At 38.6% G+C, this 120,994-nt stretch overlaps 12 protein-coding genes and 1 long non-coding RNA gene across 26 annotated transcripts; 9 read left to right on the plus strand and 4 right to left on the minus strand.

The window, feature by feature from the left end:
• Positions 1-25,654: 25,654 nt before the first annotated feature.
• On the minus strand, positions 25,655-27,902 carry LOC116194478 (hemoglobin-2-like). Its single transcript, XM_031523288.1, has 6 exons — positions 27,742-27,902; positions 27,356-27,508; positions 27,115-27,238; positions 26,699-26,813; positions 26,104-26,220; positions 25,655-25,988 (listed from the first exon to the last, which is right to left on the minus strand). Exons 1-6 carry the CDS (start codon positions 27,797-27,799, stop codon positions 25,845-25,847), a joined length of 711 nt encoding a protein of 236 aa, XP_031379148.1. The 5' UTR covers positions 27,800-27,902; the 3' UTR covers positions 25,655-25,844.
• Positions 27,903-29,192: 1,290 nt separating this feature from the next.
• Positions 29,193-34,395, minus strand: LOC116196462 (probable E3 ubiquitin-protein ligase ARI2). Of its 2 annotated transcripts, XR_004154829.1 has the most exons (8): positions 34,011-34,395; positions 33,581-33,613; positions 33,206-33,488; positions 32,411-32,891; positions 31,134-31,682; positions 30,898-31,055; positions 30,062-30,149; positions 29,193-29,641 (listed from the first exon to the last, which is right to left on the minus strand). XR_004154829.1 is itself a non-coding variant. In XM_031526195.1 (7 exons), exons 1-7 carry the CDS (start codon positions 34,128-34,130, stop codon positions 29,550-29,552), a joined length of 1,716 nt encoding a protein of 571 aa, XP_031382055.1. In that variant the 5' UTR covers positions 34,131-34,394; the 3' UTR covers positions 29,193-29,549. The 2 variants fall into 2 exon arrangements, 1 of the variants encoding a protein (XP_031382055.1); XM_031526195.1 differs by lacking the exon at positions 30,062-30,149 and having other exon boundaries at positions 34,011-34,394.
• Positions 34,396-37,170: 2,775 nt separating this feature from the next.
• On the minus strand, positions 37,171-39,738 carry LOC116194391 (EEF1A lysine methyltransferase 4). The gene is made up of 7 exons (XM_031523206.1): positions 39,578-39,738; positions 39,384-39,480; positions 38,764-38,902; positions 38,146-38,228; positions 37,877-38,011; positions 37,682-37,786; positions 37,171-37,581 (listed from the first exon to the last, which is right to left on the minus strand). The coding sequence occupies exons 1-7, from the start codon at positions 39,661-39,663 to the stop codon at positions 37,453-37,455; spliced, it is 774 nt and encodes a 257-aa protein (XP_031379066.1). The 5' UTR covers positions 39,664-39,738; the 3' UTR covers positions 37,171-37,452.
• A 3,389-nt stretch (positions 39,739-43,127) lies between these two features.
• Positions 43,128-45,162, plus strand: LOC116194599 (UPF0496 protein 1-like). Its single transcript, XM_031523448.1, has 3 exons — positions 43,128-43,571; positions 43,681-44,063; positions 44,332-45,162. The coding sequence occupies exons 1-3, from the start codon at positions 43,308-43,310 to the stop codon at positions 44,840-44,842; spliced, it is 1,158 nt and encodes a 385-aa protein (XP_031379308.1). The 5' UTR covers positions 43,128-43,307; the 3' UTR covers positions 44,843-45,162.
• A 380-nt stretch (positions 45,163-45,542) lies between these two features.
• On the plus strand, positions 45,543-46,336 carry LOC116193582 (UPF0496 protein 1-like). Its single transcript, XM_031522325.1, has 3 exons — positions 45,543-45,708; positions 45,800-45,953; positions 46,060-46,336. The coding sequence occupies exons 1-3, from the start codon at positions 45,543-45,545 to the stop codon at positions 46,334-46,336; spliced, it is 597 nt and encodes a 198-aa protein (XP_031378185.1).
• Positions 46,337-59,597: 13,261 nt separating this feature from the next.
• LOC116194921 (phospholipase A-2-activating protein) lies at positions 59,598-70,970 on the plus strand. 7 transcript variants are annotated; one of them, XM_031523840.1, is made up of 24 exons: positions 59,598-59,749; positions 59,900-60,237; positions 60,484-60,587; positions 60,996-61,064; positions 62,183-62,243; positions 62,764-62,903; positions 63,769-63,958; positions 64,487-64,548; positions 64,630-64,718; positions 65,382-65,451; positions 65,535-65,594; positions 65,831-65,977; positions 66,073-66,111; positions 66,234-66,271; positions 66,840-66,926; positions 67,309-67,474; positions 67,673-67,750; positions 68,076-68,212; positions 68,378-68,454; positions 69,096-69,165; positions 69,294-69,356; positions 69,728-69,858; positions 69,938-69,996; positions 70,485-70,970. In XM_031523840.1, the coding sequence occupies exons 1-23, from the start codon at positions 59,690-59,692 to the stop codon at positions 69,963-69,965; spliced, it is 2,304 nt and encodes a 767-aa protein (XP_031379700.1). In that variant the 5' UTR covers positions 59,598-59,689; the 3' UTR covers positions 69,966-69,996; positions 70,485-70,970. The 7 variants fall into 7 exon arrangements, with proteins under 7 accessions (XP_031379700.1, XP_031379699.1, XP_031379701.1 ...); XM_031523839.1 differs by having other exon boundaries at positions 70,488-70,970; XM_031523841.1 differs by having other exon boundaries at positions 70,561-70,970.
• Positions 70,971-72,085: 1,115 nt separating this feature from the next.
• Positions 72,086-75,114, plus strand: LOC116194923 (protein DETOXIFICATION 33-like). Its single transcript, XM_031523846.1, has 7 exons — positions 72,086-72,476; positions 72,818-73,359; positions 73,655-73,741; positions 73,863-73,919; positions 74,012-74,250; positions 74,344-74,549; positions 74,735-75,114. The coding sequence occupies exons 1-7, from the start codon at positions 72,111-72,113 to the stop codon at positions 74,834-74,836; spliced, it is 1,599 nt and encodes a 532-aa protein (XP_031379706.1). The 5' UTR covers positions 72,086-72,110; the 3' UTR covers positions 74,837-75,114.
• Positions 75,115-77,986: 2,872 nt separating this feature from the next.
• LOC116195329 (F-box/LRR-repeat protein At3g58930-like) lies at positions 77,987-80,768 on the plus strand. Its single transcript, XM_031524446.1, has 2 exons — positions 77,987-79,586; positions 79,753-80,768. The coding sequence occupies exon 1, from the start codon at positions 78,084-78,086 to the stop codon at positions 79,302-79,304; it is 1,221 nt and encodes a 406-aa protein (XP_031380306.1). The 5' UTR covers positions 77,987-78,083; the 3' UTR covers positions 79,305-79,586; positions 79,753-80,768.
• Positions 80,769-82,571: 1,803 nt separating this feature from the next.
• On the plus strand, positions 82,572-86,263 carry LOC116195328 (trichohyalin-like). 3 transcript variants are annotated; one of them, XM_031524443.1, is made up of 3 exons: positions 82,572-82,799; positions 83,592-84,051; positions 84,135-86,263. In XM_031524443.1, exons 2-3 carry the CDS (start codon positions 83,692-83,694, stop codon positions 86,031-86,033), a joined length of 2,259 nt encoding a protein of 752 aa, XP_031380303.1. In that variant the 5' UTR covers positions 82,572-82,799; positions 83,592-83,691; the 3' UTR covers positions 86,034-86,263. The 3 variants fall into 3 exon arrangements, with proteins under 3 accessions (XP_031380303.1, XP_031380304.1, XP_031380305.1); XM_031524444.1 differs by having other exon boundaries at positions 83,611-84,051; XM_031524445.1 differs by having other exon boundaries at positions 83,651-84,051.
• Positions 86,264-86,404: 141 nt separating this feature from the next.
• On the plus strand, positions 86,405-90,144 carry LOC116195330 (stress response protein NST1-like). Of its 3 annotated transcripts, none has more exons than XM_031524447.1 (3): positions 86,405-86,790; positions 88,870-89,264; positions 89,350-90,144. In XM_031524447.1, exons 1-3 carry the CDS (start codon positions 86,784-86,786, stop codon positions 89,938-89,940), a joined length of 993 nt encoding a protein of 330 aa, XP_031380307.1. In that variant the 5' UTR covers positions 86,405-86,783; the 3' UTR covers positions 89,941-90,144. The 3 variants fall into 3 exon arrangements, with proteins under 3 accessions (XP_031380307.1, XP_031380309.1, XP_031380308.1); XM_031524449.1 differs by having other exon boundaries at positions 86,405-86,785; XM_031524448.1 differs by lacking the exon at positions 86,405-86,790 and adding an exon at positions 87,567-87,832.
• A 6,569-nt stretch (positions 90,145-96,713) lies between these two features.
• LOC116195148 (serine/threonine-protein kinase SMG1-like) lies at positions 96,714-114,999 on the plus strand. Of its 2 annotated transcripts, none has more exons than XM_031524127.1 (16): positions 96,714-97,077; positions 97,908-102,822; positions 102,903-103,091; positions 103,431-103,545; positions 103,751-104,801; positions 106,045-106,492; positions 107,543-107,596; positions 107,691-110,466; positions 110,556-110,669; positions 110,772-110,902; positions 111,356-111,448; positions 111,611-111,880; positions 112,355-112,642; positions 112,976-113,195; positions 114,016-114,091; positions 114,212-114,999. In XM_031524127.1, the coding sequence occupies exons 1-16, from the start codon at positions 96,791-96,793 to the stop codon at positions 114,309-114,311; spliced, it is 11,127 nt and encodes a 3,708-aa protein (XP_031379987.1). In that variant the 5' UTR covers positions 96,714-96,790; the 3' UTR covers positions 114,312-114,999. The 2 variants fall into 2 exon arrangements, with proteins under 2 accessions (XP_031379987.1, XP_031379988.1); XM_031524128.1 differs by having other exon boundaries at positions 112,355-112,600.
• An 861-nt stretch (positions 115,000-115,860) lies between these two features.
• LOC116195149 (extra-large guanine nucleotide-binding protein 1-like) lies at positions 115,861-120,454 on the minus strand. Of its 2 annotated transcripts, none has more exons than XM_031524129.1 (8): positions 119,004-120,448; positions 118,677-118,817; positions 118,470-118,574; positions 118,217-118,381; positions 117,708-117,900; positions 117,353-117,597; positions 117,027-117,193; positions 115,861-116,803 (listed from the first exon to the last, which is right to left on the minus strand). In XM_031524129.1, exons 1-8 carry the CDS (start codon positions 120,054-120,056, stop codon positions 116,224-116,226), a joined length of 2,649 nt encoding a protein of 882 aa, XP_031379989.1. In that variant the 5' UTR covers positions 120,057-120,448; the 3' UTR covers positions 115,861-116,223. The 2 variants fall into 2 exon arrangements, with proteins under 2 accessions (XP_031379989.1, XP_031379990.1); XM_031524130.1 differs by lacking the exon at positions 115,861-116,803 and adding an exon at positions 116,821-116,956 and having other exon boundaries at positions 119,004-120,454.
• LOC116195150 lies at positions 116,469-117,066 on the plus strand. The gene is made up of 2 exons (XR_004154589.1): positions 116,469-116,610; positions 116,687-117,066. It is a non-coding gene; the product is annotated as an uncharacterized LOC116195150 (long non-coding RNA).
• Positions 120,455-120,994: the final 540 nt, after the last annotated feature.

Raw genomic sequence — 120,994 nt, forward strand, 5'->3', positions numbered from 1 at the left:
TTCTTTTATCTCCCGGCTATCTCCGTTCCCGGCGGCCCCTCTCCCTTCTCTCTCTCTCTCTTCTCCCTTTATTCTCCTCTCTCTCCCCTTCCTTTCTCTTGGGCATCACTGGTGACCCTTTAGGGTCACCATCCAGCCCCGCTGCTCAAGGTCACGGTGGCGAATCGCTCATCCCAATTGACCTTCGATCCAGTCAAGGGTCTCAGCATTCATTGGCATGGCTGCTCCTACTCAGTGCAGCGGGTTCTTGGTCGAGGCTGCAGGTCTCGTTGAATGGGGTCTCGCCCATCACAGATAACTCTGTAAGCTTCCTCCGATTCGATCGAGGATCCTACTAGCTTCTCTCAGATCTTACTTGCTTTATCATCCCCGCAAAGGCCCTTTGCCTAGGGTGGGCTCAGTCACCCCAATCTAGGTGTGGTTGAGCACTGCCCTAGTTTTCCAACATTAGAGGCTGACCTCAGCCTAGGTCCAGTCGGCGGCTCAACCTCGCTAGCTGCTCACTGCCGATAGCCAGTAGAGTCGAGGTCTGTCTCTGACACCCCCCACCTATAAGCCTAAGGCGAAGACGGTGTCTGAAGGTGTCCCAGGGTTGTAGTGGCCATTCTCCTCCTCCTCTTCGTTAGATGTCCACCATGGAAAATACTTGTTCCCTACCAGGGTCAAGCCTTCTCCCTACCCGAGCAGATCTATAGCAGAGAGTGAAGACGACCTTTAACTCCTCGGTCTTCGGCGTTTGCGTCAACAGAGGCTTCACCGCCCTTGACCAGGACAACCACCATCAAATCTGCCGCGCATCGACTGACCCCGATTGTCTTTTGCCCGCCACTCAACCAGGAGACCGCCTCGCCACTGCGATGGAATCTTCTCCTTCCACTATAAAGGATTGTATTTGTACCCTAATAGTATATCATACTAACCGCTTACAAAACCCAACTCTTGTGGCTGTGCCCTTTTTCTGTGTGTTTACAGGTTTTGGCTCCCTGATGACACTCACTGATTTGAACCGGTCAAGGAAGCTTGGTACTCCGATTTGATAGTTTGATTACTTTTGGTTAGTTAGTTGTCGCTGGTTTGAACCAATCATAGAAACCTAGCTGAATTGGTTTGAATGTCTATGGATTTGATTGTTTAGGAATTTGTTGATTGAAATGATCTAGAGATGTGATCTGTGAAGGGTTCCTACGCCGGGTACCGTCCAAAGCTCCTCTTGGCTCTGCTTCTTGGTCTCCACCGTAGTAGCAGTCTCTTTATGTATTACGCTATACTCTACTTCCCGATTTTCACTAGAGACATATGGAGTTTAGTCTCAAGAGATTGAGAATGGATTACACTAACTGGAAGGATTTTTGCGGTTGTATCTAGCTTTATTTAATGTGCTTCAGGCTCATGTATTTTCCTTTGTAGCAATCTCGGTGGATCTGCTATAATTTATTGTCTCTGTAATGTATCTTCTTGGACATTTTCCCCTTGTATCCGTTTTTGTCATCAATGAACATTCATTGATTGTTGAGAAAAAAAAATGTAACAATATATTTATTCGCCCTCAACAACTATATTTTTCTTAGAACATATTGGATTTTATCCATGAGTAAAATAGTATTTCAAAAAAATTCAGAAAATATGTAACTTTTATTTTTTAAAGTTAGAACATGTAAAATTATATAATACAATTATCATACTTATTAACAAAAGATTATAAACAAATTGTTCAGGCATATAAATTTTCAGAAATACCTATTAGATAGCTCCACAATGTAAGATTAGACTTAAAAGATAAAATCTCAATATATCTTACACATAAAAAGTAGGGAAAAATATTTTTAATTGATAATCTATAAAATCGGTAAGAAAATTTCTCTTGCTTACAGTTTCACTCATTTTATTAGCTCCACATTTTTTTTTGGATAATACCTTAGCTCTACATTATATATGATTATTTTAGGATACATTCATACGAAGGAGGAGACTCTCTTATCTTAACGAAGTAAAGTTAAAATAGCATACAGCGGGACATGGTTCGGACTGGGAATATTTTGGGTGAAATATAAAAGGAGAGTGTTACAATACGGTAAACATTATTATTATTATCAATCAAAATTAATATAATTTAACGTATTTACATAATAAATGGACAGAATTATTTTTTACTGTTATAAAACTTACGAGACTAGTAGAATATATGAGAAGATTATGTAATTAAGCACTAGAAATTTACCAATGAGGATCGATGCCTGGAAGTCTCGTTCCAGATGAGGGCAAATATCATTGTACTAAACTCTTTTTCTGGACATATTCATTTTCGAAATTATTTTGGAAGAGGTAGATAGAAGAAAAATAAAAAGACAATAAGACTAATTTCAAAAAATGAAACCTCTATAAATTTAAGCATTTACTTTACGAATTTTTATTCATAGTGTTTATAGTCAATTTTAAGTTTTTCATTGAGTTTTCCAATTTTTCATTTTGTTTTCCCTTAATTCTTTTTTAACTTCATGAAACATAAAAGTAATTTCAAAAAGCTCAAATAAAAATAAAGATGCGATCCACATGGGGACACTATGATATCAACTAATTACTATACTATGTTGCCAAAATATAGTAATTAATAATGGGGATAAGTTTCAATAATATCGCTAAAGATGTATATTATGCATTAGAATACTTATAATTTAATATTTCAAACTAAATGCCACGTCCTTTTTGTCGGTATTGTTTGTTAGGAAGACGGACCGATGGAAAGGACGGCGGCTGAGGGAGGAAAACGCCATCAACAGACTCAAAACAGGAAAAATAACACTTTTGGACTTAAATGTTTGATGACTTGGCCACTTTTACTCTAATTCTAGTCCTCAATCTTCCATTTGTTTGCCAGTTTAGTCCACACATCATACTTTTCGTCAAAGAAAGCTAACCTGAATTTTTAATTTTAATCCTAGTATTTTCTTTAAATAAAATTTACATTTTTATCATTTTAATCCGAATGTTACTTTTTTTGTTAGGCGACAATTCTATGTATTTTTTATATGATGCTTTTCTATCTTTTAATTTTCACTTATATGTTAGCACCATTTTATTTACTAAAACAAAGTAAACATAGATACCACAATCAGTACATGCTAAAACACGAAGGGGGTGGCCAACGGCATCTCAGGTAAGGCCGGAGCTGGAGGTCTCTTATGAGACGCAAACCGTCATTAAATCGCAGATTTTATTTGTTCACAATGCTGAGGGATCGACATCAGTCCAGCAGAGCTTTGGGCGGCAATGATTCCATTCCATATGTACATGAAAGTTCATCATCATTGGGACCCCTCATGTTTCGTGACATTATTCGAGCTGTCCTTAATCCGTACAAATGGGCAAGTTAAAGTCCCGCACGTTTTTCTTGAGAGGGGCGGATCTACATTAGTGAAATAGGGTTAACTGACCCTACTAGAATTGAGAAAATGTTATAGAAATAAAGAATAGCTGTAATGGAATTGTCCTTGTTTTAATTCCATTTTGCCGTAAAGTTACAAAATAACCCGATGAAAAAAAAGAAATACAGATTGAATTCATTTTATTCTTAGGTTGCATCCGTTGGTACACGGAAATTGAATTGCATGGAATGAATAACCATTTCTTTATATGATCTTATGTTACTATTAAGAGCTAGAAACGCCATTCCATTTGGAAGATATTTTTCCTTCATTTTCACGGAATGATATTTCCTTTAAAAAAATTAAGTAATATCTATTGCACTATTTTTACTAAGTTTTACACGATCACATATTTTTTTCCTATATCTAAAATTATATGTATCCCTTATATAACCTAAAAATATATATTATATATAGGGAACTAACCTAAAATGGTTTATGGTTTACTCGTTTTGTCAAATCTATCATATGTTTTTTTATCAAATCTATTCCATGATTTACTTTTTACATCAAATCTATTCCGGCATTATCTTTTCCGTCGACATCTAATGGTCGTGCTGACCTGGCGCCCACGTGGCAAGTGTGGCCCACTATCCCTCCATGTGCCACGTCAACAAGGCCGTTAGATGTCGATGGAAAAGATAACATCGGGATAGATTTGATGCAAAGAGTAAACCATGTGATATACCTGACAAAAAAAACATATGATAGATTTGACAAAATTGATAAATCATGGGCCATTTGGGGTAAAAATCTCGTATATTTATAATGACATCTTAGTAAAAATGTCCGTTTTTTTTTTACGTAAACATACACTATTCATATTCTCAAATTCAATCTATATGACTCACTATTTTGTTCTCAACACAATTACATGTTAAATTCATTCTATTTCTTTCCATTGTATTCCCATATATCAAATGTAACCTTACTACCTCACTTGCACAGAAAGAAAAGAAGCAACATTATATGATCAAATGCGAAAGATCTCTCTTAATTCTGTCAAAAAATACTACAGAAAAATACTTTAATATATTCAGATTTAATTGATATTTCAAGTTGTAACTTTTTTATTCATACTATCGTGGTAATGTTACTATAAAATTATAAACTATAAATTATTTTAATACATTTTTCAGATCTAATATTTCATTATTGGAGAAATTACGCCATATAACCCATAATTTACGCGTTTTGTCAAATCTATCCTATATTTTAAAAATTGTCAAATATATCACATGGTTTACATTTTTCTCCAAATATATCCGGCCATTATATCTTCATTTAATGAAACGTTAGTAGGCTCCAAATCTACCTCATGATTTTAAATTTTTTTTCTCAAATCTATCATATAGTTTAAATTTTTTTCTCAAATCTATTCCATAATTTTAATTTTTTCTCAAATCTATCCCAGATAAAAGGGTCACAGAGGTAAAACCGTTAAACGTTAACGGAGATATAACGGCGGGATAGATTTGGCGCAAAATGTAAACCATGTGATATATTTGACAATTTTTAAAATATATGATAGATTTGACAAAATGCGTAAACGATGGGTAATATGAGATAAAAAAAAACCCCTTCAATATTTGTATTCACTATCTTTTGGGTCTTGGATTCCCCCTCGAAGGCGAGTTTCGTGCAAATGGACTTTGAAATATAATGAGATGCTAAATTGACAACTGGGAGTTCATATATACGTGCTCGGAGATATTCGAATGGTCTTCACTGGATTTGTGTTTAGGTCATATTTAGGAGTTCCTATATCCCTTTTCTGTATCGGTTGATTTTTGTCCTTTTTCATGTTTTAGAATTTTTGCCCCTTATTCCATTAAAAGAAAAAACAAGAACAAGAAGGTTCGACAATATAGATGGATGCCACAATCATCAATATATACATTATTAGATGATAGACCTGACTATATCCCAAAAATATTCAACTTTATATCGCGACATTATTAATGATAGACTTTCATCATTTGATGCTTCCATGTAATTTTATTTCACATGGAATGAAATTGCAACAAAACCTCCCGTACATCACGAGGAAAAATCTTAGATAATTATATCTAAAAAAATGCACATAACAAGTTCGGGCCCGAACTTGTTATGTGCATTTTTTCTTGGAATTGGCATTACCGCAGCCCGAACTTGTTATGTGCATTTTTTCTTGGAATTGGCATTACCGCAGCTAGGATAGATGAAAAATGCACATAACAAGTTCGGGCCCGAACTTCCTTTACATGAAAAAGAATAATATGGATATGGATATCAAGGATGACGAAAATAGTGATCAAATCCCAGATCTAAAAACATTCCATCCTAATTACATACGTTTTCAATTTATGGATAACTTAATAGCAAATAAAGCATCGGTGACACTAGGATCTTTTAAACTTCAATTAATGATGTAGTGAAAGTAACCAAAGAATTTTTTTTTTAATAAGTAACCAATGAAATTATCATAATTCAGTCTGCTCATCTCATCCCCTTATTTTTATTTCCTTTAGTTATAAAACTTTTTCTTTTTTTATGAATTTTGCCGTTGGTTATAAAGCTATTATATATTATACAAAAAGAAATGCATTCTTTTTTTTGGATCTGTATTAATAAATAGTGCTATTCTTGGCCGACCCCGACCCCGATCCCACCCAACCACCCCCCACCAACACCCCCTTCCCTTTCTCCCGATTCTTTTATTGAGTATTAGGAGAGTGACACGTTGACGGCCTAAAAACCTAAACCCCCCTACCACCCAAAAAAAAAAATGCTTTTCTTTTATTGAGAACTAGGAAAGTGACAAGTTGACAGCCAATGGAGAAGAGAAAAGACAAACGATTGAGTGAGACTCCTCCTCATATATATATATATATATATATATAACTGGTAAGCCCATCTATCAGGAAGAGAGTTGATAAGTCATCCATGCTATCTTTTTATACACGATAAATATATACAATATTTTATTCTTTTTCGCCGAATATATACAATATTATGTTTTTTTTAATATGAAAATAAGAAAAAAGAAGGTTGCCATAAGGCAACTATATATAGCCAAAATGTCACATTTAGTCCTCAATCTTTAATCACTTTATTATTTTCATTCTAAGGGAGCGTTTGGTTCGAGTATTGTTAGATTACATGAAATGTAAAGATTGAAGGGAAGTTTAACAATGAAATTTTTTTCTGGGTTAAAATTTAAAATGTGAGATTATTGTGTTTAGAAAATTATATCGTATACCAGGAAATGTGATAATATAATATATGTTTTATTTTTGTAGAGGTGATTATAGGTCACACAACTGTAATCTCCATTATAATCTAATAATTTCATCTATTTTGAATACAAAGTTTTTATCGACCACAGCTGTAATGTTTTAACTCGAGAAAATGATTACAACGGTTAACTTTTACAACCTCTACAAACAAAAGTCGTAAAATACTATGTAAAGTTCGAATTTTACAACGCCCCCTAAAGCTTTATTTTTTGGACTATATGTTGTTAACAATCTTCGTGATGGTGTCAATTTTGATCCTTGCACCAATTTCCAATCAAAATTGTTAAGATTCAGTCCGCTTTTGTTGATAAAACTCATTTTCAATAAAAAAAGATCAAACATATTACATAAAAAGGAAATGGAAGTTGCAGGGTCGCAACCTTACAAGAGAGGAGGGGCAATAGGAGTCTTGCCAGCAGCCCCATCATCTCAGAGGGGTCACCGGCAACCTCGATTAGAGGGGTGTTGGCCCTTCTGAAAACCATTACCCTCTGATTAGGGTGATTGGCCACCTCAATGGTTGTTGGTGACCCACAAAGTGTGAGGGTGGTAACGCCTTTAGTGGCCATCCCTCCAATCGGAGTCATCGACGATCTCAATGGTTGACTGCAACCCCATTAGGGCAATAATGGTTGCTACCGAGGCCCTCACCTCCTCGAAGTTAAAAAATGATAAAAGTGGAGGGGTGATGGCAGTTGGTGAGTCCTTACTGCCTCCTCCTCCTCCTCTCCAGCTCCCTAGTCGGTTTTACTTTTTTTCTTTATTTTAATTTTGGAGAATAATTTTTATTTTAAAAAAATTTTGGAGGAAAAAGGTAACAGTTTTAAATGAAAATAATGGAATGATCGAGATTGACACTATGAGAGATGGTGGAAGACAGCATATACCCGAAAAGAATTAGGACGAAAAGCAAAAAGCCGTTAAAGGCTAAGGATCAAATGCAGTTCATGATCTAATCATAGTACCATTATCATTAGTCGCGATACATATAATAATTTTGATTAGGGTTCTAAATAGTTTAGAAATGTAATAAATTTTATTTATCTATGTTATAACAAAAATAATTAATTATAGTTAAAAGTGATTCTTTATATCCAAGTTATGTATAACATGGATGAAATATTCATAAATATATTAATTTTAAGATGTTATCAACTAATTATTAAGATGGGTGTGTAACTAATATTCTGACAATTTCCAACTTGTCACTAGTCTTTTGTTAATTTGGTTGAAAAGTTTTATTTAGTAAACAACGTACTAATTAATTTTAATTTTCATGTTCTTAAAAATAAACTACACTTAGTGGGTTAGGATACAGTTACACTCCCTAAAAAAGTGGGGGCCTGGGTATTAAGTGTGTAGAGGGTCATAATTTGGCCCTACTCGGGAGCTTTGCTTGGAGAGCCAAACTAGATAATAAGCTTTGGGCTCGCATCTTACGTCATAATTATCGAGCAAGGCCTCAACCTAGAAAAGGGTGCTCCCTCAATAGATTGGCCCTGCAGCATGTTAATTTTATTTGTAACTTGGGTACTAAATGGGCTATTGGAGGTGGTCAAGAAGTGAATTTTTGGTTTGATACTTGAGCTGATGTTGCACTACTAAGGTCGCGTATCTCGAGCCCTCTAGCTAAAAGAAAACGCAACATTTCTATGGTAGACGTTCTCAAACAGGATGGATCATGGGATTGGGGACATATCTGCTTTCAAGGTCTATTAGGAACCATTCAATGGATACACGAATGTGGAAATACTTGAGCAATGGCTGGTTCAACACCAAATCAGCCTATGAACTGGATTGTGGGCGAGACCCTAAGGCCACTGAAAAGGAGTGGCAATGGCTTTCGAAAACTCTCTCACACACAAGGATTATCAACTTCCTATGGCCATGTTGTCATGAGAAAATTGCTACTTGGAACCTGTTGCATCACAGGGGCATGAACATCACTCCTACTTGCTCCATTTGTCATAACTATGTTGAGGATGTCTCCCATGTTCTCGAAGAATGCCCGATAACGATGAAATTCTGGAATTCTTTGGAAGTCCCTCTCTCTAAGCGGGCACTTTCAAATTGCCCATATACGATTGGAATAAACAAACTGCTGGGCTTATGAAAGCCACAAACATCATATCAAATGGTCCTTATCTTCTTGCAAGCCCTTTGGCTTATTTGGAATAAACGGAATGAAGCTATATTTCAAAGAGCTTCAAACTCCACAAATCTTCCTAATCTTTGTCCTAGCAGATCAGCAGGATTCCAAGGGCTCCTCCCAAGCATGGACACTTGGATGACTCATTTCGTGAATGTTACTTGGACTTCATTGCCTCGAGGTGGATGAAGCTTAACACGGATGGGTTGGCCTCAGGGAACCTTAGTAGAGCTAGGGCTAGAGGGGTTTTGAGAAACGATTTAGGTGGTTGGATTCGAGACTTTGCTCTGTTTCTAGGAAAGACCAATAACTTTGTGGCGGAATTGTGGGCAATCTGTGAGGGGCTTGTTATGGCCAAGTCCCTGGATATCCAGTCACTTTGGATTGAGTTAGACGCCAAGGTGGTCGTGAAACTAATATGGGGGTTAAAAAAATTGAAGTAAAATGAAAAAATGATAATTGTGTTTTTCAATTTTCCATTATGTTTCCCCTTAATTTCGTGAAATATAAAATTATTTTCAAATAGCTCAAAAAGGAAGATGCGAGCCTCATGGGAACACTTCGACCTTCTTGTCGCAATGAAACTCATAACTTTCACTTTTCTACGTCCCCGACAACACTGCCTCAAATGATATTGATGGGGATCATTGGGCCTATCGGCGATTGACATGGCGGTGGCTGGTGGTAGACTCCTACCTTCATCCATTTTTATTTCTCATTTCATTCTTCTTTTAATTATTTTTATTTTATGCTTTTTTATAATATTAGCATGTTACTTAAGTAAATTTTTTAAAAAATGGATGGAAAAGTAAACTGAGCTAGTATTAGCTATAAATAAAATTATTTTGGAAGTATATGCTTAAATTTATAACTTTCATTTTTTACTATGTTTAGAAGATACAAAATAGTAAAAAAAAATTTCAACTTACCTTAGATAATGTAACCAGTGTTATCAAAACCGCACCGGACGTTAACCCGATTGAGATATGGGTTCATGGATTCAAGGATTCAACCAAAGGTTTAATGGATCGGACCACACGTTTAAAAAAATTAAATATACATAATTATTACCAAAAATAAGCACACACTAATTTGATTAACTATTCTTAATTAGTAATAGAAAAAATTTCACTCATGCCCCTCTCTCTACACTCTTACTCTACGTCACTTGTATATCTCTCGTTTATGAAGAAAAACTACATTTTGGACTAAGGAAGTTCAAGAAGAAAAGCAATTTTTTGAACTGATAAAGACAAAAAGTGCTTACAGTGTAAGTGGTTAATGATGCATGTGTTGTAGATGAGAGGCGTAGAGCATCGACAAAGTCAGGATTTTCTTTCAGCGAGAACAAAAGACATATATAATGCATATATGTTTTTTTAGCATGGGCAAAATCCTAAAAAAATTATAATTTATGGGGCAAAACTTAAAAAAAATTAATTTATAGGCAAAAACTTGGGGGAGTCACAAAATTCAGGAGGGGCAATTGCCCCCTGAAGACACTGTAGCTCCGCTCCTGGCCTAAAGGTCTTTGATTTAAATCCTTATCCACTGATTTCATTTTTCTTAATAAAATACCCATAGAATCGGTCTGGTTCGTTTGGGTTCGCTGGGTTAAAATAAAAAATGGCCGATTTTACCGGTCCAAATATGCAGATTCAATCTTCAAGTAATACCGGACCAAACAAGGTGTTGATTCCCGTTCAGACCGGTCTGTCCCATCTGATTTGAATAACACCAAATGTAATTGAAAAATGAGCAAAAACTCAAATGAATATATGAATATAGGATCTTTTCATCAGAAAACTATCCATGTCTTACTTGACGTGTGTACAGAATGTAGTTGCAAGAAGTCGAGATAGAACTATAACAACTGAAAGAATATATGAAATTGTATATGTGTTTACTTCACGCATCTATCTCATTGTATCTTTCATTGCAGTGATCCCGGTGAATATGCTATATTTTTTTGTCTCCGTAATTTCACTCTTTGTCATTTTATCTTGAACCCATTTTTCATATCAATGGACTTTCATTGATTGACTAAGGAAAAAAAAACTATATATGTGGTGTAGTTTCATTTTACGATATACTTGATATCAGTTTAATTAGTATACTATGTTGCTACAATATTGTAATAAAAAAAAAGAGATAACTCTCAATTTATTTATATATAGTAAAATTGACTTCCGATAGCAATAGATGTACTTCAGTTAATTCAATTGGAAAAAATAACAAATCAAATACTACTTTCAAAACTATAAAAATAATAATTACAATTAATAATGAAATAATAATTGAAACATATAACAACATTTTTAAATCAGAAAACAATAAGCCAATAGATTCACCCGTCCTCTCTTTCTCTCAACCAACCAGTTGTGCCCCTTTACAGAAACCCTAAGAGCATCTGTAGTGGGCGTCCCCGCTGCTTTGGTGACAGCAGCGGGAACGTCGCCATTTTTTTCCCTATTTTGGGAGAAAAATGAGTAGGGACCATCTTCACTATAGTAAGTTCCAGTTGGAGCCTACCGCATGGTTATAGCTGGGGCACACTCTTCCCAGCTGCAATTTTACTTCTTTTTTTTTCATTTTTTAAGGAATGGGAAAGAGCCCTTCCATTGGCTAGTTGTTGCCAATAACAAAGAAGTCACAATATTGTGGGGATGAGTCCCCATTAATTTTTTTATCCTCATTTTTGCTTATGTGGCACCAAGGTAGGTCCCCAAAAGTGGGAATTGGGACCCTTGCATTGTGGATGCTTTAACATTGCACATCTAGTCAGACCTGTCACACCTCCCGTTCTCAGTTTTGACTAGGGTCCATGTTGAAATGCTTAATTCCTTTATTGTTTGGCCAACAGATAAACCATCGTGTTCCACTCTTACAAGATATGATTGGACATTTTCTCTTGTATCTGTTTTTGTCATGAATATATGAAAAATTCTTCATTACTGTTAAGGTTATGGAAACTTTAAAAGGAAGCATGTATAGTTCAAAAAATCGAAATCCATGGTGGAAGCTATACTAGATGCATTTCATTACAATGGTATTTGTAATTTTTTTCACAACTTTGACAGTGATGTTTGAATATTGTATGAATTAATAATATACAGGATTAATATTATATTTCACATTATAAATAGGTCAATACATCCGATACTTATGACAATATTTCAAAATAATTGCTGCACCAAAGCTATCACTCTAACATTTTATTTGGATAATGGGATGAGATTGCTTATGGAGGGATGGAGTGGGTGGGTTATGGAAGGAAGGGTTGAGGTGGCTTATGAGGGGATTCTCTTAACCCTTCATAATTCATGTTTGGATAGTATCAAGAAATGACGGAATGGAATAATATAGATATATTTTTTTAATATTATACCCATTTCATGTATAATATTTACAATAAATACATATATGTATATATGAATATACGTATAGTATAAATGTGTAATGAATTTAAATATATATAATCATATGTATATATATATATATATATGAGAACCGAGGTAGACAGAGGTGGATGAATAATAAATATATAATAGAGGTGTGTGTATAGATAAAAGGAAATAATTTATAATATCTATTTATGCATATATATATATACGTCTAAGTGCATATATAAGAGCGAGTAAAGGTTATATAGTTAGAGAGGACATTGTTGCGATTTTGTAATAACTTATCCTATCATAATACTTTAAATTTGTGGGATGAAAATATTGATCTTTGATGGGTTATTGATGCAGAAGAAGCGACAAATCGATACCTGGAGAAAAACAAATTCTGACGACTTTCGGAGCAAAACTCACCGCTTCACCGTGAAATTTTGATATTTAAGGCAAATTTCATCGTTTAGGGTCTCAAATATGTATTTTTATATTATTTAGGGCTTTTTTGCTATTTTAGGAAATAGTCTATTTTTTTAGAATATTTTTATATTTTTTCGATATCTTTTCATTTTCTCTGTTTAAACGATATAAGTCTTAGGGTTAAGATAGTTTTTCGGATTATCAATAAAGTCTTGGAGCTACCGTGCTCTTTTGCCCAATTTCGGATTTGATTCGAGTTTAATGCCTATTTCTTGAAATTCGTAGAATCAACAAGTTGTAAAAGGTTATTATCTGATATTCGTGCGCGAATCAACATATCGCAATTAGTTTCGCGGCGTCAATTATGAATGGTACTTTTCGTCGTTAATCTGCAACCACTTCGTGACTTTCGTCCTAATTTTTGTCCTCAGTCTTCCTTTTATTTTCTTGTGGCCAGTGTGGTCCGAACTTTTTTTTTTTTTCAATTTAAGAAAGCTGACTTATATTTTTAATTTAGATTTTAGTATTTTTAAATAAAAAGTACTTTTCTACCATTTTAGTCCAAAAGTTTTATTAGGCGCGACAATTTCTGAAATTTTCATATTCCACTCTTCTATTTTTTAAATTTCGCTTGGGCATTAGCACCATATCCCCCCATTTAACTTTTAATTTCCAGGCAAGGCCGGAGCTGGAGGTCTTTTACGAAACGCAAACCATCTTATTTAAATCGTGGATTATATTATGTTCACGATGTTGAGGTGTCCATCATCGGTCCAGCAGAGCTTTGGGAGGCATTGATTCCATATGTGCATGAGAGTTCATTGGGGCCCCCTTGATTCAGAACATTGGATCTCTCCTTAACACGTACAAATGGCCTAGTTAAAGTCCACCACGTTTTTCTCGAAGGCAAGGCACGTGCAAATTAATTTTGAAAATTAATGAGATGCTTTCTAACGTTATTCATCGGTGTTGAGAGTTAGAATATCATAATAAAAAATTAATGAGAAAATCATTCACTTATAAGAAATCTAGTGTCATAACCCTATCAGTTCGATTTTTTAAGTGGAATATGAGCTTGATAATTTATAATCCTAGAGAAAATTTTACATGTAGCAGAACAGGTTATGCATCCGTGCAAATGTATGGCCCACACAACGTCGTGCCCAGTTTGTTGTTTTTTTTAGGCGGCCAAAATGCGTCTTATATTAATCTGGCTTGAGTATGGAACCTGTAGTCGTTAATTAGTCCGTATATGGAAAGAAAGACCCCAAGCCCGACTCGAAATTAATTCTCATTACAAGAGATTGGGTGTCATAACTTATTAATTCTAATTTTCGGATTGGAAAAGATAAGTCTAGTAAAAGTTTTACAACTACATTTGTGTTTAGATGATTTTGTAGGAGTTCATCTCTTCTTTGTATCGGTTAACTTTTTTTTTTTTTTTCCTTTTTCTTGTTTTAAAAACTTCGACCCCTTACACCAAAAGAAAAATGTGCAAAAATAGATAAATACAGCAATCAATACTTGTACGAAGGCATTAATTTTGACCTCGTTGTCTCGATAAGACCCTGTTTACTCGATAAGTATGAAACTGAAGACATTTAATTCGAAAAATGAATCTCAAACCTTACCAATAAAAAAAAAATCTCGAAACTTAATTTATTTTGCAGCACTAAAAATGATGGTCTTGCATCATTTGATGCTTCCATGCAATTTGATTTCACTTGGAATGAAATTGGCAACCAAACCCTTCCGATCTCACAAGAAAATCTTAAATAATCTTGCCTTTTAATGATCAATGATTAATGATATGATGGAAATTCTATCAATAAAAAATGATGTGGTGGAAATAATCAATAAAATTGTTGCAACTAATATTTTTGTACTTTTGCATTTTTATTTTTTTAAAAAAGATTCTTCTACACATGTGGCATGCTTGTGGTTAGGAACGACAACTTCGCATTCGAGGACCAAATTCATAGCTCACTACTTTTTTAGGACATCACAGTCCGCTCACCCTCTTATTTAATTTCCGTTAGTTATAAAAATATAATAAAAGAAAAAAAAGTGCTATTTTTTATTTTTTTTTTCATATTTGTTATTATTTGTATAATACGATGTTTGACCATTCAGTTTACTGAGTAATAGAAAAGTGACAAGTTGAAAGCCGCTATTGGAGAAGAGGGGGGAAAGAAAGAGACAATTGAGAGATAATCGTGGCCAAAAAAAAATTGAGAGATACTCATCCCTCTATAAAATATATAAATAACTAATGAATTATCCAATATATATATATATATATATTTATATAGTGGGAGAATCTCGAGCTAAGCCCGTCCTAGGAGAGTTGATAAGTCAGGCACGCTATATTTTTATTCAGAAAATATATACATTTTATTAATAATATGATATGAAAATATAAGACTATTATATATACATATATATATTTCCTTTTTTTTTTGCTCGGAAGATAATGCTTATAAGACTATTATAAATATAAGAAAAAGAAAGTTGCAAGAAGAGGAGAATTCTACGCAACCGCCAGCAGCCGCCCTTGAAATGTATGTTTTATTAGGCAGTCCATCCAACCGGTTTGCCCGCCGCCGTTACCAGCCGCTGCAGAGGTTGTCGGCGATGTCATCTTGGGCCATTGGTCTACGTCTCTAAAGCTGCTTTATCCTAAACACGTCCTATTAGGAAGATAGTCGATAAGTCATGGACGATATCTTTTTATACACGATAAATACAATATTATATATGAAAACAAAAAAAAAAGTCGCAATGATAAAGATATGAAAACTATATATACATGGGTGATACTACCATGATTAGCAAAAAAAATAATCACTGTGATTATTTTTCTTTTAAGCCGATGGATTGGATTAGATAAGATCCAGTCCGTACAAGTGTTATAATTTTTTAAAATAAAGATTCATCATTTTATCTTTTAATTTCGAAATTTCCAGTCACGCATCTTCTCGGCCTATACATAGCATATACGCTTTGATTACTAAAACATTGAATTCCCGACGAGTCGGCTCACCCACTTTTGTAACTGGAACAAATTTATGACCAAATGAAATGGAAGGGTTCTGTCAAGCCCCTCAATTTTACTTAAAATCTTCAACGTATTTGGACAAAATCAAACCGTTAAAACAGCGTATGCATGGCTTTGGACGGTCTTCAACCGACAATTATGAATGCCCGTGAATTTCGTCAACAATGGTCTTGATCAGATTGGTCGACAAGGGCAAGAAAAAGCAAGCAAAGCAATATTTACCTTTCTACCTCCCATAGCATAGTAATATTGCCAGAGACTCAAGTTGTGGTCGTAAGTCGACAGGGCAGCTCCGAATAACTTCCGCGCCTTTGCCCAATTTTTTATTTTTATTTTCTATTTTTTAATAAATAAAATTGTTATTTATTCGATTGAAACCGTTGATTTTGGTTCGATTAATATTGAACCGGCTTCGACTCGGTCAAGGGCGCGATCAGGTGTTGTCAAGAAGATGCGTGGTAGAAAAGTGTGAAATTCAAAGATAGAAGGGTGAATCTTTAATTTTAAAAAATTGAGATATGCGTACGGCCTAGATCTTATCTAATTCGACCCAACGGCTTTAAAATAAAAATAATCACGGTGATTATTTTTTCCGCCAACCATGATAGAATCTCCAATATATACGTAGCTGAAAGGTCACTTTTGTCCCTAATCTTTAGTGATTTTGTTCATACACGATAAATACAGTATTATATGAAAATAAGAAAAAGAAAGTCGCGAGGATAAAGACATGGCAACTATATCTACATAGCTAAAAGGTCCCTTTTGTCCCTGATTTTAGTGATTTTGTTCTTTCCGTCCTTTTTTTTTGTTATAAATTATGTTCATGAGCTTAGTTAAATGAAATAAAAATCTTAAATATTTAGCAAAGGAATACGGGTAGCCTCACTTAAATTTCAAATATGAAACCTCTTATCTATCAGGTGAGAGCATTTGTCACTACGTTATACCCTGTTAGTTTCTATCCTAAAATTTTCTTGTGCTATATGTCGCCCTCAACATTCTCCCAAAGTGTCAGTTTCGATCCTTCCGTTAATTTTTAGTCAAAACTGTTAAGTTTCCGTCTGATTATCTTAATGAATGGTAGGAAAACAGAGGTGTTGGACAGCAACCTTGAAGGGGGGTTGGGGTGCTGTTAAGACAAAAAGTAGAGGTAAGATGAGAAGGATGCAATGGGGTCTCATCAGAGGCCACTCACGCCTCCCCCAACGACCCTGATCGGGGGTGGTAGCTGCTAAGCGAGGCCTCTGCCATCCCCACCTAACCTCTGATTCATCGGCGGTTTTACTGTATCTTTCTTTTTTAAGATTATTTATTTTTAATTTTTGAGAATAATTCTTATTTAATAAATGTTTTTAGACAGAAAAAAGTAACGGTCTTTTTAGAAAATTAATGGAAGAATCAAAATTGGCACTATGGGAGAAGGTTGAGAATGACATATACCAAAAAGAAAAAAGTTTGGATGAAAATAACAAAATTGTCAAATATTTATAATCAGAAGTTAACTTCTCCTTTCATTATAATATATCATTGGTGTAAATAAACACGTGCAAATATTATATCTTGCTAAAACATTTAAAATGTTTTTGTACTTTTTAAATATGAAAATGGTTTTTTTAATGAATAATTATGAAAATGGTTAAGTAGTAGGGAAGCATGTAGTAAATATTGATTAAGATCAGTCTTAGAATTTTTTATGTGAATAATAATGCTTCTATTGGTTACATATACAACTTTCATTAGAACGAAAATGATAAAACTGCTGCCTACCGAAAATTTTAAAAAAAAATACAAGCCTATAAAATAAATGATAAAACTGCTAAAGAGTGAAGATCAAAAGCGAAATTTCCTTTCATTTTATGGTATCATTGGTGTAAAAGAACACGGAAGTACAAATACTATATTTAAATAAAATATTTCAACTGTTTTTGTACTTTTTATATATGAATATGGTAAGTAGCGGGGAAGCATGTACTAAATATTGATGAAGATTCGGTCGTAGAATATTTTTATTTAAATAATAATATTTCTACATATATACAATTCTACAGTACAAATTTGGTGAATGCACTATTTCTATGCGTATATCGCTATCCATATATATACTTAACCTTCAAATTTTATTACATGATATACGGATACCACATAATATACTATTTCTATTCGTCTATCACTATCCATATATATACATACCTAACCTTCAAATTTTAACCTTCGAATTGTTTGATGTATTATATATATACAAGTGATGACATAATTTAAAATTCATATATTTGCTATATAAACATCGAACTTTATAGGTTAAATTGCATATTAAGCGGAGCCACTGATAGGATGTGATTCTAATCTCACATCACTTATTCTAATTATGTTGTATATATGCCATTTCTAATGGCGGTCAACAGTTACTTTGTTAGCCCAATAACTCCAGTTCAGTAGCCTGCACATAGGCGCGACCCTTTGATCTAGTTATAACTGAAAATGAGAATATTGTCAAAAGAGTATAAATATAGAATTGGCTCTGTAAGAACTATATATGTCATGTGTAGGTTTTCATCTTAAGATTTACTTGATGTCAATTTGTGAATATAAATATATTTCTCAAGATATAATATAGTAATAAACTGGATCAAAACTCGCGTTGCTTCTTGAGATTTATTGAATTTATTATTACTTTAAGAGGTCCATTGCATTTTTTACGATGTTCATTGCTTTAAATAATATATTATTCATTGCTCTAAATTATATATTATAGATTTGCTTACATATTTGTATCTCTCTCTATATATATACACTTCAAAAATTATATATATACTGTTTAGATTCATGGTTATTTGTTACACTTGAAATAATGTTGATAGACAATACATATACACCGTTTTAAGATAAATGAGTATATTGGTTAGTTGGAAGTGTTATAAAAAAAGAAAAAAAAAACTTTTCAACTATGTTATGAGACATATATACAGTACCTTAAAACAATTATAATTTAATCTTTTGACAACATAAATAGCTCAGGCTCTATCTCAAATTTAATTTTCAGAAACATGTGCTTGGAAGGAGAGGAGAAAAACATAAGAGGATTGTAATCAAACATATTAAAAAGTATTAGATGGGTAAAAGTGAAAGATTATGTAAGTTTTTATAGAAGTTTTAGAAAATACAAAAAGAAAAAACTGAAAAAAAATATAATATATATATGAGGCACGTGTTCCCCCGAGGATTACACGGACCATTTTTATGTTTTATGGATAAATTACGCGGACCTATTTTCTTTAGTTAATAGTTAATGATAGCGGGCATTTTTAATAATTAATGGAGATGCTGAAAATAACTCCCGATAATAAAGTATTCGATGAACATTAAGCATCAAGGCATATTGACGAGGAAATCTGTCATCAGTTAATTGTAGAGGTGATGGCACTGCTTCCGCATGTGATGCGAGTTCATCGGGACGAGGGATTGAACCCTTGTTTCAGGGTGCTCGAGCTCTCCTTAACACAGATTAATCAAGTCTAATAATATTTTCCGATGAGACAACAAGTATGCAAATTGATTTCTGCAAAAATGAACCACTGAAATGACCCCCGGAAAATTTAGACATGTGCTGGAGATTTTAGATGGTATGCACCAGATTTGTTTTAGTCATATTGTAAGAGCTTCTTTTTTTTTTTTCATATTTTTCGGGCTAGGAAATAGATAGACCCACAATCAATATATACATATGAAGGCATTAACTTTAGCCTCTTCGACTCGATCCAATGCCTGACGACAGACTTGCTGACTCGAGAAAAGCATGAACTAAAGACATTTACTCTGCTACCGCCGATGGAGTAATATACCAAAAAGAATATCAAAATTCAATTTGCAACATTAATGAACAGAGACTTGCACTAATTGATATGTTGCCATGTAATTTCATTTCGCATGGGAAAAAAAGAAAAAGTCGGTGACCCATGCCCTCCCGATCTCACGAGAAAATCTTAATAATAACCTCGCCTCATGATAAACAATGATATTGTACAATGCCTATTATTCGCGTGATGAATGCCCATTTTACGCATTGCTTGCAAGCTAATGATTTGTTTCCTTAATAATAATAATAATAATGTGAGTTTGGAGCTGTCGAGAGCACCTCATAATTAGAGACAATGATGACATTATTCGAACGAGAATTAGTCTTAATCAATAACCAGAAAAAAATCTTGTGATTTTACTATAAATAAAGTAAAATTATTACTCTCTCATATCACGTGATAACGCAACCTAGCGTTTCTCACCAATCACAGTTATATATACAGAATTAATGAAGTTTCGGGCAATCTCTTGCAGTTGCCGCAAAGGAACCTGCAATGGCAGCCCCGTAAGCATTGCAAAGAAGTAGGGGCATTTTCAATTTGTGAGATCGGTGGATGTCATTTTCCAACTAAAATCATCAATGAATATAATATATGTATCGAGTGCAATTAATGTAATGTTTCATAAGCCCTTCCTATCACTTTTTAAGGACACACTCCCTTGTATGATGAACTTTCGGGTCCCTTCGCATGAACTTTTTTAATGATTGCAAAATTGTTTTTTGGTTCCCTAAATGAGAAAATAGCATGAAAAATCAAATAGTTTCAAAAAAATTATCGATCTATTAATTTATCAAATTTTGACATGTAAAATCACAACGTTTTCCTCCATTTTCCTAGTCTATCAAAACGTTAATTGTGGCATAAAAACTGCTGATGTGGCCATTGATGATGCTGACGTGGCCGTAAATTTGGTGATTACAAAAATAATTTTCACTAGTAGGTTGATCAAATAAATGATGAATCGTTAACTATTGAGCATTCATCAATCATCCTAGTTTAATTTCAACGGTGCTAACAATTATTCACTTCCGAATACAGGGGCGGTTTGGTTTCTAAAATTTTTTTAACTTAACTTCAATTATCTTCGATTCAACAACATAATTATTATTTTTTCATTTTTCTTCAATTTTTTCAATTATTCAATTCAATTTTTAATACTAAATTCTCTAAACTATTCATTACTTTTTTCACAATTCAACAATACAATCATTACTTTTTCTCAATTATTTATTACTTTTTCACACTTATTCTCATAATTTAATAATACCGTAATTACAAACCAATTAAAATCAAAATTTAACTCCACTCAACTCTAAACTCAATCACAATCATTAAACTTTTTCAAAAAAAAGTAGTCAATGTTCATCTATTTGTTTTAGTGCTTTCCAGCAGTATCAGTATTCCTAAACCAAATCCGACATCTGAACAGCTAAGATATGACGAGTTGAAATCGAAACAGATAAGCCGTGACAACATGATCATGCGCGAGATATGTAGGGCATAAAAGGGACCGCAACTTCCGTACGGGCAATGAGTGCTGCCAACTGTGCCCCAGATGTGAAAAAAATGCCATTAAATAAAGAAATCTCCATGTACAAGTTGGTAGGTCGCGTCATGGGAAAGTGAGGTTTTGCGACTATGAGCATCACGTCAAGGAGGTGCCGATCCGCCGCTTCTGGCTTGGTTGGCTGTTGAGTTAAAACTCTTAATTCTATTCAAATTTATATATATATATATATATATATAATTGGATCGTAATAATTATATTATTGAATTATGAAAAAAATGTGTGAAAAAGTAATGAATAATTGAGATAAAATAATGATTATGTTGTTGAATTGCAAAAAAAATAATGAATAGTTGAGAGAATTTAGTATTAAAAATTGAATTGAATAGTTAAAAAAATTGAAGAAAAATAAAAAGTAATAATTATATATTGAATTGAAGATAAGTGAAATTAAGTGGAATAAAGTTAAAATTATACTCTAAAACCAAACAAGGCAATGTAAATGACTCGAACTCAACCTTTTGGATTCACGGGATAGCGAGGGGGCATCCGCGCTTTCTTTTTATTACGTATAGTTGGGCAAATTGTGCGCGGTCGAATGACAATACAAAGGATGTCAATTCCATTTGCCCAACTTGGGGCTACCAGCCGCCGTTTCCCACCGATGCAATTTGCTGAATATGAGGGACGTTCATCTTCATAAGTTGTTCAATCTACGACTCGAGTGCCTGATCAAGAGATTTCATTCCACCGAGTTCAACTTTTCCCACTGATGCAACTTGCTGAATATGAGCAATGGAGGCCTCATTGAAAGCCTTTTTCTCATCACTGTTTTCCAAATGACATGATTGTTAATTTTTGTCTGAAAAAAAATATCATACCTATACATTTATGTATCTACATACATACATACATACATACATACATATATATATGAAAGCAATAACATGTGGTGAGTCCAGTCATATGATACTCTATTTCTGAATGAAATCTTTTTTATTTTTTTATTTTTCTTTAAATTTTTTTTAAAAATATATGGATATAGTTTTGTTGGACCATTCTTTATTTTCTCAATTTTATTTAGCTTTCTTTGAAAATCATTCTTTTGATTTTCATTTTTAATTTTTTTAAAAGATATAAATATAGATTTGTAGGACAGGTCATTATTTTCTTAAGTTCTTAAGCTTTCTCTGAAAACTAATTTTTAAATTTTTCAGAACATATCAATATGGAATTTATGAGACTGGTCTTTTTTTATTTTTTTAAAATTATAAATATTTTATGAGAAGATCTAGATAAAACAAATCATGTAATTTGCTTTTCAAAAAACAAGTTATATAATATTTTCATAGATATGATGTTTTTATATATTTACTTGTTCAAAAAATAAATTAGACAGTGTTCTTTTATAGATATAGTTATAATGTGTTATTCATATTATATTGTGTATGATGCGTTATAAATAGCTGAGGTACCACACATGAACTGTGACCGATCCTCCTCTGAACAATATTATTACTACTAGAGTTCTTCAATTTTTTACACAAATCCACACGAGTTTATTTTAATACTCCTATAATTAGACTTATGAAAGTGAGTTCTTAAATCCTTTTGCTTATTTTAAAGAATTTTTGGGCAATCTAATTTTATGTATGCGTTAGCATAAGACAAGATATAATACCATACAAATCATGACAATATTGAAGACTTAAAATCACGTTGCCGTGATTGGAATTTTTCTTTTTAATTTTTTATGCATAATCTTGACAATATTAGATTTAAAAAAAACTTATATTAAGTTCTTTTCTTTTATGTAATTTTTTCTTTTATCTTATTATTCGTGAAATTAAGTTCCATCAGTATTATATATCTAATAATATAGTGTTAGCAATTGTAAATTACTATTTTTAATAATTCATAACAAATATTTATTTTATATAATAAAATTACAAAGAAAAATATCACATTTTATCCCGTGCATCACACGAACTCCACGACTAGTGTGTGTATATATATATATATATATATATATGAAAGTAAGAATATGGTGGGCTTAGTCAGATGACCTCAGAATGCTCCGTTAATGAATGAAATTCTCTCGATTTATTGACTTTTTCAAAAAAATAATTTTTATTTTTTTAAAAAAAACATATGAATATAGATTTGTGAGACCATTTATTATTTTCTCGATCTTTTTAGGTTTCTCCAAAAAACTTTTAATTTTAAATTTTTTAGAAAATATAGATTTGTGGAATAGATCGTTATTTTCTCAATTTTGATTTTTAAGAAAATAAATTTCTAACTTTTATGGATATGGATCATATTTACTTTCAAAAAATAAATTATATCATATTTTTATGTATATGAATCAGATTTGCTTTCAAAAAACAAATACAATTGCATTTTTTATTAATATTCCATATGATACGGTATAAATAGAACCTATCACACATAAACTATAATCGATTCGCTATAGAACTTGAAAAATACGTTTACCATTAGATGTGAATGTATGTTGTTCAATTTTTTGCTCTTTTTATAATTTCTTATTCTCGATCTCAAATATGAAAATATAGATCTACTTACCTCCATTTTTTATATTTTTTGCACTGATTCGTGAGTTCTCTGTATAAATTATCGGTTTTTATCATCTTTTTGTATTCTGCTTGCTACTGGATGCGTACAAGTTCTTGAAGATGAGTTGTTTAAATTCTTTCTTGGCTGTTGATTAATAGTTCCCCAATCTTATATTACTTTTTGACTTTCAACTGGCCATGCTTAGAATTTTTCTTTTTCATATTGCGAGGGCTCCATAACTAGTATATATGAAAGTAAAAACATGGTGGATCTAGAATGATGGCTTTTCAGAACGTCCAATTGCCTGATGGAATTTTCATAAATGTTTTGAGTTTTATAATTTTAATAAACATGATATTGTATATTTTTAAAAGTTTTTTTCAATGAGATCTGAATAAAATAATATTTCTTTAAGTTTTTGATTTTTTAATGAGATGTTGTTAGTTACATAATATTTAATAAATCATAAATTCTATGTAATATAATATAAAATTGAATGAAGATCTTCCTATGAGATATCAAGATTAATATAAAAATAAATAAATTTTTATTTCAATATATAATATAATATAAGCATGTTGAAACTATTACATATATATCTTTTGATAATATGTGGTAGTGCGACAATATTTAATTATAGTTTTTTACTTATTTGATTGATAAAATTAAAATAGCAATATTACAACAAATAAATATTAAAATAAAATTAGTATAAAATATATAATTAAATTTTAAGATTAAAATTAAAATTTTAAGATTAAAATTAAAATTTTAATTATCATCAGTCCTATATATTTATTATAATATATTTTTTATTTATTGTAAATTACTATTTATTATAATTTAAAACTAAAGGCGGCTAAATGGGTCGGTCTGCTAGCCCGAAGTTCTATCGTGCATATCGCCCTGGCTTGGCCCGATAGCTCAATAATGTGTACAAAAGTTCTATCTCCCCCTTGGTGTTCAATGGATCGACTTCCGACCCCATAGAATTATTAGGTCTTGTAGATCTAATATTGTTTCGGAAACGAGAGAATGAGAGGGATTAGGGTTTTCTTGTTCCAAATTTCAATTTCGTATTCATTTTTTTATTATTTAATATTTATCTTGAAAAAATATCGGGCTATCGGGCCGGCCCGACCCGATATACTTTCGGGCAAACTTGGCCCGCCCAAAAAGCTTCGGGCCACAATTGGACTGGCCGAACTATTGGGTTGTGCTAAATTTTGCCACCATGATTTACAACACGCATATGATATATAATTAGAGTGACAAGGAAAAATGAATAACGTTTTACCCTGTGTAATCGGGTTTCATGAATAGTTTATGTGAAAGTATCTACATGGTGGGCCTCAACAGATGGTCTCAGAACACTGGGCTGCTAAATGACACTATTTCGATTTTTTGAGTTTTTCTTAAAATTTTATAATAATACTTTAAAAAATTAAAATTTTAAAAGATATTTTATGAAAAATCAAATAAAGCATAACATTTTGCTAAAATTTTATGAGATATTGTTAAAATCTTGTAAAATTGAATAAATATTTTCATAAGATATCGATATGACGAAATATATTTGAAACTTTTCAAAAGATTTTATTATCTACATAATATTTTATAATCTTGAATCTTTTATTTAAGATATAAAATAATATCCAAACACATGAACATTAAAATTAAAATAAATGTATATAAAAAATAAATATATTAAAATAAACATATATATTTTTATATTTCTTCTGATAATATATTTTTGAGCGAAATAGCTTACTTTATTGGTGAAATTCAAATTGTGATATACATAAGATATAAGATATTAATTTTTATTAATCGTAACTTATCATTCTATAACAGTTTAAAACAATATATATAATAAATTTTTAAAAAGGAAAAATGAAACATGTTCAACCCCGTGCAACCCACAGGCTCCAAGATTAGTGCTCTATTGTATCGGATCTATGTTCGCGGATTTCTGGTAATATATCAGATTGTATGGACTAAAACTTCATTATTTTGCAGCAGATGAACCTTCTGATCATAAACCTGCACAAATATACATAGATTGCAATTATTTGACGTTGCTTTATTTCGAGATAGAACGTGAAATTCGCAACATCATCCTGTTTCTCTATCCTTTATTCTCCGAAACTCTGTTTTCTGCTGCATAAGGTTAATGCGTTAAACTGAAGATGCGGGCTTCATCTCGGTCTTGATAGCAGCCGCCAACTGGTCATAAGCTTGTCCCCATGAGTTCTTCATCTCGGGCGACCACATCTCGGGCACCGCCTCTTTGATGGTTTCTAGCAGCGCAAACTTCGTCACCTGTTTGAGTTTGCAGAGTTAAATGTGATTAATCGAGCAATGTGGCACTCTTAGTTTCTTCTTTTTGCTCATGAAAACAATGTTGTTATTTGAAGAATTGTGGTTGCGTCCTTACCTCAAAATGTTCATCGACAACTCCGTACTTGAAATGCGTAGCGCCTAAATCTTTCAGATTGGACTCCCTAACGGTAACTTTCCCTTCCTTCCGAAGCTGCACCGCGGACTCACAGGTCTGCCGACAAGCATATACATAAACAGGATAAATTAGAAACATTCAAAAGTGTATTTCTAATAAATGTATAAAAAAGAAGCAAATCATGCAGTTTCAATATAGGATGATCTGTCCAAAATTATGTAAACATCTACAGACCTAATCCTTGAACTGTCTCGATTATTTGGGCCCATTAGGCTCACAGAAACACCACAAACTCAGGAAACATCGAACACATTGTTTGTATAACAAATTTCCTTGGAAAGGAGAAATCTCCATTCTCAGTTACTTGTGGAATGAAGGTATATCAGCCTAGCAGGTGCATATGTACTTGTACAAATCAAGGATGTTTGATGCTAGATGGATTCAGTTACACCAAACACAGTCAGGGATTATCAGCATTTGCGTTTCTCTTTTCACTCCAATCCCAATTCCGATGTTTTCAGCCATATATGGTAAGCAATAAACTGCCATCCAGCAGAAGGAGACAGGACTTTACCATTACAAAGACCGTCATGGCATGGGACTTGAGCTTGGGGTTCTTCTCTAGAGGAACTTCCGAGTCTTTCAGGAAAGTGAATAGCTTTTTCGCCGATGGGGCAATCTCAAATATTCTGCACAATCATGTTTCTCTGTCAGTCCCTTTTACGTAAAGATGCAAATTGAATGAAGAAGATCATACCAATCCTAAATAATGTCGGGTATTATTGGTTAGTAATCCTAAGAGACAGAGCACATCTAATCTATTTATCAATTGTCTAAGACAGTGAGTTCAAGTACTAATCCAGTCCCGCGTGTTGGTTACAGAATACCGTCTATAATATCTACGAGATGCTGAAAAGACCCTGATAACTGGGCAGTAGAATCATCATGCTCGGTCCGGAATTGCTACAGGAAATAAGAATCTGATTGGACCTGAGGAAGAATTTAAGACCGAGTTCGGCAGCATCCTTTCTTATACGGTTCCAGGACTTGACCACCAGAGCCTCCTGCTCTTCCGTGAAAGCCCTCACTTGCAATCCTTGTCTCCTATGCCAACCTATTAACACGTATATACACCATGTAACAATTCGGCCATGTTTAGAATTGAAAAGAATAACTCAAATTGAAAGTAAGAGACACCGACTCCGAGTATAACAAAGGATTAGTCTATCACCGCTTATTGATTTTGTGGTCCTGCTGCAGATTACCAACCCGGCTCGTGAACCATCATCTCGATTGACCCATGATAGCTCCCTGAACTGAGAGAATGTGGCCCCAAGCTTCGGTCCTACTCGAACCGAACTTGCTGACATATCAACTCCACTGCCTGTCCGAGGAGCAGCATTGAGTTAAAAGTTAGAGGCGGTGATTCAAGTCGATTAACCAGCACAGAGTTAAAAGTTAGAGGCAGTGATTTTAAGCCGGTTAACACAATAACGAATGTCACGATATGCTGGTCATAGATACAGAAACAATTGTTGCAGCAGATTTAAGACCATTCAGTTTCCATCCAAATTACTTCCGCAGAACATGATTGATCTCGGTCAGTTGTCTACTTACCATTGGAGATGCAGAAGGTCGGTTTCGGTGTGAGGGGCTTCAAGCTTGTGAGACTCATTGCGTGTGATTATTCAGTGGAAGCTCAGATCAACTTGTATTCTGCTCTGATATGAATGCAGTTAAGCTGGTACTGGTAGATATTATAGGCATCTAGACACGCATATATAAACAATAAAGAAGAGTACGAAGTAAAGTTTTCTTCTTCATTCAAGCAAAAAAAAAAAGTTTTCTTCTTCAACCAAAACGATATAATAAAACATATTTGAAAAAAATAAAAAAGCAAATTACTAAATTATGTCAAAGCTTAAATGTTGTCATGGCTTTTCCACCGAGAAAAAAACATATAAATTATCTTCGCTTTTGACAATGCTAGGTATACTGCAATTGACGATCGGTCCTTCATGTGGACTTTACCTATTACCTATATTGCTACATTCGAAACTCACTTAAAATATCACATGATCGTATTAAGCTGGTAGCGTAGCGGGAATTAGTCACAGCTAATAGATCACGGACACCTCGTAGTCTAAAATGAAAGTTGTTTTTGGCATTATATTATGGAAATTAATTATAAATTGATCTTAAAACTCCCTCAAAATAATAAAAGTAAAGGAATCACTATACAATGTCAAATTGGTCTTCATGAGAGATTCCATGATGGAAATACGTTTTTTCCAAGATGACCTCTCATGACAAGGAAGAGCCAAACCGTTTTATCTAAGCAAAAGTCGTTCAACCTTTGCAAAAGCTTCACTCGTTGTCCACTTTTCCTTTGTCCAAATGCAATGGCCGACCACGTCCTTTAAAATTTTAATCAAGTCTAGGATTTTACCACGAAGCCCTTTGATGTTGGGGATTTCTTGTAATTGCACTCAGTTACACCAAATTACAGGGTCCACAAAATTAATCGCTGAAAAAAAAGTTATCCTCCATGAAACATTAAATGCGAGTTCATTTCCATCTAAAATGTTAGCTTAAACCTGACGACCACGATATACTTTCAGTGGGTATCGATCACCTCTATTGTTAATGCACCACGGGTAGAAGTAACTACATGAGAGTGGACATTTTTTTTTCCTTATTCAAGTTTTTATATGTGATAATAAACGCAGTCGACAATGCATTCATCAAACAAAAAGCCAGACAGCATCCAGACAAGCCGACATGCTCGTTTTCCACTCTGCCAGGAAACAGGAGTTAATAAAAAATCGTTTTCCCGGAAAACCTTTTCCGCGCCCGTTTGGTTTCGCCCAACCAAATTCCCTCCGTCCTACGAATATGATTTCCCAGAAAACAGCTTCCCATTCATTCCCAGTTTCATCTCCCAGGAGTCCGAATAACATTACAACCCTTAATATCGTCAATGCCATCAAAGGGCAACCATGCAAGACGTGCTTCGCTACACCGGATGATAAACACATCAAACCGGGGGATCTAAGCTCCCGAAGAAAAGAAAAAAAAATACTCTAATATATATATATATATCTTATAATATCAATATGTATTATGTCAAAACGATAAATCATAGGATCCAATTATCAGGCAGAAGATTTACATTTCTAAAAGCCCAGGAAAATCTAAATAAAGGTGCATTCTGTACAATACCCAGAAGTCAATAGAGAGACGGTGAGGTCGAGCATCAGAAATTCTCGAGTTCCCCTTCCCGCGACCACCTCTAAAAACTAATTAACGATGCCAGGAAATTTATGAGGAAAATAGACAAAAGAGCATCCTGTCAGGTAGAGGAAGCAAATCCAAGTTAGACTGTACGCCTGAATCTCGATTCCATGAAATCCCAAAGATAGTCATCAGTTCCTGTCAATGACCTCAGCCGGCATGTTGAGATCAAAAAACCGAGACTCCTTCCTAGCTCGCTTCCGCGAAGAGCATCCACCCTCATCTGCACTCCCCAAACCACAAGATATGTCAGCGACCAGTTCTGCCGATTCAGAAGAGCGTTGTCCAGGAAATGATTATGCAGGGATAGTATATACCAATACATTCATAAACATGTCATACAAATAAAAGATAATAGATGGGGCTCCGTTTGTTTCAAATAAATGGCCTTCTTTCAAACAAGTCTTTTCATTTATTTTCACAATGAACAATTCCACATACTAAGATCAATCAGACCAGGAAAAAAAAGAGAGCTGCAAAACTGCTTGTTCAAATTAAGAATATCTATACGAAATGAAGCAGCCGTTTTAACTCTGAGAAAGTTGGCGTTTCCCTAAATATCAACTACAGGGTACTTATTAACCAGTAAAAACATCCCCTTTATTACAACGATATTCATCAGAGGTTCAAAAAGTAGGCGCACCAAAAAGCAACAAAAATCTTCTCCCTCTGCAGATAAAGCGTAAGTTCAGGAGTCTCTCATATGCTCAGCCACTATCTTCCAATTAGAACTGAAGACGGAATGCAGGAAATGTCAAATACCATATGAAAATTAGAAATACCCCATCGTAAAACAGATGCAAGTTACTAAAAGTAAAAGTTGGCAGATAACCAAATATGCAAAAGTCCATAGAGTTAGTATTGGAGCTCCATATCAAAAAAGCAACCCAAAAGGAACAAAGCAAACTCTCAGTAACGATACAAATGCTCTGAGGGAAAGCCAACTGAGCTGAGACTTAAAATCAGAGATAAGACCAAAGCTAGAGTCAGCTTATATCAACTTTGCATGGAAGACTAAGTAACGCACCAACTACGATAACAACAGTGACTTGGTTAATTTATACAAGAAAAAGCAACCATCTCCATCAACACAAGTTGGTAGAATTTAGAGACATGCTTTATTTGCTTATACCCAAAAAGAATTCATCATACATAACAAAGAAAGATGATTATGAGAAGATACAGAAAAGTTGGCGATGCATCAGAAGACAAAAACCAAAATAGACCATCAGAAGCAATATCCGCAAGCAAAGAATGAGAAATAAGCCCCAGTCTACTTTGAGGTCAATATGATCGTAGAACAGAAGCACAATTTCAGTTAGAGAGAGGGGAAGCATCAGGAGCAATAAAAGGAAGAGTAAGAAATCCAAAGAATTTGCAACTTCAGAAATATTTACCCAAATTTGACAGAAAAATAACAGGCCCCCTTTAGCATGACAACAAAATTAATGAGCACAAGAAATTTTAACACAAATTTACCAGCTTTGCCAAAGTCTGGCTTGTCTGGGTCATCGACTTGCATACTCAAACAAGAAGCAAGTTCCGAAGCTCGTTCAATGCCCTTAGAATGATAAGGAGCTATGTTGTGGGTGCCCAGTTGGAGAGATCCCAGCAAGTCATTTTCAATGCATTCATACCTGCATGCAGCATTAAGCTCATTAGGGCCTTGTAGTGCTGTCATAAGCTTCAAACATCTTATCAACAGCAACACTTACATTTTCTTGCAAAGGGAATCAGTTATAACAGATAGATTGATGACTTGCATCCGTATCTCCATAACTCTTTTCTCATCATACTGATCAAAAGGCTCCTCCAAAAATTTGGAAAGTCTTTCAACATTCTCCTCAAGCTGTTGCTGCTGGTCCTCAAATAAATGTTGCTTTATCTCTCTCACCTCATTTGTCATCTCATCTTTGAAAAGCTCCTCACCAAACATATAAAATGCAAATGGATATGAGTATAACAGAACTCTCCTCGACCTGAAAAGTCGATATAGTCCATTTGTTACCCAACTGAAATCTCTGAGAGTTGATTCCTTCTCTTCAGAAATCGACACCTTCTCCTGTAAAGTTTCCCTCAGTTTGTTTTCTAGCTTAAAGGAGTCCTGATGAGCCTTATAACGATTATGATAATGCATGTATCGATAGAGATCCCTTTTAGCACGCTCAGCCTTTTTCTCTTGGTCTTCTTTGTAGCGACCACAACTGTGACCAGAAATAGTAGACCAAGTATGGTCACGTCCAGTCGCTCCACCACACAGCCAACTGCACCAGGAAATTATGAATATCATCACTCTAACCTGATTGACCTTTTACATAACAAATAAGGTTATTGAATTTTAACTCTGACAGTCAGAAGAGAAAGCCAAAAAAAGAAAGATGAAAGCATCTGCAGCTAGGACCAGAACAACTAATTCTCCCACAACAAAGCGTGTTGCGAATTAAAGAAATTATAATGAAACGTATCTAACTGAAAGGACCTTATTCTAAAATCCCATTAATTGCATGCAACTTCTCTTGGAACCATGGAGATGGTGATCATCACTTTGATCAGTAATAATTGGTGCCAATTATGAATGATCTGAAACTATATTTGAGTTCTCTAGTAAAATATCCTTCTAAATGTTTAAAAAGCATCTGCCTTTTTTTCCTTATCAACAAGCCAATTTACTATTTTGTTTCACTTTGCCTGCCATGACCACAAGCCAAATTTAATGAGCAAGGAGGACAGAACGGCAAACAAAGTTACAATGGATCTTTAACAATTTATGCCCTACAGCAACTCATTGCAAGTCTGATCTAATAGGTAGATTTCTTTTCACTATGTCCATGTCAAGATTTATAAATCTCCATCTGGTCCACCCAGTGACTAGACATACCTGTTCAAATAAAAAGATAAGGATCTAAAACCTCAACCAATTTAATGCAACAAATGCATCAACCATACATACATATATATACAATGAAAAACATGAAGGAGTCAAAGTAATTACCAAAATGCTTGTCCACAGATGCAGCTCACTAGGTTGCATCCACCATTCTTTTCCACAGGTTTGTGACATTTTGGACAAGGCTTCGTATGAACAGTGATCCAGTTGACTGTTTCTGATTCATCTCGGCATTTCTTTGTCCAGAGATCCCACATCAGACAAGAGCAAGGGGAGTGCGCTTCTGACAAGCAACTGAAACAGAATTGCAATCCACAGGAACACTCTACCTCACAATATTCATCTTCCTCAACACGTATAGCATTCCCACAATGGGGAGTGCTTGGGCACCATTTAACCATCTTGTTATCCTCAATATACGACTCAAGAAGAAACCTGTCAAATTTCTCAGCTAAGTCGGGATGCCTTTTACTGACAAGAGTCCTGACGGTGGATTCATCACAAATAGCATTGCATTTATGCGCCATGCACCTGATCCGCCTGCTTTGCCCTTCGTTTATCTTGACAACAAAATGCTCAGTCCAACCTATGGAAATATAAGAATCAACCACAGAATTAAAGAACAACAAAACAATTCGAAATACTGGAAGCACTGTATGAAAAGCCCAAGATGGCAACTTTACAATGCAAACACATTTCTTTCAATTAGGGACTATCCACCACCGGTTGATCATGCAACTAAGACTGATTAAAATACAGCATAAAAATAGAATTGGAAAAATTATAAGACTCGAATTGCATTCCACGCACCAGTTACAAAAACAGCAGAAAATAATTCAATCGATCTCTTTAGAGCACGAACTAACATTTGGAACAGAAACAAGCAGATTAGAAGCTTACAAGTGTTGCAGAAGCAATGACCACAGTCCATTCTTGTTGCCTCACTACCAGAGACCTCTTCCATGCATATATCACACATGACAGAAGAAGAAGAAGCTGCCCGAGAACCCTTGCATTCATCCTCAACCACAGGGACGCCCGCGTCCATAAACAAACAAGGTTTCCCCTTCTCAACCAGGACAGCAAGCAACTTCTCCACATCCCACCTATGGTGGATAAGCAGAGTTCGAGCATGGTGTTCTCTAAGCGATAGCACATCCATCACTCTACGCAGGTCTTCCCTCTACAAGAGTGAACAGTCAAACATGATAGATTCAAAAACCACATATCGCGTACAAAATCACAAGCTCATTAACAATTTGCAGGTGGTTTTACCTGTGCGACTAAAAGCGACTCCTTCGTGATAACCTTCAAGATAACCGTGAATCGTCAGTATGATTCTTGAAATCGAGCTGTCTTAAAAGAATAAAGAGAAACACCCCAACACTGCATTGGGCTGAATGAAGCTTTAATGCACATGTTCAGCTCTCAAGGAGGTTGCTTTTCGACCCTACACACAAGCTGAAAATCCCACCCGACAGAAACGGCGATACTAACAAAATTCAGATACGATCATAATCACCATATAGCTAACACTGTAAAAGTACTGAAACATGAACCCGACCGCTCTCATCAGAATCATAACAATCCAGAATTCCACACAACCGGGCAACGACATTGAATGACACCGACAAGGACAGAAGGAATTCCCCGTCGGGAGTGACAAAGCAAACTAATGATTGCAAAAAGGACGAGACTTGATTACCCTAGTAGAGGGGCCTTTGGAAGGTGCCCAATTGACGCCGGAATCTTCATTCTCGAGCCCGTCCAGCGACTCGTGGTCGGAGCAGTAGTAGTCCTCCTCGTCGGCGAAGCAATCGTCCATGGCGATCGGGAGCTTCAATTGATCAAAACGATTGCTTCCGGAACCTGTATGTATAACCCCCCGCCGACGGATACAAAATTTTCTGAAGAATTAAATCGCCGAGCCGATTGATGATCGCCGGCGGCGCCGACGGAGGGGGGTGGGGAGAGAGAGAGAGTAGAGGATTCTTCGTTGGGGTGATCTGAGAGTGCCGGCGATGAGAGTGAGGCTTATAGAGGAAGTATGAATGAACGTATGAGGGACCAGACAGCCGAAGCAACACAGCCAGCACGGGATTGAGTTTCCTATTTTTATTTTATTTTCCCATTAATTATTTTTTTCTTAATTAATAACCTACTTATTTAATATATATTTTTATATATTCATATTTATTTATTATCTATCTATTTATTTAGATATGAGAAAATGAGAACTCGGCATGCGATCAATTCTCGGGTTCGGTTGGACTCGAAGAATATGTCCGGCTGTATATGTCCGGCTCTTAATGATTCAATATGTAATGGAAGCGTCTAACTTATCAAAGAAAAAGAAAGTAATGGAGCGTATACATATATATACATAGTAAAGTTGCATTAAAAAGGAAATTAGTTCAAAATTAATGCAATAAAATATAAGCTCGTAATTATTGCTCAGAGTTATTATATTTTGGGTAAATTGCACTGGTGGTTCAAAACGTTTTACAAATATTTTAACATGATACAAAAAGTTTTTTTGCTACTTGATGGTACAAAATGTTATAAAGTTGTTTCAGTATAGTACAAACTGTCATCTCGCTATTGACACCGTCAAGCCGTCCCTTATAAAATCTGTAAATTTTGCACCGTCATGTGACTTACGTAAAATATTTTATACTATTAAGTTACAACTTCAAAACATTTTGTACTATTATGTAACGTCCCACAAAAACCGGTTTTGCACCATCAGCGTCGACTTGACGGCGTTAATGGCGAGATGACGGTTTGTATTATACTGAAACAACTTTGAAACATTTTGTACCATCAAGTAGCAAAAAAAAACTTTTTGTACCATATTGAAACATTTGTAAAAAAATTTGGACCACTAGTGCAATTTACCCTTATATCTTATTAGTATATGTAAAACAAAAATGTTTATTGGTAACGAAGAAAAACATTAGTTAGAATAATTTTATTCATTAGTAAGTCGACCCGATTTGAACTAGATTGGTAAGAGGCTATTAGAGTTTTGGATAATTTACGCGCGAAAAAATGGTTAGATTTAACTTTTATTGTGACCATCTTTCAAAAGTAGTTCACTGATTTTATTTTTCATGGGTTTTCATGGAAGAATTCATTACATGTCCTCATTAATTTACTAGAATATACAATAATATCAAATTTTGATTAAGATATTTGAACGTAATCAATATGGATTGGATCAAACGGTTCAATGTATGTTCGCTTAACTAAGATATCGGCTACCTACAAGATGTACTTGCTATATTATTATTTTGAATAAATGCCTTTGTTTACCAAAAAAAAAAAATTAAGATCTCGGTAGAAAATTCATGATTAATAGAGCTTTAATTTATTATTTAGTGAACAGAACTGACTCAAACTCATAAAGCCTACGAACACCAGGTTGTGTATCGGAAAAAGAACAAAAAAAAGATATTGAACGTAAAGTATCATATAAAGCTATTTTGGGGGGAAATGTGGTGTACTTGTATAATAAACTTCCACATAGAATCCGCAATAACTTATATTTATGTAATGGCAATGACAGATAAAATAAGCATGCTGCTTAAAATAATAAAAGTAACTAGATAATATATTATTAATAATTTTTGAGAAAATTGATATCATTTTCCTATCTATTTTTGTTTTATAAATTTGCAATAAATCGTGAAAATACTTATATTGCTTTAACTGTATATTTCATGTGTCGTGTCTTAGAAAATACTCATATATATATATGAAATACAACCGTGCAATGCAATTATTATTATTATTATTATTATTATTTTGGTCAATGTAATGCAATCACTTATCTATGCTATTTTTTCTGTTTATGAGTTTCTTACAGTTTACTGTTACGACTAGTTGTATTTCCCTCCGCCATCGATCGGCATGGCCGGTGATTAACTGTGCGGAACATTTCTTCCGAACAGACCTCTGCCATGGTTTGAGAGGCACAGTCGGATGGGAACATTTATTCCGAACCGGTCTAGTTAATAACGAATTACATGAACTAGGATTCATTAAGGTGTTAACCGTTTAGATAAAGTCAATGTCATTAGTGGCATTATAAGATTTGTTCATGTCATCGCTCCATAAGTGGGATATAATCAAAACATTGGTTGAATTTAGGGCGAAAATGACTAATGAACTTTCCACCTTTTTCATGACATACGGTTTTTCTCGGGTACCATTTCCATCAACATCCCACTGTCAATGAACCTGAGTGCATCCGTGACGAGGGAATTGATCTAGGACTAATCTATCATTGTGTACCATTGAATGGCAAGTCGTTCGACCACCTGTGCCGCCCTTGGAGTTTTGATTTATAAAGATTGTGTCAAGATAGAAAAAGAGAGTACAATGTAACAGTGCACACTATTTCCCGGTAGCCAAGAGATTTTGACTCTCGTGAGTTATGTGAAGGAACCTGGAGACGAAGCTTGGAACTGGCAGGTCTCAGTACGTGGACCAAATCCAACCACAATACAGTTTTCCTGTCAATAGTCATGGCGAGCACCTGCAGGTTAAGTCATTCGATAAGAGGAACTTGCCGTCGTTGTCGATCCAAAAAAGGTAAGTTACACCAATCAGACATCTCAAACATCGACATTATATTCATCATCTCAAGAAGAGATTTTGCTTTGTTCATGTTGGGCATAGTACATCTTTGAGTCCCCAATCTCACTTTTAAGTTCATTTCCACTGCAAGCAACTCACAAGTTATTCATGGCCCGAGCCATGCTCCACTCGGCAAATCACATCACAGTCTTAAATCTTGAAGAGTTTGTGTTAAACGTAATCGATTAACAAAAATTCACAGAGTACCATGGAAACTTGAGGGAGATCTCAGAAATAGAAGAATTTTGTTAACAGATAGATTATGTCAACAAACGCATTTTTCTTTTCGCTGACAGTGACCCTACAAATTCTCCCTTACAGATGCAATGCGACATCATCTCTTGCCAAAGTTAAGCTAGTGTATATCTCGCATCAAAAACTGGGAAATGACTCGAATTCGAGAAGTTTCACAAGGGAAGCAAATCAGAAAGCCTTCTCCCAAATATTATCATCGAGGCATATTTTTGCAGCCACTTGGATACAGGGACAGAAAGTTTAAGCCATCCCTAGAAATCTAAATCGTCAATGTTGGTCCGAAAAAGATAATCTTCACCCTCTAATTCATCGTGATATAGGTTAATAGATGGCACCTCTACTTTCTTGCAAAGCCCCCCATGATCCAATGATCTCTTTCCCTGTAAATTAAACAAAAGAGTCAACAACTAGGTCATAAGTTCGTAAAATGTATGTCTAATGTGATAATGGAATGCACTGTGTTTTCTATTTACAACCAACCTTCTTCAAAACGTATACAAAATAATGGAATCCATCTCCAAAAGTGCTCCACTCAACCAACCAGGTGAACTCTTGAGCATCAAAGAATCGGCGCCTGAAATGTGGCTGAAGATGAACAAGATAATAAAATAATATTAAGCAAGATAGCCTCTGTGAAATATTTAGGTATAAATTGTCTGAATTTGCTTCCACTACCTGCCCGAAAGTTACTGAAATGAAAATCCCGTCAGGCTTCAGGACCCTGTGGACTTGATGAAGCATTGTCATAACCTTCGAGGCTGTTTCAGGGTTAGGATTCCATGGGTCCCCACTGTCTACGAACAGCACATCCTATAATAACAAAAGAAAGAAAAGAACTGTAGTCATGAGAAGTCCAAAAGTTGACCACGAAGAAATCATAGTTGGGCCAAAAAAAAAAAGTAATCTGAAGGGCAAAAACCTAGTAATGGAATATACATGTTTACCATAGTTCCTTTCTCAATAACAACATCGAAAACCTCATTGGTAAAGGGCAGGTCTAGCATGTCAGCTTCCAGCACTTTTATTTCTGATAATAAAAGCAACATGAAAAAAAGAAAACCGATAAACAATATTTCGTTTAAATTAGCCATCTATTTAATAACTATGAAGATAACTCAAACAAAGATGAATTTATCCTTTGCATTTCAAGTCATAATATAAGCAAAATGACTCTTCCCATGGGATTTAACTTTTTTGCTTGCAGCAGAGTTGCTGTGGACAAGTACGGTTATTATGGAAATATTTTCAGTTCTTGAGAAAAGATAGGTTTGGTTGTGCATAGATAATTAAGTATTGAATGGAAACCGATTAAATTGAAGACAGGAATTGCCCACATACTCTGACACATTAAATAGAAAATTGAGCAAGCATTCCTCTGTTAGACAAGCAAGTTGGTCAGAAACTCCTCTTTCGTAAAGAAAATATGCAATCCATGCTCTTAGTCAACAAGAGAACAGAGAGCAACCAAAACCAAGGGAAAGCATTGGTGTTGTTGTTCGAGCTAATTTAACACATGGTTCGAAGGGGATATGCCAAAACATGAGACAAATGAAATTAAGCACCTTTATATCCCTTTGAAAGCAGCCGTTTCTGCATTTTCTCAACCGCAATGGCCGATAGGTCAATGCAAGTTATCTGCTTAATTCCATCTCTGTACAAATCTTCAGATAACTGCGAGTTTCCACACCCAAGCTCCAACACCTTCATAATAAAGTTTTCTTCAATGAGATTTGATAAATGACAATCACAAAATCTTTCATCATAATAAGAAGCAGAGCTAAATGTGAGTGAAGAAGGTGATCAGGAAGCAAAGCAATGATGTGGAAGTCAAATGAAAATTCCCTTCTCATCCAACTCTTAACTCGGGTCAGTCTCATCTTAATGTATTGTAATTGTCCTGAAATTCTCGTAAACAAACAACCTTAAATTATGTTTACTCAGTGGTTTATGTCGTTTCCATGCATCAAAACAACCAACTCGCCGTGCTACAAGTTTTCTTCTGGTAATTTCATAGCTCTGGACAGAAAAAGTACTATCCCTGCATTCAAACTAGTCGAAAATGCAAGCAACTAAAAGAAGATCCCGAGTCGACAGATTGCATCTAAATAACAAGAACAACAGCAATTGCCCTGAACAGAAACATACTGAAACATTAACACAGACACAACCTGAGCAAGCTCACCTTAGACTTGGGTCCGACATGCTGCAGTATGAGATGGCGAAAATGGGAGTAATCTTTGAACCACTCGTAATGCTCTTCGCTAGAGAATCTCTCATCCCTACAGCACAACCAAACAGAGTACCAAAAGGTGACATTTTTACCATCTGATTTCTGATCAGAGACGACAATGAAGAAGCTCATATGGGTCGTCGTACCAGTACTGTGGGTTTAGGTAATCCAAGGCCGAGGAGGGGCCGAGGTCTCTCTTATCCGTCCTGCTCTGCTCCTTCGCCATCTCCATCTCTGTGGCAAAGCTTCGTCTCTGTTCGGAAATCAAACTGTCAAAAGACAAAACCCTAATAAAACCTTCTCCGAACTGAATTTCGGCTCAGCGACGGTTGTAGAATTCTGCAAGGGTAAAAATAATTCTATTTCCCTCCCTCAACTTTGTTTTTAGTCTCACTTTCATCCCTGCAGGCCCAACTTATCTTCCCATCGAAGAGCCATGGAGTTGAGGATAGTAAAATTAAATGTTGTCCGGTGATTACCTCACCGATTCTGTTGTATTTTGTATTAGTCTTGTTAAATTGGACTTGTCGAATAGAGTTCATCAGGCAGCAGTATGGATTCGTATACTTGTACTAGACCATAGTGTCGGATCACATCTCATATTCACATTATTACATCAGATGGCCTCCCTTCACGGAATAATCGGATGATAACAGAGAGTGATGGCATATACCGCATTGTGCAAAGAAAAGAGGTGCTTTTCCCCCTTTAAGTCCTTTTCTAACGATTTCGATATGGCAAGTGCTTGCTGTATGTCCCAAGTTCCATTTGTCAGGAAACTCATTCATATGCAGTAGTTTGCCGCCGTGTCACCCCTATGGTTATCTCGTTTTGTTTGCTGTCTTTGTTTTCCTCTGCACCTGAACTTCTAGTGTTGTCACGTTGTGTCCAGACGCACGATCACTTTATCCAGATCCTGGTATCCGTTACTTGTTTGGCAAGTTAGATGTTCTTCATTTCATCTCTTGACATACCGGTACAAAGAAAGTTGCCTACCCACAAACCATCATCACGAGTTCCGACAGGAGCTCTTACATCACATGCTAAAACAAGATTCTCCTTTCCTCCCACTCCTAACTTGGGCCAATCTCATATTATTGTGGTCACACCAAGACAGTAAGGCGCTGTGATCCTCCGTCCCTGCATTGCTCATGAATTTGCGATATCAGGTCGTTTCTCTTTCTTGCAATTTTCACATGTGCAGTCCTTAATTTCTCTAGATGCCATATCAGTTTCTCCAGGTTCGCCGGTATTTCCTCCAGATTAATCTCTTTTTCCTCGAGATTCGCAACTGCCACTTCTGTATCGTCTACTGCTGCATCAGTTCTGCAATTGCTATCCCCATCTCATCTACTGCTGCATTTGGAGACTCCATTTCTTCGTGCAGTTCGACCGGTACTCTCTCTTCTTCTCCCTGGATTTTGTAGTTATATTGATCCCGATATCATCAGTATACTAAAAGCGACATTTCTCCAAATCCATGTCTAAATGGGTTGGGAACTACCCTAGCAGTATAATTCATCCTATACCATAAACTGTAGTATAGTCTGATTTTCCACATCAAAGATCGTTCACCGAGAACACAGAAAGCATGCTCCCTTTATTTCTCTTAACAGCTCCTTCTCCAGTACATGCCTGAGTTGGTTACCATGAGCAATGGATTGCACATTGCGCCGAAGTTAGACAGACTTACTGTGGCTGCCCAAAGCTGCAAAGCCTTTGATTGGTGACCCATAACTTGAAGAAGATCGAGAGGAAGAGCAGATGGTGAGAAGAATTGGAGCGGGGAGTTAGTCACCCAATACATTTGGACGATGCTTTCTGGCAGATTCGCTTCAACAACTGAATGCAGAATTCCAAAGAATAGGCAGATCCCGTAGTTTACCTGTTCTTATTTATCCTGGCAACTTCAAGATTCCATGTAATATCTTATGGAAGTTATAACGTGCTCTTATATCGGGGACATGCCCGTTCTGGTCTTAAAGATTGGACTATGCTCGCCGGACCAAATAGAGTCAGAAACATATCCATGTCAGTTATTTCTGATTAATGTGTACATCGGGAAGCCAATTGCAGATGGTTGCTCATAGTTAGCTTGTGCGGATCAATGAAAAATTATCATGTGATTGGTTCTGTACACGATGACCTTTCTACAGGCATGTCCTTGTCTTCAAATTCTTGACATGGGTTCGCTGAAGAACTATCTTATACAGAAGAGCAGCTTATCAACATTCTTGTAGTCTCCAAGCGGCTACTAGTATATAGAAGATTCCACATAAAGGATATTGATCTCGTGAATTCTTGATCGACTATCCAACAATGAGTGATCCATTTCGTGCTGTATTGGGCAAGCCGAATAGATTCGGTATGCATGGGGCATTGGGGCGTGATATGAGTATGTTAGTTAATGAGCGCAATAAAATAAGGTGATTGTGTTGTTTCTACATTTTACAAGATGATTTCCGTCTATGGCAAAATTGTGGTGCGAAAGACTTACGCTGCGTTTGGTTTCATAATAGAATTTTAAAATCACATTTTGATTTTGAAAAAGAATAGTATAAATGAGGTCCACCCTTTAACTTTATATGAATTATGTTGTTTTGTTGTGGAAAAAAAATGGTATAAATGGAGCACATTTTTTTACTTTGTATGAGTTATTTTGTTTTGTTGTGGGTAGAATTAGGTTAAAGTTGTGATTTTAAAATTATACTCACAAACCAAACAAGACATTATTATCGAAGTCAAGATCAGTGAGGTCCCATAAATCAATCGCCCGAACATTGTGCGGTGCATCATACTCCTAACCAGACTTGATCACCAGGAGCTGCTGGGGCAGCCCTTGCTCGGTCAATTGGTGTTCCCGACCACTGGATTAACTTGCAGCACTGGCCCGCAATGACCGAATATGGTGGTCCACGCAGTTACGTTCGATTTCGATTGCACGCGTCTGGAATTTCTCGAATCTCTTTATTTGTAGAGCTCATCTCTACGAGTTTCTCTGGTGAATGTTTCCTGTAGAGTCCACATTAGACCCAAAGTCAGTCCAATACAAGTCTTGGAACCGAAGCTTCTACTTCCCGGTCCGATCATTCTTATGCCTTGCAGAATAGTTTTACTGGTGACAGTCTGTCTTGTTTGCGCGTGGCAACGGTAAAACAGAAACACACGCGTGCTTTCTCTTTTCCCTGCTCGATTACGGGATATTCTCGACTTATCATCGGAGATTACTTACTGCACATTTAGCTTCACAACGAGGTGCTTCTAATAAATATCAAACTCGTGCGCCACAAGTAAAGTCTCCCGTAATTGATGAGAGAGTCTTGTATGTAATTGATATACCACGTGACGTATGTCACAGGCCAATAAGAATTTCCCAATTTAGCATAAGATTTTAGAATCAAATCATCAAAAAAATCTATTACTAGTAAAAATAAAATTTTTTATGTGTCTGGTGGCATGATTTCACGTAGGATGAGAGCTCCTTTCGTGGCCGACCGCTTTCTCGTGGTTTGCGCACGTGCCGTATTTATTCAACATGACAGGGAGAGGGAGCCAATTGCTTTGCTTCCCGCCATGTCCAAATTCTGAATTTTCGCCAATAATTTGCGTGCAAGCATTCCTGAAGTACTTCTCAGAAGTTAGAGCCCAACATCTCCTTAACGGTTTCGCTTCTCTGTAAAGCTTCTTCTTCATCCTTCCCTCTGATTTTCACCGACATTTCCCTTCTTTAACTTCTCCCACTTGACATCTCCCCTCTTTCTTTTCAGATCAAACTCTTATCTTTCAGGTTCATCTCTCGACCGAATAGCATAAAGACATCGATCGGGCATACGGGTTTTGGTTCGTATAGCTTGGCACAAGCCTAAGCTGCATGCCATGGGGAATACCTACAGCAGAAGCCCCCTGGAGGTGCCCTTTTATGCCATTGGTTTCAACGCGAATGTGAAGTACAATCCCGAGGAGCTTACCTCGTACGAAGAGGCCTGTTTGGAAGACAGGGACTTACGGTCCTTTGATGCGAAGCTCCGTGACCAGACGAGTCATGTCATCGGCGCCCTTGCTGATGGGGTCGAGGGCCGGTCCCTCTCGTTCGACTCCTTCAAGGAGGTCACCGGGTGCCTCCTCGACATGAACCAGCAGGTGAGGTGGCTGTATGAGATTGATCGGAAGTATCCTCGCCTTATTTTTCCTCTGCTTATTCTGCTGTAGATAAGCAAACAAGGCGGATTTTGAATTTTTTTTTTTTCAGGTGGTGAAGGTAGTCTTGGAGTGCAAGAAAGACATATGGAAGAGCCAGGAGCTGTTCAATCTCGTTGAGGACTACCTCAAAAGCAGCCTGCAGACCCTCGACTTCTGTTCTGCGCTGGACAAGTGCCTGAATCGCACTCGGGATGCCCAGCTGTCGATCCATGTCGCGCTCCAGCACTTTGAAGAAGAACATGAGAGAGAGGGTGAACAGAACAAGGGTGGCAGCAGATATGCCAGGACGCTCGAGGAATTGAGGCGCTTCAGGGCGGCCGGTGACCCCTTCACCGAGGAGTTCTTCCAGATATTTCAGTCCGTTTACAAGCAGCAGGTCCTGATGCTCCAGAAACTGCAGCTTCGGAGGAGCAAGCTCGATAAAAAGCTTAGGTAATTAAATACGATGCCGGTTTGATATTACCCGATATAAAATTGCGATCAACGCTGAGGAAATTCATATCTCAGACATCATCTAGAATTGCCTAACTAAAATGCAGAATTCATATCTTAGACGCAATGAACCGACTTCATGTTGTACCAGTCTAGTAGAATTGATTTGAGACAGAGTCCGACCGCTAATCTGTATTATCATAATTTGTATTTTCTTAGTAATTTCACCATCATTGCTTCGTCAATAAGTTGGTCTATTGTAATATAGGTACATCCGTGCATGGAGGAAGGTCTCGAGCATGATATTCATAGTGACATTCACTGCTCTCCTAATATGCTCGGTGGTGGCAGCGGCTGTAGCAGCACCGACCGTAGCTGCCGCCCTTGCAGCTGCCGTCCCTGCAGGGTCGATGGGAAAGGTGGTCGATCAATTGTGGAAGAACTATGAGAATGCAGTCAAGAGCCACAAGGAAGTCGTGAGGTTGATGCAAGTCGGTACCAGTGTGGTGATCAAGGACTTGGAAGGCATAAGGGCTCTGATTGACCGACTAGAGGTCGAGATTGGATCACTACTAGAGGTCGCGGAGCTTGCCACAGAAAGGAGTGGGAAGGAAGGAGAAGGAGCTGTGAAGTTGGCGGTGGAAGAAATCCGGAGGAATCTGAGCGTGTTCGGGAAGAAGGTGGATGATTTACAAGCGCAAACCGAGGCATGCGGCCGGGATGTGAGGCGGGCGAGGACCGTGGTCCTGCAGAGGATGATAAGGAACACTAAAAGATGAATGACGTCAATCATTGAAGATCAGCAATCCCCACTTCAGAACCGTTAAATTGTTCATAAATATTTTGATAATAACTTTCATAAGATATTCACTCTTCAATAATTCTTTCATCATTTATTAGTTTTTCGATTTGGTACTGTGGAACAACCTAAGGGGGATCAATTCATGGAAAAATAATTATTAGTTGGTTGATAACCAGCATATATTATGTATAACTCATAATTAATTATGATTACGGTGTAACTTATAGTCATAGTGGAGCCCTACAACTTTTTTTTTTTTGCTAAATAAAAGGCCGGGAGGGGGAGACCGGCATAGCAACCCCTCTGGTCACAGCCATCATGGAATGTTTCATTCGCTCGAATGGGTAAAGGGCTCTGTGAGACAGAGCCTACCTAGGTCACCATGACCCCACCAAGCGCACAGTGGAGCCCTACAACTTGAAAACATAGCTGACGCTCCTTTCTGTGGTCTCCCGGCCGGGCATGGGCAGTGCTGTGCCAAACGTTATAATAAAGCCCAGCTAAAGGTAAGCCTGGACGGAGCCAGCAAGGGATGGATTTAAGAGGTGCCGCTAGAAGTCAGGAAAAGTTCTAAAATTGTTCGTATTTTATGTCGAATTTGTCACTTTATTCTTGAAAACCCTCAGGAGCTTACCTAAAACCTCATAGGAAGTGGCCTGTGTCTGGAAGACAATGGCATGCAGTCCTTTGACGCGAAGCTCCGTACCTGGACAAGCCATGTCATCAGTGCTCTCACCGACAGGGTCGAGGTACGGGGCCTCTCTTTCGAGTCCTTCAAGGAGGTCATGGGGTGCCTCTTCGACATGAACCAGCAAGTGAGGTGGCAATATGGATCGATCGGAAGTTTTGTCGGCTTTATTTTTCCTCTGTTTATTATGCTGTAGATAAGCAAATTCACAGTGGATTTTGATTTTTTTTTTTTCGGGTGGTGAAGAGGTCTTGGAGTGCAAGAAAGACATACGGAAGAGCCGAGAGCTGTTCGATCTCGGCGAGGAGTTCTTCCAGATCTTTCGGTCCATTTATGGGCAGCAGGTCTTGATGCTCCAGAAATTGCAGCTTTGGAAGAGCAAGCTCGACAACAGGCTTAGGTAATTAAATACTTATCTGAAATAAAACGTCTGCAACACAACTGGGATCAACGGATTGAAGGAATTCGTACATTAGAAACAATGAACTGACTTCATTTCGTACCAGAATTGATCGAAGATGGAGTCAAGCCAACAATTCAGCGTTGCGATATGCATTTGTATTCTCCCTAGTAATTGCATCACCATTGCTTCACAAAACAAGTTTGATGTACTGTAATGCAGGCGCATCCCTGCCTGAAGGAAGGTCTCGAGCGACAAGCACGATCATTGAGTTGGGTAGTGACCTGCAGAGCTGTGGTGCTGGGAGCTGGAACAGTAGGATAGAGCTAATGAAGGCGATTCTCATGAAACATCAACCTGTTACGAAGAGCTTCAAAGTATAGAGGATCCCAATCATTATACAAAGAGGTGATAAATGATTAATATTCGAGGGGCAAGAACAGCAAGAGCATAGCTGATTAGATCCTCATCGTCAAGAGGTCGGCCAATCTCTTTCAGCTGATCCGCCAACTGCTTGCAGCGACAGAGGTAGAACTCCAGGAGGTTCTTGTGGTCCTCCAGCTTGATGCAAGTCAGCTCCCCCTTAATGTCAAGAGCGCGTGCACGGGAGCGCTCAACGAATCCGCCTTGCAGCTCATTCCAGACCTGCTGGGCTGTCCAAATGGGGTAACCAGAACCGAAATATTCGGATTGGTTCCACCTCTTTGTTTGCGTCGGTTCGAACGGCGCAACCTTGTTCAAAAGGATGCTGACCAGAACAACCAGAAATGAAAGCCTTCTCATTCCCCTTCTTCCCCCATCGCCCTCGTCTTCTTCATCACCTCAGGCAACACAAAGCAGAGGACTGAATTTAACTAGGCACTATTCCTGCAAACAAAACCCCTTCCATTTCCTTCCCATGGGAGATCGGCAGCTTCGGTGGGGCCCTTTCTCCATTGTCGTCCCACTGGGCATCTCCTCGTGCGGCTTGAGGCCTGGCCGGAAACTGTAATAGGTGAGGATATCGGTATGCTTTGGAAGAACCCGAACCAAACTCATTATTCAGTTCGGGCTGGTTCGGTTCGGGTTTTCGGTGCTACCCGAACAGTGGACACCACTAGCAGTAGGCAGGTCATGAACATCCTTGAGAATCTGCTCCGACTGAAGAACAGCCACGACCGAATGTTCTGATTGGTCCGGCACCAAATAGCATAGAGAGAATCAGTAGAGGGAAGACAAGGATGACTTCCATCGACAAACCCAAAGAGCTCATGCGACTTGAAAAAGGTCGAGAACAGCGTTTTCCAGACCATGTAATTGGATTCCTTGAGTTGGATATGGATGAGACTCTGGTGGGTTTAATTTCAGAGTTAAAGTAACTTTGATTTTGATTGTGAAAAATGACAAATATTATGTAGTGTGTCGAGTTAAAGTTAAAGTTAAAATTTTTGACTTGGGAAATGTGTATTTTTATTGTGTAGTGTGTTGAGTTAAAAGTTAAAGTTAAAATTTTTGTAATTTTAACATTGAAAACAAATAGGCCAGAGATGTATAGAGCCGTGACAGTTCCAGCGGGTGTAGCAGTAGATGAGGAAGAAGGACTGAGGTCTAGGTCAGGAGGGGGGTTCAGAGTGTGGTCACGATCGAGAGTTCTGGTGCTGAAGTTATCGGTTTCACCGGCCATGATAGGCAGCATAAGGGCGGGAGGGGATGGGCTAAAAGTAAGGAAGGGAGGTTGAAGAACGAGGGTTCGTGGGAAAGGTTATAACCTTATGGCTCTGATACCATCTAGATAATTAAGGTTGTAACCCAATTGAATCACCGTATCATGTATATATAGATATAAATAAGTACATGAAGGTGTCCGAATACGGTATCAGACAAGTATATCATAGAGATACTGAAATATATTCTAATAGTAACATTCACTGCGGTCCTAGTATGCTCGATGGTGGCAGCAGCTGTGCAGCTTTGACCATAGCAACTGCCCTTGCAGCTGCTGTCCCTGCAGGGTCAATGGGAAGGTGGTCGATCAATCGTGGAAGAGCTATGAGAATGCAGTCAAGGGCGAGAAGAATGTCGTGGGGTCGATGCAACTAGTCGGCACTGATGTGGCAATCAAGGACTTGTACGGCATAAGGGCCATAATCAACCGACTGGAGGTCGAGATCGTGTCATTGATGGAGGCCTCTGAGCTTGCCATGATGGAGGCTTCATTGATCGAGCGCAAGATGATACGTGCGGCCGCATTATGAGGCAGGCAAGGTTCGTATAAGGGACCCTAAAATACGAACCATGTATGCCATGAAGATGCGCAATCCGCACCTCAGATTCGCTTAATTGTTGATGAACATTATGATAAGAATTTTTATCAGATGAACATATACCAAATATATCACCATGATTCTTTGAGTCATGTTACAATTTCCCTCAATCTTCGGCATATGTTCAATATCCTATTATAACGAGACCTTTCGTCAGATATCTCAACATTTTTTCTTAGGATAAATTTGGATGACACCCTCTATAGTTTGTAAAATGACCATCGACACCATTCATTTTAAAAATTAGCCACTAATCACACTTCTTTCACTGACGGATATCAAGAAAATATTCACTTTATCATGTGAATCTCATATCATAGAACTGCATAACTGACATGTTATCTGATTTCTTTACTGGAACTAAATCTGATCCGATTTAAGAAAAAATAGTAGAAATCAGCTCAAAAATAGATGATATGTGGCTAATTTTGAAATGATGAGGTGCTATTTTTATAAATTAATATTTTTATAAATTAAAAGGGTATCGTCGAATTATTTTTTTTTATCATTATTTTCTCAATGAGGTGGAACGGGCGTCTCAATTGAGGGGGTCTTCTTAGAATACTTGATTGCGTCTCCATAGGACAAGATGGATGTACCGAGTAGGGAACTAAGAGGATAGTAGCACCGTAGACTTTTACTTTGACAGATGAAAATTTACGTATTGTTGCTCAATTCTCGATTAAATCACGTATATTCACATCTTAATTTGAAAAATTTATATTCCTATTCGATTCTATAAGGACCCCGAAGCAAATCCTACATCCGTCCCTGAACGGACATATGGAGATGGGACGCCATCATAAATCTCAATAGCTCGTGTTATGGAGACCCTTGTCCTCGTATTCCAATGTCAACATTATGGTGACAAGACAAAAAGCCTTTAATGTAAAAAAAAGAAAAAGAAAAGAGAAGATGTCTGTATTTTATTTAAAATTTCAACACTTATTTTTTGCCATTAAAATTTCAACACTTATTCGAAAAAATTTCAATATTTAATTTCTTTTGACCAACGTTTCAGCATTTAATTTAAATACTAAAAATTTTGAGCATTTACTACAATAAACTAGCTTTTTACTGCACTGAACGGGGTCTTGACATACATTACTTTTTACGAAAGAGAATTAAGAAATCAACATATATAAAAATATAATTAATATAGATAAAAAACTAACACAAATAAATATATTCTACTGCATAGATATTACAAACATTGCAACTGTAAGCGAGAGTGAAAAAAAAAAGAACATCATATTGATAAGCGATATTTACTCTTACTCTTATGAAAATGCGAAGAACATCGCATCGATAAGTGATATTCACTCTTATGAAAATGCGAATAAAACATATTAAGAAATAATAATATATACAAAGAATTGGATTGAAGTATAAACAATTTATGAAGAATAAAATATATACAGTTTCCTAGAACAAAGATTTCTAATATATAAATTATAAATTAACATTTCAAAGAGCTCAATCGCCATTAGGCCCATTCTTATCAAATCAAAAATAGTGAAGTAGATTTGAGAGAATGCCTCAACTAAAAGAAGTGGGGGGTCATTCGTTCGAGAATTAGGTAGGTAATTCCATGAACCTCAAAAGATGATATGTAAAATGAATTTTCAATCTTCTATTTATATGATGTTTAAAACATCAAATTTGAAAAAATCACTTATCTTGAGGATTTTTATTCAGTAATTGCGAGAAATTCTTGATATCCAACACACATTGAATGTAGAAAATTTCTTCTCGATATTCAACATATGTAGATTAGAGATAATGTACTTATGAAATCTAGGACAAATATACGAATATCTGACTTAGAATTAAATTCTCCAAATAGTTGAAAATATGATCAACCATGAGTTGAGGATTTGCTGATGGAGCTCTCACGATGTCGCTGATCAGATTTTATATATTATAAATAGATGCTTAAATGATTAAGTGTAAATTATTTGATAAAATAATTAGCCAATAATTGAAATTTGATAATATATTTATGAGGTAGCCCCGCTTAACTGTATTTTGACCTAATAAATGTATATTTTGTTATCAATATCTTTCATAATATTTAAAAAAATGAAAATTTTAAAAGGTATCGATAGATTAATTTGACACAGAGGAAGGAGGGGGCATGGGGCTTCGTAGCCGGTCACTCTACCTCCGTCAAGGTTGCTGATGACCTCGTCTGAGGCAGTGGTGGCGTCTCCTCGCTCGCAATTATCCTTTTTCTCTTCGAGAGGAGATCCGGGTAGCGAAGGCTCTGATCCCTGCTATTGGGGATAGGATTTTGGGCTTCAACCCAGTAAGGCCCATAAAGCCCAGTAAACATCGCGAAGCCAAGTTAGGTCTGTCTCACTACGTGGATCGGGATTTCTCTAGCGAGGCCCATCCGCGAAGCTTGCTATATTTGTGACAAGTCCAATAACTATGAGGTATACTTCCTATTACTCGAGATATGGGTCAAACAATATATCGAGTATCTCTCCATGATGGTAATGTAATATATTTCTAAACTCCCTATAAATACATGTTCCTTGCATACTTTTAGGGTTAATCGACTACTTGCACTCTTTCCCTCGCACATAAGACTCAATCTAACTTGAGTGTAGAAGAGGGAAAACGAGACACCACCCCCAAGTTCCCCTTGGTGCGGGCATTTGTGGCTCGTGGTTGGATCAACACTCGTGGACTTTTCATCAACAATTGGCATGTGGATCATTCGTGGCATCAACCCAATTTTCGTGGTCCCAACACCAGCCATCAACATGCAAGCGAGGTCGTTGGTGACATCAATTAAGGAGAGAGAGCAGAGATTTCGATGTCGATGGTCCGATCATGGCCGCCACTGCCTCACCCAAACGAAGTCATCGAACCAAGATATGTATTATAAAATGGGTAGTTGGTTTGTAAATTTACCTTTATAATCTCCATCTAGTAGTTATAAAAAAAAAATCAAATTGTGTTATGAGTACTTTGAAATCAGAAAAGTGACTAAAAAAAGAGTTCTCTCACTTATATATTAGTATAGATATATATTTTTTCAGGTAGAAATATAAAATGCTCTATAACATATTAATTACTCTAATTCATATGGATTAAACACTTTACTCACTCGATTTTCATATCTTCCTTTCTTAATCAACGCATGATTTATTTCCATTTGTCCATTTTTCCTCTCTATTTTAAATATCTAGTTACGAAAATTATTATAAAATGGGGGTTTTACCTAAAATGGCCCATGGTTTACATTTTGTTTCAAATCTATTCCGCCGTTATCTTTTCCGTCGACATCTAACGACCATACCGACGTGGCGCCCACGTGGCAAGTGGGGCCCACTATCTCTCCACGTGCCACGTCAGCACGACCGTTAGATGTCGACGGAAAAGATAATGCTGTGATAGATTTGATGCAAAAAGTAAGCCATGAGATATATTTGACAAAAAAAACATATGATAGATTTAACAAAACGGGTAAATCATGGGTTATTTAGAGTAAAAACCCCTTATAAAAATTATTACTCTTTAATTGGATGTTCCTTATGTGGTGGCTAAGGTGAAATTGACTTACCATCATCGTCTAAGTGTTTAGCCGAATCAACTTGTCATGGAAGACATGATTCGATTGCTAACTCCATTAATGGTTGAGTTAGCTGATCCACCCCACCCCCTGAACAAGAAAGTCCAGATCAGCTTCTTCTTTCGGTGAAGACGGCGGTGATGATGGAGTTGATGGAGCTCGCATCGAAGGTTGAGATGTTGACGAAGGTTGAGCTGATGCTGGAAGATGAGCCGGCATAGAAGGCTAAGGATGTTGACGAAGGTGCTTGTTAAGCTTTAGCCGCAATTTGATCTAAATTATACTTCTGACGCCACATTTCTCAATCCAGTCATGTATTCCTTCCTCAATCAAAGACATTCGCGATGTTGACGATGAAGAGCAACTCGATGGCAGCACTGAGCAACTTATCAATGTCGACGAATGTGGCTGAAATTGAACTTGAGGTAGAGGTGATGCTTATTGCACCGATGGCTGAAGCTGAGTTTGCACCGGAGGTTGAACTCGTGTTGGAGACTAAACCCTAGAAGATTCGCAGTGCTGAATCTCAGCTTCGTAAAAACGAGAGAAATCGCACCTAGGTCTGGAAACCTAAGCTCGGGTTGAAACCTGCTCGTTGCCAAGAAGCTCAAAAAGGAGTAGAGAGATAGGTGTCGAATGATCGGCGGTTGCGAGGAATTAAAGGTGCATGGTATTGAAAGTGCTAGAAAGGTAGATATTGAAGGTGCAATAATATAAGTGCGACAAAGGTAAAGTGCTAAAAAGAAAAGATAGAATAAGTATAGTGCGATTGATAGTAATGCCAAGGGGAAATTCTACAGACGTATTTATAGGCGTGTACAATGAAACCCTAGAGAATCTCTCTAAATTGGATACACCACAATATACGATATTGAGATAATGCCCAAATAGGAAATTGACTCCTAGCCTACTTAAATTGCCTAAAAGATAGAATATCAAACAATATTAGAGAAATATTTAGTTTATTTGACTTCCTAAAATCAAATATAACACGAAAATATCATGTGCTTGATCACCAAGATATCAGCTGCCACTTATAATTTCTTCTTCCACCACCTTTTGTAAAAATCTCTCGCCCATGCACATATTCTCCACCCACCAATATGGCTTTTCTCTTAATGGGCTCCATGTTGGGCCTTCCATCTTGGGCCAAAACCTCTTTAGTTTAGGCCTTCTTCCATCATTTGGACTTTAATCCGACCTAGCCCGTGCTAGGATATTCGCGGCTCGTTTCTCCAAACTGAACCAGCATACTTCCAAAATCCAAGAAAACTATCGAAATTATCGATTACACATCACTACTCAGCAATCTTCATGAATTACGAAAAATAGGTGTAAACCTTCACGAATCACGAGTCGGTAACCTTTTGAGATTGGTGACCGGGTATTCCTCAAATTACAACCATATTGACAATCAACCATTTCTCTCCGTCGCAACTTGAAGCTCGCTGCAAAGTATTATGGACTTTATAAGATTGTGAGAGAATTGGTGAGGCGGCCTACAATCTCGAGCTGCCAGTCGATGCTTGAATTCATCTTGTCTTCCATGTGTCTCTCCTTAAGAAGCAGATTGGGCGTCGCCACTCTCAAGTTAAGGTTCCTCTTTCTATTGATGCATAGGGGAACTTTGAAGTCCGACTGATCGCCATCCTTAACCATCGCTCTTTCAAGTTTCGTAATCGAGTTGTTAGCCGGATGTTGGTCCATTGTGCCAATCTCGGGCCAAAAGACGTAATGTGGGAAGATTGGTCCTTCATCCAAAAATAGTTCCCGGACTTTCATCCTTGGGGACAAGGATGTTATCGAGGCGAGGCAATTGTCATAGCCTACTAAAGGCCCAACCCAAACTAATTAAATTATACTTGCCCACCCAACAGTGAAAGTATATTAGCAAATATGTTATAGGTATTTAATTTAGCCTCTCCAATATCGTGCAATAGAAAGCCTTAATTTGTGTAATAATATTATGTCATATTAGCAATTCACAAGTTTAGGAGCCTCTAAATAATGTACTCTTCATATTCATGCTTTTAGTTTTTAGGCCCCAAAAATATATAAAAAGAAAGTGAGAGATGCACAGTGTTGTATTGGTAGGATATGGTTAATTGTGCCTATTATCTTGTGTTCAAAACTTTCCATTCAACTTTTCATATTTTTATTATTCTTTTCCTTTTTATATTTTATAATTTTGGATTTCTTTTCCTTTTATATTCTTCCCTTTTCAGTATAGTTTTTAATGTAAGTATTAATATCACTTTTTCCTATGTAAGGAGTACTTGAATTTCGTATATCTAAAACAATAAATGACTCTATATACAATTTTCTTCATCATTTTTGGATAAGTATCTTCATCACTTTTTTATGGTAAAATTCATATAGTATAGCAAAGTTGGTCTCAAGTCATTTTATGAGAAAATCATATAACACTATTATGACTTTTTTTCTTCTTTTTTATTTTCTTGTATATATAACTAAAGTAGACTTCCGCGAGTGAGGACCTTCATTCAATTTACGAGAGCCTTCCACATAGGGTTTTCAGGCATTTTCATTGATTGACTCTCCAAACCGTTATCTAATATGGATATAAATTTTCACAATTAATAATTAATTTTGCATTTTCCTACTAAAATTTGATAAAAATAATTATAAAAAGTAAATTTCATTGTTTTTTGTTCATAATTATAGAGGTAAATCACCCATAACCAATTCTTAATTCATGTTTTATATGATTTGAACATGCTTTAATTAGTCTGTAAAGATATTGATAACCGAATTGTATTTTAGCAGATTGTTAAAAATTCGAGATAAAAATAATTATAAAAAGTAAATTTATATTCTTTTTTTTATCATGATCACATACACGGTAAATCATGCATAATCGATTCTTAAGTTCATGTTTTGTATGACTCGAACATGATTAAATAAGTCCGCAAAATATTCTTATTGGAATTGTAATTTGCCGGATTGTTAAAAAATTGAACAACCATTAGCGCTTGTGCAGGTTTCGAGACTAGTTCGTTCAAAGACTCACAACCCATACCCAAAGAGTGAAAGTGGGAGGGAGGGAGATCACTATAGGAGTTATATCTACAGCTAGCAAGCTACCAGCAATACCATATTAATGTCATATATATATGTATATGTATATATTAACATCACTAAAGGCCAAAAGTTTTTGAAGTGTTTTCTCTCAAGACTAGGAGAAAGAAGAGCTTTCTTGGGTAGTGCATCCAAGGGCGAAGCCAGGAAATTATTTCCGAGGGAAAAATATAAAATGAAAATAGACGTATATATGAAACTATATCAAATGTATATTAACGATAGAGATATATGAAGTTCATTGAGTTAAAAGCTAAATAATTACAAATGTCCCTTTTGAGGTCTCATAACTTGAAAGCTATTCAAGATTCTTTCATTGTCAATGTTACAAAAAATATCTTTCTCAATATAAGAAACAAATAATCGTTCATCCAAGAATTTCCCATCTTATTACGGAGGCGGTTCTTCACAATTTTCATCGCTGAAAAAATTCCCTCCACCGATACAGTAGCAACTGGTAATATCAATGCCAACTTCATAAGTAAACTAATTGATAAGCAATATGTCTTCTTGTGGCAACCAACTTCTGAGAAAGATCTATGATACTTTCTATGTTTAAGAACTCTTCATGAGATCTCGTATCAAGAATGTAAGTCTTAAGTTGATTTTCAAGCAACTTAATATCAACCTCAAAGAACTTCGAAAGATAAAAGATAGCAAGTTGAATCAATTTTGACTTATCAAAAGAGGCAAAAGAATCATTTGGGCTTAAACAAGCCACACAAAAAAGCAAATTCGTGCTCACCTCATTGAAGTGACTGTTGAGTTCTTGAAGTTGCCAATCAATCACATTTTTAAAAAGCTCAAACCGGAAATAACTCAAGTTTGTCAAGAGTTCACCTTTCCGCCGCGATCGTCCTGGAGTCACTACATTTCATTCATATTTATGATATCAATGTCATTTCCGTTAGAAAATATATATACTTCACTCATCAAAGAGTCACATCCTTCATCTCGCATATCTTGCAAATGTTACTTTGCCACTTCAATCAAAATGATGGCATTCACAATATCTTGATCTTTCCTTTGCAATGCTAGAGACAACTCATTCGCGATTCCCAAAATAGTTTTCATCATGTGCAAGATGAGCACAAATTCAAAAGTTGGCATAACACTCAATAAGGAAAATGCTTCGCCTCTTTGATCTGCAGTTGAGCCATCTTTCTCAATGATTTGGAGAACTTCCATAACCAATGAGAACATGACAGTCAAACTTATCAATGACATATAATGAGATCCTCAACATGTATTACATCCTCTTTGAAGACTTCTCTCTTGATTTGGACCCTTACCCATTGAGAATTCACCAATTTCAAATGCTTCTAAGACTGTTTTGTTGCTTCTCTCTCGAAGATCTCTATGTTTGTATGAAGCTCCAACAAGAGTAGTTATATTAGCCATTGAGTTGAAAAATGTAGCAACTTGCGGTTTTTTTTTGCACGGCAACAAGAGCTAGTTGAAGTTGATGAGCAAAACAATGAACATAATGAGCAGAAGAATTCTCTCGCATGATCAAAGTTTTGAGTCCATTAAATTCCCCTCGCATGTTACTTGCCCCATCATTGCCTTGTCCCTGCACTTTAGACAAGCTCATATTATGCTTCAAAAAAAGAAGCAAAATAGCATCTTTTAGTGAGGAAGTAGTGGTGTCACTAACATGAACAGTGCCAAGAAAACACTCAATAACACATCCTTCTGAATTGACAAATCTTAGAGCAACCGCTATTTGTTCATTGACTGAAACATCATGAGATTCATCAAGTAAAATAGCAAAGAATTCATCCCCTAGCTCATAAACAATAGCATTAGTGGTCTCCATAGCGCAAGCACGGATAAGATCCTTCTGAATATCGGGGGATATCATCTTAATATTTCATGGAGCATAATTCAAGACAACATTTTTATAGCATCGTTGTAACTAACAAGAAAATAGAGGAACTGAAAAAAGTTGCCTTGATTATGCGATTCTTCTATTTCATTGTGGCCACGAAATGCCAAGCCCTGAGATAGAAGAAAATGAATGCGGTCAAGGGAAGCAATCAGGCAAAGCCGACAATCTTTACGTGCTTGTTCTGATTGCTTCTCAAAAGCAAATCGGATATGTTGTTGTTGATTCATCAAATCTTCGCATCTTCTCCGAGCTTTGTTATGGACACTATCCGGACGTTCAACATGCTCATTGAATTTTTTTTTATTCCAATTTGTATATCCTTCCAACACAAATACTTTACCACTTGCTTGCACTCCAATGTCCGACCTATAAAGATAGCAACACAAACAAAATGAGGCATCTTTCACAATACTATATTCTAGCCAATTTTTATGCTTCTCAAACCATTTTGGAATAAAGCGCTAGAATATATTCCTGAATTTCTTCTGGGCAAAATCGTGTCCTTTTGGTTGACATGGACCTTATTGCAAATAATGCCTTCTAATTCTATCACTATCATTAGGATGATAATCATAAATTTTCTTCCTTACCCCAGGATCCGAAGGGAGATCTTCCAAATTGATTTCCACATGTATTCTTTTTGAGCAATCATTATTCGCTCTGGTTATTAATGTTTCTTCTATGGTTGATTTCTTCTTTATGAGATACTTATCCATATCTACACAAGAAAAAAATTCAATCTAAATAGAGCACCCAAAAAAATTCAATCTTTACTCTTATACCCTCTAGATATTTACACAAGAATAAAACAAGTTGTCCAATCAATTTCAAGCACCGGTAGCTCAAGGAATTTTCGATGAATTAGATAGAAATGCAAACACATGACCTAAAAGAAAGCTCTAGAGCAGTGATCATGGGGTTAGAGAGGTATGAGAATTGAGAGAAGCGGAGATTATACATAATAGACTTGTATTTACAAATGAAGGAGAGGACACGAAGAAGATTATAGTTTACTACTCCGCTGGCAAGCCGATCTTTCCCTCATTCCCTCCTCTTTAGTGGCGTTCTTTATCTGTATCTCTCTGTCGCCATTCCAGGCTTCCAGTTCCAGCCTTTCAAGTTTGGTTATGTCGCAAAACTTCTGTGGCTGGGTCTCTTTTACTTTAGCCTCTTGTCTTGTCTCTCTGTCTTCCCTTCCCGCTCAAGCAAAGGAAAAAGTCACTTAAAATTGATTTTTTTAATAAGGGGAATCTTTTAATACATGGTGGGCTTATATAATGGGCTTGGGATCCATATGGCAGCAGGCCAATTCATTTTGTTTTTTCGGAATCGCATGTAAGGGAGACAAATACTTTGACAAATGCATATTTTATAATATTTTGAGGGGGAATTTATATTAATTATGGAATATAAATACATTTTTATAGTAATAATATATAACATTATTGGGATTTGGGAGAATCTCATGGAGGGCAATTGCCCCCCTACCAACACAATGGCTCCGCCCTAAGTGCATCTCAATGTATATTCATGAGTAAACTTAGTACTCATCAAAAGTGGGTCAGCAAGCGATCGATCATCATATGCGTACTCACGGTCGGTCACTCCTCATGTTGCAAAATTCAAATGAATATGTATGTATGGATGTCAAATGAATATTCATATATATATATATATATATATATACATATTAAAAAAAAGTTTCACAATGCAAAATTGAAAACAAGGAGCTTAACGGGAGATTAAAGAAATGCGCGGAGTTCATTTCACTAGTGAATGTGCGTGTGGTGATAGATCAACATTGCTTATGGAAAAAAATCTACAAAAGATTAATTGAGAAAAGTATAATGAAAATTGTGATAGAACTATGCTTGGGCCAACCCTTATCGTATCATGCCGGCCTGATAGAGCTTGAAAATGTATCTTGCCATGTCTGGCATGACGCGATAAGATAAGGCTCGAGAAAATAAAAGAGAGAGTGCCAAAAAAAAAAAAGAAGGGAAGAAGTTATAATTAGTAAATGCAGCACTCATTAATTCAGTTTTCGAGTCCTAATTACTAAATTTCCAAGTGAAAATCTCAAAATCCCCCTCTCCAGAGTCCAAAGTTCCTTCTCTTTGAGTTTGTCCTCAAAATTGGTTTCAATTTGGTCATTTTTTTCTTTACTGGTTTTTCTTTCCGTGCTTTCGAGTCAGTTTGTGCTATTATGGCAATCGTGAGTCTATCGTGCCATTTAGCTCAGTAACAACATGATAAAATTATCCTTGGGCCAACCCTTATTGCATCGTGCCGGCCTAATAGAGCTCGAAAATGTATCTTGCCATGCCGGGCTAAAAATTTTTGGGCCCAACACGACACGAAAAGATAAGGCCCAAGAAGATAAAAGAGAGAGTGCAAAAAGGAAAACAAAAGAAAAAAAGAAAAAAGAAAAAGAGAAGTTATAATTACTAAATGTAACACTCTCCAATTCAGTTATCGAGTCATAATTACTAATTTCCAAGTGAGTTAGGAGTTCCGCCTCTTTTAGTTTGTCCTCAAAATTGGTTTCAATTTGATCATTATTATTTTTTTCTTGGTTTTTCTTTACCGTGCTTTCGAGTCAGTTTGTGCTAAACATTAGCATCGTCAGTCTATCGAGCCATTTAGCTCAATGACAAACACGATAATTGTTTTTATTTATCGTGCTTGCGGGCCTGGTTAAGCAGCCCGTTAAGCATTTTGTACTATGTTGGGCCGGGCCCATCAAGTTATCATGTTGTGTAATGCCGGCCCGCTAGTGTCATCGTGCCGGGATAACCTTGGCACGGCACTGACCCTTTCCCTTTCGTCTCCCCTAAGTCATACTCTCAGACTTGTAGCCATGGAAATCGATCACAAGGAGTACCGGCTCCGCTGCGAGCTCCGCGGCCACGAAGACGACGTAAGTTTTCGCTTCATCAATCTGTTCTGGCTCGGCTTTCCCGGCAATTGCGCGTTTAATTGGCCAATGTGAAGTCCCCAGTGAATGATGAGCACCAAAAGGTGCAGAATTTGATGGATTTATGTTGCAATTTTTGTTACTGGTGGCCAGGTTAGGGGAATATGCGTCTGTGGTGGTCGGGATACCATAGCAACGTCCTCCAGGGACCGGACGGTGCGGGTGTGGTCGTTGAGCGCTTCTGATCGGCGGAAGTATGAGTCGGCGAGGATCCTGCTGGGCCACACGAGCTTCGTGGGGCCCTTGGCGTGGGTTCCACCGAACGACCAGCACCCCGAAGGTGGGATTGTATCGGGCGGCATGGACACTCTTATTCTGGTCTGGGACTTGAGGACCGGCGAGAAAGTCCAGACTTTGAGGGGCCACCAGTCCCAAGTGACTGGCGTCGTGTTGGATGATAATGGCAACATCGTGTCGTCTTCGGTTGACTGGTGAGTCATTCAACCAGTGCTTAGTGATGTCTCAATCTTTAATAGCATCTGAACGCATGCTTAGCCATTCATTATCATTCCAGGATGTTCCTTGGTCTTCTCTTGAGCTGTTTGTAACTGGCATATATATAGTAATCCAAGCAAAAAGATACAACATATTTGGACCTCAAGCTATGTGTAATGGGCTATATATGTATTGTATGTGTGCTTTGTGCCCAAGCCTTGGATGATACCATTTCATGGCAGTACATTGAGACGGTGGAGGGATGGGAGATCTATTGAGTCTTGGCAGGCTCATGATGGCCCGATACAAGCTGTTATAAAGTTGCCATCAGGAGAGCTTGTTACAGGTAAGGGCCCCGAGCCCTTTATAGCTGAAGCCTTCTGTTATAGATCTAGGTCTCCAATGGGATTTTTTTTTTCATTTATTGCAAAATTCTTTCTATGCTGAACTTTTCTATGTTTGTGAAGTATATTTTGTCCCTTTTTCTTCGCTTTATGTAAGATCAGATGTTGGACCAAAATCTCATCACGTTGACTCGCAATTTCTAAAAGTTATGATTGAGAAAAGAAATTGGTTTGGTAGCATTGAATTTGCATTGCACTGGTTTACGAGGACAATGTTTGTGATCATCAGCTTAGAACTTTTTTTGTTTTTTCATCCACAGTCAACCCCGCTAATGGCCAACTTGCAGTTGGTGCTTATAGTTATTGGTTGAATTTCTTATCAGTGCATTGACTAATGTTTCTCAATTCAGGATCAAGTGATCAGACGTTAAAGCTTTGGAGAGGAAAGACTTGCGCTCATACTTTTACTGGGCACACAGGTTCAGCCATCCGCTTCTCTGCCTCTCCAGTATTCTGTTTATTTTGAAAAACCGTAGTCAACTTATAGGTTATCTTCTTATCTAGATCGAATTGAAATGACAAAATGGTCAAGCTTCATACTGGTTTGGCATCAGCCTCAAAAATATCTTGCTAGATTAGTACTTGGTAAATCAGACTGTTATTCATGGGAATTCTCTTAAGCATAATTTTGAAAGGATAACTGATATTCACACATTCTTAGTTTTCTAAAGCTGAAGCATTGGGGATATACTGTGCAGACTGTACAGTTGGCCGTTGACACACTTATTATTTGCTTAGACCATGTTTACATCAGATCTTTTTATTAATATGTTGGTTTCAATCACGCATACTTCAAGCTTGTGTCATAGCCTTCTTAGTTTGCATGTATCAATTAAGGAACGTGCATTAGATCTGCATTTATGCCATGGGATTGGACCGTCGTACTGGTGTTCATGATGATTATTTATACCCAATTGTGGAATATTATTCTTGACCAACTTAAACTATAGTTTTTTTCACAGTTTGATGAACTGAAGCCGAAGGGAAAGTTAAGATTTTAAAATATCAGCAACTTGTGCAGACGACATTCCATGCATTATTGCGTTGAACCCATAGAGTGGGGCAAAGTGAACCTGAATTAGAAAGTTGATTAATCTTCACTCCTCTTCAACCTTTTTGAACTTTTGGGGGTGGTTTATAAGCAAGGAATAGGAAGTAGGGATATATTATGTTGTGGAATTATGTTTTAGTGGACCTTAACATTGAGTACTGTGAGTGCTTGGATGGGGTAAAGGTGATGTGAAATTGGTTTCCGAGGGAGTTCGTTTGGCATTAATTTTTGCAGCATTTGCACATGTACTTGTGATTTTCTGAATTAGTAAATTTCATCAAAAAGGGATCCAGAAAATTATCATTTTTTTTTCTCTTTTCAAGTGTCAGTTGCCAATGCTAGGTGCTTCACACAGTAGAATCTGCATTACTCTATCGATTTTAGCCTGGAGAAGTTTCATTAAATTAGTAGCTATCTACTATTTCTCTTTTTGCTTTTGCCATAATGAAATTTGATTTTATCTCACTACTGAAAGTGTTGGTGCAGATACTGTGAGAGGCTTGGCTGTGATGCCAGACTTGGGAATTCTTTCTGCATCACACGATGGGTAGGTCGTTACTTCGTGGTAGTTATTTACATATTTTTGTTTCAGTATATTCTCCTATATACAGGAACTAGTATCATTCTTGGTAATAGCTGCACTTAGAATTTTGTTCTATCCCCTTTCACTGGGAAAGTATCATCTTCTTGGATATCAATCCGATGGAAATATAATGTGAAAATCTGCGTACTAAATTTTTTTGGCCTTACAACTTTGAAATCTCTTTTTCTGAGTGGTTCATCTTTAAATGGAAAACCGTATGCCCTTGTCCTGGAGAATGTTACTGTGCCAAATGGCTCCTTTCTGAGTTTCCTGTCAGTGTGCTGTTTGGTTAGAAGTTATCATTGCATGGGAATTCCCTTTTCTAGTGGTCTGTTAGCTGCCACTGAATATTATATCTCTGTCCGCAGTATCTGTCATTGCCCTCCTGACCTTTCTTATTTTAGTGGTCTCTGCTGCTTTCTGTTCACCATCTATGCATTAATATTCTCTCATCTCATGTTAATGGTTTCTTCTCTTGCAACAGATCTATCAGGTTATGGGCAGTAACAGGTCAAGTTTTGATGGAAATGGTTGGCCATTCTTCCATTGTCTATTCAGTAGATTCACATGCCTCTGGACTTGTAGTAAGCAGCAGTGAAGATTGTTCTGCAAAAATATGGAAAGGTGAGATTTATAGTTCCTTTTTTTTTAATTATTTATTTTTTGCCTTTGTTATGGGAATATTGTTTCTTTTCTTCTATTTCTCGGTGCTTTAACATCTCATAGTGCCCCAACTGTATATCTACTTTTCAACATGATTTAATAACAACGAACATCTGTAGGGGACATCAAGCGCGTGCTGTTTAAAAAGTAATATGTTACCGCCTGATTAGTCTTTAGAGCTTGCTTCTTTGCTGCTTTATCACTAGCTGCATTCTTTTCTGAATTGTTGCTGATCCAATAGTATTTGTTCAGTCTGTGACTTATGGTGTATATAGTTTCCATTTGTACACCCAAGAAAATAAATCACTTCATAACAGAAAAAGCTATTAAAAACGAATGTATTCAATCAGAGATCACAACCTCTCACAACATATAATGCCATGTAGAAAGCATCTCTTTAGTAGCCCTACTTAGTGATAATAGCTGATCTACTACTGATATCTTGCTTTGTGATGTGATGAATTTTGTTTAGGTTTTTTAATATGCAGTTCTATCTCATACTCTGTTTGCTGTAACTGTCGGCTACTACTTTAACTTGATGACGCTTTAACATGTATTTTCCCGGAGGTTCATCAAGCGTGCTATTGTTTGAAAGCATCTCTTGAAAGTTATATTGGAAGCTTCAGGAGCATATGGCCTTGTTGTGAGCACGTTGAGTTTTTCCGCCAAGAAGTGTGATATATAGTGTTTCCAAGCAATGGTCAATAGCCCCTATATAGAGCCAGTTCTTGTGGAAAAACCCCAAGATATTTGGTCCTTGAGGCAGAGTATGGTATAAGTGGTACTCCATGGCATCTGACTTAAACTGGGATCAATTATTTTGTAGATGGAGCGTGTGTTCAGAGCCTTGAGCATCCTGGTTGTGTCTGGGATGCCAAATTCTTGGAAGATGGGGACATCGTGACCGCTTGCTCTGATGGGGTTGTGCGTATCTGGACAACTCAACAGGATAAGATTGCGGATCCACTTGACCTTGAGTCTTTTTCTTTACAGTTGTCTGCTTACAAGCTCAGCAGGTAGGGTTATCTAGATTCTAGAATTGGAAAGGACAGGAATAAAATAAGACTGCGTCGTTTTAGTTCACGTTTCTTTTCTTCCATATTCTTTTTCCGCTTTAGGTTATTCAAAGATATAAACAGAGAAGGCTATCTCTTTTTCTCTCTTTTTTAGAGCGAGTCAATTTTTTTGAAATACAAGTTTTTGCATGCTGTAGTTTTCACTGAGTATGAATTCTATTGTCCATGTTGGCTATTACTGGTGAAATTCAATAATTAGTACTATTCCTCCAGTAGACAATAATTAGTACTATTCCTCCAGTAGATGTGTCTTCACTAAGATAGCCTGCTCCAATGCCTATTATCATCTGACTGTTATTAAAAGGATGGCCTTCAATTTAGTAAAAGTTGGTGATGTAAACTAAAGGCCCAGGCCAGGGGTGGAGGTGAAATTCACTGTGCCGAAGCTAAAGGCTAACTCGTTTGATCATCCCATCAAACCTTCTGTTCTACTCCATTTACATCTATTTGCTGTATTGTCTCTATTAGGAAGAGGGTTGGAGGATTAAAGCTAGAAGATTTGCCTGGTTTGGAGGCTTTACGTGCTCCAGGTACGTAAATTGATAATGGTGGGGTTTTAAATTGATCATAGCATATTCTTCCAGCTCTCTTACTCACCGGACATTTTTCAGGAACAAGTGATGGCCAGACTAAAGTGATAAGAGAAGGTGATAATGGCGTGGCATATACTTGGAACATGAGGGAACAGAAGTGGGATAAAGTATTGTCATTTACGCATAATGTTTCTTTATTACTGCTTGGTTTCCTTGTGCTGTTGGTTTATGTTAATAATTTCCCAATTATAGATATGTTTTTACCACATATAATCACTTCATAGATAGTTGGATTCTTTTTCTACCTCCTCTTTTTCTTGCCCGGAAGCAAGCTGTAAATCTTGACCTTAGTGTAGATGTGGTCTCGTCTTTTCCCAAAGAAAATGGAATGGAAAATATGGAACATGTAACTGGTGTTTTTACTAGGGGATAAATTTACTGAGCCAGAGAATATATTTATGCCAAGATATATGTAGATATCCTTAAAAAAGTGGCACTAGAAGTTCAAGTTAGAAATATTACCATCATGGACACCATGGTAACAATGTTCATACGAAGCACTATATTACTGCATTTGTGCTCCGGGGCATGTCAAAGTTGTAACATTATCAAATCACTCTTCTGCACATTTGAGTACTTTTTTTCTTTATATGTGTGCATGCTCACCAAGGATGATTTAATATTTCTTTTTTAGGTTATCAGGAATTTTATAATATAGCTTTTTCTCATGGTATTTTTAAGTCATATAAATTGCTTTTCCTTGTAACAAATTCACAGTTTCCTTGTTTGTGCATATTTGCACTCATTCTTCCAATTTTGACCCTTTTCAGATTGGTGAGGTTGTTGATGGACCTGAGGATACAAGCCGTCCTGTACTTGATGGAGTTCAATATGATTATGGTTGGTATCTTTCTATTCTACTTTTACTATCTGTTTGTAGGCTTGAAAGGGCACTGATTGCTATTCTATCTTCTATTACACAGTTTTTGATGTTGATATTGGGGATGGTGAGCCTATCCGTAAGTTACCCTATAATCGATCAGGTAGCTTATCTTTTGACCTTCACGTGCTTATTTCTTCTATAACTCCTATCTAAGTTTGTCTACTGTGAATTCCACTGTCTTGGTGGCATGATAAATATTAGTATGAAGTTACTTAAAACTGTATTATATGACAGAGATGGGCTTCTATCAAATAGTGCTTGCCATACTATGACTATCTTCATGAATGAGTTTATTTGCTGAAAAAAATGTTGTAATGAATATTGACGTCTCTCCAGATAATCCATATGATGTTGCTGATAAGTGGCTTCTAAAGGAGAATCTTCCTCTTTCCTACCGCCAACAAATTGTGGAGTTCATCCTTGCAAATTCTGGGCAAAAGGACTTTACTCTGAATTCATCATTTCGTGATCCCTATACTGGCGGTAATTTTCAATCAAAAAATGGACTGTGTTCACCAATTGTTGGACCAACCGCTCCCTCTCCCTCTCTCTCACATATGTACATTTTTCTTTTTCAGCTAATGCATATATACCTGGTGAGGCCTCACATGTGGCAGGTAATCAATTTTAGCAAGTTTACTCCACATAGTTTTATGCATCTTCAATGCGCATTGTTAGCAACATCTCAACTTTCATCTTCATCACTAACAAATTTACTTCTTTGGTTCTTGATTGTCAGCCAAGTCAATGAAACCGACTTTCAAGCATATACCCAAGGTATGATTTCATAGATCCCTTCTGGTTTTGGAATTGGGATAACAGGCGAAGGAGTTTGATATCCATCCTACGTGTTTCTTATGCCTATAATTGCTGAGGGTATTCTATCTTCAAATTATGTGAAGAATATGAAAATTCTAGTAGGGGGCTTGGAGGTTATGTTGATTTACCTATAACCTGGATGCATCAACATTTAATAAGAGATATATTGAAAAGGGCTTGTGTATATATCTAGCTCTTTCTTGTATGATGCAAATAATCAGTAAGATAGGGATACCGTTATGTCAAATTTTATCACTCATAATCTTAATGATATCTGTTTATGTTCCTATAGATAAGCTAAAGAGAATTTGCTCCCTTGTTTTCTTGTACTACTAAAATGCATCTCTTATCACTTTTATATATTCGTTTAACTCCTCCAGTTGATTCTGGTGTGACAATTTATGGTCATTCTTCTGGCTCGCTTCTGGAAAATGACCATAAGTGGCCTCTTTCATACAAAGATGGTTGTTGATATAATCTATAGTATTTTTCTATATTTATATCATTCAACCATTTTTGTCTCCAGAAAGGCATGCTGGTTTTTGATGTCGCCCAGTTTGATGGCATTCTCAAAAAAGTTACAGAGTTTAACGGCAGTCTACTGTCTGACCAGGTAGGTTACATAAAAATTCCAGTCTAATGTTTACCCTCTCATGCTTTACTTAATGGATATATATCTATTGATATCATTGAGTTTCACTGCTTGTTTTTCTGTTTAATTTCATGCTTTTGATATGTGGCTTCGCTGATGATGTTGGTTATCAATTCATATTTCCTCGTCAGCTTCTCTCTAACAACTTCTTTTAGCTCCTGAAAATGCTTGTGATGGTATTTTCTTAGCATAACTGTTTCAATTGATTATAGACCCCATCATTGTTATAGCTGATGGTAGATTCATATTGCCATAATTGCTTGTACTCCTATTAATTCTATTTTTGCGATTCTAAAAACTTATGTGTAGTCTCTACTGATGGATTCTTGCTTTCTTTTTGGAGGAAAAGAAGAATGTTGGTTTGACAGATTTGGAGGTTTCAAGACTAGGTGCTATTGTTAAAGTTTTGAAGGACACATCTCATTACCATACTAGTAAATTTGCTGATGCTGACATTGTTTTGTTGCTCAAAATGCTAAGATCATGGCCTAGTGCAATGATATTTCCCGGTAAGTCGCCAAACTTATATGAGCGCTTCTATGATACTTTCTGGACCCCTCAATGGAAGTTTCTTCTAGCAGTATGTAGACCACTCAAATGGAGTCCTCTAGAGAATGAACTTTTGAGCTTAATATTCTTTTGTTGATATTTGCTATAGTAGGTAAATTCATAGTTATGTTTTAATGTAATTTTGCTTCTTTCTGCAGTTATTGATATTATGAGAATGGTTGTCCTACACCCTGATGGGGCAGCAACACTGCTTAAGCATATAAATGATGAAAATGGTACGTTCTATTTGCGGTTCATTCAAGTACAGTATTAATTTTTCACGCATGGTCTTTCTAATATGTTACAAACCATGGTTCCTGTTCATTTTGAGCATGCCAAACAGGCCATTAGTTCTGTTAAGTATCTCAAGGACTTGAATGGTTGCTAAATATGCTGCTCTTTTTGAGAATCAATCATCCAGGGGATCTAAATGAAAAGAGTGCAATAATAATTATATTTTGTTATATAATATATCACTGGATGTCTTCTCTTTATGACATTTCTTGCTTCTGACTGATGTTAAGTCTTTACTTTGTGGTTCTTACCTTTTTCTTGTGTCAGACATACATATGGAAATAATCAAGAAAGCTACAGTAGATCCTTCAGCTACTGCGAATCTTTTAACCAGCATCCGAGCTGTGGCCAATTTGTTTAAGAGCTCAGCTTACTATAGCTGGTTGCAAAAGCACCGTAGTGAGGTTAGTGCCACCAAAATTTGGTTAATCTTGATATCTTAGTGGGAATAGGCTTTCATTATTTGCAATTTGGACCCGAGTCAGTGAGATGCAGAGCAATGAGACGAATTGAATACGAGGCAGGAAGTCAAGTACCTTGCTGATTGTTTTTTGGCCTCAATGGTGCAGATCCTCGATGCTTATTCAAGTTGTTCGTCATCTTCCAACAAAAATGTACAACTCTCTTATTCTACCTTAGTACTAAAGTAAGTATGTGACTCACAAATGATTATGAACAGACATCTGTCACATTTTGCTTGTATCTAGTGCAAGCTGACTAACTGCATATGTTCTTCTTGGGAAGACTATACTTGATAGCTTAGTCAGTTTTGCTTTACAAAGGCACAAAGGAAAATGCTTTTGTTAGGAGAGATTTTGTTCTATTATTTCAAATTGGTAGGTGACAGGAACAAGAGAGATATTACTTGCCTGCTTAGCTTTAGTACTTTCAGGGTAAGCAGTGTCAATCAATTAGACATTATTCATCATACTCATTTATCCCTTTGTCCTTATTTTACTGCATCAATTCACTCTTTCAAGTTACCCCTGTGTATCTTCTATTTCTCCTAGATAGTGGCAATGAGATGGTGTGCTTAGATCTTTGAAATATACCCTAGGTCTATATCTTCTTGTTTTATTTATACTTTCTGTAAATGTGGAAGGTAATAGCCGCTCCTAGTTTGAATAAATGGCTGTTCAAATCGTTTTCATATTGCACAGAAATGAGCATCCCATTTTGTTTGGTTCTTCTCCATGGCATCTTATAAATGTGTTTCTCCCTTGTCTGCAATTGTAACGTTTCAGAAATTCTATCTGTTTTAAGTTGAGAAACCATTGATCTGTGCAGTTATGCAATTCTCTTGATTGAAAAGAAGGATCAAGAAGGTCAATCTCAAGTTCTTTCAGCAGCACTCGAGGTGATGCTCCTGTTTATCTAATTAACTGTTTGTGCTGATTGGCTGTGAACTCATCTTTTTTCTCGATCCATTGAAGAGATCATGATTGGTATTGTTTTTATTGTTTCTGATATCTCGTCCTTTTGCAGATTGCTGAAGAAAGTCTGGAAGTTGATCCCAAATTCCGGGCATTAGTAGCCATTGGAACACTGGTATGTTTTGCATGTCTCTTGTATGTGTCCCATTACCTTGCTCTGGTTGATCGGTCTGCATCGGCTGATGAAATCTTGCCCTTTGACAATATGCATAAAACAGAATTCCAACATAATGTTCTTTAATTCTGACTTGTTATGTACAAATTTGCTGAAGAGAATGCAAGTTCTCTCCTCTTGTTCTCGGATATGATTTTGCCAAAAGCCCATGAATGTAGTCCTAAAACAAGAACACAAGTGAGCTGTTTTTCTCTTGATATAATTTGGCAAGATTTGGTGAATATGGGCTACTTGTAAGAAGCTGACGTGTGACACCTTCAAGAGCATGATCATTCTTTTTGTATGGATCACTGATAATTTTTGGTGTACAGATGCTTGATGGTCTTGTGAAACAAATTGCTCTGGAGTTTGATGTCGAGAGCATTGCCAAGGCAGCTAAGGCATCTAAAGAAGCCAAGATTGCTGAAGTGGGAGCTGACATTGAAATCTTGATAAGACAGCGGTGATCACCCATTTGCCCCCAGTAAGACAGTCTCCTCAATTCTCGGAAGTTTCATAGTAACAGTTCTAAATTTGTGCAGTGAGTCTGAGCACTTCCATAGCACGTGAGGGGATGGATTCGGTCATAGACGGTCATGGAGTTAATGTCTATCCCTCTACTTTGTTCCATGCATATAAAATCTCGTCATTTTTTGAAAGTAAAGATGATACTTATCAAATTTTTTCGGCTCTGTCAATCTGACCATCATTGCATGATCAATGTCATCTTAATCTTATATATTATGTTAGTCGAGGCCAGGAACTTAGAACTACAATCGGTACTGGTCGTTCAGGACGGACTTCTATGGGAATATATAGAGCCAATTATATTGAAAAAGGAGTTTGCTGAATAATTGATCTTATATTTACTTCTGTCCAAGCAATGTTTCATATACATAATGCCACGCCTTCCTTCCAGATGAACCTTTCGGTTTGATCAGTATGCTATGATTATGATATCAAATTACAAGTCTTTTGCCACAAGTTATTGCAAAATCCTTTATCCCTATTCGTGCAGTCTAATTCTGTTTTAGTACTACTTGATCAAGTAATTTATATCTCTAATTGCCCTTTTTGCATCTGTTGTAGCAGACAACAATAAACTCTCCAACAAGTAGTGATTCTTCCTATTGCGTTCTGAAACCAGCCAGTGTCCTCATTTCAGGGCATAATCTATGCTTCCTGACTCTGCTGGTGGGAGCCAGGAAGGTCGGGGTTAGTGAACTTAACTAACTCAAAAGAGGATGATTTAATCGACCAAGCAATGCATGTACCCAGGATGTTTTGGTCGGACATATTTGTACACGAATAGTTGTTTCTGGTTTTGTCGTGTTTCCGGGGACTCTTTAGTGGAAAGTTTGAGCTTGGACAAGGAATGGGAAGGCTGTAGAACATCGCAGAGGAAGAAGGCTTGGGGGTTGGGATGTTATTGTTGGAGGCATCATACTCTTATGTATTGACAGGGTGGTCCTGGTTTAGTTAATTATTGCTTTCGCTTTCGGGATCACCTTTCTGAAGGTGTCACTATTCCGACTTTCTTGTGAAGGGCAATTCGAAAGTCTTTTCACTTCGCTATCTTCCTCGTTTTTTAAGAAATATGAAAACTGGAAAATGGTTGATAACATCGCAGCAGTTGAGCTACAATGAGCGCACCAAAGCTCGGTAAGGCTAAATCTTGCCCGTCACAAAGTTGTATCTACTCATCACCGACGGATGTTGGGGCATTAACCAGTTCACGACTGGCCTGACCAGGCAAACCTGTAGGTTAACTCTTTGCCTTAATGAGCCTGGCGGCGGAGCCTGCAGTCCTAAATTATTTGCAACTCAACACATACCATAGGTTGGTTCATTGCCCAGCTCTTATTTTGGCAGTCGGGACTGAGCAACATATATTAACAGGATCTACACTGCTGGGTAGAGCAATCAACTTCGTAACGACCTCGAAGCACATCCCGATTGAAGATTGTTAGACATTGACCGACCACACGAACCAACGGTGTCATCAATCAACACCCTAAGATTCATTCGTGATATTGCCTTCCAGTGGCTCTTGAAGGGGGTAGGCAGCGTGGGAAAGAGAGATGACTGTCCGTCCACTTAAAAATAGATAGGACAAAAGCCGTGAACGTGCTGAAGTCTCAGAATTCACATTCCCAGTTACAGGTCAAACTTTTGTATCACTGATAGAGACAGCTCACCATAGCCATAGACTCTACTAATCCAGAACGAATTCAAAATATAATCATAAACAATCGATATCCGTATAATCCTTCTCGACTTCACATCACACATTCGAGCTACTCTCGACATATATAACATGTGATGCCTGCGCTAAATCCGTAAAAGAGAGAACCGACATGCCTCGACAAGACTCGAACATCGTATGTCAGCAGGATCAGGAAGCCTTAGTAGTGGCCCCCCAACTACTGCAAAAAGTCTAAAGGTGGTTGTTGGCAGTGTTAGGTGAGAGTGCACAAAATCTATCCATTTTTGGGCGGTGACAGTGACAACCACCAACATTAGTTATCTCACATTCATTCATGGCAGAACATACAACACATGCCCAATAAAAAAATGAAGTGAAAAGGAAAAAAAAAAAAAAAAAAGACACATTCACACAAATATAAGACTGACAGGGACGTTATATATATATAAACTATGATTACTGTCTTGTCATTATGCCCAAAATTCAAACTTGGCTGATCATTTTAGTCAATGGGGACAACCACCAATGAAGACAGGAGCCAGAAGGCAGTTCTCTTGAATGAGACAGAGGTGAAGGCAGGAGGAGTAGCCTACGCCTACCCAACTTTGGAGGAAGAGCTGAGTTTCGAACCCTCTGAGATCTGGAGGAAGATGAGGATCGTGGCGACGGGCATTGCCGACGGGAAGTTGACCAAGAGATGCGTGGACGAGTCGAAGAAGACGTGGGAGATCGCCGCGCCGGCGATACTCACCTCCGTAGCCCAGTTCTCCATTGGGTTCGTGACTGCCGCCTTTGTGGGACACATCGGAGCAGTCGAGCTCGCTGCTGTATCCATCGTTGAGAATGTGCTCGAAGGTTTCGTGTATGGGGTTATGGTGAGTGGTACTGTCCAGTGTCGCGTACTTTAATTGGTTGGGTCTGCAGTTTCGTGATTGGCATGCAAGCTGGTCGAATGTTATATCATATATGCCGACCTTAGTCCGTCCTGTTTCTTTTCCGTCGTACCAAACACGGCATTCGGGAAGCAGAACCCCGATGCCGACCAGCCTGTTCTGTGCATTTGAATGTGACTCCTGAACATTTCATCCATCCTATCCGTTAACTTGGATACTGAATACTGAATGTTGCCTATTACTTTTCTGTGGTGACTTGTGCTTTTAATGTTGAATTCGAGTTTAGTATTCATATGTGTGCTATCTCGGTTCTCTTTTAGTAGCTCGGGATGGGGAGCGCTCTCGAGACGCTATGCGGGCAGGCAGTTGGCGCTGGGCAGATCAACATGCTCGGAATCTATATGCAGAGGTCATGGATCATCACTAGTATCACCACCCTCTTCCTCACACCCGTCTACCTCTTTGCATCCCCGTTGCTACAAGCCCTCCAGCAGGACAAGAACATTTCCGAGCTTGCGGGGAGGTACTCCAAGTGGGTTATCCCGCAGCTGTTTGCCTACGCCGTTAATTTCCCGGTCCAAAAGTTCCTCCAGTCCCAGAGCAAGGTCTGGGTCATGACTATTATCTCGATCCTAGGATTAGCCCTCCATGCAGGGCTGAGCTGGCTGCTCATCACGAGGTTCCATCATGGCCTGGTCGGGGCCGCAATCGCCGGGAATCTGTCCTGGTGGTTCATCGTGTTGGCTCAGATGGTTTATGTGGTTTCTGGTTATTTTCCAGAAGCGTGGACGGGTCTGTCTTTTCAGGCTTTCAAGTCACTGGCGGCTTTCGTGAAGCTGTCGCTTGCATCAGCTATAATGTTGTGGTTCGTACTCGCCATCTCTATGTTATGACTACTTTTCTTACTCCCATTAATCTCTTCTCAAACTGAAAAGAAAGATGTTTGCGCCGGAAGATGCATAAAACATGATCCAATAATAAACGTGCCGGTTTTTTTATTCGTCTTATGATTCATGACATCTTTTAAGAGAAAACTAAGCGTACCTTTTCCCTAGTTTTCATTGTTTTCCAAGAAAAGCAGTTTTCTGTGTCTTCCGGCATAGCGCAAAAGTTCTTGTTCTCTATCCTAATATCGAATTCATGTGAATCGGGACGTGCAGCTTGGAGCTCTGGTACTATACTGCAGTAATTCTCATGGTCGGGGCCCTCAAGAACCCGGAAATTGCAGTTGATGCAATCTCGATATGGTTAGTTTTTTAATTGCATTGGTTCCTCCCTTTGATTTACCATTCCAGAAGCTAATTTGTTATCGAATTTTTTTCCCCTAACTGGTCCTATTTGAATGCGCAATATCGGAACTTTTGGCAGCATGAATCTGCTAACATGGACCTTAATGGTTGCTCTAGGCTTCAATGCTGCTGTAAGGTCAGTGAGTGACTCTTCATTCCATCCAATTTTTTGCCCGTTATTATGAATATCACTACTTGGATAGCCATTAACCGTTGATGTCCTTGCAGCGTTCGGGTGTCTAATGAGCTCGGGGCAGGAGACTCAAAGGCAGCCAAATTCTCGGTCATAGTGTCCCTTGTGACATCCACAGCTATCGGGGTGATCTTCACTGCCATCATCCTCGGGACCACAGACGAGTTCCCGAGGATTTTCACCAACAAAGGAGAAGTCATCACGGAAACATCGAAACTCGGCTACTACCTCGCCGCAACCATCTTCCTCAACAGCATCCAACCCGTCCTGCATGGTGTGCACACTTCTATCCTTATGCTGATTGTAAATATATATCAGAAGGGGATTGCACATTAATCATGTCCTATGCATGTGTATGATATGATAGGAGTGGCAGTTGGAGCGGGATGGCAAGTTTCCGTGGCACTGATCAACATCGGATGCTATTACATTGTCGGGCTTCCAATTGGGGCACTTCTCGGTTACAAGTTCAAGCTTGGCGCCCGGGGCATATGGATCGGGATGCTGATCGGCTGCCTGGTGCAGACTCTGGTTCTGCTCTGTGTCATATTCCGAGCCAACTGGCGCAAAGAGGTAACCAAGTCTTCCTCACAGAGATACATATACATCATGACATTTCCATTGGATTCTAGGGGCTGACATCCCGGAAACAGCCCAAAAAGCACGATTTTAAGCCGGGCTTAGGCGACTTTTTCGGCTGGTCGATGTACTTTGCCATTGTGCTTAACGGTTTGTCCTTGGGCGAAAATGTTTTGCAGGCATTGATAGCTGAGGAACGCATCAGGACATGGGGTGGGGCCTCTGAACCTCAAGAGGCTGCAGCTGAACTGTCCAATATGAATTTATCACCGGTTAGATAGTATATATATCACCAGAAGACAAGGATTACACACATACACAGAGAAATACCACAAGATTACAATAATATCTCATTTTTATTTTTATATTCTTGAATTATAAACATAGTTGAGGAATTTTTTTTGGTCGAGTATAGTTGATAATTTTGGTATTTCATCAATACTCTCTTTTTTATTTTATTTTAATTTTAATTAAAAATCGTTAAGAAATTACGTGTAACTTCTCATTGAACATTGAAAGTTTAGGAGGATGTCGGGTCTCATGAGCTACCCATGATTCATCTCTCCGGATAGCTTGGGTTGGAAATGACTTGGCTAAGAGAAGATACGTACCATGAAATGGAAGTCGTGTTCCAAGCCTACGTAAATTCAATTTTAATTTGTAAATGCAAGCACGACGCACGGAACACGTGACTAGTATAGAAGTAAGTTGATTCATTTTTATTGGTAATTATTTAATCGGCTATTCATTTTTATCGGTAAAAGAGAGAGAAGCTACTAAACAAAAAAGAAAAAGGAAAATAAAAGGTGCAGTGGTAAAAGAGAAAGAAAGAAAGTAAAGATTAGGAAAAATGAACAGTGAAGCAAAAGAAAATTGAGAAGAACGGAGGTGGTCTCTTTCTTGGAGGAAAAATATGGGGTCTTCCCAAAAGAAAACTTCGAGGACCTTCGTCGTCTCGAGACCATTGCAATGAGATTAGCGATTTATTTGAGTTGAGCTTACTCTCGAGCTATTCGAGTTCGGTTGATAATTTTGAAATGATGCTGACTTCGGCTCAAGCTTGGCACAAATGATTCAAGCTTATTCATAAGGTATGCTCAGGTCATGAGCTCGTGAGCCTACTTGAGCATTAAATATATGATTAGTTTTTTTGGATTTTTGGTTTTTTTTTTATACTTATATATAATTAATTGATTAGAAGGGAAATGGTGGGCCCAATAAGAGACAGGGGGAGAAGAAGATATGAAGGATCACCGACGTCTTATTAATGAGATTCTTTCATAAAATGTCTTGGTTGGGGGTGAAGGGCCAGCGTCAATGTCCGAACCCTTGGTTATATTTATTTATGTTAATAATTATTGTATTTTTATTGCTGTTGTTGAATTAGGAATATATTATAGTAGTAGCTATATTTTGATATACATATAGCAAAAAGGTTCTTAGTGCAGATATCGACTCAGAATCAAGAGGTTTTTAGTGCAATGAGATTTATGTGACCCTTTATATTTCTTTATATCATATTCTTATATTAGGCTATAAGCCTTCCTGACAGCCGAAAATATTAATTATTTTGATATACATAAAATATCTATATATATATATATATATAAAGCAAGATACGAGATGAGCCCGATCAAATAGTCTCCGTTAATGTAATTTTTTCAATTTTTTTGAATTTTAATTTAAATATTTTCTCATTTTTCTCTTTTTTTAATTTAATTTATCATACACGTACACATTGACCTATTTAGCTTTCAAACAATACGTTTACAACTAAATGTGAGCTCTCGAAACATATGTCTATTTCCAGATGCAAGTAAGTTGATTAAATTTATGCTTTGATTTTTTTTTTTGTATTTTTATCGTAATTTTTCATTTTTTATTTTTCTCTAATTTTTACATTTTTTTCTCATGTTCTTTTTCAAGATCGGTGATGTGCCTTTCATCTCTCGAAAGGCTATCCTATGCGCAAATTCTCAGAAAGTAAGTTCGACTACTACTAAATGTGAAGGTTGTTGTTTATTTTATTATTTTTGTTTCACTTTTGACTCTCGAAAGAATTTTTCTTTTTAATTTTTAATTATAATTTCTTTTAAGATTGGTGTAGGATCACATCACATACAATGCACGGACTATACAACTAGTGTAGACATATATATAGATCCCTTATTGAGACTTCACTTGCAGATGACTAAACGCAGCCACCAACTGAGTCTGATATAGCAAAGCGCCTTGAAACTGAGCTGACCAGTACTCACTCAGAGCTCTCCCAGCTTCGCAGAGAGCAGGATGACTTGAAAGAAGCCGTTAGAAGAATGGCTTGCTGAGTGTGAGAAGAGACTGAAGGAAGAGGAAGAAGCTCGGTGCAATGAGAGAGACTGATTTCGGAGGGAAAAGGAGTAACTTTCAAATGATGTTCGGTGAACACTTCTGCAATGGAGGAGCGCTGAGCTAGAGGATACCAATCGAGCAAAGAAAGAGATCGAGGACTTACGAGCAAGGGTATCTCGTTCATACCCGAAGGAATCTTCTTCTACAGACACAGTTCCTTTGCCAGGCAATGAGACTGATGATCCCGATGAGATCAACACCGATGGTGATTGATGTGAAGAAGACATTTCTATTGACTATGTTCATCTTTTTTGCTCCAGTATCAGACTGAACCCCTGTGCTGATGTTTCTGCTAACTGTATCCTTGTATATATCATTGGCCTCTTGAACATATGTTCAGTTTCTCGGGCATTGTGGTTAGTGGCGGCCCTGACGAGGCATGCGAGATTTTCCATGCCTTCTTGTTATAACAAAGTAAATGAACCAGAAGACCCTCACTTAGTTGGGCAGGATGTTATCTTAAGTCGACTTAGATTTTGATTGGACGTGCACTTTTCGATCTATGCAAAGCATCGGATTATTAGTTGAGGTGCTCTCGAAAAGAGGGAAAGCATTCGATCTCCCGACCTTCGCCTTTGTGAATGCGGGTTACTATGAGAATCCTGGTGATATATTGTGTCAAGAGGCAGAGGGTGGGAACATGGATGTCATCACGAGGATAATCTTCCGATTAAATAAAGAGTTTGAGGCCCCAAAAAGATTTTGGATATAAATGAATTTGTCGTGCTTCTTTATATATTTGCCGGGAAGGTGAATCTCCATTTGGAGTGTCACATAGTCCTGTAGAGCCGACAATATCTATTTTTTTAAGTATTTTCTCAATATTTGATTGGAACTTACACATGTTAAGTTTGATTTATAATATTTTCTCGTTGACAAAATATCTTAACTCGTTAACAAGGGGTGAAATAGGATTGGTCAATTTTCAATCTGGATTGCTTTTCTTTCGGTTACAAATCTGGATTGCTTTTCGTTGGTGGGTTAAGTGAATCTATCTGACCCAGTCTCCGTTAAATCACTGGACGTGCCATCAACCTTTTTTCTTGGGTGATAAGTATATATAATCAAATTAACAATTGTATCTTTGTTTCAAACGAGTTCCGGTCGGGTTCCAGAAGGCGAGGCGGAGCTGGAGACATGGATGATGATAGAATCTCAAGTTTGCCCGAGGGTGTCAAGCACCATATTATCTCCTTTCTACCGAACATCAAGGATGTGGGGAGGATCTGCTCACTGTCGAAGTTATGGCTATGGACGTCGCGGTCGTTCCAGATATCCAACTTCAGGGGCTGCATCATTGCACCGAATGTGGCTCTCCTTAATATCAGTGGAAATTTTACAACGGCAGATGACAGCAGTAGCTTCATCAGGTTCCTCGATGATGCTCTCATGAGGTCCCACGACGGAATGCTGAGGTTGAACCTCTACACTAATGGAGACATGGTTGTACACGTTGACAGATGGTTTGGTATGGCATTAGACCATCACGTGAAGGAGCTGAGCTTCAACCACTTCTCGCTTGATGAAGAAACGCCGTATTCAATTCCCGGAAGGGTTTTTTCGGCTGAGTTCATCAAGTCCTTAAAGTTTACTGGCAATGTGAAAATTGGTGGGATCGGCAATGTGAGCCTGCCGTCTCTGCGATCGCTCAGTTTGTCACTTTCCCGAATTACAGACCAGATGTTCCGCAGACTCCTCAGGAGCTGCCCTTTGCTGGAGGATCTTTCTGTGCAATCCTGCAGTCTGTTGTCCGAGATCGAACTCTCGAATCTCGATCATCTCAAGAGCGTGTCCGTGACTGGTGGTCTCCCTGATTTTTTGACTGTCAGCATCAATGCACCGGCCTTAGAAAGGCTTTGCTTGAGAGGCAAATTCCTGGGCGACCAGAGCATAAGCTTAGTAGTTCATAAAAGTCTGAATCTCAGGTCCTTAGAGCTCGCCGAACTGTTCCTGACCGATGAGTGGTTCTGTCTATTCCTTTCCCAGTTCCCTCTGCTGGAAAGCTTGACACTTAGTGGATTCAGGTTATGGAAAAGAATCTGGATTTCGAATCCGCTTCTGAAGGAGATCATGATAGCATATTGCAATAACTTGGAGGATATCAGAATCGAAACCCCGAAGTTGTCGACTTTCTCCTATCAGGCATGCTGCGGTGTAGACGACGTGACACCACCCTCCATCTGGGCAGAGAATCCTCCGGATTGTTGTGCTGCCGGATTCACATTTTCTTTCTTCCATGATCATATTGACAGCTGCTTCCAGGAGCTCCAGAACATCCTCACCCGATGGGCTACTACATTTAGATGCCAAGAATCAACCGTCATATATCTTTATGAGGTACAACATCGAACCATGTAGCAGTTTACTGCATTTGTCTGCTGTTGGGTTTTGCTGCTTTAGCTTGCTCACATGGTTTCACGTTGTCTCTTTTTTCCCCCCCCTATATGTGCTTGAAAGTTGGGGGAGGGATTCTTCCAAGAGATGCACAAGGAATTGGAATTATCAGCTCCTGGAGTCCTGCATTTGAAAGTAATGATTACGCCATCTGCGAGCTATTCTGTTGTTTTGGATGGCTTGCTTTCGGCTTCCCGCGCCCGTCCTACAACTATTCTTCTCAGAGGAACATATCAATTACTAAAGGTATGACCTCTTGCCAATGATCCACAAAAAGGGCTGATAATCGACTACATAGTTAATACGAATGCGACTGTTTGTGAACTGTCCGCCTTTTGATCCTTGCTCCGGCTGTATTCCTCATGTTTTAAACTTTTTTTCTGATCCACCCGCAACTTGATTGCCCATGCAGTATATCTGCGAGATGTTCGCAAACAGGGAGGAGAATCCCGAGTGCTGTTCGGGTGATGTTAAGTGCTGGAAGCACGAGCTTAAGGGCTTGATGATCGAAAGAGTTGAGGGCATCGAACATCCCGGACCATTAGACTGGAGCATCTTTGCCAGCTTGGTGCCTACTCTGAATACTGGACATGAAGTTCGTTTTAGATTGCGGTGGTGAGATTAGCCATGTGATCATGGTGACTCCGAAGATGCATATTGCCATATTCTATGCAATGCTATCTTTGTCATGAGGGATTAGGAGTCGGTCTGTACAGTTTTCGTGCTTGTTCGTCTAAATGTTTATTGACGTTGCAATCTTGTGTCTTGCCTATGAATCGCGAGAATGTTCTTCGCTATATAGAAATTGTTTTGGTCTTTGTAGAAGATATGTCCTTTGACGTAAGAATTGGGAGCTTGATGTACATAGTTCGGGGTCACTGGTACCTCTTCACCATCTTCATGTGTTCTGAAGGTCTGATTAATCTACTTGGGGTGCTGTGTGCTGGTTTTGTTAAAGAGATAGCATTGCTTGAAACCCTTTCCAATGCTTTTGTGAATGTGTTGCAACAAGTCATGGCTGCATGGTCGCCAACCTACTTCATCGTCCAACCTTCAGCAGACTGCTGCAACGCAGATGCATGCATTCCTGTTGTCTCAGGCATGGAAGATAGACAAGATTGCTCCATTTGGTTTCATAGTTAAAATCATAAAAATTTTAACTTTTAACTTTAACTTAAAACACTACACAATAAAAATATACATTTTTCAAGTAAAAATTTTTAACTTTAACTTTATTTCAACACACTATATAATTATTTATCTTTTTTTACGATCAAAATCAAACGCACCAGATGAATCCCTCTGAGAGACTCTCTTTTCGGGAGGACACCGCTAAGTTCCGCGTACCACAGGCCGACCGAGCAAAGATTGATGAGCTCATGAATGACAAACTCTTTGCTGAGGGCACTGAGTCCCAATTGAAGGTAGTCGTCCGCTATCCCGATATCTCAAAGTGCTCCTAATACATTAGGGGCATGTTTGGTTAGCAAGAAATGGTATTCCACTCCCGACCTATTCCGTACTAAATACTCATTCTGACGCTTGGTAATACCGGAATCCGGAATAACCATTCCGATCCGGAATAGTTATCCGGCTTGCATGTGGAATACTTATGCCTCCCTTGAATGTCCAGAATGAGTATTCTCCATCCCGAAAATCACATGAAAATCCAAAAATACCCTCCAGCTTTCTGACTTATAACAATCGCAAGCCATCGAGCCTTTTCTCCTGCAGAAATCCCGATTTCGACGGAGCACTCGCAAACCTTAGCAGAGCAAACGAAAAGCGAGTACTCCCTCATCCGGTTTCGATTCCTCCCTCGACATAGCGGAAGTGGGTTGAGGTGACAGGATCGATCAGTTTTGCAGGTTCGGGAAGCCCGAAGGAAAAGAGAAAGGAAGGAAGTGGGAGCAGGGCATGGGTCTCGAGTCTGCAGGTTTAGGTTGCAGGGAGATCAGAGGAGCAGGATGTTGCCGTGAAGATTTGAATGTGCAAGGTAGGTAGGTGTCGAATTTCGATTGCGGGCGAGCAAGTTGTGTCAGTTGCAGGTGAAGGGAAGAGAAAAGAAAGAAAAGAAGAAGCCGGAAAAAGAAGAAGAAGAACAAAAACGATGGCAGGTGGCCAACTGTACTGCCACTTTTCATTTCATCTTTTTTTTTTTCTAAACAATTACGTGCGTCTTGGAAAGAAATTCGATTTCTCAAATTTATCGACATTTTCGGAATGAGGACTTCGAAATTACAAATTCGAAAAATTATTACAATTTTCATTAACTTTAATTAAAATAATTAATTTTTAAAAAATATTTACTTTTCCTATTAGATTTGACATGTAAGGCATTTTTGTCTTTTGTTCTATTTCTATTCTTTTCATTCTTTATTCAAGCAAATTAAATTTCAAAATTATAATTCTCAGTTTTATCATTCCTTCCAACCAAACAAATAAAAGTTCATCAAAATTTATATTGTATTCCATATTTATTATAATCGATGTTTATTATATTCGATATTAATTTCATTCCAGGGAACTAAATGTAGCATTGGTTTCTGAAGCTTCCCTCATGGCAGGCACTTGAGTACTCTCTTATTCAACGGATGCATGTCAGGCACTTTCAGACGGAGCTCTCCCAGCTTAAGGACGGGGACAACCCAGTTGCCGCTCAGAAGCAATTGGAAGGACGTTCGACTGACAGGGAGATGAGATTGAAGGAAGAGGAAGAAGCTCGACGTAAAGAGAAAGAGAAGGAAGAACTCTTGAACGCATTGGAGAGAATTAAGGCCTGGGAAGAGACTTGTCGGGTAAAGAAAGAGCTTGAAGACTACCGTGTAGGTATTCGTGACCTTGAAAGCTCGGCTGTGGACAGCAACAAGGGTCCCAACCGGTCCTAGTAGATCCACATTGGAAACTTCATTGGTAAACATTTGAAGGTATGACAAAGTTGGAGATCGATTTGTAATTACTCCAAAATACGTTGAGGAAATTAAAAATTTGCCCCTCAAGAGATATATGTTACATAAAATCTTATCTCAATAAAATTTTTACGTCAATTTTAACCTTAACCTATTTAATGTACATTATATTGTCATTTTCGTTCGTCTGTGATTAAAAATTCGATGGAGCGTTTTAACGGAAAGAGCAATATGACCTATATTTAATAGGTTATATGTGTGATTTGATTTTGACGTAACGTGAATCGGGCAAATTATTAGTTTACTCTGATATATTGTGAAGAAACAACAAAGATCGAAAAACACGCCGAAAAAGGAACGCCGGAGAGAACTGAGCCGAGGAAAAACAGAAGGCTAGAAGAGGCGGCGGGGGCAGCGACTTCGCGGCGGCTCTAGCTCTTCCCGACCGGTCAGACCACAGCCGTTGGAGCCCCGGAACGGCCTCTTATCAGCCTCACGGCTGCCGGGGCGGCCCAGGCCATGTCCCAGTCCTGCTGCAGCTGAACTTCGGGTCAGTGTCTTCACTTTCTTTGTTCTTAAACGAAACCTAAGCTAAAGTGACTGCGAGCTCATTGTGTCAGTAGAACTGAGATAGGACAGAGGAATACAAAATCTCTTCTTATATGTTGGTTTGTTATCTCGTTTTCCTGTGAGACTATCTTCGGCGTATTCGTCGAGACTAATACTGCTCGGAGCCGTTTTGCCGTTGCCTGCCGTGGCCACGTTTTTGTTGAAGTTCTCGTCTTTGTTCAGAATCGGTTGTTGCCTGTGCATTTCTGGGTTGGTTTGGCTATTGGGACGCATACATCACTTTTCGTTGTTCTAATTTATGCTGTGTGTGTTCATGCTGTCTTTAGGGGTGTTTCACCTTAACATTCTGAATTTCCGTTGTCATTGGCAAACTGCAGCGATGTTTGTTGTCCATGAAGACACATATCGTATGCTATGCTTGCTCTGTAATGAAAAAATAGTGGTTGATGTGTATGGTTCAGGGGATAGTGACAGAATCCCCGCACGCTTCATGTCTTTTGGAGGTCTTCGACTCTCGGGTGAGGTGTTCGGATGGTCCAATCTAGTTTCATGCAGGTTTTCTCGTATTGTTGCATTGTCCAAGCATGTTTTCTTATGCTCACGCCAATATAATCGGGTCAATGTAGCTGTGTGATTGGTTGGGAGATATAGATAAGATGATTTTGCTAAATAGATTTATTGGTTGATTGTTATTGAATCGGGCGGTTGAGCTTTTTGAAACTGGATTGGAAGTTCTAAGATAGGATGGGAATGCTGACATTGGGCATCATAGATGCTTATTCATACCGCAGGCTAAAATGACTTCCAGTTGATATTTATTTGGACCATCAGACGGACTTTGCTTGGGTGGTTGTGACAAGCTTTTGGCTCAGATGGGTAAGGCAGGAGATCCTCAGGATGAAGGGATGCTTAAATCTTGGTCAACGAAAAAGAGAGGTACGAGAACTGCAAGTGAGACTACAGATTTGAAAAGGAAAAAGACCACCGCACATAATCCTCCTACCAAGAGTTCTGAGAGTGCCTCACCTCAGGCTCAGACTATGGAGCAGACCCCTTCAAGGGGCACACCTTCTCCATCTTCTTCCAACCTTCAGACACCTATGGGCTCGCCCTTCGAGAGTTTGACATTTTGGGAGAATCATGCTTTCTGCAAACCACAGGATGACCAAGCAATGCTCAATGGGCTTATGTTCGACAAACTCTTTGCGGAGGGCACTCAGTGCCAAATGAAGGTATTAGTCGCTGATTTTATATTTAAAAATAAACTAAATGAAATAAAATAAAAGTCTCTGAAACTTCTCCTTGGCGTGTGCAGGCACTCAGATATTCCAACATTCAACAGGTGCTAGTCAAGCGACTCATGTTTGAGCTTGAAGGTGCTCGGTCTGAGCTTTCTCAGCTTTGTTCCCAACAGGACAACCCCACCACAGCTCAGAAGCAATTGGAAGAACGCTTGGCTGAGAGAGAGAGAAGACTGAAGGAAGAGGAAGAAGCTCATCAGAAAGTAGAGGAAGAACTCTTGAACACTTTGGAGTTGCTGAAGGAGGAGAGGAATCACGCCCAGAAGGCTGTGGCTGACAGTGAGAGAAGACTGAAGGGAGAGCAAGAAGCTCGTCACAAAGAGAAGGGAGAACTTTTGAACACTTTGGAGTCGTTGAAGGAGGAAAGGAGTCACGCCCAGGAGGCTATGGCTGAGGGTGAGAGAAGACTGAAGGAAGAGGAAGAAGCTCGTTGTAACGAGAACGACCAGTTCCAGAAAGAGAAGGGAAAACTCTTGAACACATTGGTTTCGCTGGAGGAGGAGAGAAATCATGCCCAGGAAGCTCTAGGTGAGACTGAGAGGAGACTAAAGGAAGAGGAAGAAGCTCGTCGTAACGAGAAGGACCAGTTCCAGAAAGAGAAGGAAGAACTCTTGAATGCTTTGAATTTGCTGAAGGAGGAGAGAAATCATGCCCAGGAAGTTGTGGCTGAGAGTGAGAGAAGACTAAAGGAAGAGAAAGATGCTCTCCGTAACGACAAGGACAAATTCGAGAAAGAGAAGGAAGAGCTCTTGGATGCTTTGCTCTCAGACGTCTTGAATTCACTGAAGAAGGATAGAAATCATGCCCAGGAAGCAGTAGCTGAGAGTGAGAGAAGACTGAGGGAAGAGGAAGAAGCTCGTTGCAAGGAGAAGTACCAGTTCCTGAAAGAGAAGGAAGAACTCTTGAATGCTTTGGAGTCACTGAAGGCAGAGAGGAACCATGACAGGGAGGCTGTGACTGATACTGGGAGGAGAGTGAAGGAAGAGGAAGAAGCTCGTCGTAACGAGAAGGACCGATTCCAGAAAGAGAAGGAAGAACTCTTGAATGCTTTGGATTCGCTGAAGGAGGAGAAGAATCGCGCCCAGGAGGCTGTGGCTGAGAGAGAGAGGAGACTGAAGGAAGAGGAAGAAGCTCGTTGTATCGAGAAGCACCGGTTTCAAAAAGAGAAGGAAGAACTCTTCAATGCTTTGGAGTTGCTGAAGGAGGAGAAAAATCACGCCCAGGATGCTGTGGTTGAGACAGAGAGAAGACTGAAGGTAGAGGAAGAAGCTCGTTGTAATGAGAAGCACCGGTTTCAGAAAGAGAAGGAAGGACTCTTGAACGCTTTGGAGTCGCTGAAGGAGGAGAAGAATCACGCCCAGGAGACTCTGGTTGAGACACAGAGGAGACTGAAGGAAGAGGAAGAAGCTCGTTGTAATGAGAAGCACCGGTTTCAGAAAGAGAAGGAAGGACTCTTGAACGCTTTGGAGTCGCTGAAGGAGGAGGAGAAGAATCACGCCCGGGAGACTCTGGTTGAGACACAGAGGAGACTGAAGGAAGAGGAAGAAGCTCGTTGTAATGAGAAGCACCGGTTTCAAAAAGAGAAGGAAGAACTCTTGAATGCTTTGAAGTTGCTGAAGGAGGAGAGGAATCATGCCCAAGAGGCTGTGGCTGAGGCTAAAGCAAAGGCCGTAGCCGAATACAAGGCTGGCGAAGCATACGAAGCCGACCTTCGTGCCTGCTACTTAGCCACAGTCGATTTTGTCTTCATGCGGGTGTGGAAAAGCCTAGAGGCGGCATTCCCTAATTCTAAAGATGAACTTGGTGTATGTCCCGTTGAGGCATACAAAGCCGTCATGAAGAAGTGTCAGGCCTCCACCGCGAAGCAGCAGCGCCGGGCCTCGTCTTCATTGAAACCTCCTGCTAGTGGTTGATCCCTCAAAAGAATGGAAGAGAGAGAGAGAGCAAAGAAAAGGGAGGACCCCATCGTAAATATTAATACTAAGAGAAGAAAATGTCGTTCGCCACTTTGTAAACTAAATAGTTACGCCCCATACTTTTTCGGCTTTGCTATCCGATCACCTAAACTTTCTTAAGGCTTCTATGCTACCTAAAGAGTTTCCGAAGATGTGAAATGAAAAGAAAAAAGGAATTAGAAGCACGAGTTTGGTGTTATGTATTATCCGAATGTCTGGCTAGCACCGAGCATTCAACCCATCATGCTTGGGAGAAGGCAATATAAGTTACATCAATGTCTATGATCCGCCTCAATCTGATTGCTATGTAGTTGTGAACTCATCTTCAAGTTGAACTCAGAATCAGGTTTTGCATTGTAAGATCAGACCACACCATTTGGCGGCGTCACTTTTTGGAAAGTTCAGGGGTAAAGTTTCGAAGGTATGACAAAGTTTGGGGACCGAATTGTATTTTCTCCAGAATATAAGAGTGTTCAGTAAAAAGAGAAGAGAAACAAGAGCAAGGGAACGATGGAGAACCGGAGGACCGAGCCGGAGAAGAACAGAAGACGAGGCGGCGGCGGCAGCAGCAGCGATTTCGCCGCGCGGCTGTACTGTAGCTCTTCTATCCCGTCAGACCACCAACACAGTAGCCCGTGAACGGCCGACCTGTCAGCCTCGTCGCGGTCGGAGCGGACGAAGCAAAATGCCTTGGCCTTCCCCAGCTGAATGTCGGGTCAATTACTTCATTATTCTTGAACTGAGATAGGACAGAGGAATGGAAGCTCATTGTGTCGGTAGGACTGAGATAGGACAGAGGAAGCACAAATGCTCTTGTCGTGTGTTTGTGTGACAGTTTGCTTTAGAATCGGTTTTTGGATGCTCATTTTCCGGTATTGCTTGATTTTGCGACGCTTAAAGGCATTTCACCGCTTATGCTCATGCTGTCTATGAATTTCTCTGCTGTCATGGCTAAACTCTCTCTGTAGGCATTCCCCCGAAAAATCAGCTATGTCTTAGATAAACTGCAGGATGGACCGAACAGGGAGCTGGCAGGGCAAAATTATACTCTTAACGAAATTTTGGAACTGTAGTTTGCTTCCCGAATCCCTGAACTTTCTCGAGGCTTCTATGTTGCTAGTTAAAAGTTTTCAAAAACGTCAAGCGGAAAAAAAAAATTCAGACATTGTTTGGTTTTGTGTCGCTTTGAGATTTAGAATGTCTAGTTAGCGTTTACTGTATGTTGCGACTCACTGCTCAGCCAAAGATAATATGGTTAACGATGAAGAATAATGATCTGCCTCGACCTGATTGCTTTATACTGGGACACCCATATAGAATTGAAGCTGAACTCCAAATCAAGTAGTGCATTGCGAGATTGGAGTAATAGACCGCTCGACGGGCTTCTTGGAAATTCGGAGGTGACATTCTGAAGGTTCGACAAAGTTGGGGGCACTGATTAGTAATTTCCCAAAAATATAAAGCGCGCTTTTTTTTTCTTTTTCTTTTTTTTTGATATATATAAGTAAAAGAAAAATGACACACAGAGAAATGAACGACGGGGAGCCACTTCGCCGCGGCTTTAGCTCTTCCGGAACTGATCAGACCACCACCACTTCGGGCCCGGAACGGCCGCCCTGTCAGCCACGCCACCGCCTGGACGGACGAAGCAAATGTTCCAGGCCTGCCGCAGCTGAATGTGTAGACGAGCCCTCAAGCGACTGCTAACTCATTGTTTCTGTAGGATCGAGATCGGACAGAACAAGACAAAAGCTCTCGTATGTTTGCCTGTTGTTTTCTTAAAGTTCGCGACTTGGCGTAGAATCAGTTGTTGGATGTTCGTTCTGATTTGGGTTGATGTTGAGACCCTTGAAATCACTTCATCACTAGTGTTCTTACTTAATGCTCTCTGTAAATTTTTGCGCTGTCATGGCTGAACTCCGCAGGCATTCCCCGAAAAATCATTTGTATATTTTTGAGGACAGGCTTATGCAATTCGAGAAAGTGTCTTTAGATAAAACTTGGGGATGGACCGAAGAGGAAGCTGGCAGGGTCAATCGCCCCTGCTAAAATTTTGATAATCGAAAGGAATTTTATATATTGCTCTTCGATTTTTTTTATAAAATTATTATCCGTGGACAAAATGTTTGTGTTATGTCCCTGAGATAATCTGCACGTTTTTCCTCGGCATTCCGAAATGATGTTCTCATGTGCTGCCAACTGCGAGGACTGCTGTGGTCCTGGAAGATGCCTAGTCTTGTGCAAGGCTTAGAAATAGCTTTGTTTGTTCTCCGATGTCGAAGATTTCTCTTCCTTTTTGTTTTATGTCCTGAGAGATTAGGAGTTGATATATGTGGTTCAGAGGTTAGTGACAACTGGTTGCGTGCCTCATATCTCTTGGAGGTCTTCGATTCTTGGGTGAGGTGCGCAGACGGTCTAGTCTAGTTTCATGTAGGTCTTCTATTCTTGTATGGGTTGCATTCGAAAAATGTTTCTTTATGCTCATGGAAAAACAATCAACAGGTCAATGTAGCTCTGTGGTTTGGTTTCGGGTTCTAGATGAGATGATTTTTGCTTAAATGGGTTTATCGTGTGATTGTCATGAAATTGGTGGTTGAGCTTTGTGACACTTGAATTTGAGATTTTTGAGATTGGAATGCTGACACTAGAGACTTCGCAAAGGCTGAATCATCTCAGGGGCAAAATGACTTCTGCTGAATGTGTACTTAGATGGACTTGGCTTGTGGGTTGGTGGCACTTTAAGGACTGTGGTTTGTTTTAACCATAGTGCTGAAACTTCTTTGTTCATTCTCAGAAATGGAAGGGGAAATTGCCAAGCTTTTGGTTCAGATGAGTGCGGCAGATGGCCCTCACGGTGAATCAATGCTGCAATCTCGGCTAACAAGAAAGAGAGGTAAGAGAACTGCAAGGGAGACCACGAGATCAAAAAGGCAAAAGCCCACTGCACAGAATCCTCCTACCAAGACTTCTGAGCATGTCTCACCTCGGGTTACGACCGTAGAGCTGAGCCCTCCAATGGGGACTCCTGCTCCATCTGCATCCAACCTTAAGCCATCTACGAGCTTGCTCTCTGAGAGTCTCACATTTTGGGAGAATAATGCTTTCTGCAAACAACAGGATGACAAAGAAACGGTCAATGGGGTTATGCTTGACAAACTCTTCGCAGAGGGTGCTCAGTACCAGTTGCAGGTATTAGTCACTGATTACGTACTTGAAAAAATTCTCTTATAGAATAAAAAACCGAATCCCTGAGACTTCTCCTTGGAGTGCGCAGGCACTCAGATTCTCCCACATCCAGCAGGTGTTAGTGAAGCGCCTCGTATCTGAGCTTGAAGGTGCTCGGTCTGAGCTTTCTCAGTTTCGTGCCCAGCAGGACAACCTCGCGACAGCTCAGAAGCAATTGGAAGAACGGTTGGCTGGGAGTTTATCTCAGCTTGAAAGTGCTCGGTCTGAGCTTTGCCAGCTTCATGCACAACAGGACAACCTCACTACAGCGCAGAAACAACTGGAAGAACAGTTGGCTGAGGTTGAGAGAAGACTGAAGGAAGAGGAAGAAGCTCGTCATAACGAGAAAGACCAGTTCCAGAAAGAGAAGGAAGAACTCTTGAACGCTTTGGAGGAGGAGAGGGATCACACCCAGGAGGCTGTGGCTGAGGCTAAAGCAAAGGCAGTAGCTGAATACAAAGCCAGCGAAACCTTCCAACCTGACCTCCGCGCCCGCAAGCGAGCTGGAATTGACTATGCCTTCAATGTCATGACCAAAAAGGCAATGGAGATGTTCCCTAATATTAAGCCGAAACTTGAAGCAACCATGAAGATGCGTCAGGCCCCGTGTTGGTTGCAGCCTCCTGCTTCTAGTTCTTAGGCTTTTTCCTTGTCTTTTGTAAATCCTGCGAACCTGTTTCCGTCTATCTACTAACGAAGTTTTATGAAGCCTTTCTGTTTCTTGTTATATCCCATTCCCCTGCTAGGAGTATCTATGGCTTTGGAGATGTTTTTTAACGTTTCAAGTACTGTTGAGACAAATCTTCTGCATATAAATGCAAATACAATAAATTTGGTTATGTTAGAGAGAAGCGGGATAATATTGGAAGGCTATTATACATACGAGTTCGGATTTTTTGATGCTTGTATTTGTATTCGTATTCGTATTTTTGTTTTTTTTGTTTTTAATACTTCAAAGCTATGGCAAACCATCGAAATTGTTGCCTTAATGCCGTGTATCAAACTGCCATGAGCCTGTTGTAATCAGTCCTAATGACAGAACCTTGAGGGATAAACCCCCGCCCTGTCTTGCCAGAGGCAGTTTTTCTTAGAAAAAGAACCGAGAAGAAGATATCAGCAGCAACAGGGTTTCTTGTATGACAACTCATGGTGTCTTATCGATCATTTACGCGTGCTAGTTAGTTATATGCTTAACACATGCATGCAAGTCGGAAGTAGTTTTCGGGTGCTTGGCTCCCATCAGGGAGAACATTCAGCAATAAGCTCCCAAGCAGGTGCACTAATCCTTCGAATACAATACCAATAGATATTATCAGTTCTGGTTGATTATATGTTCAACGAGCCATTAAGGAATGTTGCACCGGCACCGGCAACCTACCCATCTCTCTCTTCATATCTAATGCTTCCGTGATCTTGCCTGAAGCCAGTCTGAATAATATATACGTGTATATATAAATTATTTTTTATGATTGTACGCTATCAGTGATTCAGTGAATTGGTTATGGAAATGGAACAAGAACACCCTCTGCTCAATCTCAAGGTTTGAAATTTAGCGCGTGTTTCTTGGGATTCGGCCCCGATTTACCAAAAACAAAAGCATGTGTTTGTTTTGATCTAAAATTTGACACTGAGCGCATCGCGGTTAACTTTAGATGAGAATTGATCAAGAGAAGTCCAATCTGAAGAGGCCCGATGTTGAGCATCAAGGGCAAATAACATGCTGATATAGACGGGGGAATAGAAGGCAAGTTTAATTAATAAAGTAGGGGAGCAGTTGTTGACTCCTTAAATATGATTTGGGAAGAACAAATTTGAATTTTTGGGGGTGTTTAATATTTTCAGCTACTTTTTAGTTTCCAATACTGAAGTTAATGTTTTTACTTGGCCTTGGTGATAGTTGGAGTTATTGTGGGGTTTCATTAGTCATGTCTATGTATATGATGTACTCTGGACTTGAAAAATAAGATTAAATACAAGAATGAATATAGGAAATCCTCTCCCCTTATTAAAGTCTCTCACATACGAACTTGGTTCGTGTTGTATTTTATCGTCTAAATGCAGATTTAGGCGTATTTATCATGATCCCGCATGGGTCATCCCTGATGAAGAATTATCATCCGAAAAGAATCTTGATTTTCAATGGAAGCACGAGGGACGGGGGAGTTTCTGAAGTGGATTTATGATGTAGACGATTCTTCAACTACTACGACATTCATGATGATGGAAGGCGAGTTGATAAAGTTGTTTATCGCCTGAGAGGCAAAGCTTTTACTTGGTAGGAAGGATTGCAAGAAGATTGCATCAAGATGGGAAAGATCCAATATTCACATGGAGATGCATGAAGTGATTACTCAAGTCAAGATTTCGCATTGTCTTTAGCAAGATCAGAGGCGTATGAAGGGAAGAGAATGGTGCATGAGTACTCAGCCGATTTCAAAAGATCACTAGAGTGCAATGCATCGATTGAGCCAAACACACATCAAATTGTGAGGGTAATGCAACCAACAACTCAAGAGGAGATGGGCGTTAAGAACGAGATGGGGGTAGATGCTACGGAGCCGAAGGAATTGCAAGCGACATCCATTTAGGAGTTGCCATTGGAGGAGCGAATTGAGGAAGTCTCCAAGAAGATCTAAAATCCCAAAAAGGAAGAAGCAATCGGGGCTGAGAAAGAGCCAATTTCAAATTCAAAAAAGTTCTCTTTTGATCATATATGATTTATCTTTAGATGAGAAAATCTTAAAGATACCACTAATATCGTACTTGCCACACATAGAATTTTGTCTGATGGTTGTTGAAGGGCCTACAATAGGAGCAAGTCAAGTGCATATTGAGTCCGACATTTACACTATCTCGAAAGTTCGAGGTCGCGCTTTTCACAGGTATGAGAGAATGATATAGAGGATTCTTGGATCATGCAAGTCACGAGACGGTGAAGTCCAAATAATTCGATTATGGATGAATCAAGGCCCAATCTCATCAAGTTGAAAGGAAAGATGAGGAATCTACACAATAGGACGGCAATGAGTCTTGTTCGTGAAAAACCTAAACTCAAGCCCAAAGTTAAAGAGGCCCAACATGAAGCATTGACTTCCCAAATAAAGAGTTGATATGACTGGAAGGAGAAGTCAAATATTGATTGGGATGAGAAGTTAGATATTCATTAACGAAGTAATTGATTTTTCATTTTGGTACTCTAAAATTCGGATTTCGGCAGGGTAATATTTCCATATGTTTTTAGTTTTCAAGGGAGAACCGGTATGTTTACTTTTTAGAAAAATCTTCTTTATTTTTTTCCATTTTTCTTTTCCTATTCTAAATTTATTCCTCTAATGAAAATTGAAAAATCATGTTTACAAATTCAAAATTGAAAATTTTCAAACTTATATTCCATATTTAATAAATAATGGAGACTTTCAAATTAAAGGGAGGAGAATTGATATAATTAAACATACAAAAAGTAATTGATAAAAAATTCCACTTAAAGAGTAGAAAATTAAAAAAACTATTAAAAAGACTTCTCTAAATTGCTTTGAGTTTGGGAAATTAGAAAAATCTTTTCCTAAAAAATTATTCTTCATTTTAAGTCAGTAAACACATTTTTTATGGTTTTCCATTTTTCATGAAGTTTTTTCAAAATTTTCTCAAAGTAAACGGGTCTTAATGTTTCTACTTATTTTTTGATATGGTTGCAATTAATGTGGAGTTTCTTTGGTATGTCTTCATATATTGATGTACTCCTAAGACTAAATACAAGAATGTATAGATGAGATTCTCCCTCCTTATTGGAGTTTCTCATGTACTATTTGAGCTTGTGTTATCTTTTACCGTCTACACAAAGATTTATGTGTGTTTATCGTGATCCCTGCTGCGTTAAATTTAAGCACTTAAAATTTAAGTGTTGAAATTTTAGGGCTTGTTTGGTTTTAGGATAGTATTTTAGAATCACAATTCTAACTTAACTCTACCCATTACAAAACAAAATAACTCATACAAAGTCAAAGAATTGGCCCCATTTATACCACTTTTTTCCATAACAAAACAACATAACTCATACAAAGTCAAAGGGTGGGCCCCATTTATTCCACTCAAATCAAAATCAAAATCTAATTTTAAAATCTTACTATGAAACCAAACGCAACCTTAATAACTTAATAGCATAAGTGCTTAATTGGTTGAATCAAAATTGTTTGGTGAAATAAACAGGCAAAAATTATAGTTCTTTGATAGTATATTTATTTGGTAGTTCAATATTTTGCTTATTTCTATTTTGACCCTTATATTTTATTATTTTTAATTTCTAAGATTAAAAACTAAAATAAAAAAGAAGATTAGATTGGGATTTGATCGCAGAGGGAGGGAAGGGTTGAGCTCCGTCGCCGACCCCCACCACCTCAGACAAGGTCGCTGGAAATAGTGGCAACCTCGCCGAAGATGAGGTCACCATGAGAGAAAAGAGAAATTACGGGCGGTTATGGCTCATTGTTAGGCGAACTTGCTGAAGGAATGGTGGCTAGTGATGGGGCCACCACCATGGGGAATCGATGGCAATATTGCCTACCTTTCTTCTTCCTCTCCTCATTGGATATGGTAAGGGGTATATTGATTTGCAAACACAGGAAAACTTTGAGGGCATTGATGCAATAATTTCATGAAGCGCTAGTTGAGCGAATCAACAAAGTAACTACCAATGATTAAGTGGATCTCCACTTATTATAACCCTACATAACCCTGCTTACCCAAACAAGATATAAGTGGCTTTTTGACTTAAATCTATTAAGTTAAGTGATTTTTTTTAGTGTTCATCAAACAAGCTTAATTTTATTAAGTACTGAAGTGATTAACACTTAATTTGTGTGATGAAACACATGGGTGCTAAACTACTCAATCATTAAGGTGAATTTTACAATAGAACGCCGAATTATGTATCATGGTGGAACGTTAGTTTTTTTAGTCCTTTTAATATTGAAGACAACATTTTAACTCAAAGATCTTTCAATGGCATCACAAATTAATTGGACCACGTGTAAAGTACAATAAAATTGGAGGGCCGTTTACATGTTGATGGTGTGTTATTGACATGTCACTAACGTGTGCATAAATTAAACCCCGCTTTATATGTCGATGACGTGTCCGACTTATATTACATCGGTTTTCTTTAGAAATTGATTTTTATGGTCTGATTTGGTGACATGACGATGATGGGTGACGTGGTGGAATGTGATTGATACAATTGGCGGGAAGATTCGAGAACGATGTTATAGTATTATAAGCGAAAATTGTGAAATAAAAATATGAAGGACTAGAAATACTAGGGACATAATATGTAAATAATGGACGGATATGATTAAAACTTTGTGGGATACAATGGTTGAAATTAATGTTTTATCATGGAACACAAGTTACGATTTCATTGTAGAATATAGTGGTGTGCATGGATGATGGGTATATCCGGAATCGGTTGGAACCTACCAGTTAGGGTAGGGTCGTGTGAATCTAATTGAAAATATGGTAATAATTTAAGGAACCGATGAAAATATATTATGGTTCCGATTTCAACATACATGGTACCCACAAAATCGATACTCGAGAGCTATATATATATTTGAAAAAAACTATTATATATATATATATATATATATATATATATAATCCTCTATGTGTGAGTAGTAACTACAAAATCTTAATGAGAGCTTATTTGCTTTGTCCACTAAGGATAGCTACATGATCTTTTTTTGCTAAATAGCTACATAATAATAATATTTTAGTTGCTTATTTGTTTTATCTATATATAATGCTAACGAGAGTTACATAATCCTTTAGTTTTGTGGATATATTGATTTGATTCGATTAATCTATGTTGACATTTATTTGTTATATGAAATTGTGAATGGGGTCTTTTCGATTTTAATTATTTATTTCATTTATTATGTTTGAAGAGAGAAAAATAAAAGAAAAAGTTACTGGTACTAACAAGGTACTCATAACCTGTTGTATAATTTAGATTCCGAGTAGATTCTGGTTCCGGATTCCAATAAGATAGTGTATTGTTGCGAAATCTTGGAACCTTTCCCCCATATGATAAGGTCCGAATACTGTGAAAAAAAGGATAGCCGGACTCGCATACCTAGAATCTACCAATCATTAAGTGCATAATTATTTAATAAAATAAGTAGAAAATTTTGATTTAATGAAATAAGTCATTTTTCACTTGTTGGTGCTCTCTACTCATCATTATCATTCCGCCCCACTTCCTATACATTTCTTTCTCTAATTAATTAAGTGCTTAATATTTAAGTACTTATTTTATCAAACACCAGTCTTGGCTAACCTGGCTCGGCTGAAGGCAACATGATAACACCAGAAGGCTAATGATCCGCCTCGCCGCGGTTGCTTTATACTCGTAAAGAGGGAGATAGATCTTCCATTTACTACATTAGTTTTTATCCCATTATTGTATAATAAAATTGGCAAAAACGAGAAGTAGAAAGCATTCGTTACCGTGCCACACATAAATATCTAATACATATTTTTATGAGTAACTATGCAATTTGGTCCTTAGACTTTTTATTATTGCATCAATTTACTCACTGACTTATTTTTTGCATCAATTCAATCCTTGAATTTATCAATTTGCATCAATTTGGTCATCATTACATCATTTAGGTTCCTCACTTTGCAAAACTGCATCATTTAGGTCCAAAATGATGCAAAATTTTTCAAAGTGAGAGACCTAAATGACAAAATTTTGCAAAGTGAGGGGCCTAAATGATGCAAGGAGGACTAAATTGATACAATTGTAAAAAGTCAGAGTTCAAATTGATGCAATAATAAAAACTTAAGAATCAAATTGCTTTTACTCTATTTTTATTGATGTACAACTTATAAAATTCAAAAATACGTATATATATATATATAATATAATATATAATAAAATTTACAAGAACATAATAATTGAACACTTAGGACTAATATATATGAATATATTTTACATCCGTCCAATGAGCACAATGGACTAGTTGTTAGTTCGAACATTTTTTTTTAATCTTTTTCATAAAACATGCAATTGGTCCCTAAAAAATATTACACCTAAACAAAATTGATCTCTACGATTTCAAATCCGAGGCACATTAAATTCCACCGTCCATCTGGGTTTGACCCTCCGTCAGTGTAGAAGTCGGATTTCCGTCACGGCAGGTCCCCATAATATATGGATATGGAGGGACTAACGTGCCTCTCGGATTTGAAAACGTTTAGATCAATTTGTTTAGGTGAAAACTTTCAGGGACTAATTGTATAAGTAATGCAGCTTTTGGGGACCAAATTGCATATTTCGTAACTTTTTCTTTTTCTTCCTTTTTGAGTAGTAGAAGGAAACCGAAAGCAGAAGAAAGCAGAGAGGCCGTGAGCTGAAGACTGAAGAGACGAGAAGAGAACGCAGAGAGGAGATGTGAGCTTCAGGAAGAGAAGAAGAAGAAGAAGAAGAAGAAATGCAAGGGCTCCATCACCAGCAGCAGCAGCTGGCGGCTCTCCTCTCGGCCGCCCTCCCCAAGGACTCGATCGACCTTCCTTCTTCTGCTTCATCATCGTCGTCGTCGTCGTCCACTTCGAAGCTCGCTGCCGTCCCTTCTTCTGCTTCTGCTGACACCGACGATTCAGCTCGACTCGCCGCCATCAGCTCCCTCCACAGGGCCATCCTCTACCCTCCCAACTCCCTCCTCGTCGCCCACTCCGCCTCCTTCCTCTCCCAGGGTCTCTCCCAGCTCCTCTCCGATCAGTAACTGCTCTCTCTCTCTCTCTCTCTCTCTCTCCCCCCTCATCCATCCATCCATCCATCCATGTCAGGTTTCATTTGAATTGCCTGAGCTCCGACGATGAAGTTATTGGATGAATGTTACTTGTTTTCCTGCAATTATTTGCCTGTCTTGATCGAAGTTACAGTTTGATTGCGCTTTTAGCGGTCTCTACCTGTCTGCGCGTATTCATCTGTCTACTTTGAACCTGATGATATATATATATATATGTATGTATGTATGTATGCATATCTACGTATATGTTGTTTTTGATGATTGTGATGCTACCTGTAACTTGGTCAATCGGTTATGAAATGAAACAAACACAGCACGTATGCTCGATGTCGAGATTTAGATTTCGGTCTTGAATGTGAGATGTCCACGAGCTTTATTGGGATAAATTCTGTTCACGGGTTTGTGTTGGTTAGAGATATCAGCCTTTTTGGAACATAATGCTAAGAAGCACTGAGAAAGATCAATTGCGAGCGATTACATGATTTCAATGCGTCTGCGATTAACCTTGTGAGGTAGCTGGTGATATGGGGAAACTCGCTTCACAGGAAGGAATTGAATGGGAAAGGATAAGTGGGAATCAAATGTGAAAATCGATCAAACTTATATTACCCCATAGTATCTGTGAAGAGCTGTAACTTCTAAATAATATGGATAACAACAGAATGATACAAGAAAAATAAGGATGTGATGATACGCCCTGTTTCATAGTCTCCATGTTCATGCATCACTCGCCTTTACGAGTCTCCTTTTTGCGTTATTTCAATTATTGTGTTGTAACTTTGTTCAAATTTTTGACCAGATCCTACTCCGTGAGACAGGCTGCAGCCACCGCCTATGGAGCCCTCTGTGCTGTAGTATGTTCAATCCCCATAACCTCAAATACCAGACAGAACCATGTCATCCTTGGTGCTATGGTGGATCGGTTCATCAGTTGGGCGCTCCCATTGCTCAACAATGTCGGTGCTGGAGACAGAACGGCAGAACTGGCGCTGGACAGCCTTAGGGAGTTCCTTAATGTCGGAGATGTTAATGGAATTGAAAGATATTCATTGCCAATTCTCAAAGCGTGCCAGCAACTTCTTGAAGATGAGAGAACCTCCCTGAGCTTGCTGCACCGGCTTCTTGGGGTTCTAACCTTGGTTTCCTTGAAGTTTATGAGATGCTTCCAACCTCATTTTCTTGACATTGTGGATCTTCTTCTTGGATGGGCATTGGTGCCGGACCTTTCTGACTCTGATAGGCGAGTTATCATGGATTGTTTCTTGCAATTTCAAAAACATTGGGTTGCCAATTTGCAGTTTTCCCTTGGATTACTGTTAAAGTTTCTCGGTGACATGGAGACACTGCTTCAGGATGGAGGCCTTGGGACCGCCCAACAATTCCGGAGGTTGCTTGCGCTGCTATCTTGTTTTACAGCAGTCCTGCAGTCCACTGCCTCTGGCTTGTTGGAATTGAACTTACTTGAACAAATAAGCGAGCCCCTTAGCAAAATGCTTCCTCGGTTTTTGGCCAGCCTATCAATAGTTGGACGAAGGTTTGGGTGGTCAAAATGGTATGGTGATTTGTGGAGGTGTCTGACCCTGTTGGCAGAAATTTTACGTGAGAAATTTGCTGCCTTTTATCCGCTTGCTGTTGATACCTTATTTCAGAGTTTGGAAATGACTGACGATGCATCACCCAGTCTACGAGGAAAAGTCAGTTCGGTTCATGTTCATGGAGTTCTTAAGACAAATCTCCAGTTGTTGTCTCTGCAGAAGCTTGGCCTTCTCCCTTCATCTGTACAGAAAATACTGCATTTCAACTCTTCAGTGTCTCGGTTGCGTCTGCATCCTAATCATGTAGTGACTGCAAGTTCTGCTGCTACATATGTTTTCTTGCTGCAACACAGTAACCAAGAAGTTGTGGATCAGGCAGTGGCTTTGTTGCTGGTGGAATTGAGAATTCTAAGAAGCATGGTGGAAAAAGCCTTCACCCATGGAGATGAAATCTACTATAGTGATTCTAAGTCATACTCGAAACTCGAATTGTGTGCTTTAGTAAAGTTTGATTTGAAAGTACTATTGACTTGTGTAGTTTTAGATGGAATTGAGGCTTTGATTAGTCAACCAGACATTGCCATCCTATATCTGAAGAGGTCAGACACACTCATACATTTTATTTTTGAGAATCTGCACCCTTTTGACAGTCTGATAATGGCCTCTGTGGAGTTACAAGTCACTGTTTTTGGGACGCTGGAGAGGCTCAGTAAAGTTGAATTCTTGAGCAAGTATGTGACCTGTGAAGAAAAGGCCCTTGATACTTCCTATAGGGTCTTGCATTCGACTTTAATTGGGGAGCATGGTAGGAAGTACAGTAGGCTCCTTGTCAAAGCTCTTCATGCATCTTCCCCTCTTGCTGTAAAACTAGAAGCCTTGAAATGGATTCAAAGATTTTGCGAGGATGTTATTAATTTAGCGAAGCATTCTGAGGCAGATCCTTACCATTTCAAATCATTTTTACATACAGGTGCATTGTGGAATATTATTGTGTCTGTTCTGGATGCAGCATCTGATAAGGAACAAAAAGTGAGGTCACATGTTACGTTGGTCTTGGAGCTGCTTCTGCGAGCAAGACTTGTGTATGGGATGAGCTTGTATCCAATAGCCCACAGAGTTCTCGAAAAGCTCGGTGATCCTGATAATAATATAAGGAATACATTTGTAGGGCTACTGTCGAATGTGTTGCCTGCTATGGTCTATTCATGTGGCCTTTGTGAATATGGGACTTCCCTAGCATGTGGACCCTATTCTTTTGAGACCAATAGCTCAGTCTTGCACTGGAAGCAATTGTTTTCTTTAAGGCAGTTGCCCCAGCGGCTTCAAGCACAACAGCTTGTTTCGGTTCTGAGCTACATTTCTCAGAGGTGGAAGGTGCCTCTTTCGTCCTGGATCCAGCGGCTCATCCACAGCTGTCGGAAATCAGATGATCTTTTGCCCACCCAATCCGAGGATATGGGCGATCTCAGTGCCTCTGAGTCTTGGTTGGATGTTAAAGTAGATGAAGAATATCTTGAAAAAGTTTGTTCCTCTAGTGTCTTGGCTGGTGCCTGGTGGGCTGTACAAGAAGCAGCGAGATATTGTACTTCAACACGCCTTCGAACGAATCTTGGTGGGCCCAGCCAAACTTTTGCTGCTTTGGAGCGAATGCTTGTGGACGTTGCTCATGTACTGCCACTTGACAGTGAGCAAAATGATGGGAGTCTTAGTATAATTAACTCTTCTGGTGCTCACCTGCTACCTATGAGATTACTGCTGGATTTTGTTGAGGCCTTGAAGAAGAATGTTTATAATGCTTATGAGGGATCTGCAGTACTAGGACCCGTCTCTCGTGCGAGTTCCTTGTTCTTTCGTGCCAATAAAAAGGTCTGTGAGGAGTGGTTTTCTCGTATATGTGAGCCCATGATGAATGCCGGGTTGGCACTGCAATGTCCTTATGCTATAATTCAGTACTGTAGTTTGCGATTATATGATCTTCATAGTATTGTATCTTCAGCTTTCAAGGACAAATCTAGGGGACAGAAGTCAAATTTGGAGGGCATCAGAAGTAGATTTTCTGGAGATGTCTTACGAGTCCTAAGGCATATGACACTGGCTCTCTGTAGGATCCATGAACCGGAGGCTTTACTTGGGCTATTAACATGGGCTTCACAGTCATTTTATCCTTTGTTTCTTGAAGATAACCAGTCTATAGATCACAGTGGGATCTCAGGACCCTTCACGTGGATCAATGGACTTGTGTACCAGGCAAAAGGTCAATATGAAGGGGCTGCTGCATACTTTACTCACTTGCTTCAGTCTGAGGATTCTCTAAGGTCCATGGATTCTGATGGAGTACAGTTTGTTATAGAGCGAATAATTGAGAGCTATTCTGCTTTGTCTGATTGGAAGTCTCTAGAATCTTGGTTATTAGAGCTGCAAACGCTTCGTGCCAAATATGCTGGGAAGAGCTATTCTGGTGCTTTGACAACAGCTGGCAATGAAATCAATGCCATTCATGCCTTGTCACGTTTTGATGAAGGTGATTTTCATGCTGCATGGGCATGTCTTGATTTGACACCTAAAAGTAGTGGTGAGCTCACACTTGACCCTAAACTGGCCCTACAGAGGAGTGAGCAAATGCTCTTACAGGCACTACTTCTTCAGGTCGAAGGGAAGATTGACAAGTTGCCTGAGGATCTACAGAAGGCCAAGCAAATGCTGGAGGAGAACTTGTCTGTTTTAGCACTGGATGGGTTAGAAGATGCTGCTGCAGTTGCCACTCAGTTGCACTGCATTGCTGTGTTTGAAGATGGACTTAGCGTTGAAGGTAGAGAGGAGAGGTCAAAACAGTTCTATTCTGCACTGCCGTCATATTTCCAGCTGATGCAGAGTCCAATTAGTAAAACACGCCAAGATTGTTCCCCATGGCTGAAAGTTCTTCGAGTTTATCGGACAATTTACCCGAGTTCTCCTCTCACTCTGAACCTCTGCATGAACTTGTCCAGTTTAGCTCGGAGGCAGAAGAACCTATTGCTGGCTCATCATCTCAATGACTATCTCAGAGAGCATCTACCCAGATGCTCAGAGGAGAGATTCTGCAATTCTCTAGCCTCTAATTTGGAATATGAGAGGATTCTGCTCGCCTATGCTGAAAACAAGTATGAAGATGCTTTTACTAGTCTCTGGTCATTTCTGCGTCCCTGCATAGTTTCCTCAGCATCCTCAGTTTCTGAAACAAATGAAAGTATATTAAAGGCAAGGGCATGCTTGAAACTTGCAGACTGGCAACGTGATCATTCAGTGTCATTTTTTGAGGTAATTGCTCCGATGATGGAAGAAGATTTCAATACTCCCTTTCTTCATGTTGACAGAGATGGGAATTTTTCTAGTGATGGCAGCTTAAACTACAAGCAGAGTGCAGGGCCAATTATTGATGAAATTATGGGCACAGCTACAAAATTGTCGACTCAACTTTGTCCTTATATGGGCAAGGCTTGGATGTCTTATGGCAGCTGGTGTTTCATTCAGGCCCGGAATTCCATCCTGAATCCACATGATTCTGTTCTTAAGTCATGCTCGTTTTCTCCTTTGCTCGTGTCAGAAATTCAACCAGGTAGGTTCATGTTGAGTGAAGATGAAGTCGAAAATATACGGGCTGTGATTTTGCAGATTTTTCTTAAGCTGGGTGAGGACTGTAAGTTGAATAATAAAAAGGAAGACCAACATGATCGGATCGCGTCCTCAGAGGATTTGACCAATAACCAGCTTTTCAAGGCTTTGATAGAGCAAGTAGTGAATATCCTTGAAGCTGCTGCTGGGGCACCTGGTGCAGAGGAATCCAGTGGCGAATCACTTTCTACCACTGTTGCTTCAAGGTTACATAAGTCATTCCTTAATGCAAATGTAAAGCTAGAGGTCAATGAGTTGGATCAGCTAGTTGACATATGGTGGACTTTGAGGAAAAGAAGAGTGTCACTTTTCGGCTATGCAGCTCGGGGATTCTCACAGTACCTTTCATGTTCATCTTCAAAGTTTTGCAATGGACAGCTGATTGGTTCGGTCAGTGAGTCACTGAAAACTGGCTGTTACACTTTAAAGGCAACATTGTATCTCTTGCACATTCTTCTCAATTATGGAGTTGAATTACTAGATACTCTCGAACCTTCTCTATCTGCTGTTCCTCTTTGGCCATGGCAGGCAAGTATTGTTATTCTCAGTTATTTTTTCCTTTGTACAGCCACTAATATGATGGGTCTGATTAAGGTACTCTTTTGCAGGAAATAATTCCCCAATTGTTTGCTCGCTTAAGTTCCCACCCAGAACAAGCCGTCCGAAGGCAATTACAGAACTTGTTGATGATGCTGGGCAAGCGATCTCCATGGTCCATAGTGTACCCAACTTTAGTTGATGTAAATGCCAACCAAGAGAATCATTTAGATGAGCTTCAGCAAATACTTGGCTGCTTGGTAATTAATTCATATTATTAAATTTTGCAGCATTTCATGGTGATAATATCCTCAATTTGGGGATCATGCTTGAACTACTTTAAGTGTGTTTTTTATTTTCTGCTGGTAGCATTGTCAGGTTCATAAGGACACTCTTATCTAGCTTTACGCGAAGTTCTTCGTTCTTGTGCTATTTTTATATAGGTCTTTGGTAGTGTGCTGTGATTATATATAAGTGATCACAATAGCGAATGGAGTTATTTTATTGTTTAGTTTTACCAGTAACGCACAAATCGCATATATTAAATATCAGATAAGTGCTATGAGATCAATGCAATAGCTTGACTTATTGCCATGCAGAGAGAGCTTCATCCAAGACTGATTCAGGATGTCCAACTCATGATCGACGAGCTCGGCAACGTGACTGTTCTGTGGGAGGAGCTTTGGCTTAGTACCCTTCAAGATCTTCATGCAGGTAATATGAGCTCTTTCAGTTCATCTTCGTGTAGGTTGTTGCTTATATGTATCTATCGAATATCTGGTGAGTTTTAGCTTCTAATGTAAGTTCTACTCGACTTCAGAATGTTTATCAATTAGCACAGAATTTGATATATACTCTTTGATATGACTTTGCCTGGGTTATGTTTTATCATGGGTGATCTAACTTAGTTGTCTTCTAGATGTGATGAGGCGCATCCATGTTCTCCGGGAGGAAGCTGCAAGAATTGCAGAAAACACTACATTGAGCCAGTCCGAGAAGAATAAAATAAATGCTGCTAAATATTCAGCCATGATGGCTCCAATTATTGTAACTCTCGAGCGTCGCTTGGCCTCTACTTCTCATAAACCTGTTACACCACATGAGTTGTGGTTCCATCAGAATTACATGGAGCAGTTGAAATCTGCCATTTGGTCTTTCAAGACTCCTCCAAAATCTGCTTCTGCTCTAGGGGATGTATGGCGTCCATTTGATGCAATTGCTGCATCTTTAGCATCCTATCAAAGGAAGTGTTCAGTTTCATTAGGTGAAGTAGCTCCGCAGTTGGCTCTCCTGTCGTCTTCGGATGTTCCCATGCCTGGCCTCGAGAAGGAGGTCAATGATTTTGAATCTGATGGAGGTCTCACATCTTCTCAGGGGATCATCACTATTGCTTCCTTCCTTGAACAAGTAGTGATTCTATCCACCAAAACTAAGCCTAAGAAGATCAACATAATGGGTTCAGATGGTCAAAAGTACACATATCTGTTAAAAGGGAGGGAAGATTTGCGACTTGATGCTAGAATTATGCAGTTATTGCAAGCAATTAACTGCTTATTGCACTCATCTCCAGCCACACGTACTCACCCAATCAATATTCGTTATTATTCTGTGACTCCAATCAGTGGTCGGGCTGGTCTAATTCAGTGGGTGCACAATGTGATAAGTATATACAGCGTCTTTAAGTCCTGGCAAACCCGTGCCCAATTAGCCCAGCTTTCATCTTCGGCCACTGGTGATACAAAAAATGTAGCTCCCTCCATTCCCCGTCCCAGTGACATGTTCTATGGTAAGATCATTCCAGCCCTCAAGGAGAAAGGCATAAAAAGAGTTATTTCTCGGAGGGATTGGCCTCAAGATGTTAAGCGGAAAGTTCTTATGGATCTTATGAAGGAGGTCCCTAGGCAGCTCCTTTATCAGGAGCTTTGGTGTGCCAGTGAAGGATTTAAAGCCTTCAATTCAAAATTGAAAAGGTATGGCTCAGAGGACCACTTCCCCAAATATTTTACGCACTTGTTTTCTGAAATTGTATGATCTCCATCGTCTTCATGTTAACAAAATTCTTCAAGCAGTAAACTTGTCTGTCTGCTTTTATAATTGTTGTAAGCTCAAAAAAACCAGTATGCTGATATAGCCTGCATCATGAGTTTAAGGTCGAATTGTTGATCAACAGAGTTGCAATTTCACTACACTGAGCGAAGTTATCTTCCCTATAGATTTGAACCTTGAATCTCCCATAAATTTATCTCTCCAAAAACTTAAATAAAATCTGAAAAACTTCTTCATCCTTTCTCATTTGTCCAAATTTCAGTGATAAATGAGATTAGGAAGCTCCTATTTATGGCACACTTCTTTCTTCCCTTCCCCACCCCCCCCAAATCCTCCTATTATTTACTCTGTTCACATGAAACTGTTAGACAGGAATAGAATAGAGTGCTTTATCATCCAGACAAGAAGGAACAGGGAAGTGACAAGTGAGAAAGTCCATTCATTTGGAGAGCATAGATTTGTTAAGTTCTTCCTCTTATTCAGTCATGCTTTTTGTATGACACTTAAGTAGTTCAATGACCAAAATGGCATAGTCCGATCAGATAACTCCTTGTTACATGGAAGTGTTCACTTAATCGGATTCCCTACAACTTAAAATCAATTTTAAATTGTTGAGATCTCTAATCAGATCAATTTCTTCTCCTCAAGATTCCATCAATTTCTCCAAGTTGAGGGATCATTTAGATTAGAGAGGAGCAAAGTGGGAGGCTACTCTCTTCTCTCTCCTCTACCTGGAGAAGTCCGTCATTGAGAAGGAATAAACTACTACTCAAAAATCCCTCCACTCCTATTTTACTGTGAACACATCTTCAATGGCAAAATTAGTATAGTTTATGGGTCATCTCCATTGAAAATGAACTTTTTACTAAACAAAGCTTATAAGTATTTTCTTTTTGTTGGTGTTCTGTGGAAAAGCAGCAATTCTTACGACTTCCGATTTCCCTTACATTGGTAGACCAAGAAAAAATTAGAAAGAAATGCTGTGATAAAATTTCTGTGCATTGAATAGGCCTTAAGTTTCCTTCCTTTTTTCTTTGATGTAATGACTATGATCTGCGTTTAGTTAGGATTGTTTTGGTAACCACATTCTTTCATGGGGTAACATAACAAACTTCTTCACAAATTTCTTGAGGCCTAAAATTGGCTAATTGTGATTTTAACTTTCAGGTATTCTGGAAGTGTTGCGGCCATGAGCATGGTGGGACATATTTTAGGCCTTGGAGACAGACATCTTGATAATATTCTTGTGGATTTCTGTAGCGGTGATATAGTGCATATTGATTACAATGTTTGCTTTGATAAAGGGCAGAGACTGAAAGTTCCAGAAGTTGTTCCTTTTCGACTCACCCATACGATAGAAGCAGCTTTAGGGTTGACTGGTGTAGAAGGTACCTTTAGAGCAAACTGTGAGGCAGTTATGGGTGTCTTGAGGAAGAACAAAGATATTCTCTTGATGCTACTAGAAGTATTTGTTTGGGATCCTCTAGTTGAATGGACACGGGGAGACTTCCATGACGATGCAGCGATTGGTGGCGAAGAGAGGAAGGGCATGGAGTTGGCAGTGAGCCTGAGCTTGTTTTCTTCTCGAGTACAAGAAATTCGTGTTCCTTTGCAGGTACTATTACGTAATCTATGCTTCTTAATGTAAATATTGCAGAGTACTAGATAAATACCTGTTCTCTGTCCTGGCGTTTGAGCATTTATGGTGGATTAATCTCTGCTCTTGATGGGGTCAGTTGCTACTAATTAAAATATAATATCCTTCATGATCTCACTTAAATTTTGAACAGCCACTTCAGCTACTGGTTGCTCAAGATTGTTATTAATGACACAAAATCTAAATACTATTTCTCTCTGTCAAAAATTTGTGAATTCTTTTTTAGTATGACTTTGCCGCAGTCCAGTCCACTTTAAAATACTGTGTTCAGATTGATCTATTGATTGGCCTAGTCGAGTTAATAAACACTGACATCTTTTTTACATAAATTTTATTTTCTGGTCTTTAAAATATGTTTATTGATGATGTTTCTAGACTTACTAAATACAAATGCATGTATGAGCGCTCAAGTTAGGTGTCAACTAGAAGATTTGATGATTTTCAAGTTTGGATGGATGCAACTTCTGCAATCATCTTTATCTCATCTATGTATGTAAAATACATAAATTTATCATTTCAAATTAACTTTACCATTATAATTTATTTATTTGATGGATAGAGTATGATCGTACATGCATTATTTAAATAAAGAACAATAAGTCAAATATATAATGATATTATTGTAGATATCCAAATTAAGATAATTAATAAGGCATTTTAGTTTCTAGCAAGATGTTTTCGGTAGTGAAAGTGTAAAAGACATTTGTCGATTTTCTAAAGTTTCTTTTGCATCTTCAAGGGAAAAATGGAAAACCGTTTGTATAAATTTATGCATTTAAAGTCAAAGAAAAATTAAAAAAGTTTAATAAGTTGTAGCTGAGGATTGATGGAAATTGGGGATGTGACAAAGCCTTAGTCATCCTCGAGAGTAACCATGGCTTTATATATTATACATAGATGAGGGAAAGTTTCATCCTTGTGCTCGTCAATTGTATACATGCCTGACTTTTTTAATTGCAATCTCTTGCCTACCTAGCAATTGCTTAAAATTTATAATTTTTTTACCAGGAACATCATGATCTGTTACTATCTACTTTGCCAGCTGTTGAATCAGCCCTTGAGGTATGGAAAACAGACTTCCTCTTAACTCTCTGTGCACTGTGGATTACTTTTTTCCTAAGCAACATTTTAGCTGACCTGAATATTTGCTTGCCAGAGGTTTGCTGATGTGCTAAGTAAATATGAACATGTCTCAGCCTTGTTCTTCCGAGTTGATCAAGAAAAAAATAATCTCATATTGCATGAGGCATCTGCAAAATCTATAGTTGCTGAAGTTACTTGCAACTCAGAGAAAATTCGAGCTTCTTTTGAAATTCATGCCCGAGAGTATTCTCAGGCAAAAGCCATGGTGGCTGAGAAAGCTAAAGAGGCAACAACCTGGATCGAGCAGCATGGAAAGGTCCTTGATGCTCTTCAAAGCAGCTCGGTTGCTGAATTAAATCCGTGGTTAAAGCTAAGTAGTATGCGAGAAAGTCTGTCTCTTACATCAGCAGTCTCTGTGGCAGGGGTCCCGCTTTCTGTTGTTCCTGAGCCTACCCAGGCTCAATGTGATGATATAGATAGAGAAGTATCACAAGTTGTGGTGGATTTGGATCACGGGGTGGCTTCTGCACTGACTGCAATTCAAGTGTATTCTTTAGCTTTACAAAGGATTCTTCCTCTAAATTACCGAACAACCAGTTCTGTAAATGCCTGGGCACAAGTTCTACAGTTATTCTCTGATGTGCTATCCTCTGATGCTCTTTCTATTGCGAGAAGACGGGCAGCTGAATTGGTTTCTCATATCTCGACCGCTGGTCATGAATCAATCAAGCTTGCGCATGATAATCTCTCCCGTACACTGGATAAGTATGTCCTTGATCTTGAAAAAGTTGAAAAGGAGTGTTCCGAGGTGATGAATACTGTTGGCTCGGAAACTGAATCAAAAGCTAAGGACCATGTCCTCTCTAGCTTCATGAAGTTCATGCAATCTGGTAATATAGAGAGAGAGGATGAAACCCATCATGATGCGAGAAATCAAAGTGAATTGTCAGAGAAGGAGAAGGCATTACTTGTGTTGAATTTAGCTGTCATTGCTTTATATACTGATGTGAGGGGTAGGGTATTAGGGATAGGCAACACAGTAGGACTAGGGAGTTCATGCGATTTCTCATCATTATTTGGTGAACTTGAAGGGCAAGTAGAGAAATGCAACCTTTTCAGTGAGTTTCTGAATGAAGTGAGTCAGAGTGCTCAGTCAGAAACATCAAAACTTCTAGTAGATTTAGACAATCGGGATTCTGATGAAAAACTTCCGTCCATTTTTAAAAGAAATTTGGTTTCCTGCAAATTCTTCATTGATCAATTGATTGAGGATGTTCTACCTGATTTAGCAAGAGCTACAATTTCTTATAATTCAGAAGTTCTGGACATGTTTGAATCAATTGCACAGCTTCGGGCCTCTACTGATGCTGCTCTGGAGCAGCTAATAGAGGTTGAAATGGAGAGAACATCTTTGGTTGAGCTAGAAAAGAACTACTTTGTGAAGGTTGGTCTCATCACTGAGAAGCAGTTGGCCCTTAAGGAAGCTTCTTTGAAGGGTCGGGATCACCTTTCCTGGGAAGAAGCTGAAGAACTTGCCTCTCAGGAAGATGCCTGTAGGGTACAGCTAGATCAGCTTCACCAGACATGGAACCAGAGGGACAAGCGTGCTTATTATCTCCTTAAGAGGGAAGCTGAAGCTAAAAATGCACTGATTTCGACCGAGCGCCATTTTCAAACTCTGTTTAATGCTGAAGAGGGTGGCGAATTGCACGGTTCAAGGGCCAAAGCACTGTTGATTGCATTGATCAAGCCTTTCATGGGTTTAGAATTGACTGACAGAGTTCTGTCCTCTTTTACCAATGCTTTAGCTTCCTCTGGCATGACTCATAACTTGGCAGATGTCAGGATATCTGGGCACTCACTGTCCGAAAATGTCTGGAAGATTGGTGGCTTGGTGAATTCTCATGCCTTCTTTATTTGGAAGGTATCTGTCATGGATTCTTTTGTTGATTCGTGCATACAAGATATTGCTTCATCTCTCGATCAGAACTTGGGGTACGACCAGCTTCTTATTGTTTTGAGGAAGAAGCTTGCCATCCAGCTCGAGAGGCACATCAGTTTCTACCTGAAGAACCATTTTATTCCTTCTTTAGTTACTTGGCTGGAGAAGGAAATTGAGCAACTAAAGCAATTCAAGGGGGCAACAAAAGAGTTAACGTCTGAGTATTTGAGGATGGACCCTGGAGCCGTGAAGAAGGTCCAGCTTATGCTTGAAGAGTATTCTAAGGCACGTAAAACAGCACAAGCTGCAAGGTCCGCAGCGTCCATTATGGAAAAGCAGGTAAAAGAGCTCAGAGAGGCTATTTGCAGGACTGGGATTGAGATCGTTCAGATGGAATGGATGCACGAGTCACAGTTGACCCCTTCCCATAATAGCCTGATTGCATTGCAGAAGTTTTTTTCTGTTAATGATGATCTGCGTCCACTTATCCCAAGGCTTAGCCGATCAAAATTGTTGGAAATCATTCAGTCTGCTGTAGTGAGAATAGCTCAATCAATTGATAGCCTGCAATCAATTGAAAGAACTTCTCTTACGGCACAAGGACAACTTGAAAGGGCAATGGGCTGGGCTTGTGGTGGTCCAACTCCAACTAAAATGTCCGGGATTCCTCCTGAATTCCATCAACATCTCATGAGGCGGCAGCAACTTATGTGGGATGCTAGGGAGAAGGCATCAGATATAATAAATATTTGCATGTCAGTATTGGAGTTTGAAGCATCTAGGGATGGCATTTTGTGGGTGCCGGGAGAGGTTCATCTGTCTGCAACTGGTAGCGATAATAGGGCGTGGCAGCAAGTGTATTTCAATGCACTCACAAGATTAGATGTTGCCTATCATTCATTCAGCCGTAAGTTTTTGTTCTCATTGTATGACTTAATTTTTAAACTTATCTATACTATGGAGTCATTCTAACCCTGACCTTTTTTTTTTTTTCAGGTCTCGAGCAGGAATGGAAGTTGGCGAAAAGCAGCATGGAGGCTGCTTCCAGTGGCTTGTATTCTGCCACTAACGAACTATGCATTGCTTCCCTCAAAGCAAAGACAGCTTCAGGTCTTCTCACTCTTTCAATTGCAATTTAGTCATAAAACCATACAAGGAAATTCAATCCTCCATCATATTATAGTTGTAAATCATGTTTCTTTTTGGCTACAGATGATTTGCAAAGCACTATTCTTGCCATGAGAGATTTTGCATATGAAGCTAGTGTTTCTCTATCTGCTTTTGGTCGTGTCTCAAGAACTCATACAGCCTTGACATCAGAATGTGGTTCCATGCTCGAAGAGGTATGATTATTAGTGGTGCCCGTGCCAATTGTTCTTTTTACTGCTGTGAACTTCTGTATCATTTCTTGAGACATGAGCTGGTTATTTGCTACAGCTCTCGCCGTGATATTGTGCCACTTCACCATGACAATATCATCCAAATTATATCAATTTCAACTCAATGTAGTAGACCTAAGATTACCAGAGTCTTCTGATTTTTGGCTACCTCTAAATTAATAATTTACATTAATGGAAAATATATACTATGTTCCTTTTCAGTTGATCCTGGGTGTAGAAGACATAAATTTGTTTGCAAGAGAGTTATGGAATTTGAGTTAGATTATTTTCATCACAAAATCCTTTCCCTACTTTTCAGTCCGTGAGTTGGTAAAGCTTTTTGCTAGTAGTAACTCAAAACGGTCTAAGTGAAAGCAGTTTATGTTACTAACAATTTTGGACTTTGCTTCTGTTCAGGTCTTAGCGATGACTGATGATCTACATGACGTGTACAGCCTGGGGAAAGAAGCTGCTGCAATGCACCACTCTCTTGTGGATGATCTTTCAAAGGTTTCCCTTAAATCGCTGCCTAATTATTATTACTTGCTTCTAAAACGAGGTTAATTTTTCTGTCATGAGTCTACATTCCGTAACTCGTTTACATATCCCAGTTTCTAATCCATACAACCTGTCATCAGTTCTTTACCATGTTTTCATGTTGGTTGTTTTCAGGCAAATGCGATCCTTCTGCCACTGGAATCGGTATTGTCAAAAGATGTCGCCACCATGACTGATACTATAACAAGAGAAAGAGAGACGAAAGCGGAGATCTCTCCCCTTCGTGGGGAGGCTATATATCGATCTTATTCTTCTAGAATCAGGGAAGCTAGTCAAACTTTTAACCCCCTGCTACCATCACTCATGATATCCGTGAAGGGTCTGCTCTCTCTGTTGACCAGGCTTGCAAGGACAGCGAGTCTGCATGCTGGCAATCTTCATAAAGTAAGTAACGCGTGAAATAAAAGAAAAAAAATTAATATTATAATGAGAGAGAATTATCTATGTGCATCTCTCCTTGTATTCTTATAATGCATTTTAAAGGTTAAAGCTGTATGCTTCAGATATGTTTCAAGGAGTAGTTATTTGCTTTAGATTTAGTAATTTGTCTCAGATAATGGAAGGATCTAGAGTATAGTTATTCCTGAAGCATATAACTGGAAGTGTGTTGGGAACAACACATGATAAAAGAACCTCATATCACTCGAGATTAGTGATCCTAATGCAAATATCTCCAGCTACTCCTTGAAACTTGCCTTAACCTCTTATGAGGTAACACTTTTTTTGCATGTTCCTCCCACGCTGGAATGTGCTGTCTAATGACCAACTGGACATTGCGTGGCTCATCGATTACTTTAATTGTCTGCCCAAAACCCGATTTCTGTTATGTGATAAATTTTTGTAACATGTACATTCCAGGCATTTGAAGGAGTAGGTGAAAGCCAGAGAGAAAAATCACAGGGATTTGATTTGTCCAAGGCAGATTTTGATGGGGAAGGCTCTTCCTCTGTTGATGGTGATGGGGGAGAGCAATCCCGCTATGATGAGGGTGACACCCAGGATACTTTGGGCTTTTCTGGTCTCTCTTTGAATGAGAAAGGATGGATATCTCTACCAGATAGCATCTGCACTAGTAGCTCGGGATCTGAATCTTCTATTACTGAAGTAAGTGTTTCAGATGGCTTCCGTGACTCAACAGAAGAGGCGGTAAGTCTTTTTTTCTAGGCTTATTCTTGATTAAGAACAAACTTAATTATTTAAAGCTTCTCTACCAGATAAACGTTTTTTAGAAAGTTTCAAGTAGCAATTATGACAATTATGCTTAATTAAGTATGTCGTAGTCGACTCCATGAACTTAATGATCTTGATTTAATTGCTCTGTTATGTTTCTCCTCATCCTCTACCTTCCTCTCGTATATTCATTTTTCTTTCTAAAACTTATACTGGCCAACTTTGGAGCACTTCGTAAGTTTCATCAAATGAAATCTTAGTCATTGTAAAGTAAATGTAATATTGGTAAAATTCTTGAATTTCAAACAGTCACAAGCAAAGCTGCCAGAATTCAAGGATCCTGTAGGACCCACAGATGGAGGGTCAGATCACGAAAGTCCTGTCCAAATTTCACAGTCCCTGCTTGAGGAGAATGAGGAGTTGAAATCTGGGGCTAAAGATGAAACTTCCTCCAGAAAAACTAGGATTGAAGATGATAGCGATGAAGCTCTTAGTACTAATAAACATATGAATGGTCCGGTAATCAGGGGTAAGTATTGTAATTTTATCAATGTTTCTATAGTTGCTTTATTATAGTGTTGTTTTATTTGGTCTTTTTTTTTTTTTAAAATTGTAGTTTTGAAATATATTAGTTTTGTATAGTCTCGTTTGTTTCCATCTTTCTCATGAATTATTAACACTTCAGATAGTATGAAGTAACTTGCTTCTACTTTCTACTTCATTCTACGGATCTTTTTTTCCACGACATAATTGATCTTACTTGGGACCTTATATCAAAGGGTACAACTTAGTCTTGGAAATAGTTACTGTATTTTAGAACGTCAAGATCATCAATCTGGCAGCATTCAACATGTTCTCTAGATGCGTAGGAGCACCATGGATCTAGTTCAGGTCCTTGAGATGAGTCCCTGTAGTCCAAGTTGGTTTTTTTGGGTCAGAAGGGTTGGGTTGACATTTAATACCACAGCTTGTGTGGTGGTCAAAAATGAACGTTTGCTTATATGATCTAGCAGGAATCTTGGGTTGTATGAGTAATTATCTCAAAAGGGTAGCAAACGGGAAGACGCGTGAAAAGCTGCCTAGTGTTTGTTATCATTTTTCTGCACTCTTTCAGAAGGAAATTCATCTGAAGCCAACTCCACCTTGGTTGATAAACGTTCAAATTTGTTGCTCTCCATTGTAGACATTCAGAATGTCAATATTTATGAATTTAAAATTTTTGAACTAATTAACATGTAATACTGATAAATGTGGGAGTGGTGCCCTGTGTTTTCGGGGTATATGTTGGGAAAGGCGGTAATCTTGTTCCTGGTTCTCTGCTTATTTTTCATTTGATCTGGCCACTTCAGGTAAAAACACTTATGCAATGTCGGTTCTGAGGCGTGTGGAGATGAAATTAGATGGTCGGGATATCTCTGACTCCGGGTATGATATACTATGGGATTGTCACCCAAAAATCGAATATCTGTACTGCAGAATATTGTCTACAAATTTTAATATTTTCATGTTGATGGAGATTTTTTCCTTTTCATTTTTCATTGCCAGACAAATTAGCATTGCAGAGCAGGTGGATTATCTGCTTAAGCAAGCTACAAGCGTGGACAACCTCTGCAACATGTATGAAGGTTGGACGCCATGGATTTGAGTCATAGACAGGGGGAACTGTTTTCATCACACCCTTTGGTGAGAACTTACTGGATGAGCTCTAGAGGAGACCAGGGCTCCCTCCGTTGGTGATACCCACCACCACATGCATTTTGGCATGACGGCCGGTCAGAGGCAATGCCTAGGCACATAAGAAGTCTTCAGTGGGCTGTCGGGTGCCTCTAGGTGAAACTGTTTAGAGAGATGCAGTCAGAGCATACCCCGTGACACGCAGAGTGTCTTGTTGATGGTTTCAGAGGTGGTTCTGATGGGTCAGCGGAAGTGTCAAGTTTCTCCACGTTCAGAAATGAAGAACCAACCTAATGCCAATTTGGAATAGAGTATAAAGAGATCCTCGGCTTTTCCAATTCAGGTGCAGAGCAATGATAATGTCATGCACGGGCATTTCGGATGTTCCAGAGTGGATGCAAAAGTATACTCATGCAGATGTGAGTTTTCTGCAACTGCAGCAAATCCGGTTTATGAAGTCAGTTGTCAATTGTCAATCTACTGCAGGTGAAGGGTCTTTGGGTCATTGTATATACATAGCTGCAACTCGTTTAGGAATGTGAATAGTACCGAAAGTAAGATCCAAATTTGGATGGCCCGACGATGAATATTGAAGCACATCATGTTCTTCATGATTTCTAACTATGCAAATGAACAGCTGGTGTGTGCGTGGGTGCAAAGTAGCCAAAGGCGATCCCTATAACCTCCCAAACCGATCCCATAATTTGATTTTGTTTTGCCACGTATTGAGCTCTCTTTCGTAACTGTAGGGTTTGGAGCCACTTCAATTCAGGCAAAACGATTAGTCCATTCTGACCGTCCTATAAAACCTCTCATCACCATTGGATCGCGAGTTACGGCGCTCGAACGATAACGAGAGGGGTTATGGACTGTTAAGTAACAGAATTTCCCGTGGATTCCCCCCCGAAAGCTGAAATCTGTAGAGAACAGCTGCGGTTTTGGTCGCTGTTTTCCTTCCCCCCCCCCCATCTGTTTCCGACACAAAGATAAGATGACGATGACACACACCTTTCCATATCCATTATTTATCAACTTTAATCCCTTTGAGCCCACTGAATAAATAAATAAATAAATAAATAAATAATCAAACCGCTATTGCCCAAGGCTTTTTCAAAAACCAGCAGCACTCTCCTCTTTTTATATAAATCCAATCATTAGCCCTCTCAGCTCCTCACAACTCCAAGCCCCAAAAAGCAGAAAACGAGAGTGTTTTGCTGGAAAACCGTTTCCAACTACAAAGTTGTACGACTTCCCGACTGATCATAAGCATGTCTTCATCCGGGATAGTGGACAAATGGACCCGGAAGCTCCGTGAACAGGGCCAGTCCCTCCTCTCCATCACCAAGGGTGGTGGTGCTGCCGAAACCGAGGCTGCTGCCACCTCTCCTGGATGGCTCTCGCCCGTTTTCACCAGGGTCACGCCGGCGGCCAAGATGGTGCCTTGCTCTGAGACCTCCTTGTCGATGCTCGTAGAGTGTTTTAGCCCTTAGATTTGAACTACTATTATTATCTTGTCTTCATTTCCTTCTTTGTGGAGTCCAGTGTATATAGGAAACCACCAATCCATGGCAATCTATGTATGTAATTCAGAGTATCTTCCATCTCTAATGTCAAGACTTGAGCTCGTTTAGATTTTTCACTGTGCGGTAACACGGCAATTCACACATCGAAGGACAGCTACTGGTATTGTACTCGACACGACCTCGAAAAATTATTTCACAGTTCAATACAAGTCCAGCTTTCAATTTTACACTCGGATGGATGTACATGATTCCTTTACGTTTCTGTATTCGATGTGTATAAGAGTGCCATATTCCAGCTGTTCCGATTTTTCATGATCCCCGTTCGGAGCAAGTCCATCCGTAAGTATACCAAACACATCGTCAGGTGGTGCTTGCTTCGATGCTCGTAGATGATTCGTCGTTGACGCCGGTCATGACTTCCTGTGCTTCCCAGTCCATGATCTCCCTTGCATATTTTAGACATTCATCTACACTATCCTGCTCAAGGCCAGTGACCGAAGAAACAAACAGCTTTCGTCCCGTGAGGGAGAAGAAGAACCGCTTGAACTTCCACCCGATATAGTGGAAGGCCCGTTCCGCCACTGAAGGGTTCCCATTGACGTAGGTGCCAATGTTGTGATTGTGGCTTATAACCGGCTGGAAGTCACGGAACCACTCACACCGATTGAGAGGTGTGTGCTCGATCTTCTCCTCGAGCAGGTCCAATTTGTTCAGTACCAGGAGGAAGTCCTTCTTGTAGAAAGTCGGGTGAGTAACGATGCTCTCAAAAAGCTGTTTGCTTGCTAATATCTTGTTCATGAAAACACCATTTTTGTCCATGAAGAACTCGTCGTAGTCGGCCAACGAGATGCAGAACAAGACGATGTTCACATCCTCAAACATCTCCAACCACTTGCAGTTCTCTCCTAGGCTTCTTGGATGTACTCTGATGAGCTGGTACCTGCAGGATGATCAATGTCGACTTCGTGAAGAAAGAACGTGACCCTAGCCAAATTTACTTGTCGAGTTAGAATAGATCGGTTCAGCCAAGTGATTCAGGAACGGACCTAGGCTCGAGCCGTCCCTAACTCTATTTCTTGCAACCTCATGTAGCCTGTATACCGTAAAATAACAATAACTATAGCTGGTGATTTGATGTTTTAGCATTTGAATAATGATTGTACCTCGGAAAGGAATTGTGCTGATCAGAATGGTTCATAGATTCATCCGATTGTGCTGACTTGGGGAAGGAGAAATCCGTGCTAGCAAGACTGTTTGAAGATGTTATTCCCTCGGAGTATAGGATGTCCATATCAGATGGTTCATAGCCTTCCTTTGAAATCTCAATAGCCTGAGATGAAAAAGTGTTTCGAAAATAAGAAGATCGACTTGCTGTATTTGAGGGAAACACATGTCATCATCAAAATGCTGATAAATAGCTCGCACGGTACAAGCTCACTCCTAGGTTGGATTTTCGATTCAAATTAGGGATGGTAGATTTCGAATGTACCCTCTCTAGGAAATATGTGGCAACTCTAGGTAGCATCCCCAGTTCACTCCTACGGTTGTATGTGGCTTGAATTGCTCCATCCATCCAGAGCTCCTCGACCAATGGTGCATATTCGCGACTAGCAGAAAGAACTATGGCTTCTAAATTACCGGATTCTATAACTTTTAGAAGCCAATCTGAAAATGCTTTTAGTTTACGACCCAATGAATAGGTCATCAAGCTATCCTCTTTCTGGTTACTTTTGCCTGTAAAAAAGTTTATACCATTATATTGCTGATAGAATCCTAATTGTAAGTTTCAAGCTCAATGAAGTAACTTCATTTAATAACTGCAAAAGTGTATTCCAACGGTATACCTGAGGAACTGGATTGTTCAACTGACAAAACTTTCCCCTTTGCCCTCGAGCTTTCATCCCTCGAGCTTTCTTCAGCAAACTGCTCCCTCCCTTCTAAAAGTACTCCCAGATAACGATATAAGTTGCTCTGTATCATCAACTTAATATTCTGGCGCTCATCTTCGGTGAATGGGACTCCATATACAAGCTTGGTCTGAAATTATAACAAAGTCAAATTTTTAGACAACGGATACTATTTCTGCCCTTCATTAATTTTAAGAAAAGACGCTCGGATACTCCTCGTCATCAAAAAAATTGCAAAAACCGCCAGTAGGTACATTACTTGAAAAGCTAAATGCTATAGAAAGACTGTCCTGTATTCATTGCCCTTCATTACTTGGGAAATTGTACATTTTCTTACAAAGATAATTACAAACTTATATAAGCATAAGATTTGGCAGCATTTCATTATGGATAAGGTATAATAAGCCGTAATGCTAAGTTGCATACACTTTGTTGATTATCCTAACCTGTTTGAAGATTGTGCTCGTGCCAGATTTATCAGGGCCGACTAGAAGCAGCTTACGAAGAGCATTCTGCTCGAGCTTGTTTTGAGCACCTTCCTCTCCGCCAGAAATGGTAGTACTAGGAGGAATTGGCAGCGATAACATCGCACAGACCAGCTTTGTCTTCCTCTGCATGTATTATTGTCAGCATATCAATATTACAGTAAGTGCAGATAACAAATGGCAGAGAAATCCGAACCAGTAATTCAGAACGAACCTTCTCCCACAGTCGACCAATGACATTTTTCTGGCCCTCTTCTTGGTATGAACCATCTTTATCTACCCAATAGTGAGTTTTTCCTTCACATGGAATTCCCGCCACCTGCAAAATAACAACAATAGTTGCTTAAGGTCAGCATTGAGTTTTCACTTCTTGACATCTTGAGCTTCAAAAGTCGGATAGGTTTGTGTACGGAAAACAAACCTTGAGCATCCAGACCTCTTCTCTGGTGATCTCTCGTCTATTAATAAGAATATTTGTGTTTCCATTGCTCGCATTTCTCTGTAGCTGCCCGCCAATACTGTTTAACTGGGCAGTAATTATATCGCAGGGCTTCTGTCCTTCCTGTTAAACTTATCAAATTCAAGCTCCATTAGTTTCATGGATAACTTCGCGTTTCTCATTTTTTCATTAATTGATATATTAAGTTCAGAAGATGAATAAATCGCCAAAGCATTTTTTGTCTCAGAAATTTCTTTCTACTCCATAAGATACAAAAAGAAGTAATGGAAGCCTGAGTTGAGGATTCACCTTGCCCCAATAACCCGATGCTTTATCATACCAATAGCGTCCCGGTCTTAGCTTTTTGGGAGGGTTTGGGCAGCTCTGTAACAGAGCCAGCGCTACTTGATTGAGGGGCTCATCATTCACATACACAAGGTTCGGGGGCAGCTGATTCGATGGGCAAGATATCTCAGAACCCATTACCCTTTTAACCTCCATGTCCGTTAAGAGCCGCTTAAGCATCCTAGAGCATCTCCCAAGGGAATCCCGCTTCGAGTCATCAATCCTGAAACCTATGCAGCTGATGCATTTTCTTCCTTCAGGCATAGAACCCATAGCTCTCAACACACAGCTGCGACAGTACTTTGCGTCACACACGATGCAGACCTCCTTCTCGGTGAACCTGTTGCCTCTCAAGCAGCGATAGCATGCTCCTTTCTTCTCGTTCTTCTCAGCCTTCTGCTTCACAGGAATGCAATCGGGCTCGGAAACAACAGATTCCTCATCGCTGATTACGTCACCTGAGTCAGGATCACGGAAAGTCACAGTAGACGACTTCCGGATGTGGTGAGGTGATCCATAGTCAGAGCCCTCCTCTTTCCGAGAATAACAGCTAGAAGAAGAGGACCGCAGTGCTGATTCTAACTCAACTATCTCCGACCTCATATGATCCTCAAACCGAACACCTTCTTGGCTGACTTCTGGTGACTCGGGCGGATCCAAATCTTGGACTGTTGCATTCTCATCACGACTACTAGAAGTCGAAGAGCTTGCGCCATCAGCCTCAACTGAACATACAGTCAGAGAAGTGTTTGACACGTCCTCCGTCTTCTTACAACCAGAGCCCTTCCTTCCGACAGGACTGATTACAGGCAAGGCTAAGTTAAGAAACCAGGAGTTGCTCGGAACGACCGAAGCTGTTGGAATCTGATCGATGTTGAGCGGAACTGCCCGTGGAATATCAGAAAATAGCAGGGGGCCTTTATACTCCAAGGCTATGGAATACTCGACGCTATGATCGTCATCTTCTTCCGGAGCAGAAGGTGGGAGGGACACGAATCTCCTCAGAACCGCAGCCATTTAACGAACCCGACGAATCCACACAGCCCTTACAGACAAACAACAAGCTCACGATCAAGAATTGCAATCCCCTGAGCTGTATTCAGCAACCCCGCGAAGAAAAGTTCTAACTTTCATCAACCCCACAAGACAAAACCACCATTGGAAAGCAAAATGAAAGCGCAGAACAGGGCACCAGGAGTGCAAAACATTAACATCTTCAACGGGTGTGAAACTTCCGGGAGAGCGGTGGCCATTAAATTGTTCTTACTGGCATGAATGAGTCAAAGAGAGAAGATTGACTGACTGAATAAAAGAGAACTTGACGTTCAGAGAGAGGAGGCTGAGCAGGAGGATGAAGGGCCCCATCATTACCATTCTCAAGAGTAAAAGGCATAGACTGAGACAGAGACAATGGGACAGGGAAGCGGAAGAAGACGAAGGGGGTCTTGCCGTCTTGCATGGTAATGGAATAGCGATGCCATTGCCATACTTTTTCCAAGTCCACGCGTTTGACGGGAAACTTTGTCCCCATTCAAGGAAATTCTATCTTGACTTGGGGTCATGATGACCCATTTGATATTTTAATTCAAGTGTTTAATATTAAACACTCGATTTGAATTACTAAATACTTGAACCGATCGTATTAAATATATTATTGAGAGTGACATCATGTCATGTTAGACAGACCATTGAATCATTCATGCCATGATTAGGTAGGTAGGAAGGTGGGAATGGGAAACTTTCAAGGACCAAGGAATACATTTGTCAGTTTCCTGAATTAGTTCCTGAAGTATTCTGCTCCTGTCACTTTGGTCCAGGAAGGTTAAGGACCCCGTTCGGAAGGGCGAAAAAATTGACGAGATTGTGGGTCGGAACGACACAGCACGTCGTCTGGGTAATGTTGGTATTAAAGAAATTCATTGGGACCCGAGTTTATACCCCAGAAATGATGGATT

This window comes from Punica granatum, chromosome 2, assembly GCF_007655135.1.
Source record: "Punica granatum isolate Tunisia-2019 chromosome 2, ASM765513v2, whole genome shotgun sequence".
NCBI lineage: Eukaryota > Viridiplantae > Streptophyta > Magnoliopsida > Myrtales > Lythraceae > Punica > Punica granatum.

What these genes read in the sequence shown, in the direction of transcription:
- LOC116194478 (XM_031523288.1), bottom strand. Translation starts at nt 27,799, where the DNA reads ATGAGTCTCACAAGCTTGAAGCCCCTCACACCGAAACCGACCTTCTGC. An exon ending in GACCTTCTGCATCTCCAATG is followed by an intron (nt 27,509 to 27,741) that starts GTAAGTAGACAA and finishes CTCCTCGGACAG; the next exon opens with GCAGTGGAGTTGATATGTCA. An exon ending in TTGTCGATGAACATTTTGAG is followed by an intron (nt 25,989 to 26,103) that starts GTAAGGACGCAA and finishes AAACTCAAACAG; the next exon opens with GTGACGAAGTTTGCGCTGCT.
- LOC116196462 (XM_031526195.1), bottom strand. Translation starts at nt 34,130, where the DNA reads ATGGACGATTGCTTCGCCGACGAGGAGGACTACTACTGCTCCGACCAC. An exon ending in GATTCCCTTTGCAAGAAAAT is followed by an intron (nt 31,056 to 31,133) that starts GTAAGTGTTGCT and finishes TGCTGCATGCAG; the next exon opens with GTATGAATGCATTGAAAATG. An exon ending in GCCAGACTTTGGCAAAGCTG is followed by an intron (nt 29,642 to 30,897) that starts GTAAATTTGTGT and finishes TGGGGAGTGCAG; the next exon opens with ATGAGGGTGGATGCTCTTCG.
- LOC116194391 (XM_031523206.1), bottom strand. Translation starts at nt 39,663, where the DNA reads ATGGAGATGGCGAAGGAGCAGAGCAGGACGGATAAGAGAGACCTCGGC. An exon ending in TACCTAAACCCACAGTACTG is followed by an intron (nt 39,481 to 39,577) that starts GTACGACGACCC and finishes GTTGTGCTGTAG; the next exon opens with GGATGAGAGATTCTCTAGCG. An exon ending in ATGTCGGACCCAAGTCTAAG is followed by an intron (nt 38,903 to 39,383) that starts GTGAGCTTGCTC and finishes TTTATTATGAAG; the next exon opens with GTGTTGGAGCTTGGGTGTGG.
- LOC116194599 (XM_031523448.1), top strand. Translation starts at nt 43,308, where the DNA reads ATGGGGAATACCTACAGCAGAAGCCCCCTGGAGGTGCCCTTTTATGCC. An exon ending in TCCTCGACATGAACCAGCAG is followed by an intron (nt 43,572 to 43,680) that starts GTGAGGTGGCTG and finishes TTTTTTTTTCAG; the next exon opens with GTGGTGAAGGTAGTCTTGGA. An exon ending in AAGCTCGATAAAAAGCTTAG is followed by an intron (nt 44,064 to 44,331) that starts GTAATTAAATAC and finishes ATTGTAATATAG; the next exon opens with GTACATCCGTGCATGGAGGA.
- LOC116193582 (XM_031522325.1), top strand. Translation starts at nt 45,543, where the DNA reads ATGCAGTCCTTTGACGCGAAGCTCCGTACCTGGACAAGCCATGTCATC. An exon ending in GCAATATGGATCGATCGGAA is followed by an intron (nt 45,709 to 45,799) that starts GTTTTGTCGGCT and finishes CGGGTGGTGAAG; the next exon opens with AGGTCTTGGAGTGCAAGAAA. An exon ending in AAGCTCGACAACAGGCTTAG is followed by an intron (nt 45,954 to 46,059) that starts GTAATTAAATAC and finishes ATTTCGTACCAG; the next exon opens with AATTGATCGAAGATGGAGTC.
- LOC116194921 (XM_031523840.1), top strand. Translation starts at nt 59,690, where the DNA reads ATGGAAATCGATCACAAGGAGTACCGGCTCCGCTGCGAGCTCCGCGGC. An exon ending in CTTTCTGCATCACACGATGG is followed by an intron (nt 62,244 to 62,763) that starts GTAGGTCGTTAC and finishes CTCTTGCAACAG; the next exon opens with ATCTATCAGGTTATGGGCAG. An exon ending in TAGTAGCCATTGGAACACTG is followed by an intron (nt 69,357 to 69,727) that starts GTATGTTTTGCA and finishes TTTGGTGTACAG; the next exon opens with ATGCTTGATGGTCTTGTGAA.
- LOC116194923 (XM_031523846.1), top strand. Translation starts at nt 72,111, where the DNA reads ATGGGGACAACCACCAATGAAGACAGGAGCCAGAAGGCAGTTCTCTTG. An exon ending in CATCCAACCCGTCCTGCATG is followed by an intron (nt 74,251 to 74,343) that starts GTGTGCACACTT and finishes ATGATATGATAG; the next exon opens with GAGTGGCAGTTGGAGCGGGA. An exon ending in GAGCCAACTGGCGCAAAGAG is followed by an intron (nt 74,550 to 74,734) that starts GTAACCAAGTCT and finishes AATGTTTTGCAG; the next exon opens with GCATTGATAGCTGAGGAACG.
- LOC116195329 (XM_031524446.1), top strand. Translation starts at nt 78,084, where the DNA reads ATGGATGATGATAGAATCTCAAGTTTGCCCGAGGGTGTCAAGCACCAT.
- LOC116195328 (XM_031524443.1), top strand. Translation starts at nt 83,692, where the DNA reads ATGGGTAAGGCAGGAGATCCTCAGGATGAAGGGATGCTTAAATCTTGG. An exon ending in GCACTCAGTGCCAAATGAAG is followed by an intron (nt 84,052 to 84,134) that starts GTATTAGTCGCT and finishes TGGCGTGTGCAG; the next exon opens with GCACTCAGATATTCCAACAT.
- LOC116195330 (XM_031524447.1), top strand. An exon ending in GTGCTCAGTACCAGTTGCAG is followed by an intron (nt 89,265 to 89,349) that starts GTATTAGTCACT and finishes TGGAGTGCGCAG; the next exon opens with GCACTCAGATTCTCCCACAT.
- LOC116195148 (XM_031524127.1), top strand. Translation starts at nt 96,791, where the DNA reads ATGCAAGGGCTCCATCACCAGCAGCAGCAGCTGGCGGCTCTCCTCTCG. An exon ending in TTCAATTCAAAATTGAAAAG is followed by an intron (nt 104,802 to 106,044) that starts GTATGGCTCAGA and finishes TTTAACTTTCAG; the next exon opens with GTATTCTGGAAGTGTTGCGG. An exon ending in AAATTCGTGTTCCTTTGCAG is followed by an intron (nt 106,493 to 107,542) that starts GTACTATTACGT and finishes TTTTTTTACCAG; the next exon opens with GAACATCATGATCTGTTACT.
- LOC116195149 (XM_031524129.1), bottom strand. Translation starts at nt 120,056, where the DNA reads ATGGCTGCGGTTCTGAGGAGATTCGTGTCCCTCCCACCTTCTGCTCCG. An exon ending in AAGAGGTCTGGATGCTCAAG is followed by an intron (nt 118,575 to 118,676) that starts GTTTGTTTTCCG and finishes GTTATTTTGCAG; the next exon opens with GTGGCGGGAATTCCATGTGA. An exon ending in CCACATATTTCCTAGAGAGG is followed by an intron (nt 117,194 to 117,352) that starts GTACATTCGAAA and finishes TTTTCATCTCAG; the next exon opens with GCTATTGAGATTTCAAAGGA.